Source organism: Hyperolius riggenbachi, chromosome 9, assembly GCF_040937935.1.
Source record: "Hyperolius riggenbachi isolate aHypRig1 chromosome 9, aHypRig1.pri, whole genome shotgun sequence".
In the NCBI taxonomy this organism is placed as follows: Eukaryota; Metazoa; Chordata; class Amphibia; order Anura; family Hyperoliidae; genus Hyperolius; species Hyperolius riggenbachi.
In genome coordinates, this window is record NC_090654.1 from 82,067,681 (window position 1) to 82,211,859 (window position 144,179).

The 144,179-nt window shown below is 46.7% G+C and overlaps 1 protein-coding gene and 1 pseudogene across 2 annotated transcripts; one reads left to right on the top strand and one right to left on the bottom strand.

The window, feature by feature from the left end:
- Positions 1–31,621: 31,621 nt before the first annotated feature.
- ARL8B (ADP ribosylation factor like GTPase 8B) lies at positions 31,622–84,732 on the bottom strand. Of its 2 annotated transcripts, XM_068253112.1 has the most exons (8): positions 84,566–84,732; positions 72,549–72,629; positions 72,253–72,326; positions 70,334–70,427; positions 66,564–66,631; positions 66,093–66,163; positions 35,721–35,769; positions 31,622–31,763 (listed from the first exon to the last, which is right to left on the bottom strand). In XM_068253112.1, exons 1-8 carry the CDS (start codon positions 84,686–84,688, stop codon positions 31,688–31,690), a joined length of 636 nt encoding a protein of 211 aa, XP_068109213.1. In that variant the 5' UTR covers positions 84,689–84,732; the 3' UTR covers positions 31,622–31,687. The 2 variants fall into 2 exon arrangements, with proteins under 2 accessions (XP_068109213.1, XP_068109214.1); XM_068253113.1 differs by lacking the exons at positions 31,622–31,763; positions 35,721–35,769 and adding an exon at positions 62,867–63,172.
- On the top strand, positions 39,001–40,360 carry LOC137532333 (zinc finger protein 300-like; annotated as a pseudogene).
- Positions 84,733–144,179: the final 59,447 nt, after the last annotated feature.

Sequence of the window (144,179 nt, forward strand, 5' to 3'; positions counted from 1 at the left end):
CTCATAATATGTTTAACATACATGGTACATATGTAACCTCCTAATAACAACTACCATGTGAAAATTTTCTTATTACCTGCTACTTATAGCTAACCCTCATGCCCTTCTTTTTAACTTTAATTTTATCCTACCCTTCCTTTTACCTCATGCGTCCATAGGGTTTATCTGATCGTATTTTAATTTTTAATTTCTTATATTATCATTACCTACATACAATATATATACCCAGGGACGCTCCCGGTGTTTTGACACCAAAGCCCTCCCCTCCCCTGTAATCCCCTAGTGTCCCTCATTCCTCCCCGTCACCAGCCAGGCCTGCCAGAGACCATCATGGCGGCCTATGACCCTCACGCATGCGCCTTGCTCCCAGCCCCTACGCAGAGCCAAAAACAACAGCTCTGCACGCCCACATTGCATACGAGTCTTGACACGCATAGTGCGCCGTCCCCTAGCCGCCACACCTATTGGCTGAAGGCGCTGACTCGGACCACGCCCCCGACCCTCCCATTGGTCATCACACCACCTACGCTCGGCCGCTGCACATCCGTAAACGTACGGTATTTAAATCCTTCACAGCAGAGCCCCCGCTTTGGCGCTCTGTCTCTCCGGACCACGCCTGAAGGTAAGAAACCCTCGGAGCACTTATACAGGGTCCCCGCTTGAGACCCCACAGCCGTAGGTACCAGCTTTGACTACACCATATCTCCTCAGAGATCCTCACTTTGAGGACGCACCTACAGAAGATATTTGTCCTACCATCTTTAGCTCTATTATATATCCCCCCCGTGTCCCCTATACCTTATCACACCTGAGGATCTCATACACCTACAGACAATTACATGACACCTCCATTCAGACCCTGTCTTTACCATGCAATTAATCCCATATTGATACAGAGGCTTCCCCTTATTATATCCTTCCTCACACTAGATATTGATACCTTGTAACTGGTATTATACCTACCCTCCCTCTGGCCTACAGCTATGGTCCATTGTACTACCTTTCCCCCGCTGACACCATCTACCTCTTAACACATAACGAGGTATATTATATTTTTTATCATAAACTTGTATCCCACTCAGAAGTGTATACCCCATTCCCTCCAGACCCACTACACCTGTATCCCCTCCAGACCCACCACATCTGTATAGCAATTTATATTTATCTTCTGAAGTATTTTTTTGCTTATATTATTATCATGTGCGTTACTTGAATTTATGATATAACTGTATAGTAATTTATATCAATTCGTTGAAATACCTTTTAGCTTATTTTTATTAATATCAAGTGCGTTACTGGATTTTATGATATAACTGCCTAGGCTAAGGGCTGGTTCCCATAGATCCCAATGACTTGTGCCTGCAACTTTTATATATCACATGTGATTACTGTATGTCTATATTTATGTTATATTTATGTTTTATGCACTTCAAGTGACTTCCTTTATTTGTTTCTTAAAAAGCACCGGTTATTGACCTGAGGAAGCGGCTTGGACCGCGAAACGCGTTGTCTTTTGTGCTAAAATAAACCTTCGTAACTTTTTATCGAGTGGAGTCTCTTTGTACAAAGAGAACACCCAATACACCACACGGGCGCCTCCTATTCCTGTTGGAAAACGATCTCGTATACCCCACTTGTGGGGTTCTTCGTGACTTACAAGAAGCGAAGCCTTTTTCTGAGGAGCAGCGGCCAGCGAATGTAAAGACCGAGTGGGGACGGGACTTCCCCACATGCCGATACAAGTGGTTGCCTTCAAGCAACCCACACTTGTGAGTATATTTATTCATAAATTTTAACTTCCTTATCTGAGGATAATACACCAAGAGGGCTCCTGGTACCCTGCGGGTTTTTCCTTTTTCTCTTCTATACTGACCATATCCCACAAATAACAGGCAGCCATGTCCCCTAATAACAGGCAGCTGTGTCCCCCAAATAACAGGCAGCCATGTCCCACAAAAAGCATGCAGTCATGTCCCACAAATAACAGGCAGCCATGTCCCACAAACAGCAGGCAGGCATGTCTCCCAAATAGCAGGCAGCCATGTCCCAGAATAACAGGCAACCATGTCCCACAAATAACAGGCAGCCATGTCCCCCAAACAACAGGCAGCCATGCCCCCCAAATAACAGGCAGTAATGTCCCCCAAATAACAGGCAGCCATGCCCCCCAAATAACAGGCAGCCATGCCCCACAAATAACAGGCAGCCATGCCCCACAAATAACAGGCAGCCATGCCCCACAAATAACAGGCAGCCATGCCCCACAAATAACAGACAGCCATGCCCCACAAATCACAGGCAGCTATATCCCTCAAAGAGAACCCAAGGCAGGGTTCTTACAACGCAATCCCTATACAGAGGCTGGGTTTTCCTGTAGAGCCCAGCCTCTGTTGCTATTTAGCATAGCGCAGCTGTGATTAATGGGGTCACAGCGCGCGGAGGGGGGCTTTGGTGGAAGCTAAATAGCAACAGAGGCTGGGCTCTATAGGCAGTGCGCCTGCGCAGTAAAGCCCGGAGGACGTCCGATGACGTCAGCGCGCCCGCGTGGGACGCAGAAGAGCCCGTCCTTGGAGCGCAGAAGAGCCCAACCTGGCAGCCGGCCTGGCCAGGTCGGGTCGGCTACCGAAGACGACCGGAAGCCTCTGGAGCGGCGGCGAGGGCACCTCCTGCCTGCCACGGGCTGGAGGAAGCCCCAGGTAAGTGGATATGGATTTTTATTTTTTTAAAGGTTTCCCTGAACCTTCCCTTTAAATCCATAGATAATCAATAGCACACAAGTAAAATAAAAACAATTAAGAACAAAGCAGAAAAAAACAGAACCTGTCATTATAGAAACTTTGCAACGGACACAATTGGCTTGTTTTGAAAGATGTAAGTTCCGGGGCTCTCATTCTTCCATCACTAGCAATATATTGGGAGCAGAAAGCCTGATTTATGGCCGGGAATCACAAGTGAAGCAAGGATTAGGGTGACAGACACAATGCTTGTTCTTATGAGCAGGTCGGCAATGGAATCTGCCATATTTCTATCATGCCCTTGTAAGGCATCTTTAGGCCTTGTTCACATTGTGTTCGGCTCGTGTGTCCGTCTGCGTTGGGCTGTTTTTGATGAGTCTTTTTTTTCCGTTTCCCGTCGCTTGGGTGGGCAATTCGTTTTTGTGCTTAGCGGTTTTCTAAGCATTTTTTCCGAGCGGTTTTGTAATTCACTCCCTGACGCAAGTCAGGAAGTGAACTCTTTGACCCGGAAAAGAATAAATACCATGTATTTATTCATAAAAACGCGAACGCAATCGCTACACAAAGCGATTTTGTGAGCGTGTTGCGTTTCTCCTATACTTTCAATTGAGGCAGAATCACCTCTAAAATGGCACCCGCACTGCTTTGCTAGCCGCACAGCGCACAACCCCAGCTGATATGAACCGTCTCATAAACATTCATTGTCCACGCGGTAAGAGGGGCGTTTTTAAAGACCGCACCAGGGAGGAAAAAAAAAGGCGAAAACACCTGCAGTGTGAACAAACCCTCAAAGTGTACCCGAGATTAAATTAACTAAAGCATTTATACTTACCTGAGGCTTCCTTCAGCCCCCTTTAGGCAGATGACTCCCTCGTCATCCTCCCGGGCTGCTCCGATCGTCCACTGGCCGCCCCATTTATCCCTAGAAGTAGTAGTAGTGCTGTGCAGGTGCACAACACTCCCAGCGACGGGTATGTGATGGGGGTGCACACGCGGCTGGGCCATGCATGCGCAGTACAGCATGACTGAGCCGACTGGAGGGAGAAACAGGGTAGCCAGCGAATGATTGGAGCAGCCCGGGAGGACAGCGAGGGAGCCAATAGCCTAAAGGGGCTGAAGGAAGCTCCAGGTAAGAATAAATAAATGCTTTACTTAATTTCATCTCAGGTTTCCTTTAGGAGACCTCAACAAATAGAAATATTGGATATGATGTATGCAGGGCCGAGGCAGAGGCTGGAGAGGCTCCAGCCTCAGGGCGCAGTGTAGGAGGGGGAGCACAATTCATTCAGCTGTCATTCCTAATTGTGTTTGAAACAGAAAGAAATAAGAAAAGGGGATACATAACAGTGACTGCAAGCCAGATAACTAGATATTAAGGTGTTGTGGAGGTTGTGGGCCCTGTGGCGCCTCTTAGTCTAATAGCAATCAGTGTGTGATGGCTGGGGTGGGAGGGGTGGGGGGGCGCACTTTGGTGTCTCAGCCTTGGGTGCTGGAGGACCCTGTCCCGCCTCTGGATGTACCGTATGTTACATTTAACTTACATATCCCATTTGTTAAGTACATTTTATCCTCCACATTTTAGCATGACATTACACATTCCAAAAATTAAGAAATGTAACACATGTAGCATAGGGGTGATCAGTGAGAAACAGGATGCATGCAAGTTTTGTATGCAACGTTATCCAGCTTGAAAATAAACCAATTGAACCCAGCCCAGGTGGAATCTGATTGGTCCATTTTCAAGATGCACAAATTTGCATACAACAGTTGCATAATCCTGCCTCAATTTAGATTCATTTCCATCTTACTGAGTATCCCAAATACAGCGAACAAGGTACATTACACTCCCAAAGGCTGAGCATTGTCTAGTCTACAATACCAAATACAAGTACAGTAACAATATAAATAGCAAATTTATTAAAATTAAAGTGTATATTCACACCAAAAAAACATACAGCTAAATGATATAATACAACAGGGGTAAATAAAGGAAAGGTAAAAATTAGAAAAGCATATTATTATGATTATGATTATTACTATTGTTTGGATTTATATAGTGGCAGCATCTTCCATGGCGCTGAGATTGAAATAATTTTTTCAATGACATGCGACGTGCGCCTTTAATATGCTTATGGTCGGGGTGAAGTGGCTAAAACAAAATTCAGAAGAAACTTCCACTTCATGATTTAAAAATGGCATTTATACAAAATTGCAAGAAGAGATTTCAAGCCCAGCTAATATTTAAAGAGACTCTGGCCCATATGCAATTGACTTTTTCACCTGAGTTTTCTCCTAGGTGATATTTTTAAACTTGACAATAAAATGTCCTTTAAGCCCCCAGAAGGCAAGAAAATGCTCAAAATAATTTTGATAGCACTTTTTCACCAACTTTTTGGTGCTTTTTTAGTTGAAAAGTACCGGAAAGTTATTTAAAATCAAAGATTAAAAATTATCTCCTAGGAGAAAACTCAGGTGAAAAAGAGAATTGCATATGGCCCTGTGTAAGAAGAAAAAGAAAACCCTCTGGGGGATACTTACCCGGGAGGGGGAAGCCTCTGGATCCTAATGGTTCCTCCATCTCAGCTATCCAGCGCTGGAAGCCCCTGAAACCACAGCCAACCTGGATGTTGGCTGTGAGGCAGACTCAGTACTAGCTTTCCGATCGGGCTCAGGCAGAAACAGACAATCCCAATCGGGTCCGCTCTACTGCGTAGGCGACTCACCTGTGCAGTAGAGGACCTGATTGGGCTCAGCTATTTCCGCCTGAGCCCGATCGGAAAGCCGCTACTGCTCCTGCTCTGGCTCATGGTAGATATATAGTTACCTCCCCGGTGTTTAGGTCCTTCTAGTGCTGGATCGCCGGGAAGGAGGAGGTCTGGGGAAGCCTCATTAGGATCCAGAGGCTTCCCCCTCCCGAGGTAAGTATGCCACAGAGGGGGGTTTTTTCTTTACGATTTTCTTTAAAGATTTTATAAAACTACACTGTGTGCCATAAACTGCGTTAAAGGACTTCCGAGGTGAAATATATAATCTATTTTTTATTCATTAAAGAGGACCAGGGCTGCGTCGAGGAACTAAGACAGCTGTGAGGGGCTGGAAGAAGCCACAGGTAAGTTAAAAAAAATAAATTATATATTTCGCTTTGGAAGTGCTTTAAAGAGACACTGAAGCGAGTAAAAAACTTGCTTCTTCTCCTATATTCAGCAGGGGCATGTGTGCCCCTGCTAAACCGCCGCTATCCCGCCGCACAACGGGGGTCCCTTACCCCCCAATTTCCCCCCTGCAAAATCTACGACCAACTTGGTCGTAGATTTTGCTGCTCCTAGAGGCAGGGCTAACGGCTGCAGCCCTGCCTCACACCGCGTCTATCAGCGGCGCATCGCCGCCTCTCCCCCGCCCCTCTCAGCGAAGGAAGACAGAGGGGCGGGGGAGAGGCGGAGATACATGCTGACAGACGCGTGTGAGGCAGGGCTGCAGCGGTTAGCCCTGCCTTAATGCGGAAGAGATCCCCGGCGAGGACGGAGGGGATTTGGGGGGTAAGGGACCCCCGTTGTGCGGAGCGATAGCAGTGGTTTAGCAGGGGCACACATGCCCCTGCTGAATATAAGAGAAAAAGCGAGTTTTATACTCGCTTCAGATTCTCTTTAAGCAAAATTACGTGCGCATAGTTTAAGATATGCAATGCATTAGTCTCTACTTCTCGTGCGTAAGACTTTACGTGCGTACCCCCAAAGTCACATGGTATGAGGGAATGGGGGGGATGCATGTAATGTATACCCGTTGCTAAAATAAAGTGCCCACACCATGGATCTGAGTAGTGACAGGTTAATTAATACAAAGACGTCTTTTCCATGATCTTCTGTCAGGCATTGAATTCTGTCTGGCCGCTTTCTAGCGCTGGGCATGGGGCGTGGCCTAGCTGCCCCCCATGTTGTTGTGTCTGAGCATGGCAGTTTTTCTTCATCTGGTAACACCACCGCCTGTGAACAGCTGATATGCGTGTTGTAATAAACAATGTCATTCAGCTGCATTTCAACTGCATCCAAATCACAGTCAAGCGTGGCACACGGGATGCTGAGCTGCCCAAAAAAACAAGCAGTGCAGTCATCCCTGGAAAAGAGGCCTGAAAGTGATCCTGAAGGGGGAAAAAGTGCCCCTGGGGGGTAGTTACTTTGGGAGGGAGAAGTCTTTGGATCCTAAAGAGTCTCCCCGTCCTCCTCAGCAGAGGCGTTCCTGCACTGGCACCCCCAAAACTCTGATTGTCAGCTGGTGCATGCAGGCGCAGTAACAGTTTCCCCTTTGGGCTCTGGCGGGAGCAGCTAAGCTCGATCATGTCCGCTATACTGTGCAGCGTGCAGGTGAGCTGACTGCCCAGTAGAGCGGACCCAATCAGGATCAGCTATTTCCGCTGGAGCCTGAGTGGGAAGCCGCTTATGCATCTGAGCGCAGTGTTGAATGCAGATATTATTGTCACTATTTCTGCAAGGGTGCCAGTGATGGATTGGGCTGACTGAGGAGGATGGAGGAAGCCTCAATAGGATCCAGAGGCTTCCCCCTTCCAAGGTACATTTTTGCTAAATTTAATGTCACAGGTGTACTTTAGTAGCTAGTTACAGAAGCAAGTCATTTGGGCTATTACCCACATCTAGTAACATGCGTGTCCGCAGAAAAATTTCAAGGGACGGGGGTAAAAAGGGGGGAGGGGAGAAGAAAATCGGGGTTATGTTGTGCAGTGCGCGTATCACGCCGCGCCGAAAGATTGGTGTGGTCATGGACCAAAATGTGGGTGTGGTTACGGGTGGAGACAAATTTACATGAACTTAGCAATGGTAGGACATTAGATTAGGACAGTGGTGGCGAAACTTTTGGAGGCCGAGTGCCCAAACTGCAACCCAAAAGTCACTTATCTATCGCAAAGTGCCAACAGCAATTTAAACTAAATGCAAACGTTTTAACTCATACATGAACATTATCGAAAATCCAAGTTGAAAATAAATTGTGAAGATAAACAATTTCATCCATCCTATTCCTGAAACATGTATTCATATTTTAGAACCTCCCAGTTTTATTTTCTGTTTTAAAAAGCTAAAAAAAGTAGGTTTAATGCTATTGGGCTTGATTCACAAAGCCGTGCAAACTGTTTAGCACAGGTGTGCTAAACAGTTAGCATGTGAAGTGCCGTTCGCAGACTTTTGCGCACGCAAAGTGCCGTGATTCGTGCGATCATGGGCTTTTGCGCGCGCAATTGCACGAATTGCGGAACTTTGCGCGCGCAAAAGTCCGTGAATGGCACTTCACGTGCTAACTCTTTAGCACACCCGTGTTAAACAGTTTGCACGGCTTTGTGAATCAAGCCCATTGTCTCATATGATGGTGATTTAGCTTTTCCCATAGTCTCGCAGTTAGCAATCATGTGACCCACAACAAGACAAATTCAGCAATCATGAGGCCCCCAACAAGACAAACTCAGCAATCACGAGGCCCCCAACATGACAAATTCAGCAATTATGAGGCCCCCAACAAGACAAATTCAGCAATCAGGAGGCCCCCAACATGACAAATTCAGCAATCTTGAAGCCCCCAACAAGACAAATTTAGCAATCATGAGGCCCGCAACATGACAAATTCAGCAATCATGAGGCCCCCAACAAGACAAATTTAGCAATCATGAGGCCCCCAACAAGACAAATTCAGCAATCATGAGGCCCCCAACAAGACAAATTCAGCAGCACATAAATAGACAGCATTTCACATAAATAGGCAGAATGCCCCCTTAATATGGTAGTCACCTCTCACCTGGCTTCTGAATTCTCCTCTACTGGCTGCTGTGCCTGGCTGGATTGGGGATGATGTGTGGGCTGAAAGGCCTGGCAGTGATGCTGTGGCCTGGCTGGCGGTGATGCTGTGGCCGGGCTGGCGGTGATTCTGTGGCCGGGCTGGCGGTGATGCTGTGGCTGGGTTGGCTGGCGGTGATGCTGTGGCTGGCTGGCGATGATGCTGTGACCTGGCTGGCGGTGATGCTGGGCTGTGCTTGGCTGGTTGAAGTAAATGCTGGCCTGACTGGTGGTGATGCTTTGGCCTTTTTGACAGTGATTCTGGGCTGGTTGGCTGGTGGTGATGCTGAGCTGGCTGGCCTGGATAGTTTAGGTAGTGACAGGTGCCCCCTAGTTTAGGTAGCACCAGGAGCCCCCCAGTTTAGGTAGTGACAGAAGCCCCCCAGTTCATGTAGTGACAGGAGCCCCCCAGTTCATGTAGTGACAGGTACCCCCCAGTTTAGGTAGTGACAGAGATCCCCCAGTATATGTAGTGACAGGAGCCCCCAGTTTAGGTAGTGACAGGTGCCCCCCAGTTCAGGTAGTGACAGGTGCCCCCCAGTTCAGTTAGTGACAGGTACCCCCAGTTTAGGTAGTGACAGAAGCCCCCTAGTGTATGTAGTGACAGGTGCCCCCCAGTTCAGGAAGTGACAGGGACCCCCAGTGTATGTAGTGACAGAAGCCCCAAGTTTAGGTAGTGACAGGTGCCCCCCAGTTTAGGTAGTGACAGAATCCCCCCAGTTCAGGTAATGACAGGTACCCCCCGGTTTAGGTAGTGACAGGAGCCCCCCAGTTCACTTAGTGACAGGTACCCCCTAGATTAAGTAGTGACAGGAACCCCCCAGTGTATGCAGTGACAGGGACCCCCCTGTGTATGTAGTGACAGGGACCCCCAGTTTAGGTAGTGACAGGAGCCCCCCAGTGTATGTAGGGACAGATGCCACCCAGTTCAGGTAGTGACAGGGACCCCCCCCCCCCCCCCCGTGTATGTAGTGACAGGGACCCACCTGTGTATGTAGTGACAGGAGCCCCCAGGTTAGGTAGTGACAGGGACCCCCCCCCCGTGTATGTAGTGACAGGGACCCACCTGTGTATGTAGTGACAGGAGCCCCCAGGTTAGGTAGTGACAGGGACCCCCAGTTTAGGTAGTGACAGGCGCCCCCCAGGTTAGGTAGTGACAGGGACCCCCCTGTGTATGTAGTGACAGGGACCCCCCTGTGTATGTAGTGACAGGAGCCCCCCAGGTTAGGTAGTGACAGGGACCCCCAGTTTAGGTAGTGACAGGAGCCCCCCAGTGTATGTAGGAACAGATGCCCCCCAGTTCAGGTAGCGACAGGGAAAACCCCTGTGTATGTAGTGACAGGGACCCACCTGTGTATGTAGTGACAGGAGCCCCCCAGGTTAGGTAGTGACAGGGACCCCCAGTTAAGGTAGTGACAGGCGCTCCCCAGGTTAGGTAGTGACAGGGACCCCCAGTTTAGGTAGCGACAGGTGCCCCCCAGGTTAGGTAGTGACAGCCCCCCCCCCCCCCCTCTCACCTTGACAGCCAGAGTCAGACCTCAGAATCAGCCGGCGACCAGTCAGACAGTGAAAGAGGGCGCACGGTACTCGTGAACACCACGCTGCATATGCGGAAGTGATGTTACTTCCGCATATCAGTGCGGTGTCCGCTATGTCCTAGCGCCCGCACTAGTGGTTGCCGGCTGATCGGAGGTCTGACGCTGGGCTGCCTGGCAGTGGGACGGCCGGGGGGAAGGGGGGGCAGCGGGGAAGGCCAGGCGGGGCAGCTGGGGGGGGGGGTCAGATGCCCCAATTTGCCCGACGTGCGGACGCCCGTGTCTAGTAATTGTTACTGTTATTATACATAAGGGAATGGGTGGCATGTTGGGAGTAGGTCCGGGGAGGTTTAGTGTTAGGTAAAGTGCTTTTTCTCCAGTGCTCAGGTTTGCTAGTGCCTTTTTTACATATATTTATTACTGGGATGAGGGCTGGGATGAGGGCTGGTTCACACTTGGGCGCTTTTCAGAGCTTAGCTGATTGCCAGTGATCAGTAAAGCACTGTTGCTAGTGTATCCACATGGGATCATTCTCATTGCAGCGCTTGTGATTTGCATAAATCGCAACTTGCTGCATGCAGCGCTTTGAGAGGGATTGGGATGTGTTACTCGTTCTGTCGAACAAGAATAACCATGCAAATTGCTGTTTCGCGATTTAGGGCGATTTGCAGCTATTAGCGCAAATCGCCCAAATAAGAACGGGCCCATAGGGTTTAATTACACTAGCGCTTTCGAAAGTGCTAGCGTTTGAGCGTTTTGCCAAAAGCGCCGGCAAAACGCTCAAGTGTGAATGGGCCCTAAACAAACAATCATTTCTATAGCAATCTGCTTCAGCTGCAGCGATCCATCCTCAGCACGGCAGTTCCTACTACCAGCCACATGGGGGAGCTCCGGTGCACTTACTGGTGTGATGGCCGCTCTCTCACGCTTCATGTTTCTGAAGTCGATGTTCGGGACAGAGATAGGCTAGCTGCCATCTCCTCTGCTGCCGCTGATAGGAAGTGGTCTCCAGGGAGATTTGGAAGCGGAGCACTTATTGTGACGCACATGACACGCGCATCACCGCTGAGGACGGCACATGCAGCAACACGTGACCACATGGGACCAATGCAGCCGCACGTGAGCTTAGCCTTTTTCCCCATTACCATGCTAGAGCTACTATATACAGTGACAGAGCTGCAGCCCTTCCTTATTACCCCAGTAGCTACTCTGCACATAGAGCACAGTGGAGGAGGGGCATTATATGTAATGGAAAGGGAGCCTGTGCTTCATGTAGGGGTGTCTTCCTGTGTAAAGGTCACCTGTATGGAGGTAGAGCCCTGGAAATTGGGAGATGACTGGGTCTAGGGAGAGGTGGAGTAAGGGCTCGTTTCCACTAGTGTGGCACGCGTCTCTGAGCGCATGGGCGGGATCGCAGGCGAAACCCATGAGCCGTGCCATGCACGGCTATGGGATTCCCAGCCTCCGCAGCGAATTCTGCGACCAGTACTGGCCGAATCGCTACTTCAAGCGATTCGCCGGCGGCGCCAGTCTCCTCTATGGCAGAGTTTCCCCGTGTGATTTATGTGCGGGGAAACTCTGCGGAATCGCGGTGGTTTCCGCGATAGTGGAAACGGGCCCTAAAGGCAGGGACATTAGCGGTGGTGGAAGGTAAGGGCTGTTTTGCTTGGGATTCGAAAATTGGTCTGAATTGGATTGGTCAAATACATAAACTCCTCTCACCCTCACTGCTCACTCTAGTGCCCGGCCTTTCTTTCTGCAGTAGGTGATGCCGAGCACTAGAGTGAGTAGTGAGTGCAGAGAATGGTTGCACAGAGCTGGACTCCGGCAGGGAGGTAAGTAGCTTCCAGCTGTAACATGCACAAGGGGGGGCAGAGGAACATAGTAGAGGCACAAAGGCAGCAGATGGACACAATAGAGGGACAAAGGGGGGACAGAGGAACACAGCGTAGGCATAAAAAGTGGGCAGAGGGATGCAGCGGAGGCACAATGGGGGGCAGAGGGACACAGTGTAGGAACCAAGGGGGACAGAGGGACACAGCAGAGGCACAAAGGGAGGGTGGAGGTACACAGTGGAGGCACAATGGGGGACAGAGGTACACAGCGGAGGCACAAAGGGGGACAGAGGGAAACGGGAGGCACAAAAGGGGGAAGTGGGACGCAGCGGAGGCACAAAGGGGGACAAAGGGACACAGCGGAGGTACAAAGTGGGTCAGAGGGACACAGCTGAGGTACAAAGGGGGACTGCTAACATTGCCTTGCGAAGGAGGGGCACAAAGGCCAGTAGTGAAGCCAAATTAATTGTCTTTACCTTTGAATGATAATGATAAATTGATAATTATTAATGTGGTGATAGGGCCTCTGGCTACAGACCCCAAAACATAAGGTACAGGGAGAACTGAGGAATAATGAGGCACAGGGTCGGATAAACTATTCTGAGGTATGAGGCACAAAGCCTAATATATAATTAGTAATTAATTTGCCCATATACATTATGGCGTTGTCAACATTTATTAAGTTCATCAGCTGCAATGGGAATAGACTGTGCAGTGAAATAAAATGTAATAAAAATGTAATGATAATAAACTACAAAGACTCTCAGCATAAACAGGCCCTTAGGCATCATGTCCTCCAAATAACAGGCAGCTGTGTCCTCCAAATAACAGGCAGCTGTGTCCTCCAAATAACAGGCAGCTGTGTCCCCCAAATAACAGGCAGCCATGTCCCACAAACAGCATGCAGCCATGTCCCACAAATAACAGGCAGCCATATCCCACAAATAACAGGCAGCCATGTCCCCTAATAACAGGCAGCTGTGTCCCCCAAATAACAGGCAGCCATGTCCCACAAAAAGCATGCAGTCATGTCCCACAAATAACAGGCAGCCATGTCCCACAAACAGCAGGCAGGCATGTCTCCCAAATAGCAGGCAGCCATGTCCCAGAATAACAGGCAACCATGTCCCACAAATAACAGGCAGCCATGTCCCCCAAACAACAGGCAGCCATGCCCCCCAAATAACAGGCAGTAATGTCCCCCAAATAACAGGCAGCCATGCCCCCCAAATAACAGGCAGCCATGCCCCACAAATAACAGGCAGCCATGCCCCACAAATAACAGGCAGCCATGCCCCACAAATAACAGGCAGCCATGCCCCACAAATAACAGACAGCCATGCCCCACAAATCACAGGCAGCTATATCCCTCAAAGAGAACCCAAGGCAGGGTTCTTACAACGCAATCCCTATACAGAGGCTGGGTTTTCCTATAGAGCCCAGCCTCTGTTGCTATTTAGCATAGCGCAGCTGTGATTAATGGGGTCACAGCGCGCGGAGGGGGGCTTTGGTGGAAGCTAAATAGCAACAGAGGCTGGGCTCTATAGGCAGTGCGCCTGCGCAGTAAAGCCCGGAGGACGTCCGATGACGTCAGCGCGCCCGCGTGGGACGCAGAAGAGCCCGTCCTTGGAGCGCAGAAGAGCCCAACCTGGCAGCCGGCCTGGCCAGGTCGGGTCGGCTACCGAAGACGACCGGAAGCCTCTGGAGCGGCGGCGAGGGCACCTCCTGCCTGCCACGGGCTGGAGGAAGCCCCAGGTAAGTGGATATGGATTTTTATTTTTTTAAAGGTTTCCCTGAACCTTCCCTTTAAATCCATAGATAATCAATAGCACACAAGTAAAATAAAAACAATTAAGAACAAAGCAGAAAAAAACAGAACCTGTCATTATAGAAACTTTGCAACGGACACAATTGGCTTGTTTTGAAAGATGTAAGTTCCGGGGCTCTCATTCTTCCATCACTAGCAATATATTGGGAGCAGAAAGCCTGATTTATGGCCGGGAATCACAAGTGAAGCAAGGATTAGGGTGACAGACACAATGCTTGTTCTTATGAGCAGGTCGGCAATGGAATCTGCCATATTTCTATCATGCCCTTGTAAGGCATCTTTAGGCCTTGTTCACATTGTGTTCGGCTCGTGTGTCCGTCTGCGTTGGGCTGTTTTTGATGAGTCTTTTTTTTCCGATTCCCGTCGCTTGGGTGGGCAATTCGTTTTTGTGCTTAGCGGTTTTCTAAGCATTTTTTCCGAGCGGTTTTGTAATTCACTCCCTGACGCAAGTCAGGAAGTGAACTCTTTGACCCGGAAAAGAATAAATACCATGTATTTATTCATAAAAACGCGAACGCAATCGCTACACAAAGCGATTTTGTGAGCGTGTTGCGTTTCTCCTATACTTTCAATTGAGGCAGAATCACCTCTAAAATGGCACCCGCACTGCTTTGCTAGCCGCACAGCGCACAACCCCAGCTGATATGAACCGTCTCATAAACATTCATTGTCCACGCGGTAAGAGGGGCGTTTTTAAAGACCGCACCAGGGAGGAAAAAAAAAGGCGAAAACACCTGCAGTGTGAACAAACCCTCAAAGTGTACCCGAGATTAAATTAACTAAAGCATTTATACTTACCTGAGGCTTCCTTCAGCCCCCTTTAGGCAGATGACTCCCTCGTCATCCTCCCGGGCTGCTCCGATCGTCCACTGGCCGCCCCATTTATCCCTAGAAGTAGTAGTAGTGCTGTGCAGGTGCACAACACTCCCAGCGACGGGTATGTGATGGGGGTGCACACGCGGCTGGGCCATGCATGCGCAGTACAGCATGACTGAGCCGACTGGAGGGAGAAACAGGGTAGCCAGCGAATGATTGGAGCAGCCCGGGAGGACAGCGAGGGAGCCAATAGCCTAAAGGGGCTGAAGGAAGCTCCAGGTAAGAATAAATAAATGCTTTACTTAATTTCATCTCAGGTTTCCTTTAGGAGACCTCAACAAATAGAAATATTGGATATGATGTATGCAGGGCCGAGGCAGAGGCTGGAGAGGCTCCAGCCTCAGGGCGCAGTGTAGGAGGGGGAGCACAATTCATTCAGCTGTCATTCCTAATTGTGTTTGAAACAGAAAGAAATAAGAAAAGGGGATACATAACAGTGACTGCAAGCCAGATAACTAGATATTAAGGTGTTGTGGAGGTTGTGGGCCCTGTGGCGCCTCTTAGTCTAATAGCAATCAGTGTGTGATGGCTGGGGTGGGAGGGGTGGGGGGGCGCACTTTGGTGTCTCAGCCTTGGGTGCTGGAGGACCCTGTCCCGCCTCTGGATGTACCGTATGTTACATTTAACTTACATATCCCATTTGTTAAGTACATTTTATCCTCCACATTTTAGCATGACATTACACATTCCAAAAATTAAGAAATGTAACACATGTAGCATAGGGGTGATCAGTGAGAAACAGGATGCATGCAAGTTTTGTATGCAACGTTATCCAGCTTGAAAATAAACCAATTGAAGCCAGCCCAGGTGGAATCTGATTGGTCCATTTTCAAGATGCACAAATTTGCATACAACAGTTGCATAATCCTGCCTCAATTTAGATTCATTTCCATCTTACTGAGTATCCCAAATACAGCGAACAAGGTACATTACACTCCCAAAGGCTGAGCATTGTCTAGTCTACAATACCAAATACAAGTACAGTAACAATATAAATAGCAAATTTATTAAAATTAAAGTGTATATTCACACCAAAAAAACATACAGCTAAATGATATAATACAACAGGGGTAAATAAAGGAAAGGTAAAAATTAGAAAAGCATATTATTATGATTATGATTATTACTATTGTTTGGATTTATATAGTGGCAGCATCTTCCATGGCGCTGAGATTGAAATAATTTTTTCAATGACATGCGACGTGCGCCTTTAATATGCTTATGGTCGGGGTGAAGTGGCTAAAACAAAATTCAGAAGAAACTTCCACTTCATGATTTAAAAATGGCATTTATACAAAATTGCAAGAAGAGATTTCAAGCCCAGCTAATATTTAAAGAGACTCTGGCCCATATGCAATTGACTTTTTCACCTGAGTTTTCTCCTAGGTGATATTTTTAAACTTGACAATAAAATGTCCTTTAAGCCCCCAGAAGGCAAGAAAATGCTCAAAATAATTTTGATAGCACTTTTTCACCAACTTTTTGGTGCTTTTTTAGTTGAAAAGTACCGGAAAGTTATTTAAAATCAAAGATTAAAAATTATCTCCTAGGAGAAAACTCAGGTGAAAAAGAGAATTGCATATGGCCCTGTGTAAGAAGAAAAAGAAAACCCTCTGGGGGATACTTACCCGGGAGGGGGAAGCCTCTGGATCCTAATGGTTCCTCCATCTCAGCTATCCAGCGCTGGAAGCCCCTGAAACCACAGCCAACCTGGATGTTGGCTGTGAGGCAGACTCAGTACTAGCTTTCCGATCGGGCTCAGGCAGAAACAGACAATCCCAATCGGGTCCGCTCTACTGCGTAGGCGACTCACCTGTGCAGTAGAGGACCTGATTGGGCTCAGCTATTTCCGCCTGAGCCCGATCGGAAAGCCGCTACTGCTCCTGCTCTGGCTCATGGTAGATATATAGTTACCTCCCCGGTGTTTAGGTCCTTCTAGTGCTGGATCGCCGGGAAGGAGGAGGTCTGGGGAAGCCTCATTAGGATCCAGAGGCTTCCCCCTCCCGAGGTAAGTATGCCACAGAGGGGGGTTTTTTCTTTACGATTTTCTTTAAAGATTTTATAAAACTACACTGTGTGCCATAAACTGCGTTAAAGGACTTCCGAGGTGAAATATATAATCTATTTTTTATTCATTAAAGAGGACCAGGGCTGCGTCGAGGAACTAAGACAGCTGTGAGGGGCTGGAAGAAGCCACAGGTAAGTTAAAAAAAATAAATTATATATTTCGCTTTGGAAGTGCTTTAAAGAGACACTGAAGCGAGTAAAAAACTTGCTTCTTCTCCTATATTCAGCAGGGGCATGTGTGCCCCTGCTAAACCGCCGCTATCCCGCCGCACAACGGGGGTCCCTTACCCCCCAATTTCCCCCCTGCAAAATCTACGACCAACTTGGTCGTAGATTTTGCTGCTCCTAGAGGCAGGGCTAACGGCTGCAGCCCTGCCTTACACCGCGTCTATCAGCGGCGCATCACCGCCTCTCCCCCGCCCCTCTCAGCGAAGGAAGACTGAGAGGGGCGGGGGAGAGGCGGAGATACGCGCTGACAGACGCGCGTGAGGCAGGGCTGCAGCGGTTAGCCCTGCCTTAATGCGGAAGAGATCCCCGGCGAGGACGGAGGGGATTTGGGGGGTAAGGGACCCCCGTTGTGCGGAGCGATAGCAGTGGTTTAGCAGGGGCACACATGCCCCTGCTGAATATAAGAGAAAAAGCGAGTTTTATACTCGCTTCAGATTCTCTTTAAGCAAAATTACGTGCGCATAGTTTAAGATATGCAATGCATTAGTCTCTACTTCTCGTGCGTAAGACTTTACGTGCGTACCCCCAAAGTCACATGGTATGAGGGAATGGGGGGGATGCATGTAATGTATACCCGTTGCTAAAATAAAGTGCCCACACCATGGATCTGAGTAGTGACAGGTTAATTAATACAAAGACGTCTTTTCCATGATCTTCTGTCAGGCATTGAATTCTGTCTGGCCGCTTTCTAGCGCTGGGCATGGGGCGTGGCCTAGCTGCCCCCCATGTTGTTGTGTCTGAGCATGGCAGTTTTTCTTCATCTGGTAACACCACCGCCTGTGAACAGCTGATATGCGTGTTGTAATAAACAATGTCATTCAGCTGCATTTCAACTGCATCCAAATCACAGTCAAGCGTGGCACACGGGATGCTGAGCTGCCCAAAAAAACAAGCAGTGCAGTCATCCCTGGAAAAGAGGCCTGAAAGTGATCCTGAAGGGGGAAAAAGTGCCCCTGGGGGGTAGTTACTTTGGGAGGGAGAAGTCTCTGGATCCTAAAGAGTCTCCCCGTCCTCCTCAGCAGAGGCGTTCCTGCACTGGCACCCCCAAAACTCTGATTGTCAGCTGGTGCATGCAGGCGCAGTAACAGTTTCCCCTTTGGGCTCTGGCGGGAGCAGCTAAGCTCGATCATGTCCGCTATACTGTGCAGTGTGCAGGTGAGCTGACTGCCCAGTAGAGCGGACCCAATCAGGATCAGCTATTTCCGCTGGAGCCTGAGTGGAAAGCCGCTATTGCATCTGAGCGCAGTGTTGAATGTAGATATTATTGTCACTATTTCTGCAAGGGTGCCAGTGATGGATTGGGCTGACTGAGGAGGATGGAGGAAGCCTCAATAGGATCCAGAGGCTTCCCCCTTCCAAGGTACATTTTTGCTAAATTTAATGTCACAGGTGTACTTTAGTAGCTAGTTACAGAAGCAAGTCATTTGGGCTATTACCCACATATAGTAACATGCGTGTCCGCAGAAAAATTTCAAGGGACGGGGGTAAAAAGGGGGGTGGGGAGAAGAAAATCGGGGTTATGTTGTGCAGTGCGCATATCACGCCGCGCCGAAAGATTGGTGTGGTCATGGACCAAAATGTGGGTGTGGTTACGGGTGGAGACAAATTTACATGAACTTAGCAATGGTGGGACATTAGATTAGGTCAGTGGTGGCGAAACTTTTGGAGGCCGAGTGCCCAAACTGCAACCCAAAAGTCACTTATCTATCGCAAAGTGCCAACAGCAATTTAAACTAAATGCAAACGTTTTAACTCATACATGAACATTATCGAAAATCCAAGTTGAAAATAAATTGTGAAGATAAACAATTTCATCCATCCTATTCCTGAAACATGTATTCATATTTTAGAACCTCACAGTTTTATTTTCTGCTTTAAAAAGCTAAAAAAAAGTAGGTTTAATGCTATTGGGCTTGATTCACAAAGCCGTGCAAACTGTTTAGCACAGGTGTGCTAAACAGTTAGCATGTGAAGTGCCGTTCACAGACTTTTGCGCACGCAAAGTGCCGTGATTCGTGCGATCGTGGGCTTTTGCGCGCGCAATTGCACGAATTGCGGAACTTTGCACGCGCAAAAGTCCGCGAATGGCACTTCACGTGCTAACTCTTTAGCACACCCGTGTTAAACAGTTTGCACGGCTTTGTGAATCAAGCCCATTGTCTCATATGATGGTGATTTAGCTTTTCCCATAGTCTCGCAGTTAGCAATCATGTGACCCACAACAAGACAAATTCAGCAATCATGAGGCCCCCAACAAGACAAACTCAGCAATCACGAGGCCTACAAACATGACAAATTCAGCAATCATGAGGCCCCCAACAAGACAAATTCAGCAATCAGGAGGCCCCCAACATGACAAATTCAGCAATTTTGAGGCCCTCAACAAGACAAATTTAGCAATCATGAGGCCCGCAACATGACAAATTCAGCAATCATGAGGCCCCCAACAAGACAAATTTAGCAATCATGAGGCCCCCAACAAGACAAATTCAGCAATCATGAGGCCCCCAACAAGACAAATTCAGCAGCACATAAATAGACAGCATTTCACATAAATAGGCAGAATGCCCCCTTAATATGGTAGTCACCTCTCACCTGGCTTCTGAATTCTCCTCTACTGGCTGCTGTGCCTGGCTGGCCTGGCTGGATTGGGGATGATGTGTGGGCTGAAAGGCCTGGCAGTGATGCTGTGGCCTGGCTGGCGGTGATGCTGTGGTCGGGCTGGCGGTGATGCTGTGGCCGGGCTGGCGGTGATGCTGTGGCTGGCGGTGATGCTGTGGCTGGCTGGCGATGATGCTGTGACCTGGCTGGCGGTGATGCTGGGCTGTGCTTGGCTGGTTGAAGTAAATGCTGGCCTGACTGGTGGTGATGCTTTGGCCTTTTTGACAGTGATTCTGGGCTGGTTGGCTGGTGGTGATGCTGAGCTGGCTGGCCTGGATAGTTTAGGTAGTGACAGGTGCCCCCTAGTTTAGGTAGCACCAGGAGCCCCCCAGTTTAGGTAGTGACAGAAGCCCCCCAGTTCATGTAGTGACAGGAGCCCCCCAGTTCATGTAGTGACAGGTACCCCCCAGTTTAGGTAGTGACAGAGACCCCCCAGTATATGTAGTGACAGGAGCCCCCAGTTTAGGTAGTGACAGGTGCCCCCCAGTTCAGGTAGTGACAGGTGCCCCCCAGTTCAGTTAGTGACAGGTACCCCCAGTTTAGGTAGTGACAGAAGCCCCCTAGTGTATGTAGTGACAGGTGCCCCCAGTTCAGGAAGTGACAGGGACCCCCAGTGTATGTAGTGACAGGAGCCCCAAGTTTAGGTAGTGACAGGTGCCCCCCAGTTTAGGTAGTGACAGAAGCCCCCAAAGTTCAGGTAATGACAGGTACCCCCCGGTTTAGGTAGTGACAGGAGCCCCCCAGTTCACTTAGTGACAGGTACCCCCTAGTTTAAGTAGTGACAGGAACCCCCCAGTGTATGTAGGGACAGATGCCCCCCAGTTCAGGTAGTGACAGAGACCACCCCTGTGTATGTAGTGACAGTGACCCCCCTGTTTATGTAGTGACAGGAGCCCCCCAGGTTAGGTAGTGACAGGGACCCCCAGTTTAGGTAGTGACAGGAGCCCCCAAGTGTATGTAGGAACAGATGCCCCCCAGTTCAGGTAGTGACAGGGAAAACCCCTGTGTATGTAGTGACAGGGACCCACCTGTGTATGTAGTGACAGGAGCCCCCCAGGTTAGGTAGTGACAGGGACCCCCAGTTAAGGTAGTGACAGGCGCTCCCCAGGTTAGGTAGTGACAGGGACCCCCAGTTTAGGTAGCGACAGGTGCCCCCCAGGTTAGGTAGTGACAGGCCCCCCCCCCCCCCTCACCTTGACAGCCAGAGTCAGACCTCAGAATCAGCCGGCGACCAGTCAGACAGTGAAAGAGGGCACACGGTACTCGTGAACACCACGCTGCATATGCGAAAGTGATGTTACTTCCGCATATCAGTGCGGTGTCCGCTATGTCCTAGCGCCCGCACTAGTGGTTGCCGGCTGATCGGAGGTCTGACGCTGGGCTGCCTGGCAGTAGGACGGCCGGGGGGAAGGGGGGGCAGCGGGGAAGGCCAGGCGGGGCAGCTGGGGGGTTCAGATGCCCCAATTTGCCCGACGTGCGGACGCCCGTGTCTAATTGTTACTGTTATTATACATAAGGGAATGGGTGGCATGTTGGGAGTAGGTCCGGGGAGGTTTAGTGTTAGGTAAAGTGCTTTTTCTCCAGTGCCCAGGTTTGCTAGTGCCTTTTTTACATATATTTATTACTGGGATGAGGGCTGGTTCACACTTGGGCGCTTTTCAGAGCTTTGCTGATTGCCAGTGATCAGCAAAGCACTGTTGCTAGTGTATCCATATGGGATCATTCTCATTGCAGCGTTTGTGATTTGCATAAATCGCAACTTGCTGCATGCAGCGCTTTGAGAGGGATTGGGATGTGTTACTCATTCTGTCGAACAAGAATAACCATGCAAATTGCTGTTTTCGGGATTTTGGGCGATTTGCAGCTATTAGCGCAAATCGCCCAAATAAGAACGGGCCCATAGGGTTTAATTACACTAGCGCTTTCAAAAGCGCTAGCGTTTGAGCGTTTTGCCAAAATCGCCGGCAAAACGCTCAAGTGTGAATGGGCCCTAAACAAACAATCATTTCTACTCACAGCAATCTGCTTCAGCTGCAGCGATCCATCCTCAGCACGGCAGTTCCTACTACCAGCCACATGGGGGAGCTCCGGTGCACTTACTGATGTGATGGCCGCTCTCTCACACTTCATGTTTCTGGACTCTGGAGTCGATGTTCGGGACAGAGATAGGCTAGCTGCCATCTCCGCTCTGCTGCCGCTGGCGCTGATAGGAAGTGGTCTCCAGGGGGATTTGGAAGCGGAGCTTCTATTATGACGCACATGTCACGCGCATCACCGCTGAGGACGGCACATGCAGCAACACGTGACCACATGGGACCAATGCAGCCGCACGTGAGCTTAGCCTTTTTCCCCATTACCATGCTAGAGTTACTACATACATACAGTGACCCAGCTGCAGCCCTTCCTTATTACCCCAGTAGCTACTCTGCACACAGAGCACAGTGGAGGAGGGGCATTATATGTAATGGAAAGGGAGCCTGTGCTTCATGTAGGGGTGTCTTCCTGTGTAAAGAAAAACAAAAGTTTGCTTTCCTAAAACAGAAAGAATTTGCGATAATTCAGGTTGGAGTGAGCTCGAGATGTCTCCCAGGCACCACTGCTGAATATATGCAAATTAACCATTGTACCCTTAGACGCTAAACACACCTCCAGAACCGCTGGAATGCAATGATGTGTCAGCTTGTTAATATGTACAGAGCCATAATAATCCAACATGCATACAGACTGTTTCGGATTGTTTGATCCTCATCAGTGCATGGCATGGATTAATTTGGCTCTATGGAGTAGAGCTTGTAAATCCGAGAGGCACAGACTAACCAGCAAGTTCATGGTGACCCAGAACTCATTGGGGTGTGTAAGGGACTACAATGGTCCTAAAAGCCCCCTTACTAAGATGTTAAGAAAAACAAAAGTTTGCTTTCCTAAAACAGAAAGAATTTGCGATAATTCAGGTTGGAGTGAGCTCGAGATGTCTCCCAGGCACCACTGCTGAATATATGCAAATTAACCATTGTACCCAAGGTCACCTGTATAGAGGTAGAGCCCTGGAAATTGGGAGATGACTGGGTCTAGGGAGAGGTGGAGTAAGGGCTCCTTTCCACTAGTGCGGCACACGCCTCTGGGCGGGATCGCAGGCGAATCCCATGAGCCGTGCCATGCACGGCTATGGGATTCCCAGCCTCCGCAGCGAATTCTCCGACCAGTACCGGCCGAATCGCTACTTCAAGCAATTCGCCGGCGGCGCCAGTCTCCCCTATGGCAGAGTTTCCCCGTGTGATTTATGTGCGGGGAAACTCTGCGGAATCGCTGTGGTTTCCGCGATAGTGGAAACGGGCCTTAAAGGCAGGGACATTAGCTGTTGTGGAAGGTAAGGGCTGTTTTGCTTGGGATTCGAAAATTGGTCTGAATTGGATTGGTCAAATACATAAACGCTGTTCATCTTTGCTACCTTATGGAGTGAAAGTAGTGTTTCTTTTAATGCTATTTTATTTTCTGAGTCAGAACAAAAGATTTCACACTCAAGAATCCTATGTGCACTACATCTAAAATATTTTAATATTGTAATTTCTATTATCAGCCACAAGGGTGTAATGTAAATTGTACCTGTAATTAAAAAGTGCCATCTTCCTACCCACGTAAACACGGAACTGGAGTGAACAAGAGTTTAAACGAACGCGGCATTTTGTGCAGGAGTCGTCGGCAATCTTAAAGATCTGCTGTGACGGTCTTAATCGCTGAGCAACTAAGCAAAATGCTTGCTTTTTGTGCACATGTGCCCACTTTGCAAAATTGTGGAAACGATTGCTCGTCGCACAAAAAAAATCAGTTGTGGCAAAAAATTGCTTGAAAAATCACAACGGGCTCGATTCAAAAAGCGGTGCTAACCCAGTTAGAGACTTTAGGCGTGATAACCATTGCACCACGCTGGTGAAAAGCCAGTTTAGGCGTGATAAGTTTAGGCGTGATAAGTTTAGATCGCACGCAAAGTCCCGCACGCAAAGCAGCGCCATTAAACTCTATGCGAAGTGCACCAGACTTTGCTAGCGCAAAACTTTTGATCAGCTGTGCACTGCGGTGCTAACCCAGTTGGTGCTTAAATTTATCACGCCTAAACGTATCACGCCTAAGCTTATCACGCCTAAACTTATCACGCCTAAACTTATCACACCTAAACTTATCATGCCTAAACTGAGTTTAGGCGTGATAAAGGGCTTTTCACCAGCGTGCTAACTGTTAGCACTGCTTTGTGAATCAGGCCCAACATGTGTACGTAGCTTTAGGAGGAGAATTGGGGTAAACAGAAGCTGGGAGATAAGCAGACACTAAGGTGCACATGGCAAATTATCAGGGATGGGAGTGCTAGTAGAGAGGAAAGATGCAGAGAGATGGTAGTGAGGTCAGGGACATTCAGACACTCTGTGGTGTTGGGAGTGATGGTGGTGAAAGGCAGAATGGGAGCACACCTATGAAATAGCAGCTGGGAGATTTGGGTGCAGGATAAAGCAAGCCGATATACGGCTTACCCTGCGCCTGCTCAAGTCCCGGCTGCGCAAATTACTATTCCCTTTCCAGGTTGCTGTGGATGGTGGGAAATGATGTAAATTGGCTTCCAGCTATTATTGCTGGCGGCTGAATTACAGTGTTTTAAAAGTAATTTGAGCTCCGTCTTTTGACGGTGCCCAAATTACTCACCAAGCGCAGCTATAGTCGTAATTCCTATTACGGCCTGTGGCAGCGCCCAAATCTCCTGGGCTGTTTTAACAGCGCTCAGATTGGGATTCACAAAAAACTGGGGAGTTAATGACTAGTCTGCACATAATGTTTACAGTACTTTGTTATGAGAAGAATTTTAAGCACTGTAGTGTTGGAATTATGTGAAAAAAAAATTAAAAAGCTTAAAACTTGAGACAAACATAAAAAGGAGAGACCTAAGAAGACTTCCCACAACCTCCTCAAGACCACTGCCGTCCGGACCCTTTGGAAGATTGCGGCCACACTCCTCTTCCTGCATGAGTGCGGCCGTACTGCACCGGCGCGAATATAACTGTGCCTGCGCAGTAGCACGGAGCACCTTGTGCATGGAGGAAGAAGTCGTGCTTCTCCACAGGCCATCTATTGCCTGTGCAGTGCAGCTGCCACAGGAATGTATCTGACAGGCTTTTGAGGTTTGTGTATTGTGTGATCAAATTAGGGGTCATAGGAGCAGAACTGTTTTGGGGATGATTGTGTGAGCAGGATGAGCTATACAAAAACCAGCAGAGAATAGAATGAGAAGCAGCCTAATATTGGGTAGGTGGAATGAGCAAAGCAGGTGGAAGTAGATTGTCTCTTTCTGCACTAGTTCTCTTTCTCTTCTCTTCTTCCTCGTCACTTTTAATCCTTTTTCTCTCTCGCTACTGACATACTATAGGGGGACCCTACAAAGGCTTGGACAAAGTTGGCGGGGGGGGGGGGGGACTGTAATGCTGAGATCAATTGTTAGAGCACTAGAAGACCGCAGCAACACTCTAGGGTGCACTAGTAAGGTGAGACACAGGGCACCTAGGATAGGGCTCAGGAAATTCTGACGGTGGTCTTGCACTCACCCATAGGTGCTATCTAGCAAGTTTAGGGTCCACATCCTCCAACATTCTATTTTCCTATGAGGAACAGACCATACAGCAGAGAGATACTGTACATTAGGTCCAGATTACTGATTTTCAAAACGCCAAACTCAATAGTCCGAGGCCTCTCAATGCGTCTGGCTGTCAGTAGCCCATTCTCTCTATGCAGGGGACTCTGGGGAGATTCCTGCTACATGATCACAGACCTATGGTCTGGGATCCACTAGCAGTGCTTTTCTGAGCATTTTGTGATTTGAAGCTCTTGCTAAAGTAATGCTATGGGGGTGATCCCACTTGAGGGATGATTTTTTTTTTTTTTAAATCACCCATAGCATAGCAATAGCTTTTTTTTAAAATCACAAGCCCTTAGAAAAGCACTGCTAGTGGGTCCCAGGCCTTATGCTTTGTGCGTCTCAGTGAGGTGAGGCAATCCTTGGTGGTAATTTCTTTAATATGATAAAAAAAAATGTGCATTGCAGGGGTGTAAACTGATTGTTATGTATTAGCTGACACCAGGCACATGACATTCATATTTATGGGATAAACTTTACAACCTCAAATAAAGTTTCTTGAGGAAATTAGGCCTGACTGCTATAATTGACAGTGGCACATAGCTCCCAACTGTCCCTCTTTTGGAGGGACAGTCCCTGTTTGGGATCTCTGTCCCTCTTTCCTTCTCATTTGTCCCTCTTTCCTCCTCATTTGTCCCTCTTTCAAGACTTTGTCCATATATAAAAATGTATTTGATTGACTAAACTTTATTCCCATCCTTTACATTGATATATTACTAATTTTAAAATGTTATTATGATGGAGAATGAACCAGGATAGAAAGGACCAGTGTGGTTTGAATTATGAAACAACATATTTTTCTTATGAAATCTTTATGGTATGCATGACTAGGGGTGTGATGGGGCGTGATCAGGGGTGTGGCAGGGGCGTGGCTTAAGTATCCCTCTTTCTCGTCTCAAAAAGTTGGGAGGTATGAGTGACATAGTGTGTTTTTAGACTCTGCTGCCAATTGCAGTATGTAAAATGTGGTTTGCAGAAATTAAAAAAACTGATATTAACCACTTGTGGACCGCAGTGTTAAACCCCCCTAAAGACCAAGCCATGTTTTGATAAATTGGCCACTGCAGCTTTAAGGCCAAGCTGCAGAGCCGCACAACACAGCACACAAGTGATTCCCCCCCCGCTCGGAGACTGAAGGCGGGGCGGACGAGCAGGAGATGCGTGCGATCTCCTGCAGTAGCCGGTTCCAAGACTTGACACCAATTGGCGTTAGGCGGTACTGGGGCTGCCGCCGCGGCCACGCCCGTTGGCGTGGGGCGGTCTTGAAGTAGTTAAACCCGGTAGAGGGAAGCCACTGGATCCGAATGCTTCCCTTGTCCTCCTCAGAGAGCCCGATCCAGCAATGGCTCCCCCAAACAGATAATAACAACAGTGGCGCGCCTGTGCAAGTGCACTAGCAGCTTTCCGCTCTGGCGAAAATAGCCAGGCCAGATCGGGTCCACTCACATGTGCAGGCGCACAATGGGACATTAATGAGACATTCATTTTTCTGAGGTTAGGTGTGGGTGCTGGGGGGAGGGGGGTGACTGTGGATTAGGGAGAGCAGGATTAAAGATAAGACAACTAATTCACTTGCCTGGTGATGGCAGGAGGCCTATATAATGTGGGTTGCATAGAGTCTATCATGGTGATTTGAGTTTGTTTTTTTTTCTTTCTGAACTGGTTCTACTATACTTTGTACTCGTCTGTTATAAGTTGCATTCTGTAAATACAACTGGAAAACATTGGTGTTTCTGCATTTCAGGCCACAGAGCAATAAAGTTTGAATATTTTGAGGGTTTTTTTTATTAGATCCCTCCAGGTAAGGCTGGGTGCACACATAGCAGAAACGATAGCGTTGTGGAAAACGCTGCATTTTTGCCTATAATGAAAGGCTATGGGCCGCAGGAAAAAAAAAATGCATATAAAAACGCATATGCGTTTTCAAAGCTGCTTTTTCAAAAACGCTGGCTTTGTTGCATCGTATGCAGGAATGCTGCCAAGACGCACATAAGGAAAGTCAATGGGAACGCAATGGTATGCGTTTTTTTTTTTTTTAAATCATTTTTTTTACTGTATTTTCACTTCCTGTTGTCTTCCAAGTGATTTACATAAATGAAAAAATAAAAACATGGAAAACGCATATGCGTTTTGTATATGCAAACCGCAAACGCATGCAAAACGCATGAAAAACTCATCGCAAACGCATCAAAATGCAGTAAAAAAAAACCACAAAAAATGCACACAACATTAACATAAAATGTGACATAAAATGCAGCCTTTCACGCTATGTCATATGTGAACCCAGCCTCTCTCTTGCTTGTAATAAGACAACCTTTGGGACTGGTTGCTATTTCAGATGACAGAGTTAACCAATTTTGCACATATCCAGTGGTTTGCAAAAGTATTTTTTTGCAGGCCCGCTGGGCATGACTCAGAGTTCTGCAAAAGTATTCGGCCCCCTTGACGGTTTCCACATTTTGTCATATTACTGCCACAAACATATATTACTGCCACAAACATGAATCAATTTTATTGGAATTCCACGTGATAGACCAATACAGAGTGAAGTCCAAAGAACACACCAGACAGGTCAGGGATAAAGTTATTGAGAAATTAAAGCAGGCTTAGGCTAAAAAAAAATCTCCAAAGCCTTGAACATCCCACGGAGCACTGTTCAAGCGATCATTCAGAAATGGAAGGAGTATGGCACAACTGTAAACCTACCTGTAATGATCGGTGTCAGCACACAGAGAGAATCTGATTATTGGTTTTCTGCAGTATCACCAAGAATACAGATATATACCTGATTATTGATGATCTGCAGAATCACCAATAATACAAGTATAACTAACCTCTGAACACCTATATAGTGTGAGTGTTTGGTGCAACAGTAATGACTTTGAGTAGGACCACCCAAGGAGCAGGTGGTCCTCGGCAGTATGGGAAATACCTCCCTCTGGGAAGTGCAAAGACCCTTCATCAGCCTGAGACATCCAAAGGGGTGGAGCCCCAGGCTGAATAGCAGGAAGGCCCTGTGGCTGAGTGACACCTGGAAGGTGGGCGTCACAAGCAGGTCTGGAGACTAATCTCTCAATGGAGAGGGATAGCTCTCAAGGTCGGGCAGGCCAGGTCGGCAACACACAGGCAGATAAGGTACAGAGACAGAAGACCGATTCGGTAGCCAGGGGAAGGCTGTGTTGGCAACAGGTGATCAGATATGCGTAGGTACCGAATCAGAAAGCAGAGGGAAAGTCAGGAAATGCAATAGGTCAAAACAGATATCAAACAATGCCTAGTCTTAGGTGTGAGGTCCGTGGTCTCAACACCCTGGAACTAGTCTGAAGTATAATGCGATGGTAACACAGTATCCCCTAGTCTTGGGTGTGAGGTCCGTGGTCTCAACACCCTGGAACTAGTCTGAAGTATAACACAATAGAAATACAGAAGTAATCTGGCTCAGTGTGAATTCCCAGGTCCTCCTGGTTCTAACACACTGTAGGATCTGACTAAGGTCTGAGTGCTTTCACGTAGTGATCGCAACGGCAGACAACTTGAGACTGACCAGCAATAACTATATATAGAGCGGCGCTCCCCAGCGCCACCCATCGCTGATCAACCAATAGCCACTTGCTCTGAGATCAGCTGACCAACCTGGTCAGCTGATCCCTCCTCGTTTGTCATAAAGGTTCTGCCTCTCAGCGCGCATGCGCGTATCCCTCAATCTGTGTGCACTAACAGGCCCAGCCACCTCAGATGCACGCTGCTGCGTGCAAACCGCCGCGCTGGACATGGAACCAGCCGCCTCGCTGCCAGTCCGCGTAGCGGCTTTTCTATTACACTACCAAGACAAGGTCGTCCACCTAAACTCACAGGCCGAACAAGGAGAGTGCAGTCAAGAGGCCCATGGTGACTCTGGACGAGCTGCAGAGATCTACAGCTCAGGTGTGGGAATCTGTCCATAGGACAACTATTAGCCGTGCACTGCACAAAGTAGGCCTTTATGGAAGAGTGGCAAGAAGAAAGCCATTGTTAACAGGAAAGCATAAGAAGTCCCGTTTGCAGTTTGCCACAAGCCATGTGGGGGGCACAGCAAACGTGATGCTCTGGTCAGATGAGACCAAAATGGAACTTTTTGGGCAAAATGCAAAACGCTATGTGTGGCGGAAAACTAACACTGCACATCACTCTGAACACATCATCCCCACTGTCAGATATGGTGGTGGCAGCATCATGCTCGGGGGGTGCGTCTCTTCAGCAGGGACAGGGAAGCTGGTCAGGGTTGATGGGAAGATGGATAGAGCCAAATACAGGGCAATCTTGGAAGAAAACCTCTTGGAGTCTGCAAAAGACTTGAGACTGGGGCGGAGGTTCACCTTCCAGCAGGACAACGACCCTAAACATAAAGCGAGGGCAACAATGGAATGGTTTAAAACAAAACATATCCGTGTGTTACAATGACCCAGTCAAAGTCCAGATCTAAATCCAATCGAGAATCTGTGGCAAGATCTGAAAACTGCTGTTCACAAGCGCTGTCCATCTAATCTGACTGAGCTGGAGCTGTTTTGCAAAGAAGAATGGGCAAGGATTTCAGTCTCTAGATGTGCAAAGCTGGTAGAGACATACCCTAAAAGACTGGCAGCTGTAATTGCAGCAAAAGGTGGTTCTACAAAGTATTGACTCAGGGGGCCGAATAATTACGCACACCCCACTTTGCAGTTATTTATTTGTAAAAAAATGTTTGGAATCATATATGATTTTCATTCCACTTCTCACGTGTACACCACTTTGTATTGGTCTTTCACGTGGAATTCCAATAAAATTGATTTGTGTTTGTAGCAGTCATGTGACAAAATGTGGAAAACTTCAAGGGGGCTGAATACTTTTGCAAACCACTGTATCATCAGCAAGCTGAAAGAACTCTGGGTCATGCCCAGCGGGCCTGCAAAAAAAAAATTCACCGTTTCCAGTTATCATAAAAAACAAGATTATTCTGTACATAAACAAATACACATTAAATCGGGATTCTAGCATAACTTTAAAACAATCTGTAAAACCGCCGCCCCCCCCCCCACACACACACACACACACACACACACACACACCCCCAGGGGATACTTACCTCGGGAGGGGGAAGCCTCTGGATCCCAATGAGGCTTTCCCCATCCACTTCACCCTCCAGTACCCAGCGCTGGCAGCCCCCAAACGCCGGCTTTCCGATCGGGCCTGGTTATGTCCGCCTGAGCACGTTCCAAAAGCCGCTACTGCGTCCACACTGGACCGGGGAAGGTAAATATTACAGGATTACAGGCAGTTAGGGCTCATTCACATTCACATTTGATGAGCTATCGCCATTAACGCTTCTGTAGCATGCTAATCACGATCGCTCTCAAATCACCGAAAAATGCCTCATGTAATGCGTTTGCGATTGCCGCTAATTGCGAAACGCCCGCAATCAGCGGCAGTCATGGCAGTGAGATCACTGTTATATACTTAATATTGTGCTAGCGCTTTAAAAAGTGGTAGCGCTTTAGTGATTAGCGGGAATCACCGGCTAATTGCCTAAGGCCCCATTCACAGTTGAAAGCGCAAAACACTGGTGCTTACCGCAGGCATTTTGCGCGAGTGATTTTTCAGCAGAAAAATCACTGAACACTGCGGCAATTTTTCCACAAATGCGATAAGCGCTTCTATAGCACTAAAATGCGATCGCCGGGAAATTGCCTGAAAATGGTGCAGGCGACGCGTTTGCGTTTCACGATTTTGGGCGATTATCTCCCCCTTCCTTCCTGCATACAGCGATCCCTGGTGTTTAGTGGTTCCCTTTCCCTTACAGTGATCCCTGGTGAATAGTGGCACACCCCCATACAGTGATCCTTGATCTCTAATGGCTCCCCTCTACCCCATACAGTGATCCCTGGTGTCTAGTGGATCCCCCTCATTCCCCCGTACAATGATCCCTGGTTTCTAGTGGCTCTCCCATACAGTGATCTCTGGTGTATAGTGGTTCCCCCCGTCCTTCCCCCATACAGTGATCCTTGGTGTCTAGCAACACCCCCTCCCACCCCCATACTGTGAGTCCTGATGTCTATTGGCACCTCTCCCGTACAGTGGTCCTTGGGGTCTAGTGGCTTCCCCCCCTCCTTCTTTCATACAGTGATTCCTGGTGTCCAGTGGTTTTCATTGTAAACCGCCTCTGGCTCTCCAGTTCAATGACTATCATATGAATAGCTTTCATTCACTGAATAGCTTATCAGTTAGAAAAGAACACAAGAGACAACATTTCACACTAATAACAGAAGATATGTTATATTTGTTGGCGTGACAGAGAAGTGTTTATGCTCCAGAGCACACTTTTTCCCATTCTTTTAATCTAGGAGTCCACTGGCACATCGAGGATCCCTGACACTGTGCTGTTCATCCCAGAGACTGCGTTCAATGATTCAGAGTGAGGCTAATACAAGGTCCTTGTGGTTTTATGCCATAAGATGTGAAGTCACAAACTGCAGAGCTGAGAAAAGAGTAAGGTACACCTTCAAATAAAAAATCTATTCATCATAGTTATCAAAAACATAAAAAAAAATATTTAAAACATCACAGTTAATAACATTAGAAATGTGCTTTTTCAGCCTCATTGGAAAAGTATGTTGAGATCAGAAGTGGATTAAGATGAAATATTTCCCGAGGCAAAATAGCAGTTTTTGCCCACTGCTGATAGGTACCTGGCTTGTTTTAGTAAGATTTGGTGGGGGCTAGCAACCACCGGGTCCTTAGACTCTCTCCAGGCCCTAAGCAGCTAAAATATAATAACTATTTTATTGACCTTTTTTAATCTATCACCTGCTCTCAGAAGCTTTATCTGCCGGGAAAGTGTTTAATAGCTGTAATACCTTATAAGCGAGGGTTTTACTTTATGCCAACTAATTCCCAACTGGAGAGAAACGTTCAGTTGCACAGCTGAATGTTAATGCTTTCAGGCAGGAAAATAATAAGGAACACAGCATAGGTATTGGTTTGCTTGCCATTGTACATACACATGTCTGTTTCATCTTGTCACTTAAGTTTCTCTTTAACCACTTGAGGACCACAGTCTTTCTACCCGACCAGACACTTTTTTTCCATTCAGACCACTGCAGCTTTAATGGTTTATTGCTTGGTCATACAACCTACCACCTAAATGAATTTTACCTCCTTTTCTTGTCACTAATACAGCTTTCTTTTGGTGCTATTTGATTGCTGCTGTGATTTTTAGTTTTTATTATATTCATCAAAAAAGACTGGGATTTTGTAAAAAAAAAATGATTTTTTTAACTTTCTGTGCTGACATTTTTCAAATAAAGTAAAATTTCTATATACGTTATTGTCCAAATTTATTGTGCTACATGTCTTTGATAAAAAAAAATCCAATAAGTGTATATTTATTGGTTTGGGTAAAAGTTATAGCGTTTACAAACTATGGTGCCAAAAGTGAATTTTCCCATTTTGAAGCATCTCTGACTTTTCTGAGCACCTGTCATATTTCATGAGGTGCTAAAATTCCAGGATAGTATAAATACCCCCCAAATGAAGATTTTATTTTTTTCACAAGTTATTGGAAAATTACACTTTGAAACAAAAATAAAACAAACAAAAAAAAGTTTCCATTTCTGCTAACTTGTGACAAAAAAAAAAAAATGAAATCTGCCACGGACTCACCATGTCCCTCTCTGAATACTTTGGGGTGTCTACTTTCCAAAATGGGGTCATTTGTGGGGTGTTTACTGTCCTGGCATTTTGGGGGGGTGCTAAATTGTAAGCACCCCTGTAAAGCCTAAAGGTGCTCATAGGACGTTGGGCCCCTTAGCGCACCTAGGCTGCAAAAAGGGGTCACACATGTGGTATCGCCGTACTCAGGAGAAGTAGTATAATGTGTTTTGGGGTGTATTTTTACACATACCCATGCTGGGTGGGAGAAATATCTCTGTAAATAGACAATTGTGTGTAAAAAAAAATAGAGATATTTCTCCCACCCAGCATAGGTATGTGTAAAAATACATTCCAAAACACATTATACTACTTCTCCTGAGTACGGCGATACCACGTGACACTTTTTTGCAGCCTAGGTGCGCTAAGGGGCCCAACGTCCTATTCACAGGTCATTTTGAGGCATTTGGTATCTAGACTACTCACGGTTTAGGGCCCCTAAAATGCCAGGGCAGTATAGGAACCCCACAAGTGACCCCATTTTAGAAAGAAGACACCCCAAGGTATTCCGTTATTAGTATGGTGAGTTCATAGAAGATTATATTTTTTTTGTCACAAGTTAGCGGAAATTGATTTTTATTTTTATTTTTCACAAAGTGTCATTTTCCACTAACTTGTGACAAAAAATAAAATCTTCTATGAACTCATCATACACCTAACAGAATACCTTGGGGTGTCTTCTTTCTAAAATAGGGTCACTTGGGTTCCTATACTGCCCTGGCATTTTAGGGGCCCAAAACCGTGAGGAGTGGTCTGGAAACTAAATGACTCAAAATGACTGTTCAGGGGTATAAGCATCTGCAAATTTTGATGACAGGTGGTCTATGAGGGGCCAAATTTTGTGGAACCGGTCATAAGCAGGGTGGCTTCTTAGATGACAGGTTGTATTGGCACTGAAGTGCAGGAAGCGCAGGATGTTCTCAAATCGTGACCTGGACATGGCAGCAGAGAACATGGGCATGTGATGTATTGGGTGCGTAAACCAATAAGACCGCAATACATTCTTTTTGACTAGACCCATGTTAAGGAGAAGGCCCCAAAAAATGTTACGTTCGCAAACTTGGAGTGGTTTCCACCGAAAAGGCTGGGCATGGTAGATTCTTGGATTGGTGGTTGCGTGTTGTGAGGCATAACGGTTGGTCTCAGCCACAATTAAGTCATAGAGACCAGCAGTGATCAGAAAAAAAAATTTTCTGTCACTGCGGTGGGGCGGGTGAGGGTTTGGCCGGGTGATCAGAAGACCGCAGGGGGCAGATTAGGGCCTGATCTGATGGATAGGAGTGCTAGGGGGTGACAGGAGGTTATTGATGGATGTCTCGGGGTGATTAGAGGGGAGAATAAATGCAATCAATGCACTGGGGAGGTGATCGGAAAGGGGTCTGAGGGTGTGGGCGGGTGTTTGGGTGTCCACTGGGGGCAGTTTAGGGTCTGATCTGATGGGTAGCAGTGACAGGGGGTGACGGGGTGATTGATAGGTGATCAGGGTGTGATTAGAGGGGAGAATAGATGCAAGCAATGCACTGGCGAGGTGATCAGGGCTGGGGTCTGAGAGCATTCTGAGGGTGTGGGCGGGTGATTGGGTGCCCAAGGGGCAGATAGGGGTTTGATCTGATAGGTAGCAGTGACAGGGGGTGATTGATGGGTGATCAGTGGGTGATTTAGAGGGGAGAACAGATCTAAACAATGCACTTTGGAGGTGATCTGAGGGTGGGTCTGCGGGTGATCTGATGGTGTGGGTGGGTGATCAGATGCCCGTAAGAGGCAGATTAGGCTCTGATCTGATGGGTAGCAGTGACAGGGGGTGATTGATGGGTGATCAGTGGGTGATTAGAGGGAAGAACAGATGTAAACAATGTACTTTAGAGGTGATCTGAGGGCGGCTCTGCGGGCAATCTGAGCATGTGGGTGGGTGATCAGATGCCCGCAAGGGACAGGTTAGGGTCGGATCTGATGGGTGGCTGTGACGGGGTGATTGACAGGTGATCAGTGGGTGATTTTACAGGGAAGAATAGATGTATACAGTACACAGGGGGGTGTCTGAGGTGGATCTGAGGGTGTGGGGGTGATCCGAAGCCCCCAGGGGGCAGTTTAGGACCTAATCTATAAAATAGCGCTGACCGATAGTGACAGGGAGTGATTGATGGGTGATTAGGGGGGTGATTGGGTGCAAACAGGGGTCTGGGGGTGGGCAGGGGGGGTCTGAGGGGTGCTGTGGGAGATCAAAGGGCAGGGGGGGGGCAGGATCAGTGTGTGTGGGCACATACTAGGGTGGCTGCAGCCTGCCCTGGTGGTCCCTTGATCACTGGGACCACCCGGGCAGGAGGCAGCCTGTATAATACGCTTTGTATACATTACAAAGCGTATTAAATGCTTACTATGCGGCGATCTGTAGGTTAACAACCTGCCGGCGGTACCGAACGGCCGGCGGGTTGAAGTCATGGGTGGGCGGATGCGCGCGCATAACAGTGCGCGATCCCCAGCCAGATATCACATGCGCGCGCATAACAGTGCGCGATCCCCGGCCAGATACCACATAAGGAGCCGCCGCCGATGGGCTGACAGTGGTAGGCTGAAGGCGGTCCTTATGTGGTTAAAGACATTCAAGGAAATGTTTTGCATGACTATGCCCACTGTCCCTGGGGAGGGGTTAAAACACTTTATTATTTTGTGAATCATGTAAATAATGTTTCTGAATCAATTGAGGAAAATTATTTTTAAAGTTTACCTGTTAACTTTCATTATACTTTTTTCAACGTTGTCTACTTCATGAAGAACTAGAAATAGAAAGTTAATTCAATCACTAACCTAGAAATGCATGAATTCATTAATATCAACATATTTATAAATGTAGTGAAGTGATCGGCCTGATTTGCCCAGAACGTGCCATTACTTCTGCATAAAAAGCTGCTCTTTTCAGATTGCTTGCGATATGATAGGGGTGATTGGGTGAAATGTTCACTACTTTAAAAATGGATGGCTCCCGACATCCGTCCTGGTCCTTTTCTGGCGGGATCAACCATGTCCCGCTTTGAGTTGAATGGATGCATTCCTCTCAATGCTTTCAACAGATCAAGGTGCGTGCTTCTCTCTCTCTATATATATATATATATATACACAAAGGTAGGAGGGCTTTTTGGTCCCTTTTATCCCCCTATACATTCCTAGTAGTTTGGGTCACCCTGAGCTGCTTGGTTACTCTATATATACACACAGGGTGGGCCATTTATATGGATACACCTTAATAAAATGGGAATGGTTGGTGATATTAACTTCCTGTTTGTGGCACATTAGTATATGTGAGGGGGGAAACTTTTCAAGATGGGTGGTGACTCTGGCGGCCATTTTGAAGTTGGCCATTTTGAATCCAACTTTTGTTTTTTCAATAGGAAGAGGGTCATGTGACATCAAACTTATTGGGAATTTCACAACAAAAACAATGGTTTGCTTAGTTTTAACATAACTGTATTCTTTCATGAGTTATTTACAAGTTTCTGACCACTTATAAAATGTGTTCAATGTGCTGCCCATTGTGTTGGATTGTCAATGCAACCCTCTTCTCCCACTCTTCAAACACTGATAGCAACACCGCAGGAGAAATGCTAGCACAGGCTTCCAGTATCCGTAGTTTCAGGTGCTGTACATCTCGTATCTTCACAGCATAGACAATTGCCTTCAGATAAAATCATATTGGGAGACCTAGGGGGCCGTTCAACTGGCCCACGACAATCAATCCACTTTCCAGGAAACTGTTTATCTAGGAATGCTCAGACCTGACACCCATAATGTGGTGGTGCACCACCTTGCTGGAAAAAAACTCAGGAAACGTGACAGCTGCAGTGCATAAAAAGGGGAACACATGTAGCAATTTTCGCATATCCAGTGGCCTTGAGGTTTCCATTGATGAAGAATGGCCCCACTATCTTTGTACCCCATATACCACACCATCAACTGAAGGCAATTAGATACAAGATGTGCAGCACCTGAAACTACGGATACTGGAAGCCTGTGCTAGCATTTCTCCTGCGGTGTTGCTATCAGTGTTTGAAGAGTGGAAGAAGAGGGTCGCATTGACAATCCAACACAATGGGCAGCACATTGAACACATTTTATAAGTGGTCAGAAACTTGTAAATAACTCATGAAAGAATACAGTTATGTTAAAACCAAGCACCCCATTCTTTTTCTTGTGAAATTCCCAATAAGTTTGATGTGTTACATGACCCTCTTCCTATTGAAAAAACAAAAGTTGGATTCAACTTTTACATATACTAATTATACTTTTATACATATACTAATGTGCCACAAACAGGAAGGTGTGTGTGTGTGGGGTGTGGTGTGTGTGTGTATAAATTATCACGGTTGCAAGTCCTGCATGTGAAAAAGAAACAAAAATAATCATGGGCCAAAAAAGATTATCCCCTGCCGTCCTTGTTGCAAACCATCCCCCCCCCCCCCCCCCCCCCCAAAAAAAAAACACGGAAACTTGTCTTTCCACATGGTTCTCAGTCCTGAAAATATTCAGCATACTAAGATCAGCAAATTAAATATTGGAGCTTGCACCCACACGTGTGCTCTGGATCCACTCCAAACCCTCCTTCAATATGTACCTCAAACAAGCCAAAAAACTAATGAAACATAGCGTAACACTGTCCCAACAGCTTATATCCCACCAGCATGCACCAATATGTCCCAAGATAAGCCAATGGTGTACGTTGACAATCACCATCACCAGCAGACACCCAGGTATCACAGCCTCTAATTTTTTTGGTAGTGCTACCAATTGGAGGAGGATTGAAAAGCCGTGTAAGGATTGAAAAGGTAGATGTGGAGAGAAATTAAGCATCATCTGTCTCATAATCAGGACAGCAGAGCAGAGGGTAAGAGGCCATCGTTATATGTGGAGGAGGAGCATAGTTTCTATGTGAGGACATGATAGGAGGGTTCTTGCTCTGGACAATGTGTATCCCATTCCCCCCAGCCATGTGAGAAGCCCCCCTGCAGCCAGGTGTGTGAATGCTGAGTGGGAAGAGGAGGAGAGGAATGAGCTGTGTGTTTGGGGGGCCCTCACATGGTGTAGAGATCCCCCTTTGTCAATCAGCTGTTCCTCCAGACTTTGCAGCAGATCTGCCTGTGTCCCCTCTCTGCTGGAGGTGCTGCCTGTGTCTGCTGCAAGCTGCCATTATCACCCCAGTCACATGACCATATCAATGAGGATGAATGTCGACCAGAGTCACATGACGGAGAGGATAGTATTGCTCAGCCTGGAGGTCATCTGCCTGCTGACTGGAGAGGAGTATGAAGTAGTGAAGAAGACATCTGGTGGGACTCCCAGTAGCCATCTTCATGGCCTATCCACCATCTCAGTGCCTCCACCTCACTCCCTGACACCTCAGAGAAACGATGTGAAGAAGATTCTAGAAGTCATTAGCAAAATGATTGAGCTACTGACGGGACTGGTCCCTATGAGGTGTCAGGATGTCACAGTCTATTTCTCCATGGAGGATCCCCTGATGACGCTAGTTTGCGAAACCGGTCGGGAAGGAGACAGGCGGCACCATCATACTGTCCTTTACTGCTGACCCATACACGCGTGCAACTTTCTCGGGGTTCCCATTGCATGGGCCCCGTATGTAAGTTTTGTTTTTATGCTATTTTTAAGCTGTTTTTACTATGAAAACTCTATATTAAACGGTTTACACTTAGAGTTGCCGTTTGTTTGTTTTTTATGATGTTTACTGATATCCATTCGTGAGAGGAATCATTGCTGAATTGGTGGATCCTGGACAGACTGTTGCTTCCTGATGTCCTACCAAAGCGTTGATACAACCTTATAATGTGGGTTGTCACCAGCTGGTAAGCCTCTTTCCTTTTTGGGTATCCATGATTGCAGAGCTGTGCCGTGAACCCAATATTTATTGTGGTGGAGATTTGCCTGCTTTTATCCTTTGTTGAAGACTCGTCTTTTGTTTTTGGACTCTGCGCTGAGCATATATAATTTATTTCTCCATGGAGGACTGGCAGTATTTAGAAGGACACAAGGACCTCTACAAGGACTTCATGATGGAGAACCAGCCGCCCCTCACATCACCAGGTAGACAGGAAGTTGGGATGACTTCAGGCGGATGTATAATCTCACCTTCAGATTATGGTGCAGAAAATAATGGTGCCGCACTACATTTACCAGCAGAAAACTCCATTGCTGAAAATACACCCAGCAGACATCACCACGAGTACAAATCACCAGATGTCTCCAATCCTGAGGAACCTTCTGATAGATCCCATCCTGTTACCTCAAATACCCATCTAAAGTGTCACAGTGCTGATAGATCAGGAGATCAGTCTTATTCTGGGGAATGTTCCAGTAACTCTTTTACTGATAGAGAGGGAGGTGGGAAGAGTTATCAGTGTTCAGAATATGGGAAATATTGTAGAAACGCAGCACATCTTGCTCTATATGTCAGGTTGCATACTGGAGAAAAGCCATTTCGATGTTCTGAGTGTGGGAAATGTTTTAATCAGAAAACTGATTTTCTTAGACACCAGAGAACTCACACAGGAGAGCGTCCTTATTCATGTCCTGAGTGTGGGAAATGGTTTAGTCGAAAAGCTCATCTTCTTGCACATCAGAGAACTCACACAGGAGAGCGTCCTTATTCATGTACAGAGTGTGGAAAATGTTTCAGTGATAAATCTAATCTTTATAAACTTCAGAGACGTCACACAGGAAAGCCTTATTTCTGTCCAGAGTGTGGGAAATGTTTCAGTCAGAAAGCTGATCTTCATAGACATCAGAGAACTCACACAGGTGAGCATATTTTTTCATGTCCAGAATGTGGGAAATGTTTTAATCAGAAATGTCATCCTCTTGCACATCAGAGGACTCACACAGGAGAGCATCCTTATTCATGAACAGAGTGTGGGAAATGTTTGTGAGAAATCTAATCTTCTTAAACATCACAGAAGTCACACAGGAGAGCCTGCATATTTCTGTCCAGAGTGTGGGAAATGTTTCAATCAAAAAGCCGATTTTCATAGACATCAGAGAACTCACACAGGTGAGCGCCCTTATTCTTGCCCAGAGTGTGGGAAATGTTTCAGTCGGAAATCTCATCTTCTTGCACATCAGAGAACTCACACAGGAGAGCGTCCTTATTCATGTACAAAGTGTGGGAAATGTTTCAGTGACAAATCTAATCTTATTAGACATCAGAGAAAATACACAGGAGAGCATCCTTATTTGTGTTCAGAGTGTGGGAAATGTTTCAGTCAGAAAGTTACTCTTATTAAACATCAGAGTATTCACACAGTAGAGCGTCCTTATTCACATCAGGAATGTGGGGGAAAGTTACAGGCAGACAGTTTATGAAGCTACGGGGATACAAGCACAAGTAATTCCCAAACACATACAGATAAGTTAATTGGCTCCCCCTAAATTGGCCCTAGACTACACTACATGATACATTCATAGACATATGACAATGGTAGGGATTAGATTGTGAGCTCCTTAGAGGGACAGTTAGTCACAAGACAATATATATACTGTACAGTGCTGCGTAAGATGTCGGCGCTATATAAATACTAAATAATAATATGTGGTGGTGAACACAACTGTAACATGCTTGTGGGTTGTGTGTGACTTGGGCAGCAATAACAAAGGGTCAGAGGCTGAGATACCTGGGTGTCGGCTGGTGATGGTGTTTGTCGGCAGACTCCATTGGCTTATTATCTGAGGACATATTGGTGCACAGTGGTGGGATATAAGCTGTTGCAACAGTGTTCCGCTATGTTTCTTTTGATTTCTGGCTTGTTTTGAGGTACGCATTGAAGGCGGGATTGGCTGGATCCAGAGCACACGTGTGGGCGCAAGCTTCAATATTGGACATTAATTCATCTCAATGTATTTACCTTGAATTGTGCAAGCGCTATGGTCGATTTTCCGAAACGCTGCATGTAGCTTCTAGCGTTGGTGACGTTCACAGTTCTGTATTCCCCTAGGGCATTGTAATGCCATGTAATGACGAACCAACAGGAAATGATGTCAAACGTTCTTCTGCTTGCTTTTTTGTGTGCAATGAAACGCAATCGCAGAGCACAAAAAACACCAGTAAAAACAGAGGGACAAGTGTTCTCTGTGCTTTAGCTTTTCTGGTTAAGTAAGAGATAAAAAAAACAACAATATTGCGGGATATCAACCTGAAAAAAATTCCAATTCTGTCTCACCTATCAACTACATATGAATCACAATAAATGGAAATATATAGGGAGCCTGAATTATGCAAAAAATATCAAACATTTTATTCGCCTATTTTTAAATATCACAACAACACCACAGAGTATTAAAACCAATTAAAAATCGCATTCATACAGCAAACACCCTACACCAGGCCGGCCAGGTTATTTCGTAAGACTTAACCAGTTCGCATTCAGTCGTTTTTCGCTTCATGCATCCGAACAATGTTCACCTCCCATTCATTAGCCTATAACTTTATTACTACTTATCACAATGAACTGATCTATATCTTGTTTTTTCCGCCACCAATTAGGCTTTCTTTGGGGGGTACATTTTACTAAGAGCCACTTTACTGTAAATGCATTTTAAAAGGAAGAATAAGAAAAAAACGGAAACAAATCATTATTTCTCACTTTTCGGCAATTATAGTTTTAAAATAATACATGCCTCCATAATTAAAACCCACGTATTGTATATGCCCATTTGTCCCGGGTATTACACCATTTAAATTATGTCCCTATCACAATGTATGGCGACAATATTTTATTTGGAAATAAAAGTGCATTTTTTCCGTTTTGCATTCATCACTATTTACAAGCTTATAATAATAAAAAAAAGAAATATTTCATCTTTACATATATATTTAAAAAGTTTAGACCCTTAGGTAAATATTTGTGTTTTTTTTTTTTTTTTTATTGTAATGTTTTTTTGTTTTTTTTAATTAAACATTTTATGTGGGTATTTTTGGGAGGGTGGGATTGAAATTGTATTTTTTTTTGTAAATATATGTGTATTTTTATTTATATTTAACATTTAGATGTAGTTTACTTTTTGGCCACAAGATGGCAGCCATGAGTTGTTTACAGTGACGTCACTCTAAGCGTACCACGTACGCTTAGAGCGACATAGGAAGCAGAAAAAGCGTAGCTTCCGAGAGAAGCTGTCGCTTTTTCTGCGGGGGAGAGGAATCAGTGATCGGGCACCGTTGCCCGATTCACTGATTCACTGGCTAACAAACCGCCGGCCGGGAGCGCGCGTGCACGCGCGCGATCGGCCGCGTGGACGCGCAGGAGCGCACATGGCTTCCTGGACGTGAGTTTCACGTCCAGGAATGTCAAATAGTTAAGGTGCACCTATTCATCTAATATTACCGGTATATTTCAAAAAAAGTCTTCAGGCCCCTTTAAATCCTGTTAAGTATGCTGTATATGGTCATCCCAGAGGGCAATATCTTCAATCCACCCTTTTTTATATGTAATATTTCTAAGAGCCTCTATGTACAGTCTCTCCAAAAGGAACACCCCCATTACGTGTAGCAACTGGCTACACAACCCTGTCATGCCAGGCTTCCACCGAGGCAGGTTAAACAAGTGACATCCAGCAATAAGTGACTTGGTGAACTGGCTTACATTGCAATAGCGTTTTTCATCAGCTCCACAACTTGTCAAAACAAAGTCTGCACATAGGCTGGTACTCACGCGCCCTGACTAGTTAGCAGGGACTCGCTGTCTCTTTTTCGTTGGCTCCATCCAGGTCACTGGACTCCTGGGGGACCAAGTTGTCCTCTAAAGTTGCCTGCGCCGATGGCATCCATCCGGAGCGAAGCCGGCAAGAGAAAAGGGGCGGAGGCTAAGGGTGGATCGATGCCGCCGGGAACTCCGGCGGGATGACGTCACTGGACACGTGACGCGTTTCGCCAATAAGCTTCTTCAGACGTGTGCGCGTGCGTCTGGGCATAGGACCTTCTTATATGCGGCCATTGCTACGCCCACTGCATGTGTAATTCTGTATGTGTTGCTATGGAGACTCCATCTAGTGTCTATTCTTGAGAAAGCAACCAGAGCCATTTTTACAGAAAGACTTTTAGGTTCATGTCGCTATTAAGCCCATATGGTTGCATAGAATTGCATTTATAAATCCAAAAGGACTCTTTCCTCAGCAACTGTCGGTCAAAGTCCCACCTTCTAGGGCTTATGTTTAATTTATAAATCCCTTTTGCCTTCAAACATTTAGGATTAGAATTATGAACCATTTTAAAATGCATAGCAACAGGGCTTTTTTCATAGCTAGCTTTAATATTGTTAACATGCTCCTGTATTCGATCTCTCAGAGGCCTATATGTTTTTCCAACATAAACCTTATTGCAACTACACCTCAGCTGATAAACAACCTTATCCGTATTGCAATCTATATAATCATTAATCCTATAATTAACAGAGCCATCATAATTAGGAAAAGAATCCCCTTTCTCCATATATGGGCACATAAGGCAATCACAGCAACGAAACATTCCCTTTCTATTTCTTTTGACCATACCAGGTCTATTTTGTTGTTTGAATTCGCTGTTCACAAGCACGTCAGACAAGTTTCTGCCCCTCCTTGCTGCCATATGGGGGTAATCACCCACCAAATTTTTAATAATCGGGTCCCTACCCGGCAAATGCCAATGTTTGCCAAGTATGTCCCTTATTTCATTATAGTGAGATCCATAGGTGGTCACCACCCTAGAATCTTTTTCTTTTAAATTGTCACCTGATCTGTTAACCATCAGATCGGTTCTTCTCTTTGATAATGCCTTATAATAGGCTTTGTTAATTATATGCCTAGGATAACCTCTGGCTGAAAGCCTCGCCTTAAGGTCTTCCGCCTCTATTTTGAAATCCTCAATTTGGCTGCAGTTGCGTCGCAATCGCATGAACTGACCTATGGGTACAGCCCATTTCTGCAACGGCAAGTGAGCACTTTTGGCTGACAGCAAGGTATTGCCGGTCGTCTCCTTGCGTGCCTGTGATCAGTCCATCACCCAATTTTTTAATTTTCAAATCCAAAAAGGAGATCTCAGTTTTACTGTAGGTATACGTTAGAAATATGTCTCTATTATTGTTATTCAATTCACAGACAAACTCGTGTAACTGGGACTCAGTCCCCCTCCAGACAACAAATATGTCGTCCACGTATATTAGCCATAGGGCCACAAGTTCCCGGTACCCACGCATGCCCCTAACCACGGTCTCCTCCCAGAAGCCCAGGTGTAGGCACGCGTAGGACGGGGAACACGCCGCCCCCATGGCCACACCCTTCTTCTGTCGATACAGTTATCCTTTAAATTCGAAGTAATTAAAGTTCAAAATGAGCTTCATCATATCTAACACAAACTCAGAATGAGCCTGCTGTTCTCTATATTTCTTCTCCAAATAATAACTTAGAGCTTCCAAACCCTTTTGGTGTGGGATGAACGTGAAGAGGGCCTCCACATCCAGCCCCACCAAAAAGCAATCATCCTCCACCTGTACCCCATCAATCTCCGCCAAGACAGCTTTTGTGTCCATCACAAAGGATGGCAATTTCTTCACAATATCTTTAATCTTCTGTTCTACGAACTGAGCAACCTTCTCAAGAGGAACATTGTTGCCCGAAACAATAGGGCGGCCTGGGGGATTTTTTATGTCCTTATGGGTTTTGGGTAGTATGTAAAAAGTGGGTATAGTGTAAATCTCAATTTTCAAAAACTTAATTTCCCTTTCTAAGAGGATTCCATCCAGGTAGCCCCATATAGTTTTATCATTAATCTTTTCCACTAATTCCTTAAAGAGACTCTGAAGCGAGAATAAATCTCGCTTCAGAGCTCATAGTTAGCAGGGGCATGTGTGCCCCTGCTAAAACGCCGCTATCGCGTGGCTAAACGGGGGTCCCTTAAACCCCAAAATCCCCTCCGTGCAGCCGGGGATTTCTTCCGGATTGAGGCAGGGCTAACCGCCGCAGCCCTGCCCCATGCGCGTCTGTCAGCGCGTATCTCCGCCTCTCCCCCGCCCCTCTCAGTCTTCCTTCACTGAGAGGGGCAGGGGAGAGGCGGCGAGGCACCACTGATAGACGCGACTAGAGGCAGGGCTGCAGCCGTTAGCCCTGCCTCTAGGAGCAGCAAAATCTACAACCAATTTGGTCGTTGATTTTGCGGGGGGGCGGGGGTTTGGGGGTGAAGGGACCCCCGTTTAGCCGCGGGATAGCAGCGTTTTAGCAGGGGCACATGTGCCCCTGCTAACTATGAGCTCTGAAGCGAGAATTATTCTCGCTTCAGTGTCTCTTTAAAGGGGTTATTGCGTATTCTTTCATATGTATGTTTGTCACTTAACAAACGTTTTACATCCTTTTCATACATTTCCTTCCCCATGACCACTACGTTGCCCCCCTTATCACTCTTTTTAATCTCGATCTCTTTGTTATTCTGCAATTCCTCTAAGGCCTTCCTTTCCACAATACTTAAAATATCTGGTCCACTTTTTTTCTTCCAATTTATCGTCTTTAAAGAGACACTGAAGCGAAATAAAAAATATGATATAGTGAATTGGTTGTGTACTATGAATAATTACTAGAAGATTAGCAGCTAAGAAAATATTCTCATACTTTTATTTTCAGGTATATAGTGTTTTGTCTAACATTGCATCATTCTATAATATGTGCAGATTACACAACACTCAGCATTTAAAATGAGTCTTTCAGAGCAGTGTGGGAAGTAATGACCTCTCCTCTACCGTATTTTTCGGACTATAAGACGCTCCGGACTATAAGACGCACCCAGATTTAGAGGACAAAAACCAAGGGAAAAAAAATTGGTGCATCCATGGTGCAGGAGCATCTTATGGACCTCCCCTCCATTATGTTCCCCTTGTGTCTTCCTTATACCTCTTGTGTTCCCCGTGTCCAGTGACTCCGTGTCCACTGTCCTCTTTTGACCAGTGACTCCCTGTGTCCAGTGTCTCCCTGTGTCCAGTGTCCCCCTGTGTCCAGTGTCCCCCTGTGTCCCTGTGTCCAGTGTCTCCTGTGTTTAGAGACCCCTGTGTCCTCCTGTGTCCAGTGACCCCTGTGTCCAGCGACCCATGTCCTCCTGTGTCCAGTGACCCCCTGTGTCCAGTGACCCCTATGTCTCCCGTGTTCAGTGCCCCCTGGGTCCAGTGTCCCCCTATGTCCAGTGATCCCCCCTCTTTCCCGCTGCGCTCCAATGGCCTGTTCCTATGGCCGGTCTCTGTCCCCATGCCCATATTTACACTACAGCCAGAGACGCTTCAGGTACCTTTCAGTGCCTTGAGCCAGCAGATCTATGTGAGGCAGAAAAACTGACACCCCGCCTGGACCCACTGCAATGGCGATTTCCACATGCCCGACGCTCCAGCTGAAAGTTCCCCGCTCTCCCCACTGTCTTGCCTGCACGCGTAATGAAGAGGTGCCAGCAACGAATCACATACCGGTAGTTACACTTCCGATGTATACTCAGTACAACTTCCAATCAGGCGGGGGGCGCTGCCCCGGACCGCCTATCACAGCGCTCGCTGTGATATACAGTTGGAAAAAGATCCACAGACCAGCCCAGAAAAGGAACTGGCCAATCAGCAAAGGTTCCAGTAGAAAAGTGTCAGCTGACCAGTGTGTCAGCTGACACCCACTAGAGCCACCTCCTCAACCTATAAGAACTGCTCTGGGACGGGTGCTTCCCCCTGGGGGGGCTGGAGGAACGTACATGCTGAGTTACAGCCGCAGGGATGCTGGGGATGCCACTACAGAAATCGGAAGAGGAAGCTTCCTGCAGTAGCCCCCCCCTCTACAAGCATTACAGACCCCAGACACAAACGCCAGAATGCATGGAAACATAACTAATCCACGGTTCAGCTGCACCAGTGCACAGGGCTGGTTCTCTCATGAAGAATTTTAGTACTTTGTTGACACTAACAGCATGCAGTCAGGAGGAGAAGCGAGATGAGAGCGAGCGAGGTGAAGAGGTCATCATTGGTGAAAAGAAGCTTGTTGTGCTGTGTGAGGAGTCCGACAGTGAGTGAGGAGCGGGGAGGCAGGAGAACAGCAGTGTTTCATTTGACTTGCACAGCAGAAGGGAGGAGGTGGTACTGCTGTCCTGACTTAGGAGGATTGGAGTGGCCAAGGATGAGCAGTTTCGTTTGTCACAGGCTCACAGTCAACCAGTGTGCTATTATGTGGAGCTGCAGCATGTCATGTGAGAACATTGAATGAAGCAGAGTAAATTGTCTAGTGCTGTGCGATTATTCCAACTTGGGGGTGGGGCACATACAAGTTTGCCTCAGGCCGCAAAATTTTCACGCTGTATTTTTGACTGATCCGCTAGGCGGATCAGTCAGAAACAATCTTATCAGTCTGCCGACAGCTTGTACTCACGTGCAACTATCGTCAGTGGGAGGGTCTGACGGACCCGCCCGTAGTTTGAAAAAGTATGGCGTGTGTATGCGCCTTAGAACCTGCCCTGCCAGTGCAGAGCTCCCGTCTTTGTTGTCCCTATGTGGAGTTCACAGATTACCGTACTACAGGTCTGTCCCAAGCTGATGATACAGTCCCATCATCAGTTCAAGACAGACCTGTACTGGCAACGTGCATTACGTGGGGAAGAGTCAGGAGGCTCTGCACCAGCAGTGTAGCAGAGCAGTGCGGGACCATGGATCAGATATGTTTCCATGCGTCGTCATCCCGAGTCTGTAGGAAGCAGCAGAGGCAAGCATACAGTCTGAGCCCGGGTAGAGGTTTGTGCACAATGGCTGTGGGGTTTATGCTGCGCCTGCACGGCTCATTGCCCAGATTCTCACATCTCTCTAGCCTCTGCCTCTGCCCTGCTGCCAATACCATGCTTGGATATATGGAGACAAAGTGGGAGAAAGCGCACTCAGTGTGTGAATTATGAAAAGTGGCCAGCCGAACGTAGAATGATCTCACCTCAGTGTAGTGCTGGTTAGCCCGTCTGGGTGTACCAGCTTGCAGGCTTTGTCCCTTTGAGCCAGGGACCAGGCTCCTGGCAACCAGGATTCCTTCGTTCCTCTCCTCTCGCAGCTGTGGATAGCACCACTCGCCTTGCAGTCACCAGCGTTCTGCACTATGCAGGTGCTTAGTGGCCATGGTGGGCGCCAATTGTATGAGTATATTCCCTTTTGTAGAGGGATCAGTGTGCAAGCTGTCTTCCACCTTCCAGCACAAGCGTTACCTGCACTCTGCGGGCGCTTGTTAGCTCGTAGTGTATAATGGAGTTGGCAGGGTTAAGGTGCAAGTCTGTGCAAACAACAATACACGGGGAAGCCGTGTAATGTAAACATCTGTTTATTGTAACGCGTTTCAAAAGGGATAAAGCAGCCCCTTGTTCAGACAAAAGAGCTCTCTGTTTGTCAGGTCTGATCGCTCCCCAGTGTTTGTTTTTTAAATACATTTCCTTATTTTATTTTTTTTTCTAAACCCGCACTCCTTCCCCCAGCCAGCAGATCACCTCTGATCCCCTGGAGAAGACAGCCGTGTCACGCGCTGTACGGGTAATTAGACGGTTTTGCCGTCTTTAACAGTCTCCTAGCAGCAATCGCCACTGGGAGGCTGCCCCGCCTACCAAGTGGAGATGCGCGATCTCCTGCAAAACAGGCCCCAAGGACCGTACACCGATCGGTGTTCGGCAGTCCTGGGGCTGCCCCCTCGGCCACGCCCATCGCCGTGACATGGTCAACGAGCAGTTAAAGGAAACCTGAGCTTAAGAATAGATAAAGAATTATACTTGCCCTGGGCTTCCTCCAGCCCCCTGTAGACTGTCTGCTTGATCGCACCCTCTCAATCCTGTCTGTTCTCCCACAGTGGAGTCAGTGATCCAGCCAGATTGTGGACCACTGAGCATGCATGGTGCTGGCTGCGCACACCCTCCCATCACGCTCCTGTAGCTGGGTGCATTCTGTAAAAGGGCAGTTAGAGTTGGGACCCACTAGAGCATTTTTGGAAGCATTTTGGGATTACTTTCAATCGCTAGTGACTTCCCAAAATGCTTTGCCAATGTAATGGGATGTAGTAGATCCTACTGGAGCGATTGCAATTAGGAAAATTGCAAATCGCAGGCCATGCAGCATTTTGGGAGCATTTCCACTCGAATGTATTGTATAGGAGCAGGGAAATAGCTTCTAAAATTGCTTACAAAGCCCTACCACAAATCGCTAGTGATTGCGATAGTGCTTTGTAGTGGGTCCCAGCCCTTAGTCTTTGTTAACTGTCAGGGGCGTAGCTAGAAATCATTGGGCCGCCCTGCAACAATTTGAATGCCTCCCTACTTGTTTTGGGGGGAAGGAAAGGTCGCAGCAGGAGGAAAAAAGCGTGGCCACACAGGAAGTAGCGTCAGGCATTTAGAGATCGGAACCTCTGGAGTGTGGATGGAGGTATGTGTTCCTGCCTGCTGCCACTGAGGATTGATGCAGAAGGGGAGTGTGCTGAGGGGAGAGCCCAAGGTGAGGGAGGGTGGGGGGCCGGAACTGTCCCCCCACCGATGTGTGGCCATGCTTTCCCCTCATGCTGCGACCCCTCCTGCCCCCTAAAACAGCCCTGAGCAGGCCGGGGCCCCCCACAGGTGCAGGGTGCTGCATCTCCTATTGTTACACCAGTGTGAACTGTGCATGCGCACAAGGCTCCTGGCTATGGAAGCACAAACGGGGTGCACACAACCAGGACTGCACATGTGCAGTGTTGCCCACAACTGGGCCAGTCATGGAATTTACCAGGCCACACTGCAGGAGAACGGAGGGGATCGGGAGGACAGCAATCGAGCAGGCAGTCTACAGAGCGCTATGGGAAGCCTCAGGTAAGTAAAATCCTTATCTATTTTTTATCTCAGCTACGCTTTAAATATAGACAAGGGCTCTGGTGGCCTTTTGGGAGGAAACATCAATTACACCTCTACCGCTTCCTGTCTGAAAATCTGACTTTAGCTAAAAGTCACATTTTTCAAGGAGTATAAACCTGTGCTTACCTTAGGTCAGGCATGGGCAAACATTGCCCTCCAGCTGGTAAGGAACTACAAGTTACACAATGCATTGCAGGAGTCTGACAGCCACAGTCATGACTCATAAAGGCAAATGCATTGTGGGACTTGTAGTTTCGTAGCAGGTGGAGGGCCGAGTTTGCCCATGTCTGCCTTAGGTAGATTTGAACTCAGAACGGGAAGAACAAGGTAAACACTGTTTTGGTGAAGCTCCAATTAACCAGGGCTGTGGCGTCAGTACAAAAATCCACCGACTCCTACTCCTCAGTTTAGGATTTCACAGTCTGACTCCTACACTACGATTCTTCTAATTTGCATATTACAATCTTGTTGATTGAAAGTATGTAACATGAAATTCATCTCTTAACTGCCAATGCTTAGGAATTTTAAAAGACAACTGAAGTGAGAAGTATATGTAGACTGCCATATTTATTCCCTTTAGTCATTGGCCTTGATTCACAAAGCCGTGCTGTTTAGCATGGGCGTGCTAAACAGTTAGCACATGAAGTGCCACACGCAAAGTGGCGCGATCGGACATTTGCACGAGATAACGCAGACTTTGCACGCGATCACGCGGACTTTTGCACATGCAAAAGTCCACGATTACGCCACTTTGCGCGCGCAAGAGTCCGCGCGCGGCACTTCATGTGCTAACTGTTTAGCACGCTAACTGTTTAGCACGCTCCACAGCCCTATAATCAACCGCATTCTCTAAATAAATCACACACACACACACACACAATGGTTTGCTTTCTACCAGTTTATTGTTCATTAACAATCCACCTCTCAGCTGAGAAAAAAGGTTTTACCCAATCATTGCCATAAATAAGACACATAAAGCTTAATTTTCTCATTTAGAAACAAAACGTCTGTACAGTTAAAATAGCCTATAAAAACCCCCATTGTCGTCAGCAAGTTCAAGGGGGAAGCGTGTGGGGGAGGGGAGCGAGGGATTCACTAGAAATTAATTTAATTCTATTTACAAGGCTGACGGGAGTGACAAACATGCACTGGCTGAAGTCCACAGAACTAGAGAGGGGAGAATGATCTTGTTGGAGAGGGGAGTTGCCTCATAAAGGGGTGGGGGGTTAATATGCAAAAATCATGGACAAAGTATTGTACCGCAAAGAACCAGAATTCACACAACAAGCTTAGTTACTAAACCAGAACTAAAGTGAAAAACAGAAGTATATTTATTGCACTATACACTCATCTAAAGGATTATTAGGAACATCATACTAACACGGTGTTTGGCCCCCATTCACCTTCAGAAATGCCTTAATTCTATGTGGCATTGATTCAACAAGGTGCTGAAAGCATTCTTTAGAAATGTTGCCCCATATTGATAGGATAGCATCTTGCAGCTGATGGAGATTTGTGGGATGCACATCCAGGCCACGAAGCTCACGTTCCATCACATCCCAAAGATGCTCTATTGGGTTGAGATCTGGTGACTGTGGGGGCCATTTTAGTACAGTGAACTCATTGTCATGTTCAAGAAACCAATTTGAAATGATTCGAGCTTTGTGACATGGTGCATTATCCTGCTGGAAGTAGCCATCAGAGGATGGTTGTCATGAAGGGATGGACATGGTCAGAAACAATGCTCAGGTAGACCGTGGCATTTAAACGATGCCCAATTGGCACTAAGGTGTGCCAAGAAAACATCCCCCACACCATTACACCACCACCAGCCTGCACAGTGGTAACAAGGCATGACGGATCTATGTTATTCTGTTTACGCCAAATTCTGACTCTATCCAGACTCATCAGACCAGGCAACATTTTTCTAGTCTTGCATCAAAAGTGAAAGATAAGCGTGCACCTTCCATCCATACCAATCTAGTTTCTTGCAAGCAAACATGTAACATTGTGGCAGTAGAGTAATACAATCAACAAACGTGTACCTGGATGGTTGTGATGCAGGTTGCTTCCAATGGAGGTAGGAGTGAGGCACTAAGTGGAATGCATCATGACCAAGCGTCCATTTGGACACGAAACGGCCGTCGCTAGGCCCACCTTTGTCCCTCACTCCCACCTCCATTAGAAGCAACCTGCATCACAACCATCAAGGTACACGTTTGTTGATTGTATTACCCTACTGCCACAATGTTACATGTTTGCTTGCAGTAAACCAGATTGGAATGGATAGAAGGTGCACGCTTATCTTTCACTTTTGATGCAAGATTCAACCTTTACTTCCTTCTGGTATTCCTTTGCGGAGCACACGTCCAGCAAGCAGTGGAATGCATTTGCCACCATCTCTAGTCACCTGCTTACTAAGGTTATGTGATATTTAAAAGGGGCAGTGCCACACCATCCTTTTTCTCCCAATACGGAACATTTTTCCAGTCTTCACCTGTATCCAATTTTGGTGAGCTCATGCAAATTGTAACCTTTTTTCCCTATTTGTAGTAGACATGAATGGTACCTGGTGGGGTCTTCTGCTGTTGAGCCCATTCGCCTTAAGGTTGTGCATGTTGTGGCTTCACAAATGCTTTGATGTATATCTCGGTTGTAACCAGTGATTATTTCAGTCAACGGTGCTCTTCTATCAGCTTGAATCGGTAGGCCCATTCTCCTCTGACCTCTAGCATCAACAAGGCATTTTCACCCACAGGACTGCCGCATACTGGATGCTTTTCTGTTTTCACAGCATTCTTTGTAAACCCTAGAAATGGTTATGCGTGAAAATCCCAGTAACTGAGCAGATTGTGAAATACTCAGACCAGTCCCTCTGGCACCAACAAGCATGCCACGCTCAAAATTGCTTAAATCACCTCTTTCCCATTCTTATGCTGGGGATACACGGTACGTTTCTGTACAGTGTATCGACCAGCTGATAATATTCAGCTGGCCCGATCATGCCGCTCGACCCGCGCCTGCTCGATTCCCGCCAGCGGACAATGGCAGGTAATCGAGCGGTGATAAGGAAGCGCCGGCGGGGACGAGCGGCATTCGATCCGCGCGGACGAGCGGGGATGCGCCGGCATCCAGCCTCTGGCTCGATCCGGCGCATAAAACGTGCAGTGTATGCCCGGCATAACATTCAGTTTGAAGTTCAGGAGATTATCTTGACCAGGACCACAACCCTAAATGCATTGAAGCAACTGCCATGTGATTGGTTGTTTAGATAATTGCATTAATGAGAAACTGAACAGGTGTTTCTAATAATCCTTTAGGTGAGTGTATATTCTCCGTTATGTAATGGAGTTAATTATAGGCTAGAAAATTCTATCTTTTAACAAAAAAAAAAAGAAATTAGCACCTAGTAATTAAGTACTAGATTCAAAATGAATTCACTAAAACTGTAGAAAATTTACTGTTGCCTAAAGGAGTTACTTACACCGTAAATAGTCATAAAAATGAATGCTGCATTACTGCACATGACCAATAGAGGGCACCTTCCCTCATATGTTTTCTTCAGATAAGACAACCAATATGTTAGTAGGGATGGCATGAAGTTTTGAATCAGGATGATTTATTGGCTAATTTAAAAAAGAAAAGCAGTAAGCCTTCGACTATGAAGCCTTGTATCATCCTGATACATAACGTCTTGCTTTTACTGATAGCTAACATGGGACAACACTCTACTGCTTCTTTGTTAGGGATGGTGAATGAGATAAAAAATGCAGAGTAGACACAGAATTATGCAAACTTTTTTATGCAAATTTACACAGCTTGAAAATGAACCCAACAAATCCCACCAAGGTGTAATTAAACTGGTCCATTTTCAACTTGCACGAGGGCTGGAACCCACTAGAGTGCTTTTTTGTGCGTTTAGGGAGCATTTTAAAGGGAACCAGAGAGGAACGTAATAAAAAAAAAATAAAAAAGCTTTTATACATACCTGGGGCTTCTTCCAGCCCCATAAGCCTGCATCGCTCCCACGCCGCCATCCTCCGCTTCCTGGATCGGCGGTACTAAGTCCCGTCACTTCCGGTGGACGCGGCCAATTGTCCGCATCACAGGGGCTCCCAGCATACCCTTACGCGTGCGGCTGCGCAGTAGGCAGCCTCACACGTACGTACATGGAGGGAGCTCCGTGTGATGCGGACAATTGGCCGCGTCAGCCGGCCGACTGGCGGCCATGACGGGACCAGGTACCGGCTGATCCAGGCAGCAGAGGGCGGCGCCGTGGGAGCGATCCGTGCGTATTGGGCTGGAGGAAGCCCCAGGTATGTATAAAATCTTTTCTCTGGGGCCTCTGGTTCCCTTTAAATAGTTAGCAATTTCCCTAAACGCTCTGCCAATATAAATAAATGTAACTAATTCCATAGGAGCGATTGCGATTAGCAAAATCGCAATCGCAGGACATGCAGCAAGTTGGGAGAGTTTGTGCATCAAAGTATTGAAGCGCTGGCAAATCACTCATGAATTGCTACACATAGCGATTTGTGTGTGATTTTAACATTACTGCAAACTGTAAAAAAAAAAAAAAAAAAATGAATAATTTGAAAAGGACCAATCAGAATTAAATTCGCTAATCACTATCACAATCGCTGGCAAAAAGCTTACATTTTTTAAAATCAATACCAAAATTGCTTACAAAACGCTAATTAAAAACGGGATTGATTGCAATAGCGCTTTGTGATTTGTAGTTGGTTCCAGGCCTCAATCTGCAAATGTGTATAATCCTGCATTAACTCAGATTTATTTGCACCGACGATCCCTACCATTTGCACTTTATCATACAGCAATATAACAAAAATCTATTAAAATCAATGGACAGTAATTTCTAATTCACATTAGTTCAACATCTAATCAGACTTACGTGCTCTAATTAGCCAAATCAGACCAGAATTTACACTCTTATAGGAAGGAAATATCTAAACTCATTACGTTAACTGTGCGTCATGTACTCTTGGCCAAAATTCTGGCTTTGAGGGCTCTTTTGCACCAAAAACTTCAAAGCGCAATTTTAGCATGCCATTTTCTTTTGAGTTTTTTTGTTGCAATTTTCTCTATATTGGCCTCAATCAAAATGCAGAAAATAAAATGCAGCAAGGTCAGCATTCAGGTGTGTTTCAAACTGAAAGCAATATTCCCATAATTTTGGAACCGCAAGCACAACGCAACCGTGTCAGAAACAGTGCTCAGCGTGAATGCATTCTCCAGACTCCCATTATAAAAGGTCCTGACCTTATGATCATCAAAGTGCAAGCATTCCGAAAATCGGAACAAATCGCTGTTGGTGTGCAATAGTCCTTACAAGGCCTCTTACTTTCTGTGCCAAGGGATGGGAGGACAGATGTGACAAAGTGTCAGCCAGTTACTGACTTTTCCCTTCACAGTACAGCACATCACCAATACCCCCGGAAAGGTCACATGATCATCTCTGTATGGGGGCTAAACCGTACACTACTGATCCACATTTAACTGCATGATTATTTTGCAGCTTCAGAAAGTCTGGATTGGTTTCTTATTAGACACATTCATTCCAACATATCTGACCGTCTGTCTGGGGAACTTTGTACAGAATAACCTCACATTCTACTTCTGCTGACAGTTTCAGGGAACGGAGCGCAATGGTGGAAAGTCCTCACTATCCACATGAGGTTGGGAGTATTCCAGACAAGATCTGAACTCACTTGATCTTTTACACATAAAAGCTTTACTCAACTCATACTACTTTACACAGTGTGTATAACAATGTGGTTATTTTTAAAATGGGTCAGTCCATTCAGAAATTGATATTTTTATATTTGTAATGTTTGGTGGAAGATAAAAAGGTTGAACCACAACTCTCAGACTCTAGCGATGTGATCTCTGCTATCCCAAGTTCCCAGGTCTGCATACCTCACAGACATTTATTTTGAAGAATGGATGGAGTGGGGGTGGGGGGGTTGCTAAACAAAGCGAGGAACTATGGAGGAGGAGGAGATCTTATTGCTGAAAGTTCAAAAGATGGAAGAGGTCAAAATCTGACTCAATCTACTAGTGTGACAATAATATCGCTTATGGGTGGAGCCGCCTTTAAAGAACTCCTAAAAGAATGTCCTGTATTTTCTAGCAGCCAGTCAGGTAAGTGCCATAAAGAATAATCAGTGCAGAATGCTGACAGATAATAGGTGACTGGTTGTTGTAAATACAAGCGCATTGGTTATACTGTAACATTGGCAAACTTTTACCACTTCACCCCACAGTCTATATTACCCTTATCACCAAAAGCTATTTCCACCTATCAGTGCTCCTCCCATTTATTTGGCCATAACTTTATCACTGCTTCTCACACCTGAATGACCTATATCTTGTTGTTTTCGACAAAAAATTGTGGGCGATACTTGGTTTCAGTAATCATTTTATTTTCTATGCTTTTTATAACAAAAAAAAAAAAATGAAAAAAGATACACCATTTCTCCAATTCCATTCCCTATAATTTTCAAATAAGCAATGCTACTATAAATAAAACCAACACATTTTATTTGCCCGTTAGTCTCGGCTATCACAACAGTTAAATTATATTCCTAGCACAATGTATAATAACATGTTATTTGGAAATAAAGGCATTTGTTTGGGGGGAGGGCTTTTTGTATCCGGTCAATAAAAAAATCTTTATTTACTAAAATAACAGTAATAGACCCTCATGACATATTAAAAAAAGCTGAATCCCGAAAACAAACTACTTCTATATTTTTCTGTTCGTTTTTTTCTTTTTTGATTTTTTATAACTGGAGGTTGGGGGGAAAAGATTTTGGAAGGGATTAATTTTATTATTTTTTAATTTAATTTGTTCTAACTAACTTTTCTTTTTCTCCACAAGATGGCGCTACAAACACTATTCTGGGATACCTGGAAGCGTTTGATATTTTTTTTTTTACATCGTTTTACTTTGCCTATTATGAATGAGCATGGCCCCTGATCGGGGTCATGTCCATTCATTCCAGGCACTGCAACTGGCTTGGGGGAACACATTCACCTTCAATCACCGCTTTGTAAATCGTGCTGTGAACAAGCAGCGGGCACAAGCACCACTGCAGTACTGGATGTGTATTCGTGTCCAGATGGAGTAGCATGGCTCCCATCTGGAAGACTATAGTCATCCAAATAGGATAAACTGGTTAAGGGTTAGGCTTGGTTCTCGCTAAAAATACAAAAACGGACATTTTGTTTTTGTCCCTTCGGAACACTGACAAACAGATCGTATTTATTAATAAGGCCAAATAGCCTATGGTGAAAACGCATCTTCTCCAGGCTCTAACCAAACCACAAAAGACCATCGAAGTAGACACTACACTGTCCACTATCGCTGGTTTTCCAGCTCAAGTAGGAAAGTAGCCTTAGTATACACAGATTTGAGTTCTACCTTTCACATGCATTTCTGAAGCAGTGTGGAAGGATACAATAGAATGCAGCACTTGGATTTCACTTGAGATCTTATGGAGTATTGTGAAAGCTAAGCTAATGCATACAGAAATCTGAGTTTGGTGTCTTAGCTGTGCCATAAGATCCCATTCAGTATCAACATGTTGCACACAGCATCGCTGTTTGCACAGGGCCAAGCAGCATCTGAGGACATCTTCAAAATAAGACCTACCAAGTACCTTAAAATCATGACTCATTGACTTATTTAAAGAGAACCCGAGGTGGGTTTGAAGAATAGTATCTGCATACAGAGGCTGGATCTGCCTATACAGCCCAGCCTCTGTTGCTATCCCAAACTCCCCTAAGGTCCCCCTGCACTCTGCAATCCCTCATAAATCACAGCCACGCTGCTGACAAACAGCTTGTCAGAGCTGGCTGTGTTTATCTCTATAGTGTCAGTCTGCTGCTCTCCCCGCCTCCTGCAGAACTCCAGTCCCCGCCTGCATCCCTTCCCTCCCTGCTGATTGGAGGGAAGGGATGAAGGCAGGGACCGGAGCTATGCAGGAGGTGGGGGAGCAGCTGAGACTGACACTACAGATGTAAACACATCCTCACAGCACGGCTGTGATTTATGAGGGATTGCAGAGTGCAGGGGGACCTTAGGGGGGTTTGGGATAGCAACAGAGGCTGGGCTGTATAGGCAGATCCAGCCTCTGTATGCAGATAACATTCTTTAAACACACCTCGGGTTCTCTTTAAGATGCCCCAATTCTGTGCTCTCTCTTCCAGTGGCGTAGCTATGGCCCCCCGGTGTGAGTTTTACATTGGGCCCCCATGGCACTCTATATGTAACAAATGATACGGCGCAACAAAACCTGCCAAGGTCATCTACTGTATTAGAGGTGCTAGAAGGGGATGGGAAACAGTTTGTTAATGATTACTACTATTCAAAGCATCTATAGAAGTGATTATTACCACCACAGGACCAATAGACAGCTTATACTTTGGTTTAGGATGGGGCCCCTCTGGCCCAAGGGCCCCAATGCAGTCGTTACCTCTGCAACCCCTATTGCTACGCCACTGCTCTCTTCCCTATTCAATTTCTGTACTTCGAAAATAATTGAAAACAGAGATGGTGTTAAAGAGGATCTGTTGCTTACGGAAAAACTCAGCCATTGACTAATAGACGCTATGGAGCTGCATAGGGCAGAATATCAGAAATGTCACACATGCAGCTGCTCTAAAACTAAATAAAGGGGAGCTTGCTGCTTTGCATGAGGATGGATACCACGATAAAAGAGAACGCCAAGGGTGAAGACATGCATGCGTACCATTCAGTGTACCATGGCAGTGTTCTCACTGCAGAAATAGAGTTGCTGTGGTTTTATTACAGTACCCATCCCCATGAGTAATAAGGTCACAGTGTCGAATATTTTTTATTAATTTAGGGATGAGAGCTTCTCATAACAAGCCAGTTTTCAGTGTTCCAGGAACTGGAAGCAGTACTAGCAAATGAAAGTCACCAGTTGCCAATCAATTAGCCAGGAGCTGTGTGAAGTAATCAGCAGCCACGTAACTTGACTGGCAGCTAGTGACTCATTTGATAGGACAGACTCTGCTTCCTGGAACAGTGGAGATTTGCCTATTAGAAGAATCTTTCTATAATCTTTGCAGAAAAGATTTTTCTGCTGAACCAACGACTGCATCACCAAGAATAAGAGGTGAACTCATCTTCCCTCCAACCTTTTTTCATCACTCATAGCGAAGCATCCAGCCCCTCTCCTTTCCTGCCCAGGAGGCCAATTTAGGAGGTGTAGAAGGCCTGTGCAGGAACATAAGGTTTGCAGAAAGAAGAAGTTGGCTGCGGCAGAAGGGAACTGGGAGGGTCATGGGAACACAAAGTACAACAGAGGTACACAAAGGGGAAGTACGTCTGGATAACGCAAGGCTAACTCTCAACAAAGAGTCAGGGCAACTGTGGATATGCCAAGAACAACACAACCATTCTGGTGACTGTTATAGAAAAGTGATGGAATTAAACCTACATATACATCATACAGTTTTGTTCCAGAAACAATGGACCATGATCATTTCAGGTGAAAAGCAAGAGTGCGGACAGATGTCACCCATCATAGAGGACCTCCTCTCTAGCCACAAAGCGGTTAAATGTTGTTTTTTTTCTAGTATTCACAGTGGGGATCTCAACCAAACAGAACAGGCTGCTTGTGGAATCTGCACACCAACAGTCACCCGGCACAATCAGGAACTTTCCCACAACGGTTGTCCTAGGTGCTGATGTAGTTTTACATCAAAACGCAAAAGCTACAGATTCTTGATAAAGTACAGAATAAAGGCAGAAACTTGAATACAATGGCTTCAATTAATCAAGCATTACCGCATTCGGTAATGCTGAAAACAGCTGACTTTACGGAGCACTTAGTAAAATGTTAATTCATCAAAGCAGTTACCGCATGAGAAGCTGACATTCCTGAGCAGTGAGATAAATTACCGACTTGTTTGTTGATTACCTCAACACATGTCAGTAAAATGTCAGCAAATGTTAATTCATCAAGCTTACAGCATTCGATAACATGTGCAGTGATTATCTCCAGCTCTCCCCTGTCCCCTGTGGATAACAAGCTTGGAATGCCTTCAGTGTGGATGTCTCAGTGTTTAGCAGGAGCAGGCAGCTCCAGATGCCTTTCGGTGGTGTAACCCTTTGAGTCCCTGTTTGAAAATGCAAAGATGCTGGTGGTGAAATCACCAAGCATGGCATTTGTAATGTCTCCAGGAAGTTAGTTAATCTACGTTGTGGCAATTAAGTAAAATGTTAGGAAAGACTGATGGACAGATGCAGAGCAGCAGAGGCAGAATAAACTGTAAATATAACATGTTTACATCTAAAGGGATGTCGGGATGCCTTCTATTGTAAATTGCTAGTAGCAGCTTGTAACAACAGAGACATTCCAAGCTGCTCTGCGAACAGCCTTTGATGAATTGAAGCCGTAGTAGTTCGGTAACTTAACAAACCTCTACCGCACATGGGAAAATATTAATGAATTAGCACAGTGAAGTGTAAAATACCGAATGCGGTATTTTAACGACTGGGGTTTTGTTATCGAACAGCCTTTGATGAATTGAAGCCAATGTGCCTACAATTTAGAATCCAGTAAAGACAAACCATCCTTTTTTTTGAAAAAAAAAAATGACATTTTGACACTTGACTGATATACATTCAAGGAAAACCTGACCTTTAACAGCACCACAAAATTACCCTATACTCATCTGTAAAGGCTGAGGGCTTTTTCTAGTTCTGTGGACTTCAGATACAACACTCAAGACAACTTGAGAGTTTTAGGCACAAGCAAAAAAGGCAAAATAAAAAACTGTAAATAGCAGCAGTGTATGGTGAGCTAAAGCAAAGGCTCAGAGTAATGCCGTGGCAGCTACAGTGTCGCAAACACATCCTAGTGTCGGGGGGGGGGGGGGGGAGGGGGGTAGAGGGACGTACCGGACTCTTGTACAAGGGCACAAAGAACAGGAATGGAAGACGGAGCAGGACAAAGCTCCTGGCAAGGAGGTTTAAACCCTCTTGTACATAAAGTAGAAGGATAGGAGGAATTCTGCAGTCCAAAGACTCCTCTTCTGATGTTAGATCTGCATGTGGAGGGTTACGTATAGTCCAGCCGAAGCACAGGCCGTGCTCGGAGTAGCCTCTAGTTGGCGCTGTTCTGTGAAGATGGCTACAATACAGTAGGCAATTCTAGAAGTGATTCTACTTTCACACTGGTCACCGTCTACAGCCCATTCAGGTTATGAAATCTTGAGCGTTATTCCAGTAGGCTGAAAATGGCGAGCTTTTTAAAAGGCCTTCGTTTTACTTGCTGTAAAAGACCACACCACGACCTGCTCTGCTTTGGCATCTTCATGTCAATGTCAAACTCATTCTAAAAATGAATCTGTCTCTGGTAATGCACAACCACAGTGTTGTATATTAGAATTAAATAATAATAAAAAAAAGGTACATTCAAGCCAAGTGATCTGCAGGGGGAAAATCAGCCATCTGGCTCCTATTTACATCACAGGTTCTCTCACAGAAGCAGACACAGAGTCTAGAGATCTGCCCACTGCACACAATTATTCAGTATCAAACGTCACAGTATAACAGTAGTCCAGAAACTGACAGATGCGGCAGTGACATATTACTTTGGTTAATTAGTGAATTGCTACCAATTGTTCAGACAGATTCGCCTTAAGCCATTAATATGGTAGTAGATTGTCCAGCAAAAATATAAAAGTTAAATATCAGAAAATTCGATTTTTGATGAAGATTTTTTTTTTTCGAAAACCTTTTGCAGAAAGCTGAATTCCAGAATCACACATTAAATAGGGACTGCCTACATTAACCCAGATCTACATATAACTGGCATTTAATATTTTAAAAAAATGAATAATACCTTAGTGCATTGATTCAGCATACTTTTTTCCCCCCCAGGAATTCAGGGGATGGTGCACTGTGATGACATCACCCCATCGTGATCAGCTGTTCAAGGTTATGACGGGGCGTGTCTGAGACTAGTCTTGAAGTGCTTAATTACCGATAAAAGTGTGGTCGCATGGCAGACACCATATGCTCCAGCACTACAGGCTAGACTTTGTTATGTAAAACGAAAACCAATAGTGTTTTTATAAATAGACAGACCCAAACATTGAAAAAGTTACACAGTATGTGTACTTGGAATTCAGCTTTTAGTGTGATTAAAAGGACAAGTACATCTGTAAATTACTTTATATAAAAGAGCTCTTAGTGGCTTTCCGATTTAATGTTGCGACTCACGCACTGCACATTGACACAATCAGATTTCATACCCAAAGTAATGGTTGTGCTTGGCACAGCAGTCAACAACCTTGCTAAATGGATGGAGGTGGGGGGGGGGGGGGGAACAGCTTATTACTCTCTCTGAATTCTTTAGTTTTCACTGGTTCAGAGTTGACCTAGACAATGCAAAGAAGAGCAGTAAAGCACAGTCACTAGCAATGGTGAACTGTACATAGAGCAGTCAATATGACCAAGATAGATTATAAAATATTACAAGATCTATAGAAAAAGAATCACATCTCCATTAGGGATGGTTCCGATGGGTGACTGAACCCACAGCCCGGCGTCTCGGTCTAATCCTTTTCTGCTAGCGTGCAGCTAAGCACTTGGCAACCTTAGGAAACGTTCAGCAAATGCGCTGTATTTTGAAAACAACACACGTGCACACTGTACCGCCACAGTTAGCCGATCATGCCGGCAGTAGTCCATTCACTTGAATAGACAGTACTTAGACAAGTGCTGCGACCATCGTGTTATGCCATCCAGATGTCCGTATGGACCGCCCCTTTAAAGCTCTTTTATACAAATAAACTTACCGTACTAGACTTTCAACTGTCTCCAGCTTAATACGCTAGACGAAAAAAAACCTTGATTGAGATACAAAAAAAAAAAAAAAAAAAAAGGATAAAAAGACCAGAGGTGGATAGGAAAGTAGATCACCACTATACAAATTTCCTGGTGTGATGTTACATTTGGGGGTATATGCCACAGCAGAGCAGGCATGGGGTACCCCGACAGCAGACCAGCTACAGGTTGCAGTACATCCTCCGGTGTATCCGGATCCAGGACTTGTCCTCTCCTTGTGTGAGAAACGGCATGAAAAGAACTTTCCCCGGAACAGGGAGATGCAGGGCACATCTTTGGGGCAGGGCAGGAAGGGCACGTTCCATTATACAGAGCAGCAGTTAATATCACAAAGCCCATTAGCTGCGGCGGGACTTGGAATGCTGGATGAGCCACTGTAGAGTGATATCTGAGAAGAGAGGATTATTGGAGTAAGATGTCAAACTGTCAATAGAAAACACAGCAACTGCATAAACACTGGGGATAAAGCAAGTAGAGGCCGTGACAGCCAATCAAATTCCCGTGGCGTAATGGTTAGCGCTCTCGCCTTGCAGCGCTGGGTCCCTGGTTCAAATCCCAGCCAGGTCAACACCTGCAAGGAGTTTGTATGTTCTCCTCGTGTCTGCGTGGGTTTCCTCCCACATCCCAAAAACATACAGATAAGTTAATTGGCTTCCCCATAAAATTGGCCCTAGACTATGATACATGCACTACACAAGGCATATATAGAGATATTTGGTTGAACAGCGAGGAGAACGCCAGCGCATACCACTAATGCTACGTACACACTTGCGATAACGATCGTTCGCTAGGAACGATAATTGAAAGACGAACGATACGGCAACGATAGGAATGCAACGATGGGATGCAGCGATCATCATACACATTTTAACGATCGTTCTCGCAGAAAAGAACGATCAGAAGGAAATGTTGCGTACACATTTATATAAAATTAAAAAAAATAAAAAAACCACCAACATGGAGTTACAATAGATACAAATACATGATTGTTAACTTGAAAACAAAGTTTAATTGAAATAAGCAATGTAACAATCTTTACGGCCGCGCTACAAAGGAAGTACGGAAGCTGGGCAGAATTCAACGCAGGCGCATTGGCCCTTGTAACGATCGTTCTCGGCCGATGTCTGTACACACTATAGTTTTGTAACGATTGTCGGTAGATACGATCCGTCAGGTTGAATATTTCCATCCTTCCGATGTCGTTCGTGTTAATGATCGTTGGGTAAAGTTCTTTCCCCGATTGTCGGCGGAACGATCGTTAATTAGCTGTTTCAAACGACCATAGTCGCCAGTGTGTACACAGCATAAGGCTGCATCTGAAATGACCACCAGCTCAGTGTGAAGCACCTAAATAGATTTTCTGCACACTTTGCATTCAATTCAGATGCAAATCTGCTACTACTTATGCAAACAGGAAACTCAGGAGGAGGGTCTGGGAGCAGCTAACCTGACAGTTACATAGTTACAAAGTTAAGGAAAGGTGGGGGGAAAGGCTGCGCATCCCTAAACACATGTTGCAATTGAATGGTTAATCGCACAGGCATATACCGCCTCTGCCAGACTGAAAAATGCATGCCCTGCATCCAAGACAAGTGCTAACATTTATTAAACTAGGAGGCGTGGCGCAAGTGTCTAGTACAATATACTTTGCATGCAAACCATATAGGAAGCTAAAGTTCCTCCTAGTTTAATAAATGTTAGCACTTGTCTTGGATGCAGGGCATGCATTTTTCAGTCTGGCAGAGGCGGTGTATGCCTGTGCGATTAACCATTCAATTGCAGCATGTGTTTAGGGATGCGCAGCCTTTCCCCCCACCTTTCCTTAAATATATAGAGATATGATTAAGGTAGGGATTAGACTGTGAGCCCCTTTGAGGGACAGTTAGTGATAAGCTAGTATTTTTTTTTTTTATTAAAGGCAGCATAAAGCAAGAGGTGTATGGAGGCAGCCATATTTATTTCCTTTTACACAATATCAGTTGCCTGGCAGTCCTGATGATGGCATCAGTAGTGTCTGACTCACACATCTGGAACAACCATGGAGCTCATATTGTCAGGTTTTAGTCAGAAACATCTGATCTGCATGATTTTTAAAGCATAAGAGGCAGAGGATCAACAGAACTGCCAGGCAAATGGTATTGGTTAAAAGGAAATAAATATGTTTGCCTCCATATCTCTCTCAGGTTCCCTTTAAAGAAAATTTAAAAACCAAATAAAAAAAAAAAAATCAGTTTAACTTACCTGGGTCTTCTTGCAGCTCCCTGTAGTCATCCTGTGCCTGCAATGTCTTTTCGGAGACCCTCTAGCCAGCAGAAGCGACCCCCACAAAGCTGGCCTGCCACGCGTCTCATTAAAACGTTCCTGTTGCCATCAGCATTCTGCACAATCACAGTATGCGAAAATCACTACTGTTTACGCGCAGCAGCTCAGGGCTGCCCATGAGCAGTAGTCTCCGACTGGCCAGCTTTGCGAGGGTCGACACTGCTCCTGGAGGGTCTTCGAAGGACGCAAATGACTAAATGTGGCTTAGAGACAACTGTATTTAAGTTTTGTTTTTTGTTTTTTTATATACATGACATTACTTTAGGCCAACGGCAAGTAGGAAGTTAGGAAAATTCCTTGGGTCGACAGTTCAGAGCCGGGTGCTGTGAAAACTCATTGCTAGCCTAGAGGCTAGCAACACATTCTGCTGCTATGGAAGCGGGGGAAAAGGGCGATAGCATGGCACCCAAGAGTGGCATTGAGCAGGAGGGGCAGGGAGGAGAAATATATCTGTGTTGATGTGTCCAAAAAGATCTCACAGGACTGCCAAAAAACATCTACCCTAACCAGCTGCCTTGGCCATCAAACATCTAGCATGCGTAATAGGCTTCAGGCAGTCTGAAATATCACTCCTTTGGTCTTTTGCTGACAGTGCCATAGTACCTCATCTTCCCTTTTATTTCCTTCTAGGTAAACAGATCTTAAAGCATACCAGAACTCTGAACTTCCTCTCTACTCTAAGATAACCGCATAACCCTTAAAGAGAAACATCTCTGTTACAGCTGATACGAATCCAGCAATACATCTTTTATGGAGGCAAACATAGGGTTAACATCCTGTGTTTACAAAATTAGCTGTTCTGTTGTGGCAGAGGACATTCTTGAGCCGACACAACTGAGACATCAACTTACGGTGGTGAATAGTCACAGATGAGGGGGAATTAGACAGGCTAAACTCTCTACACAGGGTGCATTACTCTGTTTTCCTTTTGTCCTATGCAAGAGTTTAGGTAAACTTTAATAAATTGCTTCATCAACAGCACCTACCTATGTTATCCTTTTCTTTGCAGGAAATGGAATAGCAGCAGATCTCTCTGTCCTGAATCAGCGACAGGTGCCTGCGGAGAAAAATAAAATATGAATAAAGTATTATCTCCACCAACGTCAAGACTAAATGAGACCGAACTGAATGATTCACTGTGTATCTTCTACATGCGCTTTCTTCACGTGCTGCAATTGTGACAGTTTCACGCTGTGCAAACCTGAAAATGGGCTCAACTCAAAAGGCAGGATCAATAAAATCAGCTGTGCTTTGTAAACACCTACAGCTGTGAAATAAATAAACTATTAGCTGCTATTAAAAACACATACAAAGGCCCATTCACATGTATGGCAATACAGAACACCTGACTGATGTAAAGCAAAGTTTTACACCACTTTCAGGAAAGAATGTGCAAATGAAGGCCCTTGTGTTGAGTCAGTAACAATTGATTACACATCTTATCTGTGAATAAGTACATTTTTTCAATCAGCTGCTTTTCGTCCAGTGCATTGGCGAGATCTCTCTTATTCCCGAGAACCAGGACCTAAAAATAGACAAAATCCAAGGCAAAGCATTAGAAATAGACTGCACTGCTAATTTCAACAATACAGAAGAATACATCCCTAGTTCACCTTCCGGCAACGGAAACACAATCAAGCATCTGCATGGCCAGGACAGCACATGTGCAGTAGTGCACAACTCAGCCAGTGGCAGACTTAAGGACTGGGCTGTTTCGCTCAGATCTGTGCTGCACGGGCTCTCCAGCCCGCAGCACAGATCGTGGTAAAGGCAGGGCAATCAGACAGGGAGGGGGGGGGGGGGGTAGGCGGGTCTCCTCAAAGCCCCCCCCCTGCAGCGCGATTCCTCCCTCCCTCCCTCTCCCTCCATGGGTGGCGCAGGACGGAGATGCATCCTGCGCCGCCTCTGATAGGCTTTAGCCTATCACACTGCGGCGATCGACGATCTCCTTTACGGCGCTGATTTCTTCCCCGCGTGTGTACAGTTAGCCTGCGAGCCGCAATCGGAGGCTATTCACGGAGACACCCTCCGTGAACTGACATGGAACGGCTGCTCGAACAAGCGGCCGTTTCGATGTAAAACCACAAACGACCAGCCGCCGCCTATCGGCGTTAGCTGGTCGTTAAGTGGTTAATTGGGCTGACGGCAGCAACAGAGGGAAACCGAAGGACCTGAAAGACTATGGACGGCTGAAGAACCCCCAGGAAAGTAAAAGTCAACTTTTTTTTTCCCCTCTGTCTCAGAAACACTTTAACCTCCTTGGCGATAACCCCGTGTGTGACACGGGGTAAGCCGCCGGAGGGTGCCGCTCAGGCCCTGCTGGGCCGATTTACATAAATTTTTTTTTTGCATGCTTTATTGTACCGCCAGGGAGATTAAAGTAAACCTGAGATAGCGGGGAGGGGAAAAAGGAAAAAAAAGTGTGTAAGTGTGTGTGTGCGCGTGCGTGCGTGTGCACACAGTGGGATGCAAAGGAATTCCCTTGAAGCTTTCCACATTTTGTCACATTACTGCCACAAACATGCATCAATTTTATTGGAATTCCACATGAAAGACCAATACAAAGTGGTGTACACATGAGAAGTGGATCGAAAAATCATACATCATTCCAAACATTTTTTACAAATAAATAACTGCAAAGTGGGGTGTGCGTAATTATTCGGCCCCCTGAGTCAATACTTTGTAGAACCACCTTTTGCTGCAATTACAGCTGACAGTCTTTTAGGGTAGGTCTCTTCCAGCTTTGCACATCTAGAGACTGAAATCCATGCCCATTCTTCTTTGCAAAACAGCTCCAGCTCAGTCAGATTAGATGGACAGCGTTTATGAACAGCAGTTTTCAGATCTTGCCACAGATTCTCGATTGGATTTAGATCTGGACTTTGACTGGGCCATTCCAACACATAGATATGTTTTGTTTTAAACCATTCCATTGTTGCCCTGGCTTTATGTTTAGGGTCATTGTCCTGCTGGAAGGTGAACCTCCGCCCCAGTCTCAAGTCTTTTGCAGTCTCCAAGAGGTTTTCTTCCAAGTTTTCCCTGTATTTGGCTCCATCCATCTTCCCATCAACTCTGACCAGATTCCCAGTCCCTGCTGAAGAGATGCACCCCTGAGCATGATGCTGCCACCACCATATTTGACAGTGGGGATGGTGTGTTCAGAGTGATGTGCAGTGTTAGTTTTCTGCCACACATAGCGATTTGCATTTTGGCCAAAAAGTTCCATTTTGGTCTCATCTGACCAGAGCACCTTCTTCCACATGGTTGCTGTGTCCCCCACATGGCTTGTGGCAAACTGCAAACGGGACTTCTTATGCTTTCTGTTAACAATGCCTTTCTTCTTGCCACTCTTCCATAAAGGCCAACTTTGTACAATGCATGACTAATAGTTGTCCTATGGACAGAGTCTCCAACCTGAGCTGTAGATCTCTGCAGCTCGTCCAGAGTCACCATGGGCCTCTTGACTGCATTTCTGATCAGCGCTCTCCTTGTTCGGCCTGTGAGTTTAGGTGGATGGCCTTGTCTTGGTAGGTTTACAGTTGTGCCATACTCCTTCCATTTCTGAATGATCACCTGAACAGTGCTCCGTGGGATGTTCAAGGCTTTGGAAATCTTTTTGTAGCCTAAGCCTGCTTTAAATTTCTCAATAACTTGATCCTTGACCTGTCTTGTGTGTTCTTTGGACTTAACAGTGTTGTTGCTCCCAATATTCTCTTAGACAACCTCTGAGCCCCTCACAGAGCAGCTGTGTTTGTACTGACATTAGATTACACACAGGTGCACTCTATTTAGTCATTAGCACTCATCAGGCAATGTCTATAGGCAACTGACTGCACTCAGATCAAAGGGGGCCGAATAATTATGCACACACCACTTTGCAGTTATTTATTTGTAAAAAATGTTTGGAATCATGTATGACTTTCGTTCCACTTCTCATGTGTACACCACTTTGTGTTGGTCTTTCATGTGGAATTCCAATAAAATGGATTCATGTTTGTGGCAGTAATATGACAAAATGTGGAAAACTTCAAGGGGGCCGAATACTTTTGCAACCGTGTGTGTGCGTGCGTACACACACACACACCCTTTTGTGCTGTCTGGATAGTCTGCAATTGGCACCGGAGAGAGTCCTCCGGTACAAGGTGTCCTGCGCATGTGCGGCCCGTTCAGGCACGCGCCTGTGGCTGGTAGCGTTCTGCACCTGCGCAGTACTACTGCCCAGGCACAGAGCGCTTACGGCCACGAGAGCACGACGGGGGGAATGCACAAGGTCTGACTGCGCCTCCGCCTACTGGCCCCAACTGTAGAGTTTTCCGGGGCCAATTGCGTACTATCCAGAAAGATCAGAAGGACGGAGAGGGAGCGATCAGCCTGGAAGGGGGCTGGAGGAAGCCGCAATTATGTATATTTTTTCCCCCCCCCAGGCCATCTCACGTACCCTTTAACCTCCCTTGCGGTATAATTATTTCCGGATTTTAATGTCTTTTCAGCACGTTTCAGACCCTAAAACCAGCAATTAAATCATGCCACCAGAACGCCTGCAGCAGCCGCTGCAATCACTCACCTCCCTGGGGTCCAGCGCAACAATTTTCCCTCCGTCCTCCGGGTGGTGCTGTAACTCTATAGTGAGATCACTGACAGCAATCTCACAAGTGATTCAGAGCCTTAAAAGACAGTAAAGAGAACGGCTACCGATGTCTGGATCCCCCGGGAGGTGAGTAAAAATGCAAACTGTGCGCTATACTCTGCATTGTGCTCCCGGCGGCTAGCCCGAGCATAGCTTGGGCTTAGCACCAGGGAGGTTAACGGCTGGGTAGGCTCTATGAAGAGATGCAGGCCTCCCTACTCGTTTGCACACTATTATGGCAGTTGGATTGAGGAATAATTGATAATCCCCCATGCGGAGAATGACAGATGTGTCAGATTTCCACTACCTGCTGTGACAGGGACATAAGAAAAAAGTAAGTGTACATGTTACAGCTAAAAGTAAAAAAACAAACAAAAAAAAAAAAAACACAACAGGTGGCACATCACTGGCTGCAAAGATGCTTGTATTTCAGAACGGACGCACTACATGTTACGGACACAAAGGTCCTTCATCAGGTGCATAACAGTGGTTATTCTCACACGTTACTTTGAGAGATATGCACATTTATATGTATGCATTTTAATTTTTCACAATAGCTGTCCTTTAACTGAGCAGGCCTGTAAGTTGCGGGCCACATACCGGAATACCCTGTAGCTGCGGCTTGTCCAGTAGATTGTGCAGTTCATTCCGGGATGCTTCAACCTTCTCCCGATCTGCAGCATCCACCATGTACCTGCCGAAAATATAATAAAAAAACATATATTTTTACCTAGTCATAGTGTGTGGACAGTTCCTCATGTTTTTCTGTCACTGCTGCCATCCTCCTGTATCCTAGAAATATAATTTGAAGTAAAAATCCACTTTTGTTACAAAACAGACAAATATTGATTGGTGCTGACTCCGTTTGAAGTTCACTGTGATTTTAAAAAATTCTACTTCTTTCACCATCACACAAAGCATTTTCAAGTTTTGCAGCAAGATCCATTTGTTCTTCCAACCATGGCAACAGTCTCTGTTTGGAATACTGTTGCCATGAGAAGACTTTTCCAGAAACTCTCCTCATATTCCAGGAATAACTAGCTGCACGGGGAAGCAGTGTTGTTACTGCTTCTCAACACCTGAACTAATTCAATGATTGATAGCATACCTCTATCTGCCACTTTCAGTTAAAGGGGACCTGAAGTGAGGTGATATGGAGACTGACATATTTAATATTTATTTAATTAATGCACATTGCCTTGCTGATCTTCTGTCTCTAATGCTTTTAGCCATAGACCCCAGTGTTCTCCTCAGAATTGTTTTCCAGCTGGGTGGCATCAAAAAGTAGCCGGGTGGGGCGAGATGAGAGAATGCAGGGCCTGTGCTTCTGTGAGTAACTATGCTTACAGCATAAGAGGAGAGCCGATGACAGCCGGGTGCTCACCAAAACTAGCCGGGTGGTGCAATCGGCTAAAAGAGCCTGGATAGAACACTAGACCCTGAACAAGCAGTCGGATCAGATGTTTCAGGCAAAAATCTGACAAGATTAGCTGCATGCTTGTTTTAGGTTATGATTCAGACAGTACTAATGCCAAGCAACTGTTATGGTTTAAAAGAAAACAAATATGGCAGCCTCCATATACCTCACTTCAGGTTCCCTTTAAAAGCTCAGTGGAAGAGATGTATTAAGCTTATAAAAACAAAGAAAGCAGGCTGAATTAATAGTTTGGCATTACTCCTTACAACATATAAAGCCAGACTGAAAGCAACAAGCTTTTCTAAACAAAAACAGAATCTCTCTGTAAAGAGTACTCAAGCTAAAATTGACAGAGCCAGTCATTACAGGTTCTGCCTTAATGATGGAGGATGATGGGGGGGGGGGGGGGGGGGGGGTCACGGCATTATATACCTGTTCTGGCATCCACCTTCCAGGCACTCGATCTATCTGCCTCGCTCACAGAATGGGCTTTTGCCATTTTTTTTTCCAAAATCACCACCGAGGCTCTGGCATACCTCCAGTTCAGCGGCCACTGCCTAATTGGTGGCTACGAACTTGGGGTGGGCTGCGGCAACACAGGAGGACGTTTCAGAAGAGCTTTGGCAGACTTTGGAAGCCACCAGTGACCCAAAGACGTCAGACCAGGCGAGTATTTAACCCTGCGACTTCCCCCATCCTTCCTCATTACCTCCCTAGCGGTATTGACAGATATAGCAGTCCATAAAAACATGCTGTGAACAGTATAAACATGCATACACATCAATACTCTCCTGCACTGTATACTAGACCCTTGCTTGACACATTTTGGCAAGTTACAGGGGAAAAAAAAAAAGTTTTAAAAATAAATTTTATCACTATTTGCACAGAAATCCTGGGGAGATTGAACGCCAGGGAGGTTAAGACAGAGAGTCATTGACAGGATACAGGAAGTGGCATTTTGCCAAAGGAGGATTTAAAACCCTTTCCACGCAATGAAAATAAATATATTTCAAAGCTAGGCAAATAGTTTCGGGAACAATACGTCAACATAATTTGGCAAGAAAGCAGCGATCATCAAGTAGATTGTGTGGAAACGACTTACACTATTGAATTGACTCCCCGGCAATATCGCTCCCACATACTGCGGAACCGCGGCTGCCCACCAATATCCCAGATCTGCAAGAGAATAATTAGACTAGATAAAGATCTCAGTGTGTATGGGGAGATGTGCGGAGGGTGTGGCAGAATCTGGCTCTACAGTAACTGGGCACTTCAGCTCCCATCATGCCCTGCTATGTGTTGTCTGAAATCTGCAATCCACCAATAACCAAAAGGAGTTGGAGTCACCTGACTAGTTAAAGAGAACAGGAAATAGGTGTTAGGCTGCTGGTTTCTCACCTTGATTGTGACATTGCCTTTCGTGACTTTGCGCATGTTGAAGCCGACGGTTGGGATCATGTCCTCACTGAATTGTCCTGACTGAAGAAAAACACATGATGTAAAATACACATCATAACCTGAAGAATGTAAAAAACAAAACAAAAAACTTTCACTTAGTATCAGAAATATGACTGGGGGGGATTCAAATAAACAGCTGAAAATGTCTGGACTACCTATACTCTAATCAAACGTTCAGCTCCAGTGCTGAGACCATAGATAGATAGATAGATAGATAGATAGATAGATAGGCAAGCATCTCACTGAATACCAAACTGCTATGGTGTCCATCCATCTGACGATGTATAGGCAGATCGACCAAGAGAAAGATCTCTCTCTGATCGGATTGGAGAGATCTGTCGCCTGCCCATACACCACAGGTTGATTCCAGCACAAAGTAAATGTAAATTACAAATTGCATTTTTTTGGTTTTATTTTTTGAACAAAGGTGAAAATTCATCCATGCAGAGCAGAAGAGGGATCAGCGCCAGATGACAAAAATTGCCCAACACCTAGAAGTGAGTCGAGTGAGAAGTGCAAAGCAAACAGTGTAGAGCGTGCCAAGAATGCTTCCAGGCAATCACATGTTAAGAAGCTAGCTTAGGATTACATTATCATCAGGACACACATAAAGTCACATCCTGTGAAGTAAAGCAAACTGTGGAGACATTATAGAAGGCCTCGATGTGACTGCCATTTTATCTGAAGAAGCTTTTTCTTATGTGTATGGAGTGTGATCAGTGCCGAATTTCCGGGAAGGCCACAAAGGCCAGAGCCTTGGGTGGCTGTAGCTCAAGGGGGCGGCTTGACATAGAAGAGGGGTTGCAAATTGAAAAGAGTGGCTGAAAATGAGCAAAAACACAACATGGAAGAGGGGTGCTCCTGTCCAAGAAAGCTGTACATGACAAAAAGGGCCCCTGTGCATAGATGTTATATGGATGAGGGGGCTTTACATGGAAGGGGAGCAACAAGAAAATTAGGGGCAGGGGTAGGGAACCTACGGCTCGGAAGCCAGATGTGGCTCTTTTGATGGCTACATCTCGCTCACATACAAATCAGTAGGGGTTGATCAGTAGGCACACTACTGCTGTAGTATGCGCTACTAACTTAAATGCGCTACCCCAAAACAAGTGGCTGCTCCATTTATCGCACTCTGGACCTTGTCAGGTCCAGTGACTGTGTAGGACGAGATCCCCGTATTTTGACCCAATAGGCTGCCTGTCAAGTGACAGGCAGCCTATTGGGCCAAAGTGCAGGGATCTCGTCCTACAAAGTGAATCAACACCCAAGTCAGCTATCTACTTGTACAAGCTGTTAGTCAGTAATTCTCCTGTCTGGCTCTCGGGGAAGTTGCTGAAACCCAAGAGAAGCTGAAGACGTGTCTGGCACTTCCACTGCCCGGCGGATCAACTGTATACACATCACTATGACAACAGGGACGTGAGCCCTACTGTCCTAGTTTGAAACATATTGCATGGCTCTCATGGAATTACATTTTAAAATATGTGGCGTTCATGGCTCTCTCAGCCAAAAAGGTTCCTGACCCCTGCCCTAGGGGCCCCAAGAGTATAAAACCAGCCTTGGGTATGACTCTGGCCTGCCCGCCCCTTCCTGCCACACTGAGTTGCAGCCATTGGCCATTTGTTTTTTTTCCAGTCATGTGATACTGGTGACAGGATTAGTGGGCACCAGTCTTCAAATTAATTTAGTATTGCCCTTTTGGAAAGGGAGACAAAACTATAGTTTAAGGCACTGACGGAAAAATTTCACAGAGGGACAGCAGGAGACCGAGGACACAGAGAGGATCCAGAGCCTTCCCTTTCCATAGACAAGTATCAAAACTGTCTGCTTTAGAATTACTTTAATATTGGCCAAGTCAGCCGGTAACAGTCACCTTTCTGTAGCATGTGTATAGCAGCCCCCAATCTTCTTTCACACCGCAAAAGTGGAACAACTCGGCCAAGCGCTGAAAGCATTGCTCTCCCCAAATCCCCTGCACACTCGGATGCTACTTATGCGCCACTCCATCAGACACACACATTCCAGAGGCTTCTCAGATAGTCCTGTGGCCACCGTTCCACTGCAGGGTCCGGCTAAGCGTATTCAATAAGAGCCTGACAGATGTGCTTTTGTGACCACGTACCCCTTTGTGTTCAAGTGTGACAATGATATGCATGTGTGAGTGCGGTCCGCACCTGGGCAATAGCATGAAGTCGCTTATGCGCACCTTCTTCTTCCATGCATGTGCGGCTGCATGCTACGGGACAGGCATGAACCATACTAGTGCATGTGCAGTACAGTCACGCTCATACACAGATGGGAGCACGTCCGCGAACAAGAAGAGGGTCCTTGCCAGCAGTGGACAGTCTGGGAATCCTCCGGAGCATCCAGAGGCTTCCCAATACTTAAGTATCTCATTTTATTTTAATTTCCAAAGTCAAAAGTTTGCTTTAAGCTGATTTCTATATAATAGTACCTTTAGACTTTCCATATACATAAATATGTATTTTTTGCCTACTACTGTCTACATTGTCTATAATGCACTGTACAGCACTATGGCATATCATGGTGCTTTACAGTATAATCTCGTTATAATAAACATTTGGGTATAGTAAACTATAGGCCTGAAACATAAATCGAATTTAAAACCGAAATCGTGATCACCAAGATCACAATTTTGGAATCGTCAAAGTGGCAATTATCGCGATTACGTTGTTTCCACATGGAGAAGTTTGAAGACGTGGCTTCAAACTTCCCCAAAGTCCCGCCGTGAGGCCCGCAGCGTTGGACATACCTTTCGCACAAGTCCAATGCTGTCCGTCCCCTATCGACGTCTGCTGGCTATTGTGCTTGGCAAAACTCCAGGTTCCTGTATGTCACATGACATACAGGAAGTATTCCGTGCATTAGAGCCTGCAGGAGGCGAAGTGGATAGACTGGCAACGCAGCACTCGTGCTTGCAGCTATGTCCAGAACTGATGCAGCTTGGGGGACAGAGAAGGCACGGAGAGACAGAGTGGGCACAGAGAGAGACAGACACAGAGAGGGCACAAAGAGACACAGGGGGTACAGAGAGAGACTGAGCGGGAACAGAGACTCAAAGGGGGCAAGAGAGAGAGCCAGAGGAGGCATAAAGAGGCAACGTGGACACAAAGAGAGACACGGGGAAGAGGGGGAACCAAGCTTGATTTTAAGGAAATTGTGAATTGAAATCGCAATTTCAGACAGAAATCGCTCAATTCAATTTTTTCCTAAAATCGTTCAGGCCTAGTAAACTACCTCTCCAGATCACGGCAAAACTCCATTACAAGTTTATGGGAGCAACACTTAGTATCTTAAACTCTGACATAATAAAACTTCTGTTGTACTAAATATGTTTTTTGGACCCTTAGTGACGCTGACTCTGGATATGGTAAACAGTGGGCGGTGCATGCGTCATATGTCAGTGTGAATCCTGTAGTTGGCTGCTCTCTTCAGGCTGGTTGCAGGTGAGTTGATGCCTCATAACATTTGTAAGACAATATGAATGGCACCAGTGTTGGATATACAGTACTGTACAAATAAGCAGTCTGGGGAAAATGAGGAATAATGTGAATGTAAAACAAAAGAGGATGCAGCGTTACAACTTCCACTTTGCAGTCACCATTAAAAGTATCGTCACAGTCCTCCCACAGGATTATACGCACTCCTGGGTATCTCTTCCCTTGTTAGTGATGACGCTTCTAGTAGTATGTGGAGCGCAGTACAGGCTACTTTCACTTGTAGTACAGATCAGAGCAGGCCTACTTACTGCAAAACTAAAGAGAGTGGAGAGGAGTGTTCTAAGTCCCGCACGTGGAAATATCGGGGCCTCTCGCGTTACAGATACAAGTGGCTTATCATGATTGGCCGCATTTTTAGGAAAGGCTTCATGATTGGCTCAAGTGTGAGCAGAAAGTTTTGCAGGACACGTGTTGCAAGTCCTGCCCGCATAAGTATCAGAGTCTACCTCTATTCAGCGATGGCTGCAATTTTTAAAGGAGCCCTGGATTGTACCAGCAATGTGTCCAACCTGGCTAGGCAGCCCTAAGGTATACTTTAGTCCACCAAATGTGCAAGTGCTTGTATGCTACTTCCAATGAGAGGACAGAGTTGCTCCTTTGCAGCAGAGAATGTACCAGGGCATGCTGGGCCATTTCTAGGACAATTTCTGATATACCATATATTCCGGCGTATAAGACGACTTTTTGAACCCTGAAAATCTTCTGCAAAGTGGGAGGGGGGGGGGGGGGTGTCGTCTTATACGCCGGTTTTCAGTATTTGTGCCAGGCAGAGCTTACCGGGTGCAGCATCCATGGTGGAAAGGTCCGCTCGTGTCCTCGGTCATTCTATGTCCTCCACTGTCCCCCTGCATCATTCATGTCAGTGTCCGTGTTTGAACATTCAAAGCTACAATACAGTAGCATCTTGCGAGCAGCCGCTCGCGTGAGTAACAGGGCAGCTTCCTGATTCCGGGTCACCTGACTGGTGACATGTGCGTAGGAAGAGGAAGACACTGAATTGTGGAGCGCACGTCACCAGTCAGGTGACCCGGAACCAGGAAGTTGCCCTGTTACCCACGCGAGCGGCTGATTGCAAGATGCTACTGTATTGTAGCTTTGAATGTTCTAACACGGACGCGGACATGAATGATGCAGGGGGACAGTGGAGGACATAGAAGGACCGAGGACACGAGCGGACCTTTCCGCCAAGGCTGCTGCACCCGGTAAGCTCTGCCTGGCACAAATACTGACACCCCACACCTGACACCCAGTTCTAAATGGCACAGCCTGAACTCTTTTCCCTCCCCTGGATGACTGCAGCGCCCATTAATATGCAATGGGTGTATACAGGGTGGGCCAGGAGGAGACATGTTGTGAAGAGGGGTAGTCTAATACGGCAAGTATATGCCAAACTCTCTCTTTTAACTGGAAAAGTTGGGGGGTCGTCTTATACGCAGGGTCGTCTTATACGCCGGAATATACGGTAGTAAACTTCTGATATAGAAAACCGCTTTTCCTGCTCCCTTGGAGTTTACTATAATGAGATTATACTTTTATGCAAAAAAAAAAAAAAAAAAATAGCTGGAGATTTTTACTTTTCTCCACTCTATGAAATATGTACGGTATATATTAATATTTTTTTTTTTACTGCTATCTGTTTCACTTCTAAAGCATTTTGTTCATTTTGTGTCTAGAAAGGAAGTAATGGAAATTCTCTCACTTGGACAGAACAATAACATTCTAAGACAGTTCTAACCCTTTTTCAAAACTGCAATTGTCCTATAGGCCTGGTGCACACCAGAGGAGTTTTTCTGAGTGTTTTGAGTTTTTAAATCTGCTGCTAATGTTATGCTATGTGTCTATGCACACTGGAGCAATGAGGTTTTGTAAAAAACAACAACATAGCATTACATTGGGAAGAGCTTTTGAAACCTCTAGCGTTTGGTGAGCTTTTCTGGTGTGTCTCAGCCCTTAAAGAGAAACCGTGACCAAGAATTGAACTTCATCCCAATCAGTAGCTGATCTCCCCTTTTACATGGGAAATCTTTTCCTTTTTCACAAACGGATCATCAGGGGCTCTGTATGACTGATATTGTGGTGAAACCCCTCCTACAAGAAACTCTGAGGAACATGGTACTCCTGGCAGTTTCCTGTCTGTGAACCTTATTGCATTGTGGGAAATAGCTGTTTACAGCTGTTTCCAACTGCCAAATAAGCAAGCAGCAGCTACATCACCTTGTCAGCAGTAAAAATGTCACCATGTGATAAATGTCAGAATGAAAATCAGGGATTTAAAAGATGTTACAATGGGCAAACACTGACTAAATCATGTATACATAATTATTGTAAAAATGAAGCACTTTTTTATTACATTATTTTCACTGGAGTTCCTCTTTAATTACGGATATGTGATAATTGAGATATGTAATTCTGCAGCTGCTGTCGTGTTGCAGACTCCTGTAGGACTGCTGTTACATGTGACAGAGTCAGGGATCCTCATTTTGGAGCATGTGAGAGGGCAGATTAGGTGGACCGATTTCCACCCTTACTCCGCTGTCACTATAATTAGGAATGAATAGTATTCTGCTATGATGAAACCTGTTCTTCCTGCTATGTGCTTTGGAAATATAGAGCTTCTGTCCAATGGAAATAGTCAATAGTCAACAGCCTCAGTGGTGACCTTTATTGAATGTTTCCTACTTGTAAACAGAATTCCCATAACCAAGTCAGTGTTTAATACCAGGAATCCACTATGGAAATGTGTCTCCTGGGCACAGACAGATAAACATTGGGTGACAGCGGCTGCCCCAAAATGTGACAGTCATGCACACAGCCAACACAGGCCAGGCAGAGCATGCTGGGGAATGCAGTCCTGACAGTGAAATGATGACTCCATGTTTGGTTACTGACAGTCTGACTCATCCCTGGGGATGCCTGTGTTTTGGCCATTATTAAAAAGACAAGATAAGAAGGGTACAGGGAGCTCAAGATTAGTTGCAAAAAATAGTACAGAATTTATTGAAAAAGATCTAGCATGTAGCGACACTCATACAAACCCCCTTAAAAACAAGCAAAAGATCCTGGCCAAAGACCTGCAGCAATGTACAGGGACCCTAACAGTTCCGACAGGAGTGCACTCCTAGGTAAAAATAGAACTGACATGTCAAAAAACATTTCTTCAGGCCCAATTCATAGTCCAGCCAGGTAGTAGGCATATATCAGAAGCTGCCTATAGACCAAACGCCATAGGAATCCTGTACAGTTTCCACCCGTGTGCGTAACTAAAAGCACGCCTCTGTGCACCAAGGCACATACGCCCTCATTACAGACACATAGTACAGTGTCTAACCTCAACTCCTGTAGCTCCTGTAACACATGGCTCCCCAGATGACGGGGTCAGCCAAACTCACGTGTCCCGAATGGTCGGCAAGCGCCCACACCGAAGAGGCTCCTCTAATTCAGTGGCGCACACAATGCGGAAAGCCGGGTCATCTCAATTGGAGGTGGTTGATACACTGACGTACGGGACAGGAGGAGGAAGAGAGGCGGAGGCACGGGGGACGTTGGCGCTGGCGTGCGCTTCCGGATAGAGCCTGCTCACGTGACGCGTTTCGTCACTTGACACGTGACTTCTTCAGACGTGATGCATGCGGAACTGTTGCCACCTTATATGTCCATTGTAACCATAGCAACCAGTCCGCCTGCTTTGCTAGACTCCAAGGAATTAGCAAATTAAAAACCGTTCACCCATGCGTCCTTTTCAACAAGGAGCTAAGTTCAGCCATCAATAGAGAGGTATATTCAGGTAATAGTGTACGATCACAGAAAAACTTTCAGATTCAAATCCTTGTTTAATCCTTGCGGGAACAAACTGCCACAATCATATATAAGGCTTGATTCCTTTTTCAAGAGTTGTTTATCAAAGTCACCCCGTCGGGGGCTAATGTTCAATTTATATATACCCATGAATCGGAGACCAGATATGTCCCCATTGTGCACAGATTTAAAATGCTGTGCAAGTGGATTAATTCTTTTTTTATCAATGGAGGAACTCTTGATGTTAGCAATATGTTCGCCAATGCGTGTATTTAGGGGTCTATATGTTTTACCAATATAGATTAGGTCACACGGGCATCTAATCTGGTAAACAACCTTAGTTGACGTACAGGATATATAATCATTAACAATAAAAGATCTAGACCGATCATAGTTAAAGAATCGGTTACCAGGTTGTACATACCTGCACACATCACAATCTAGACACTTGTGCATTCCATTATTAGATCTCTTTCTGGGGGTCTTATTCCATCCAAACTCACTCGAGACCAATAGGTCCCCAAGGTTAGTGCATCTCTTAGCCGCCATGTGTGGGTAATCCCCCACAATCTTTGCTTTGATCTCCCGGACCTCACCAAAGTGGGCTCCATAGGTTGTAACAATACGAGAGACTGCCTGTGAGTCGGGTATTACATTGTTACCAGTGGATGCCCCATGTCTGTTATTTATTCTCTTATAAAGCAACTCCTTCCGACTCACAGGCAGTCTCTCGTATTGTTACAACCTATGGAGCCCACTTTGGTGAGGTCCGGGAGATCTTACAAAAATATTGGCATCTCTTACAAAGAGACCCAATTATGGCAAAGATTGTGGGGGATTACCCACACATGGCGGCTAAGAGATGCACTAACCTTGGGGACCTATTGGTCTCGAGTGAGTTTGGATGGAATAAGACCCCCAGAAAGAGATCTAATAATGGAATGCACAAGTGTCTAGATTGTGATGTGTGCAGGTATGTACAACCTGGTAACCGATTCTTTAACTATGATCGGTCTAGATCTTTTATTGTTAATGATTATATATCCTGTACGTCAACTAAGGTTGTTTACCAGATTAGATGCCCGTGTGACCTAATCTATATTGGTAAAACATATAGACCCCTAAATACACGCATTGGCGAACATATTGCTAACATCAAGAGTTCCTCCATTGATAAAAAAAGAATTAATCCACTTGCACAGCATTTTAAATCTGTGCACAATGGGGACATATCTGGTCTCCGATTCATGGGTATATATAAATTGAACATTAGCCCCCGACGGGGTGACTTTGATAAACAACTCTTGAAAAAGGAATCAAGCCTTATATATGATTGTGGCAGTTTGTTCCCGCAAGGATTAAACAAGGATTTGAATCTGAAAGTTTTTCTGTGATCGTACACTATTACCTGAATATACCTCTCTATTGATGGCTGAACTTAGCTCCTTGTTGAAAAGGACGCATGGGTGAACGGTTTTTAATTTGCTAATTCCTTGGAGTCTAGCAAAGCAGGCGGACTGGTTGCTATGGTTACAATGGACATATAAGGTGGCAACAGTTCCGCATGCATCACGTCTGAAGAAGTCACGTGTCAAGTGACGAAACGCGTCACGTGAGCAGGCTCTATCCGGAAGTGCACGCCAGCGCCAACGTCCCCCGTGCCTCCGCCTCTCTTCCTCCTCCTGTCCCGTACGTCAGTGTATCAACCACCTCCAATTGAGATGACCCGGCTTTCCGCATTGTGTGCGCCACTGAATTAGAGGAGCCTCTTCGGTGTGGGCGCTTGCCGACCATTCGGGACACGTGAGTTTGGCTGACCCCGTCATCTGGGGAGCCATGTGTTACAGGAGCTACAGGAGTTGAGGTTAGACACTGTACTATGTGTCTGTAATGAGGGCGTATGTGCCTTGGTGCACAGAGGCGTGCTTTTAGTTACGCACACGGGTGGAAACTGTACAGGATTCCTATGGCGTTTGGTCTATAGGCAGCTTCTGATATATGCCTACTACCTGGCTGGACTATGAATTGGGCCTGAAGAAATGTTTTTTGACATGTCAGTTCTATTTTTTACCTAGGAGTGCACTCCTGTCGGAACTGTTAGGGTCCCTGTACATTGCTGCAGGTCTTTGGCCAGGATCTTTTGCTTGTTTTTAAGGGGGTTTGTATGAGTGTCGCTACATGCTTGATCTTTTTCAATAAATTTTGTACTATTTTTTGCAACTAATCTTGAGCTCCCTGTACCCTTCTTATCTTGTCATAGCTATTTTTATGGGTGAGACAGATTTATGGTAGGTAGATATCCCGTACCCTCTTTTCTTCATTATTAAAAAGAGCCATGGTGTCACCCTCCACTAATAGAATGTCTATAATGCAAGAGAAAAAAAACCCTAAAATACAATTCATGGTGTTGCACCCTTGGATGTCAGATGAATTATGTAAAAGGCCACGACTACTGTTCTATGCTCCATCTCTGCTCTGGTAGGAGTGCCCAGTTCCAAGCAGGACTGGCGCCACTATGAAAGCCTAGCATGTTTGGAATTATTGCTTCAGCACTGACATTTGTGCCATAGTCCTTTAACAATACTAAAGAAGAAATGCCCCCGCCCGCGCCCCCCCAGCCAGTAATCAGGGTATACCAAGATTTGTCATTTCTTAAATGCAATTATATCAGTAGCTAATACCCAATGATTATCCTGGGACCTGTAGTCCCACCATTGCCCAGAAGCATTACCCCAAGAAAGGATAGGGGTGAAATTTCTGGTGCTTGTATACACACCCCACCCATTCCAGTAGAGATGCTTGCAGCTGAATATTGCCATAGCATTCCAAGATATGTAGCCCACCCACACCAGGAGCAATATCCCCAGCCAAGGCAAATATGTTATGCTGCAACATGTAATCCACCTATGCCAGGAGAATTCCCATACTAAGGCAGCTTTGGCATACTAGGACATACAGTCCACCCAAGTCCCCAGCTGAGGCAGGTATGGAATGCTGGGACATCGTAGTCCACCCATGCCAGGTGCAGTCCCTAGATGAGGCAGGTATGGCATAATGAAACATGTAATCCATCTGTGCCAGAAGCAGTCCCCAGCTGAGGCAGGTATGACATGCTGGGACATGTAGTCCACCTATGCCAGGCGCAGTCCCCACCTGAGGCAAGTATGGCATGCTGGGACATGTAGTCCACCTATGCCAGGAGCAACATCCCCAGCTGAGGCAAGAATGGCATGCTGAGATATGTAGTCCACCCATCCCAGGAGTGGTCCCCAGCTGAGGCAGGTATGACATGCTGGGACATGTAGTCCACCCATGCCAGGTGCAGTCCCTAGATGAGGCAGGTATGGCATAATGAAACATGTAATCCATCTATGCCAGAAGCAGTCCCCAGCTGAGGCAGGTATGGCATGCTGGGACATGTAGTCCACCTATGCCAGGCACAGTCCCCAACTGAGGCAAGTATGGCATGCTGGGACATGTAGTCCAACTATGCCAGGAGCAACATCCCCAGCTGAGGCAAGCATGGCATGCTGAGATATGTAGTCCACCCATCCCAGGAGTGGTCCCCAGCTGAGGCAGGTATGACATGCTGGGACATGTAGTCCACCCATGCCAGGTGCAGTCCCTAGATGAGGCAGGTATGGCATAATGAAACATGTAATCCATCTATGCCAGAAGCAGTGCCCAGCTGAGGCAGGTATGGCATGCTGGGACATGTAGTCCACCTATGCCAGGCGCAGTCCCCAACTGAGGCAAGTATGGCATGCTGGGACATGTAGTCCACCTATGCCAGGAGCAACATCCCCACCTGAGGCAAGTATGGCATGCTGAGATATGTAGTCCACCCATTCCAGGAGTGGTCCCCAGCTGAGGCAGGTATGGAATGCGGGGACATCGTAGTCCACCCATGCCAGGTGCAGTCCCTAGATGAGGCAGGTATGGCATAATGAAACATGTAATCCATCTATGCCAGAAGCAGTCCCCAGCTGAGGCAGGTATGACATGCTGGGACATGTAGTCCACCTATGCCAGGCGCAGTCCCCACCTGAGGCAAGTATGGCATGCTGGGACATGTAGTCCACCTATGCCAGGAGCAACATCCCCAGCTGAGGCAAGAATGGCATGCTGAGATATGTAGTCCACCCATCCCAGGAGTGGTCCCCAGCTGAGGCAGGTATGACATGCTGGGACATGTAGTCCACCTATGCCAGAAGCAGTCCCCAGCTGAGGCAGGTATGACATGCTGGGATATGTAGTCCACCTATGCCAGGCGCAGTCCCCACGTGAGGCAAGTATGGCATGCTGGGACATGTAGTCCACCTATGCCAGGAGCAACATCCCCAGCTGAGATATGTAATCCACCCATCCCAGGAGTGGTCCCCAGCTGAGGCAGGTATGGCATGCTGGGATATGTAGTCCACCCATTCCAGGAGTGGTCCCCAGCTTAGGCAGGTATGGCATGCTGGGATATTTAGTGCACCCATGTCAGGAGCAGTACCCTGCTGAATATTGCCATGGGAAGCTGGGGCATGCATTTCACCCATGCCAGCAGATTGGTGTTGTCACACGGCATGCTGGAACATGTAGTCCATCCATGCCGGTAGCGCTGAAGCCTCTCATGCATAGAAGGGAAGCTCTCACCGCGATGACATTGACGAATGTAGTCTTGCCGGAGTGCTGCAGCCCCACCAGGGTGAGCTCCATCTCCTCCTTCCAGAATAGGGACCGGATCCAGTCCAGCAGCCGGGACAGGAGAGACATCATCCTACCAGTACCGGGACCCTGCCTGCCTGCACACCGGAACCGGAAACTGGAGACACAGCACCCCTGCCGGTGTTGTGTCTGATTGCGCTGCCCTAAGGATTACGCTGCCGCACATGCGCAGTATCAAAATCGTGTTACATAGACTCACGTGATTTTTTTTCCATGGTGGTTTAGCACAGGCGCAGATGCAGTAGTTTTAAGCTGCCCGAGCTGCACAGGGCGGGTGCAGTGCTTCCTGTTCCACTGTTATTGGCTGGCTGCAGAGTGCTTCCTGTATCTTGGGGGAGGTCACTGGTGACTGGAATGATGGATGCTTGTGTGGAATGATGGATGCAGTGTTCCTCGCTGCTGGATAAATCCCACTGACTGGCCTGCAGCTTTTTAGAAAATTTGCTGGCAGCTTAGGGGTTAAAGAGATCGGATGCAACAATTCCCTCCTGGAAGGAGCCGTCCAACCTGGCTGAGCTGGTGCTGCCAGAGAGCAGCCTGCGGCAGACTATGCTGTGCATTATTTCTGTACTAATATATGCTGCATAATGTGTGTACTGTGCATGTCTGTCCCTGTGGTGGTCTCACTGTCAGTCACCATCATACCCCCGCCCCCCAGTCTGTCATTAAACACAATTACTGACACATGGATACTATATCCTGCCTAATGTGAGCACTGTGTGTACTGTGCATGTCTGTCCCTGTGGTGGTATTCCTGACATTCACCATCATACCCCCCCCCCCTGCCTCCATCCCTCCCAGCCTCCCAGTAACACAATTACTCACATATGGAGAGCCCTCTATACTCCTGGCTGTTGCACATCATTGCTGACAGTCCTCGTGTACCTCCAGGGCAGTTTCTAGGCTAAAATGCACCCAGGCTAAATTGCGCCCCCCTCCCCCGCAGAGCCAGGTATACATGCCCGCAGTATAGGTTAGCCAGGTCGTTGCACTCAGTATAGGTAGCCAGCTATAGGTCTCCCCAGTATAGGTAGCCAGGCATAGGTGCCCCAGTATAGGTTAGCCAGGTAGGTGCCTCCAGTGTAGATAGCCGGTATAGTTGCCCCCAGTATAGGTTAGATAGGCAGGTGCCCCCGGTATAGGTTAGATAGGTAGGTGCCCCCAGTACAGGTTAGCTAGGTGGGTGCCTCTAATATAGGGAGTCAGAATAGTTGCCCCCAGCATAGGTTAGATAGGTAGGTGCCCCCAGTATAGGTTAGTTAGATAGGTGCCTCCAATAAAGGTAGCCAGTATAGGTAGGTAGGTGCCCCCAATACAGGTTAGCTAGGTGGGTGCCTCTAATATAGGGAGTCAGAATAGTTGCCCCCAGCATAGGTTAGTTAGGTAGGTACCTCCAATATAGGTAGCCAGTATAGGCTAGGTAGGTGCCCCCAATACAGGTTAGATAGGTAGGGGCCCTCCAGTATAGGTTAGCTTAGGTAGGTGCCCCCAATGTGGTTTGCTTAGGTAGGTGCCCCCCAGTATAGGTTAGATTAGGTAGGTGCCCCCCAGTATAGGTTAGATTAGGTAGGTGCCCCCCAGTATGGAGGGGGGGGGGGCAGCCTGACCTATCCCTCCGTTCCTCTCCGCGGGCTGCCCTCCGTGCTCCCCCCTCCGAGTCTAACTGCAGGGAAGCGCTGTGTAGGGAGGGCAACTCACCTCCCTGGTTCCAATCACCGCCGGTCTCATCTTCTCTTTATATCCGCTGATCACACGCTGCTTCCTGTTTAGCCGGAAGCAGCGTGTGTATCAGCGGCTATGAGGAGAAGACCGGCAGCGATTGGAACCAGGGAGGTGAGTTGCCCTCCCTACACAGCGCTTCCCTGCAGTCACACTCGGAGAGGGGAGCACAGAGGGCGGCCCGCGGAGAGGAAGGGAGGGAGAGGTCGGGCTGCCCTCCCTGCGGCTGCGGCTCCCTCCTCCATGACAGCCCCCACACTCCTTCGGCGCCCGCACGGACCACACGGCCCTAGAAACGGGCCTGTGTACCTCTGTCATCTCATACCCTTACTGGCACATGTAGACCCCTCTATCTTTTTTGTCATCATACATCCTTACTAACACATCAGTCACATCACCCGTTTGTCACCATATATGCCTATTGACTCATGGAGACCCCCTCCACTTCTGTCTGCCATTGTGCATTTAAACTGTCACGGAGGAGACCCCTCTGTACCTAGGTCTGTTATTACTGACTCGTGCAGATCACCTGTACCGTTCTTTTGTCATAATATATGCTTACTGACTTATACAAACCCTCTTTATTTCTATCTGTCATCATATGTCATTAATGCCACGTGAAGACCCCTTTATTTCTGTCTTTCTATGTACTTTTAAAATTACATGCGAAAACCCCTTCTACCCCTGTCACCATACATCTTTACTGACACATGAAGACCCCTGTGTACCCCTATTTGTAATTTTTCATTCTCACTGACACATGGACACCCCTCTGTACTTCTGTCACCATAGATCATCACTGACAAATTCTGATCTCACTATAGCAGTTTGTGTTATTGTATTTCTTTAGTGACGTGACAATCCCATGTCCCTGTTAGGACTGAAGTAACAATTGTACTCCTTGTTCTGCAGACTGTGGCTTTCACCTCACATTTTAGACAGCAATGCAGCTTACAGTCACCTGTCCTCTGGCGCTCTCTTCCTGTTTCCTGTCTTCATCCCCACCGGTGCACCTGTTCCCCCAAAGCTAACAGCATGGATGTGGCTATTTAAAGCGGACCCAAACCAAACATTTTTTTAATTCAAAATATTTAGTTGCACCACTCTGACACATACACATATAAATAAACACTCCTTCAAGCCTATGAGCATTTAAGTGCATGCTTTTCACCCTCCTCTTTGCATAACTAGGGTTATACAGGTGGCAGCCATTACCAATTCCTCCATTGCTGGACACCATCTACTCTACCAGTTTGCCGGATTATTTGCCGGCAATATGAAAGGAAGGGGAGGGGTTTCTCCAATAAATGTAAAATATTTTATATTTGTCATCATGCAGCTGAAAAAAGGCTGCTATTTATCATTATAATTTGGAAAATAGATTTTATTTCTGAAATCTTGTATTTTTAGTTTGGGTCCACTTTAACTGCCACTGGGGAACATGTAGCCAGCTGGGATGGATAGAGGACACACAAGGTATCACACCGGCGGACAGGTGAGTGTAAGCTCCGCTGCCAACCAGAGATGCTCAACTACGAATTCGGGTGAAATCCGGATAGTTGCTATCCGGATTTTACCGAGTTACCTATGCGGGCTGGGCGGGGGGTCAAGCTTACCTATCTGACGTCTTCTTTGATCCTTCCCTCGGCGGTCCACACGCATCACGTGACTACAAACACTTCCTCCTTCAACCCGGAAGGAGGAAGTGTTTGTAGTCACGTGACTACCGCAAGGACCGCATTGTGGGAGGCGCTGAGGGACGGACCGAAGAAAACGTCAGATAGGTAAGCTTGAATCCCCCCCGCCCAGCCCGCACAGGTAACTGGGTGAAATCCGGATAGCAACTATCCGGATTTCACCCGAATTCGTAGTTGAGCATCTCTGCTGCCAACACTCTGCTGGGACCCCGGATGGAAAACTAAATAGGAGAGACCTGAGGGGCCCACCAGCCAACCCTGCAGTATGGCGGCGGTGGTTCCATAGATTGAAATCTATTTAAAATCTGTTTGCAGTGTGTGGCAGTACTTGATTCCTCTTTGTTTAAATCAAAGAGGGTAAATCGTCCAAAAAGGGCACTGGAAATTTTAGCTCACCAGGCACTGGCATAGGCCACAATGTGAATTCGTGCTATTGCAGTGCACAGTCCGTAATTTGGGCGGCAGCAATAGCTAGAAGTCGAATTCTGTGTTACCCCAAGCATCCTAGAGGGGGAGAAGTAATTAATGCCACTGGGACTTTAGCAGGAGCAGGGTGAGGCGATTTTCAGCTGTACCCTGTGTCCAAATTTCCCGGGGCCCTAATTACGTGTGCCACAAAGGGATCTATCACTTGTTCGATTCTGGGGGTCATCTGTCAGTGTATGGCCACCTTTAGTTTATTGGAGGGAAGTCAATTAACCAACCACTATATATTTGAGATATGGGACGCAACTAAAGCTTCTGGAGAAAACTCACAGTAACACAGGGTGGAACCAACAAAGTCCATATAATACTTTATCTCCATAGCATATCTGCTGCAGTGTTCATCTCGATGGTAAAGCAACGTGTGTACAGTGATGCTAAGATACAGTACAGTAGGAGATGGAGCCTTGTCGTTACCAGCTTCTACACAGAGTAACCCGGAACCATCTGTGCTATCAAATCTATCACATGGACACCGTATTTTCCGCTGTATAAGACACACTTTTTCTCCCCCAAAAATGGGGAGTAAAAGTTCCATCAGGCAATCCCCAACTTCCCTGCCTGTGTGTGCCTGCCACCGCATGCCTCACTCTCTCCTTCGTGTCACTGCAACCCCCCCCCCCCCCCTAAAGCGGAGTAAACTACAGTGGGTTGCAAAAGTATTCAGCCCCCTTGAAGTTTTCCACATTTTGTCACATTACTGCCACAAACATGCATCAATTTTATTGGAATTCCACGTGAAAGACCAATACAAAGTGGTGTACATGTGAGAAGTGGATCGAAAATCATACATCATTTCAAACATGTTTTACAAATAAATAACTGCAAAGTGGGGTATGCGTAATTATTCAGCCCCCTGAGTCAATACTTTGTAGAACCACCTTTTGCTGCAATTACAGCTGCCAGTCTTTTAGGGTATGTCTCTACCAGCTTTGCACATTTAGAGACTGAAATCCTTGCCCATTCTTCTTTGCAAAACAGCTCCAGCTCAGTCAGATTAGATGGACAGCGTTTGTGAACAGCAGTTTTCAGATCTTGCCACAGATTCTCGATTGGATTTAGAACTGGACTTTGACTGGGCTATTCTAACACATAGATATGTTTTGTTTTAAACCATTCCATTGTTGCCCTGGCTTTATGTTTAGGGTCATTATCCTGCAGGAAGGTGAACCTCCGCCCCAGTCTCAAGTCTTTTGCAGTCTCCAAGAGGTTTTCTTCCAAGTTTGCCCTGTATTTGGCTCCATCCATCTTCCCATCAACTCTGATCAGCTTCCCTGTCCCTGCTGAAGAGATGCACCCCCCAAGCATGATGCTGCCACCACCATATTTGACAGTGGGGATGGTGTGTTCAGAGTGATGTGCAGTGTTAGTTTTCTGCCACACATAGCGTTTTGCATTTTGGAAAAAAAGGTCGATTTTGGTCTCATCTGACCAGAACACCTTCTTCCACATGGTTGCTGTGTCCCCCACATGGCTTGTGGCGAACTGCAAACGGGACTTCTTATGCTTTCTGTTAACAATACCTTTCTTCTTGCCACTCTTCCATAAAGGCCAACTTTGTACAGTGCATGACTAATAGTTGTCCTATGGACAGAGTCTCCCACCTGAGCTGTAGATCTCTGCAGCTCGTCCAGAGTCATCATGGGCCTCTTGACTGCATTTCTGATCAGCACTCTCCTTGTTCGGCCTGTGAGTTTAGGTGGATGGCCTTGTCTTGGTAGGTGTACAGTTGTGCCATACTCCTTCCATTTCTGAATGATCACTTGAACAGTGCTCCGTGGGATGTTCAAGGCTTTGGAAATCTTTTTGTAGCCTAAGCCTGCTTTAAATTTCTCAATAACTTGATCCCTGACCTGTCTTGTGTGTTATTTGGACTTCATGGTGTTATTGCTCCCAATATTCTCTTAGACAACCTCTGAGGCCCTCACAGAGCAGCTGTATTTGTACAGACATTAGATTACACACAGGTGCACTCTATTTAGTCATTAGCACTCATCAGGCAATGTCTATAGGCAACTGACTGCACTCAGATCAAAGGGGGCCGAATAATTATGCGACACACCACTTTGCAGTTATTTATTTGTTAAAAATGTTTGGAATCATGTATGATTTTCGTTCCACTTCTCATGTGTACACAACTTTGTGTTAGTCTTTCATGTGGAATTCTAATAAAATTGATCAAGGTTTGTGGCAGTAATATGACAAAATGTGGAAAACTTCAAAGGGGCCGAATACTTTTGCAACCCACTGTATACTGGGGAACCTATACTTGGCTATCTATACTGGGGGCACTTATACTCACAATCAGTGTGCTGATCGATCATTGTGTATCAAAAATTGTGAGTCAACTCATAATTGCAATTTTGGACAGAAATCGAGCAAACCAATCTTTTCCTAAAATTGATCAGGCCTACTATCCACTGCACTTTTTGTCATACCCTTTGTCCATTATTAGACCTCATCTCGTTAAAGGACTTACAAGGCGAAAAACAAAAAAAGTTAAAATGCCTATTGTGTTTTATCATCCCTGGGGGACGCCATCCACAAATTCCCCCAGGCTCCAGGGGTAGAGTTGGGCTGAACCTCCGATTTTAGGTTCGCGAACCGGGTTCGCGAACTTCCGCGGAAGGTTCGGTTCGCGTTAAAGTTCGCGAACCGCAATAGACTTCAATGGGGATGCGAACTTTGAAAAAAAAAAAATTATGCTGGCCACAAAAGTGATGGAAAAGATGTTTCAAGGGGTCTAACACCTGGAGGGGGGCATGGCGGAGTGGGATACACGCCAAAAGTCCCCGGGAAAAATCTGGATTTGACGCAAAGCAGCGTTTTAAGGGCAGAAATCACATTGAATGCTAAATGACAGGCCTAAAGTGCTTTAAAACATCTTGCATGTGTATACATCAATCAGGTAGTGTAATTAAGGTACTGCTTCACACTGACACACCAAACTCACTGTGTAACGCACCGCAAACAGCTGTTTGTGTAGTGACGGCAGTGGCGGGTTCACTGAACAGGAATACAGTGGTGGGTTCACAGAACAGGTATGCAGTGGCAGGTTCACTGAACAGGTATACAGTGGCGGGTTCACTGAACACAACAGGTATGCAGTGGCGGGTTCACAGAACAGGTATGCAGTGGCAGGTTCACTTAACAGGTATACAGTGGCGGGTTCACTGAACAGAACAGGTATACAGTGGCTGGTTCACTGAACAGAACAGGTATACAGTGGCGGGTTCACAGAACAGGTATGCAGTGGTGGGTTCACAGAACAGGTATGCAGTGGCAGGTTCACTGAACAGGTATGCAGTGGTGGGTTCACAGAACAGGTATGCAGTGGTGGGTTCACAGAACAGGTATGCAGTGGTGGGTTCACAGTACAGGTATGCAGTGGTGAGTTCACAGAACAGGTATGCAGTGGCAGGTTCACTGAACAGGTATGCAGTGGTGGGTTCACAGAACAGGTATGCAGTGGTGGGTTCACAGAACAGGTATGCAGTGGTGGGTTCACAGAACAGGTATGCAGTGGTGGGTTCACAGTACAGGTATGCAGTGGTGGGTTCAAAGAACAGGTATGCAGTGGTGGGTTCACAGAACAGGTATGCAGTGGCAGGTTCACTGAACAGAACAGGTATGCAGCCAGGAACAAGCTAAGCCTAACTAATCTTTCCCTATGAGAGACAGTCTGCAGCAGCTCGCCCTACTCTCACTAACGCAGGCACACGAGTGAGCGTAATGGCCGCCGCTGCATGCCTTTTATAAGGGGGGGAGTGGCTCCAGGGGCTAGTGTAGCCTAATTGGCTACACTGGGCCTGCTGACTGTGATGTAGAGGGTCAAAGTTGACCCTCATGGTGCATTATGGGGCGAACCGAACCTCCGCAAAAGTTCGCCTGCGGGACGCGAACGCGAACCACTGAAGTTCGCATGGAACCGTTCGCAGGCGAACCGTTCGGCCCAACTCTATCCAGGGGTTTCCCCAATTAAGATGGCCGCCAGGTCCCGCTGCAGCTGCGCAGTTCTCATAGCCACAAATGCGGCGCACAGCTCTGAGTCCTCCTCCAGTCCTGTCCTCATTCCCAGCGGTCTCGTGTACGTAAAGCACGCGAGACAGCTGAGATCGAGGACAGGAAATGCAATAAGATTGGCGGCAAATATCCTCCCACAAAATTCAATAAGATTGGCAGCAGATATCCCCCACAAAATGTAATAAGATTGGTGGCAGATATCCCCCACAAAATGCAATCAGATTGGCGGCAGATTTCCCCACAAAATCCAATCAGATTGGCGGCAGATTTCCCCACAAAATGCAATCAGATTGGCGGCAGATTTCCCAGTTTAGGTAGGTAGGTAGGTATGTAGGTTTCCCACTCCCCAGTATAGATATACCCAGTAATGTGCAAGTTAGCTGCGCTCATAAAAGTCCCAACAAATATTTCTTGTATACAGCTGGTATTCAGGGTTACTCTCCACTTTCACCCAGGGAGGGTACCGCGCTGTGTTGCCTCCCACCGCTTGCCACGTCTGTCCCCACGCCTGCTAGTTTGTAGGCCGCGTGTGCTTGACCGGTTTCGTCGCTAAATGCGACTCCTCAGAAGCATGCGCGGCCCTATAGTAAAAGATATTTTATACCCTATGCGGAAGAACATCCCTTCTCCCTAACCCAGAAGTGACTTCACCCATTATCCAATGCCTGCGCCGTCCCAGGGCGGAAATAACCTCTCCGTTCCCCCTGCAACCGCCGACACTCTTCAGAGCAGAGTCCACCCCTACCCGACGTCAGAGCGGCTCGCTCGCAACCGTCTCAGCTCCGCCCCCTGAAACCAGCGCGCATACAGAGCCCTCGGTTTCCATGGAAGCCTAGAGCATCGCGTCCCGAGCAATCCCCGCACTCTCCTCCGACGTCCATACTATTCACCCCAGACCAACTCTGCTCCGCGCCCTGTTACCAATACGCTCAGCGCATTTGGTTTCCCTAGAAGCTGGAGCGAGTTGCGTGTGACACCTTTTTGGCATACAGATCTTTTTGTCATATTTTCTATGGGCTATTTTAAAATTAACTCAATTTATAGGAATCATTGCACATATCTCGAGCTGCCTCCCCGGATGCCAACCTGGGTGCCGCTCTCACATTACCAACCATGATAGCCACCATGTTGTTACTGCACATTCACAGATCATATCTTTACAATGTCATTCTTTTTACCACAGATACCAATTTTGTTCCCTTTTTAAAGTGACAACCAGGTCCAAACTTTAACTCGTGAATTTACGAAGCCAGTAATGGCTATATATAACACCCCTTATAAACCCCCCTCACCCTCCCCACTCCCCTCCCTTTAACCACTTGCCGACCGCACGCTTATACCGTGTGTATAGGGAAACCAAATGCGCTGAGCGTATTGGTAACGGGCGGAGAAGAGTTGGTCTGGGGTGAGTAGTATGGACGTCGGAGGAGAGGGCGGGGATTGCTCGGGACGCGATGCTCTAGGCTTCCATGGAAACCGAGCGCTGTGTACGCGCTGGTTTCAGGGGGCGGAGCTGAGACGGTTGCGAGCGAGCCGCTCTGACGTCGGGTAGGGGTGGACTCTGCTCTGAAGAGTGTCGGCGGTTGCAGGGGGAACGGAGAGGTTATTTCCGCCCTGGGACGGCGCAGGCATTGGATAATGGGTGAAGTCACTTCTGGGTTAGGGAGAAGGGATGTTCTTCCGCATAGGGTATAAAATATCTTTTACTATAGGGCCGCGCATGCTTCTGAGGAGTCGCATTTAGCGACGAAACCGTCAAGCGCACGCGGCCTACAAACTAGCAGGCGTGGGGACAGACGTGGCAAGCGGTGGGAGGCAACACAATGCAACAAGTCGAACCGGCGGCCAACGTTTGGGGTGGAGCCCAAAAAAACTCTATGTGAACAACCTCAGCCTAGCTTGTAAGTGTGCAATCTTTTTATAATTAAAAGTATTTTACGCTATGGGAGCTCTGGTATGTCTTTTTTGAGGTGACTAAAAGACCAACAGACAGCAGTTTGGATTTCGGGAGAAGGTTTCCAGTGAAAGGCAGGGGGCGGCCAGATGACCCCATAGGCGCTGAAGACCCACTTGACTGAGGGTCATAATATAGCGGTGAGTGGCCACTGCGTGGGGTGTGGTGGTGGTTTCTTACCGAAGTGGGCGCGGTACTCTCCCTGGGTGGAAGTGGAGAGTAACCCTGAATACCAGCTGTATACAAGAAATATTTGTTGGGACTTTTATGAGCGCAGCTAACTTGCACATTATTGGACTTTAGGAATTATATAGCAGCGCACCACCGAGTGTCTCACCACCCTGTAATTTTATATCAGCGCAGTGTTTTGAGATTTTATAGATATACCTAGGTCTAGATGTCCCCAGTTTAGGTAGGCAGGTCACCAGTTAGTGGAGGCCCGCATGCTGGAAGGGGGGCAGTGGGCACGGAGCGGCGCGGGGGGGGGAGCCTCCCCCCTCACCTGGAGGCTGGAGCCCCCCCCCAGCTTAGGTAGGCAGGTCACAGGTGTCCCCAGTTAGGTAGGCAGAGAGCCAGGTCTAAGTTCCCCCCAGCTTGGAAGGGGGGCAGCGGGCATAGAGCGGGGGGAATCCTCCCCCCTCCCTCACCTAGGGCCCCAGTTCCACGCTCCCCCCCTGTTAGGTAGGCAGGTCTCACCGTCTGTGCCCCCATGCTGGAAGGGGGGGGCAGCGGGCACAGAGCGGTGGGGAGGGGGGGAGCCTCCCCCCTCCTTCAGGGCCCCCCCCCTTCCGCGCTCCCCCCTCCAAAATTGCAGCGGCAGTGAGTGGGAATCACCGAGATCAGATAGCTCTGTGTGCCGCTGCTGGTCTGGTCTCCTGCACTGCACTGTCCAATCACGCTCTAACAGGAAGTACTGCGAGAGCGTGATTGGACAGTGTCAGTGCAGAAGACCAGACCAGCGGCACGCAGAGCTATCAATCTGACTCTCGGTAAGCTATTCCCCGCTGCTGCCACTGGCTGGCTGCAATTCTGGAGGGGGGGGGAGCCCCTAGGTGAGGGAGGCTTCCCCCCTCCCCGCCGCTCTGTGCCCACTTTCCCCCCTTCCTGCGCCCCCCTCCTTTTCAGCACTGGGGCCCCCAGGAGGCGGGGTGGACGGGGCCCACCGATGGAAACATTGGCTCAGTACGAGCCTGGGGTCACACACACGTGTATCAGATGTCAGTCGTATTGCAAAGATCAGACAGAGTCAGGGACAGGCCGAGTCAGTAACGTAAATCAGATGGCAGCGGTACAGAAGGACTAGACTAGAGCGAGGTCAGGAAACAAGCAAGAAGTCAGTACACAGATATACAGTAAGATGTTACTTCAATAATATCAGGAGGATATTATGAAAGAATTACAAATATATATAGCTATTATAGCTAAAGAATTACAAATATATGTAGCTAACTAGACCAAGAACCAGCGAACTGATTAGTATCAAGGTCAGCGAGCACTGAATTGCCTTGGCTTTAAATACAAAACTCCTCAATCAGTAGCCACTCCCAATTTGGTGATGTTACTTATGACATCACCTGCTGTCATCCTAAAGGTGCGTACACACATGCGACTATAGTCGTTTGAAACGATTGTTCCCCGATCGTTTCAAACGACGATCGTATAAAAAAAAAGCAGCCAACGACCATTAAGTCTAACGACGGATGAGCTAGATCGTTAAAAACGAACGATCTAGCTTGGCGGATTTTTTCCAACGACGATCGTTTGCTAAAGTAGTACATCGTTGGAAACGGTCGTTCGTACTAGGCTTGACATGCGCTATTCACTATTTCTCCATGGAACGTTTCATTTTTTTGCGCAGGCGCAATAGTTGCTTTTACGTGATGTAACGTTCGTTCTAACGATCAGATCGTTACACACCTTTTAAAACTAACTTTACTTAGGTCATTCTTTCATCAATTAAAAGTTCGTTCGTCGTTGACAACGAACGATCGTTGTCGCATGTGTGTACGTAGCATAAGTCCTCCTCCTGAGCCTACAAGGCTCACTAGAACTCGCACGATGCAACCTTTGGGTTGCCCGCGAGCCGGAAGACACCGCCGGAGGGAAGCCAGGGATGCCGCCAGAGGATTCCAACGCGGCAGTCCCGCTGCTCGCCCAGACCACGCTGGAGTCATCGCGGGACCTGTCGCTGGAAGGTAAGGTTGTCACGGTTAGATCCCTGCCACTATGTAACAATGAACAAGATTGCCAGATCACTGGTATAAGCCCACCTAGGCAAAAAAAAACATGTACACACACAAGAAAAAAGACTGCCTCTAAGTGGTGGAGGACATGAACACCCCAGAATAATGAATAAATACAATAATGAATTCAAAATAATTTCCAAAATAATAACAATTTATTAGGGACGTATCCCTTTAAAAATGAGTTAAAAACAAATCTAATTAAAATCCCCCAACATTGTCAGTAAACAATCCCCTCTGGGCCACAAATAACAGGATATCAATATATCAGGTAACAGAGCTACCTCAAGTGGAAAGTGCTAGTGCTATAGTTCAGTTCTGGACATAAGTGTTAAAAATACAAATTTACAAAATTGTATACAGAGACTGATGTGGATCAACCACTAAAGTGCAAAACGTCACAATGTGCAAACAGCAAAATACATATAGAGTAAAAATAGAAAAATACCTGAACTTCAAAGTATATCTATGTGCAGAAAGAAAACCAGTACAAAAAGTAGATGTAAAGTGCAATAGGGAGTGTAAATGTAAGAGAGGTACGTTACCAGTGGTGGTCGAGAGGAGGACAGCCCTACGCGCTCGCAGTCCTACTGCTTCTCTGGAATTCATTATTGTATTTATTCATTATTCTGGGGTGTTCATGCCCTCCACCACTTAGAGGCAGTCTTTTTTCTTGTGTGTGTAGTTAGATCCCTGTGCGCCAGAACCTGTTCCGACTGCGCATAGGTCAACATGTTGTCCAAATAAGGGATAATGGAGACCCCCTGAAGCCTTAGCACAGGGAAGAGCCTGGAACTGAAAATGATGGATGCTGGAACCCAACCTAACTGCAAATCTCAAACTTTTAAAGTGTCCCAAAGATAGGGATGTGCATATATGTGTCGAAGATCTATAGTAATAAAAATTCCCCTCCCTAAGGAAGTACAGTAGAAGGTAAAAAGGCGCCCAATGGATATAAAAGTAATTTTCATGAAGGAGTCCGCACACAAACCGTAGAAGCAATAAACGTGAAGTATTTATTCTCCCATCTCCCATGTCTTATCTGCTATCTGTCTTGACAAAGGGGACCCTGCGTGGCCCCGAAACGTGCGTCGACCTAAGCAGGTCAGACCGTGTCTGCACATGTATGTGATGGGAGAATAAATACTTCACGTTTATTGCTTCTACGGTTTGTGTGTGGACTCCTTCATGAAAATTACTTGCACATTGCCTGGGGGTCCAGCACCAGGCTACCAACCGACGTGTGTGCGATCCTTGTATTGGAAACAATGGATATAAAACACTTTAAAATCAATAAAATGAAAAGGATTGAGGTGGCTTACCTCATAGATGACAAACTCACTTTAGGTAAGGAAGTTTAATAGAATAATAAGCACAGGCAACGCGTTTCGTGGGTGTATGCCCACTTCCTCAGACCAAACAAAGTGCCTTAACATTCTATATGCCGCACTTAAGGCACCTCAAGTGCGGCATATAGACTGTTAAGGCACTATGGCCTGAGGAAGTGGGCATAGACCCACGAAACGCGTTGCCTGTGCTTATTATTCTATTAAACTTCCTTACCTAAAGTGAGTTTGTCATCTATGAGGTAAGCCACCTCAATCCTTTTCATTTTATTGATTTTAAAGTTTTTTATATCCATTGGGCGCCTTTTTACCTTCCAATGTACCTATTCCCCCCGTCCTCCCTGGAGGGGGGCATTGCGCACGCACCTAAGGAGCGCAGGTTTTTTGCTAAGAGAGCGACTGAGTCCAGGATCTCTGGGAAACCTGAGTGGAGTCAGGTTTTAAGACACTCCACGTGCCTAAAGTGGTCGGTTGCCCCCTGGTGCAACCCACCTTTGGGAGTACATTTCTATAGAAGTATTTTCCAGTACTTAATACTCATGATATACTGTGCCATTTGGGCTCCCATTTGTCTTTGTTTTTTCCTTCCAGTACTGTACCTGAAGAAGGGCTCTTGTACATCGCCTTATCTTTTGGGAGACACCTATGTCATTTCCTGTCAAAAAAATTACTTGCTGGTTGTATACAAGTAACTTTAGGCCAAAATTTACCAGGGGTATGAATAATTATGGGCAGCACTATCTACACATACAAAATATGTATTTATATCTACATATACACAAAACACATAGTGTATACATACTTCCTACACACATATACAAACATGAGTTATGTAAATATTATATGTGTGTGTGTGTGTGTGTGTAATGTGTGTGTTTAGTGTGTGTGTGTGTGTGTGTGTGTGTGTTTGTGTGTGTGTGTGTGTGTGTGTGTTTGTGTGTGTGTGTGTGTGTGTGTGTTCCTCTTATCCCCCCTCCCGCACGTCCCCGCGGCCGCCGCTACTATTACCTTAGCAGCGGCCGCTCTCCCCTCTCCAGCGCATGTTTTTATTCTAGCAGCGCATCTCCCGGCTGCTCTGTGTGTGATGCGCAGGAGGCAGGGCTCGGTTTCCATAGTAACGGCGATACATATCGCCGTTACAGGAAGCCGCTGCCCTGCCTCCTTCCGCATCACACAGAGCAGCCGGAGGTACGCTGCTTGAAATATACACACGCCGGAGAGGGGAGGGGCGGCAGCTGTTAAGGTAATAACAGCGGCGGGGACGGGCGGGAGGAACTATCCTGGGGCACTATACTGATTATCCTGGGGCACTATACTGGCTATACTGGGGCACTATACTGGGGCACTATTCTGGGGCACTATACTAGCTATACTGGGGCACTATTCTGGCTATACTGGGGCACTATACTAGCTATACTGGGGGGCTATACTGGGGCACTATACTGGCTATACTGACTATATTGGGGCACTATACTGGGGCACTATTCTGGCTATACTGGGGCACTATACTAGCTATACTGGGGCACTATACTGGCTATACTGACTATACTGGGGCACTATTCTGGCTATACTGGGGCACTATTCTGGCTATACTGGGGCACTATACTAGCTATACTGGGGGGCTATACTGGGGCACTATACTGACTATACTGGGGCACTATACTGGCTATACTGGGGCACTATTCTGGGGCACTATACTGGCTATACTGGGGCACTATACTGGGGCACTATTCTGGCTATACTGGGGCACTATACTGGGGCACTATACTGGCTATACTGGGGCACTATTCTGGGGCACTATACTAGCTATACTGGGGCACTATTCTGGCTATACTAGGGCACTATACTGGCTATACTGGGGCACTATACTAGCTATACTGGGGGGCTATACTGGTGCACTATACTGGCTATACTGGGGCGCTATACTGGGGCACTATACTGGCTATACTGGGGCACTATACTAGCTATACTGGGGGGCTATACTGGGGCACTATACTGGGGCACTATACTGGCTATACTGGGGCACTATTCTGGGGCACTATACTAGCTATACTGGGGCACTATACTGGGGCACTATACTGGCTATACTGGGGCACTATACTAGCTATACTGGGGGGCTATACTGGGGCACTATACTAGCTATATTGGGGGGCTATACTGGGGCACTATACTGTCTATACTGGGGCACTATACTAGCTATACTGGGGCACTATACTAGCTATACTGGGGCACTATACTGGCTATACTGGGGCACTATACTAGCTACACTGAGGCAACTAAACTCCCTACACTGGGGCAACTATGCTAGCTATGCAGCCGCACCCCAGGGCCCCCCCCCCCCATAGCCTGCTGCGCACGGCACTGTCCACTAGGTCGCGCAAACAACCGGGGGCCGCATCCCCCCCTCCCCCCCGGGCCGTTCCCCCTGGAGAAAAATTTGGTCAGACAGTGTTCCCCGGGCCGGAAAAGGTTGGGAACCACTGATCTAGAGACTGAAATCCTTGCCCATTCTTCTTTGCAAAACAGTTCCAGCTCAGTCAGATTAAATGGACAGCATGTGACGGATTGCGGAGAAACCGCTGTGCGTTCTGGCAGTGAGGCGGCGGAATCCGCGCACAGAGCGGCGGTTTCCCTGCAGCAACATGCTTCTGGTTTGTCTGGACCTAGTAGTGCACACAGATGGAGAGCTACGCGCGCGCCGCAAGACAGGCTCTTTATGCCAATAGGAGAAGGGTCAGCTGATCGAGGCGGTCAGCTGATCCCAGCTCAGCAGGTGATTGGTTGATGGGAGCTGGGCGGCGCTGTGGAGCGCTTTACTATATATATCTCTTGCTGTTCAGTTGCTGGTTGTCTAGCGTTGCGACTACCTATGTGTTAGCACTCAGACCTTAGTCAGATCCTTCAGTGTGGTGGAACCAGGAGGACCTGGGAATCCACACTTAGCCAGTTCACTGTATTATTATCTGTGTTATTCTCTAGCATAGTTCCAGGGTGTAGAGACCACGGACCTCACACCCCAGACTAGGAATATTGTATATCATCTGTGTTATTCCTTAGACCAGTTCCAGGGTGTAGAGACCACGGACCTCACACCCCAGACTAGGAATATTGAATATCATCTGTGTTATTCCTTAGACCAGTCCCTGGGTGTGAGACCACGGACCTCACACTCAAGACTAGGCATTATTGGATATATGTTTATGAATTGTATCTCTCCTGACTTCTCTTCTGTTTTCTGATTCGGTACCTTCGCACATCTGATCTACTGTTGCCGACTCTGCCTGTCCCTGGTTACCGAATCTGTCTCCTGCCTCTGTACTTTATCTGCCTGTGTGTTGCCGACCCGGCCTGCCCGACCCTTCTGGCTGTCACCCAACCTTTGGGTACTCAGTCCTCCTGCAGGGGTCCCCTGCACCTCAGAGGGGGGCCCTGCTGCAAAACCAGTCGGGACTCTCCCTCCTGGAGCCCTTGACTGCAGTAGAGTCTTTCTCTACTTATTGGACCACCTGCTACCCCGGTGGTTCAATTCCTACTGTTACACCAAACACTTACACGCTTCAGGTTTCTAGAGGTTAGTACTATATCTGTATTATTGGTGATTCTGCAGATCATCCATAATCAGGTATAGATCTGTATTCTTGGTGATACTGCAGATCACCAATAATCAGATTCTCTCTGGTTGCTGACACCTATCGTTACACAACATTTGTGAACAGCAGTTTTCAGATCTTGCCACAGATTCTTGATTGGATTTAGATCTGGACTTTGACTGGGCCATTCTAACACATGGATATGTTTTATTTTAAACCATTCCATTGTTGCCCTGGCTTTATGTTTAGGGTCGTTGTCCTGCTGGAAGGTGAACCTCCGCCCCAGTCTCAACTCTTTTGCAGTCTCCAAGAGGTTTTCTTCCCAGATTGCCCTGTATTTGGTTTCACCCATCTTCCCATCAACTCTGACCAGCTTCCCTGTCTCTGCTGAAGAGAAGCATCACCAGAGCATGATGCTGCCACCACCATATTTGACAGTGGGGATGGTGTGTTCAGAGTGATGTGCAGTGTTAGTTTTCTGACACACATTGCATTTTGGTCTCATCTGACCAGAGTACCTTCTTCCACATGTTTGCTGTGTCCCCCACATAGCTTGTGGCAAACTGCAAACGGGACGTATTATGCTTTTCTGTTAAAGAGAACCCGAGGTGGGAATTAATAATACTATTGGGGCACAGAGGCTGGTTGCGCACACTAAGACCAGCCCCATCGTGTGCCTCTATGTCCCCCCTGCTCGCCGCTATAGACCCCGCAGTGCTGGCGACACGCAGCGTCGCTTAGGTAAACATTGTGCTGGCGACGCGCTGCGTGTCGCCAGCACTGCGGGGTCTATAGGGGCGAGTAGGGGGGACATGGAGGCACACGATGGGGCAACAGAGGCTGGTCTTAGTGTGCGCAACCAGCCTCTGTGCCCCAATAGTATTAGTAATTCCCACCTTGGGTTCTCTTTAACAACGGCTTTCTTCTTGCCACTCTTCCATAAAGGCCAACTTTGTGCAGTGCACGATTAATAGTTGTCCTATGGACAGATTCCCCCACCTGAGCTGTAGACTTCTGTAGTTAGTCCAGAATCACCACGGGCCTCTTGACTGCATTTCTGATCATCGCTTTCCTTGTTCGGCCTGTGAGTTTAGGTGGATGGCCTTGTCTTGGTAGGTTTACAGTTGTACCATACTCCTTCCATTTCTGAATGATCGCTTGAACAGTGCTTCGTGGGATGGTCAAGGCTTTGGAAATCTTTTTGTAGCTCAAGCCTGCTTTAAATTTCTCAATAACTTGATCCCTGACCTTTCTGGTGTGTTCTTTAGACTTCATGGTGTTGCATCCTTCTGTCTCTTCATGTAATCTTAGACACGCTCCATGTGGAGATCAGGGCTTGATTCACTAACCGGCGCTAAGCTGGTTTGTGTGCCTTATCACTTCGTGGGCACAAACTACAGCGCTAGCCTTATCTGAGGTTAGTGCGCCTTAAGTAGCTTTATGCACACTAAAAGATGCACAAAGCTACATCGCGCACTGCACCGCGCACCCGCTATACTGTACATGATGGAACCTTAAGGTCGCATCAGTGCACCGTTAGCGCCGGTTAGTGAATCAAGGCCAAGGTCTCTGCAGGGGCCATACCTTCACTTCCAGGACTTCTTGATGCTGAAGATAGTTTTCAATCGCTTTGGCTGTATGTTTAGCGTCATTGTCCTGCTGCAGAATGCATTTAGGTCTAATCATACTTCTCTCTAATGGATAATGAGAAAAGCATACACCCACATATAGGATTTTCACCTTTCACAGTTACAGAACTATCACATGAAAAAGCCTCACTTGGCATCTTGCCAAACTAGTGGTCAAAGCAACAGCCAGTAAGGCCTCTTCTCCAGGGGCAGTTGAACTGTGTGCTCAGGAAGCGTTTGAGAAGAATCTCACTGCCTATCAACTGTGGAAATGAGGCCTCACAGTGCCAAAGTTTGGCAGGAAGAGTGGAGTGGGCATCAGCTTCAGCAAACCCAACAGCAAGCACAGCAAGGCCCAACAGCCAATGAAAAGAGATCCCACCACAGGCAGCACATATATACAAGGGTGGAGGGAGGGGTTAGTCACTCCATCTTGTGTTCTATGAGCTCAGGTAGACAGAGCCAGGAAGATAACTATTGTGTCAGGGAGAGATTGCAACATAGTAATGTAATGATCGCTGCTGCAGCAGCTATTACTGGAAGTAGTAGTGCTGCAGCTCAGGCAGTTCTGATTTTTTTCCATGCAAGTTGCATAGCTTTGTCTGTCTTTCCCTGCTGTCAGCTTGTGACTGATTATCATTCACCTGTGTGGGAATCTGCATGTCTGCTCCCATTGGATGACCTCAGTATAAAGATCTGCTTCCTGCAGGGTTTCCTTGGGTTTTCATAGCTTCAGCTTAAGCCTGTCTTGCTGTCGCTTTAGCCCCCGATCGTGTTTCTTGTTAAAGATACTTTGCTGGTCTTTGCATCATATATTGGTTCATTGCTAATATATATGCATACCAGCACGTTTATTATTTTCCTTGTATTTGTGTTACGTTGATATATCAGTGTTGCTGATATATACGTACACGAACTGTTTATTTCCTGTGTTCAGTTAGTCAGTTTTCCAGCACGTTTTGGTAGTTTGCGCGTACCGTGAACACCCGTGCTGAGCTAGTTATCCTGTTCCTGGTCCTGTTTGTGGATTGCGTTCATCTCTGCGAAGAGATAACGAATCCTTCTGAATCCTGTTCTGTTCCTGTTTGTGGATTGCGTTCATCTCTGCGAAGAGATAACGAATCCTTCTGAATCCTGTTCTGTTACTGTTTGTGGATTGCGTTCATCTCTGCGAAGAGATAGCGAATCCTTCTGAGTCCTGTTCCCTGTATTACTCCAGTCCTAGTCAGCGTTCCTGCTTATGTCATATATCGGTTCATTGCCGATATATACATATGTTAGTCAGAAGTTACAAATAGTTTCATTGATAGCTGTAATTGTAATACGCTAGGAAAACATACTTATTGTATATTTATCTGTGTTACGTTCATCTATCTTAATCCTGCTATTTTCTGACTGTCCTGTCCTGTCTTTGTGAGGCACGCCATCGCCGCAGCGCATTGGCTGCCTCATTCCAGTCTGTCTGGTTTTGGACGCTTGCTGTCGCTAAGTAGCCGCTAGCTAGCAAGCGTTCATTCTGTCTACCTGTCCTGATCTCCTCAGTTCTGGTTTATGCGCTCAGCGCTACTTTGCGCTGAGACATTATAACGAAAGCATTGTTTGTGGCTGTCAGATCTGCACCGGCTCTGTGCGCCACAATCTCCTATTGGAGTCAGTCCTCCCCTCCACTATACTAGGGATAGCCTGTTTCCTGGTGCTAGTGTGTGTACCTCCTCCACGCCAGCTCATGCGTTGCATGCTGACTGTGGAGAATACACCACCAAGCCTTACATTATGAAAACCCCATTACCAATCCCCATTGTGGGGGGGATTCCCAGAAAGTATGACACTGTTAATTATGGTTCCTGTTCCTTTAAGAAATTTGAAGAACTTAGCTCTGAAACAGAAAATGAGTTTTTCTCTGAATGTGCCAGGTTCCTGACCAATCCTGATCTCCAAGCGACTCCTGTTTCAACCTGGGCACTCCAACTAAGTTATATTTTGTTTAAAGGGGAATTATTCCAGTGGGCATTTGATGTTCTCAATCATTCCGATTTGAAAGATAGACCGCTGGAATTTCTAGCGTTTGTGATCCATAACTGGTTGCGCATAGATCCATTGCCTTTTCCTCTTAATGAACTCCTGGCAGCAGGCCAATCAGCTGCTCCTTCAATTGCTTGCAAGAATGAGCAGCAAGCAGAAAGTGTTACTGATAATTTTCCTGCAGCTTTGAATAAATCACCAAAAACCGCAAGGTCAAAGGCAAAACGCAAACGTTCTAAGAAACGTGTCCAATCTGCAGAATCGTTATCCTTAGCGACTGAGACCTATAATGAGATTCTGCCATTAACAGATAATGAAATGCAATTGTCTTTCAGGGGAGTTAAATGGACTTATGAAACTACTAATGAACTTTCCTCCCTGGCTAGGGAAAATAAAGATTTTTGTTTAAAAGAATTATCTGAGTATGATTATGATGAGATATTACAGAGTATTGAACAAATCAACTTATTTGTGAACCAAGGGAAGTTTGCATACACTACAGTTCAACACTTGCTACAGGTATTGGAGATTCTTAAGAATAAGGAATCTGCCAATCACCTGCTAATTAACCCTATACATGTGCCTGCCACAATCATATCTGCAGACTGTGATCAGCCTAAATGTTTCGCTGTTAAGTATGCATGGGATCCTCCATTCGAGAGGGGAGAGATGGAAGCCCTGGTCTGTGAATGGAAGAATGATTCAAGTTCATTTTGTCAATTTTACAGTGCAAAAAGTGAAATGGTATTGAACGCATGCATTAAGTCAGCCTATAACCTAATAGAGGCTGGTGTGTGTAGGTATGACTGTGTGGCTCCCTTGATTGATGTGTGGGAACTGATTTTGGATGATTTTTATGTGACTCCGAATTCGCAAATTTGGCGTTCTGACCCGCCTGCTTCAGCACCTTTGGCTGATTCAGCAGGTGATTCGGAGCTCTTTTTGTGTGAAATTGAAGTTCCTGCAATTCCACCCTGTACCATGGATAACTCAGTGTTACTTCCCAGTAAAACAGAAGCCACTGATACATTCTTAACCTTGCCCTGCGCAAATTTCTCAGCAGAGAATCCAGAGGTCCTGCTGACTTCCGAGTCCAGCCTAGCCAGTACTCATGACTCTTTGTTTAGTGAAACAGACACCAGAAAAATCTTGCCTGTCTCTGCAAACACTTCTGCAGAAATTACCTGTGTTAATAAAGTTCAACTCCTGTCTGATCCAGCAGATGCCAATAGATGCACTACATCAGTTTCCGAGTCCCAGCAATCCTGTCTAGTAAACTCAGAACCCCAGCATCTGAATTTTCCAATTTTACAAATGAATGGTGATTCAGATGCGCAAACATTGTGTCTTGATCTTCCTGTTTCTACACCTCGCTCTAGTTTCGTGAATAGCTCAGAGCATCTGCTATGTGAACCTGAAATCGCAGAATTATTACCTTGTTCAGAAAATTTTCCAATAAATTTGCCCTGTACCATGAATTGTGCAGTAGATCTCTCCAATGAAACTCAGGTCACAGAATCATTATGCTGTCCAGCAGGTGCTTCCATGGTTTTGCCCTGCAATATGGACTGTTCAGTGATCCTGTCCAGTGAAGCTGTGGTCGTAGAGTCTTATGCTTCACCCAGTACTTTGGATACTTTAAACCCAGGAGGCTGAAGAACTGCTTACCTCAGTTGGTGTTGCAGTAATATTCACTTGTCTAGCAGCTGTTTTGGAATTACAGTCTGCTCTAATAAAACTTGATGAATTTCTGCCCAGCAAAGCAGAAGCCATTGAAATATTGTCCTCGTCAGCAAGTGTGTCAGATACCTTGTCCTGTACACAGTCTGATTTAACCAATGTTGTTGAGTCCCTCTCCAGTGTTGTAACAGCCGAGGAACTCCAGCCCTGTCCTCTGAATGTTTCAGAAGTCTTGCCCTGTAACATGGATAATTCTGATTCTCTGGTCAAAATAATAGAAATCTCAGAATTTCAGTCCGGTCTGATGAGTGTTCCTGAAACCCAGCCCTGTATCCTGAAAGATTCTGGTTCTCTGGCCGCTGTGGCAGAGGTTCCAGAGTTCCCTTCCTGTCCAGGGAATTCCTCAGTTTTGCCTAGTCCAGTGGGGGCTGCTGCAATACTGACTTGTTCTGCAGCGCCTCATGAGCTCCAATCCAGTGTATTAAATGAGTCTCTGTCCAGTCCAGAGGTAGTTGTGGAGTCCCTGTCTGGTTCAGTGCATACATCAGAAGATTTGTCCTGTCTTGTTAGTGCCCCTGAATCTGATTTGTTACTGACTTTGCTGGAATCAGCGACATCTAAGTCTGATCCAGCATTCTCGTGTAAAAGTCCAGTAGTTGCGAAGTTTAGTCATGATGATTTTTTTTTGGCCAGTCCTGGTTTTGGTCCTGTCTTGGCTGACCCTGAGGCTCACAGTTCCTTGACATGCCCAGAGGTTTCTCTTGTGCCGGTGTGCCCAGATGTTCTTTGTGTGCCAGAATGCCCAAGTGTGTCTAAGGTGTTAGCGTGCTCTGATGCTTCCTTAGTGGGAACACGTTCTGATATTGCCAGTCTGCCTGCATGCCCAGAGATGGTTCTGGTCCCTGAAAGCCCTGATATTGATGTTTGTCCTTGTGGCCCTGACTCGGGAATTGCCCTAGGTTCCATAGGGGTTCTTGATGGTTCTCCATGTGAGCCTAAGGGGCATTCTGACCTATGGGGATCTCTTTGGAGCTTCAAGGTGTTCTGGGAGGTCTCTGAGAAAACTTGTCCTGGTACCTTGGACTGGTTCAACAGTGGGTTTTGTGTTGGTAAAGACAGTACCGGTGGGCATTGCAAAGGCTTTGGCGTTTCTGAACGGTTCCTGGAAGGCGGTGGGTATCGCTCAGGGAGTTTCGGAGGGCTTTCTTCTGGAAATCATGGTTCTGATGGGTGTCACACTGGGGCTTGTAGTACTGATGGGCATGGTTCTGTAGGTTCTGGTTCTGATGGGTCCAGTCTTGTGGGGACTGATTCTGGAATTCGGTCTTGCCGGGCTGTCCCGGTCATCATGAATTATCAGTCAGACTGTTTTGTTGGGAATTTCAGTTTTGAAAAGCGTCTGGAATCTGCTTTTAAAGGCGGGGGTACTGTAATGATCGCTGCTGCAGCAGCTATTACTGGAAGTAGTAGTGCTGCAGCTCAGGCAGTTCTGATCTATTTCCATGCAAGTTGCATAGCTTTGTCTGTCTTTCCCTGCTGTCAGCTTGTGACTGATTATCATTCACCTGTGTGGGAATCTGCATGTCTGCTCCCATTGGATGACCTCAGTATAAAGATCTGCTTCCTGCAGGGTTTCCTTGGGTTTTCATAGCTTCAGCTTAAGCCTGTCTTGCTGTCGCTTTAGCCCCCGATCGTGTTTCTTGTTAAAGATACTTTGCTGGTCTTTGCATCATATATTGGTTCATTGCTAATATATATGCATACCAGCACGTTTATTATTTTCCTTGTATTTGTGTTACGTTGATATATCAGTGTTGCTGATATATACGTACACGAACTGTTTATTTCCTGTGTTCAGTTAGTCAGTTTTCCAGCACGTTTTGGTAGTTTGCGCGTACCGTGAGCACCCGTGCTGAGCTAGTTATCCTGTTCCTGGTCCTGTTTGTGGATTGCGTTCATCTCTGCGAAGAGATAACGAATCCTTCTGAATCCTGTTCTGTTACCGTTTGTGGATTGCGTTCATCTCTGCGAAGAGATAGCGAATCCTTCTGAGCCCTGTTCCCTGTATTACTCCAGTCCTAGTCAGCGTTCCTGCTTATGTCATATATCGGTTCATTGCCGATATATACATATGTTAGTCAGAAGTTACAAATAGTTTCATTGATAGCTGTAATTGTAATACGCTAGGAAAACATACTTATTGTATATTTATCTGTGTTACGTTCATCTATCTTAATCCTGCTATTTTCTGACTGTCCTGTCCTGTCTTTGTGAGGCACGCCATCGCCGCAGCGCATTGGCTGCCTCATTCCAGTCTGTCTGGTTTTGGACGCTTGCTGTCGCTAAGTAGCCGCTAGCTAGCAAGCGTTCATTCTGTCTACCTGTCCTGATCTCCTCAGTTCTGGTTTATGCGCTCAGCGCTACTTTGCGCTGAGACGATATAACGAAAGCATTGTTTGTGGCTGTCAGATCTGCACCGGCTCTGTGCGCCACAATCTCCTATTGGAGTCAGTCCTCCCCTCCACTATACTAGGGATAGCCTGTTTCCTTGTGCTAGTGTGTGTACCTCCTCCACGCCAGCTCATGCGTTGCATGCTGACTGTGGAGAATACACCACCAAGCCTTACAAGTAAAAGGTACCCATACATCACACGACTCGACCATCCCAATTCCATAATCAAGGATGCTCATCACAGATTAATCACAAGTAACCACAGTGGTTACTCGTGATTCAAATGAGCTTTAATTTCTGCAGCTGAGCAGCTAGATGCGGCAGGGTTAATTACCCATAATGCCGCTCTCCGCCCAGCGTTTCAACTAGCTCACAAGTGTCCTAATGGATGCTTAGCCGGAAGGAGGAAGTGCTCCATAGCGAGGCTTGCAACACGTCCATTAGGACACTTGTGAGCTCATTGAAATGTTGGGCGGAGAGCAGCATTATGGGTAATTAACCCTGCAGCATCTAGCCGCAGCAATTAAAGCTCATTTGAACCATGAGTAACCACAGTGGTTACTCGTAATTAATCCGTGATGAGCAGCCCTGTCCATAATTATGAAATTGGAGGGGGAAAAAAGTGCCGCCAACAGCATGCCCAGTTGAACATGCTGCAAGATGTCAGTCAGCAATGGTCAATCAGGTGCACGGCGGTCTTGGCGAGTGATATTGGGAACAGACACAACAGAAATCCCGGGTGCTGTTCCCCAGTGTGTAAATGTACCCCCTGTGTGTGCGCATTTATACATGACCTTTCCTATGTCGCCCACCACGCGGTGTCCATTAGTCTTCAAAATGCGCCGCTTTTCCATACATGCCGCAAGCGCATAGCACACGATGCTTGTGAGACGTCACACACTGCATGCCGTGTGTCGGTGGTGTGTATGGAAGAGCAGCATTATCTGAAGATGGATGGAAATCGGCGTGGTGGACGACACAGGACAGGTCATGTATAAATGCGCACACACAGGGGGTACATTTACACACTGGGGAACAGCTGCGGACGAATTCCTGAGAAACTTCATGCTGAAATCGGCCTATCATAGCTAAATGCATGGCAACAGTGTTATCACCACAGATCTGCGTTTCATGAGATCTCACTTGCTCATCCCTTCCTCCAGCGGAGTGGTTTTAGCATGGCTGTGATTTATTCTATGGTTTATTCTATGGTGTGTGTGAATTCTGGGAATGATTACCGTCATGAGATACAAATAATTTATTCTAACATTCAAATTTCATGAAAATTATACAGCTTGAACCTGTACAAAATAAAAAGTGACAATGTTATTCTGATTGGTCCAACTTCAAGCTGCATATAACATTTACAAGTCCTTTAAATGTTCAGGGAAATTTGCATCTCATTGATCATCCGTAGTTAACTTCACCCCTCCCCAAATGTTAACTCCTCCCCCTCCATGCCATGGATAAGCCCAAGACTTGTCAGGAACCAGCCTGCGGCACGCCTGCGTATACGGTTCACGACTGCGGGTTTGACCAGATCGAGAGGGGAAGCAGCCTTAGTCACGCTAAAACAAGGCTGTGACCCCTCAGAACACTTCTCACTGCCACCACTAGCTGTTGCTAGACACTTCCACTCTGCTGTCGAGTGCTCAGCGCGCAATCCGTGTTTTAGTATTCGGGTCAGCTTTGCGCTTTAGACTGAATACGGGAACGCCACGCACACACACTTAGTTGCAATCTTACACTGTAGTGAAGCAAAACCACTAACAGTCGTTCCGAACGATACTGTTAGCCAATCCGCTGTCGAGCTACTTGCACTGGCGTTTTCATACGTTGGGTCAGCTGCGCGCTTTAGGCCAACGTATGACAAACGCCCCACACACAATGCAATTACAATCTTATACGGTAGTGTCGCTCAATCATACAATCAGACATGAACTTAGCTACACTTCAGTCTCTTCTAGGCTATGAGTGTTAGTTTAGTACAGCAGAAGTCAAACTTATTAAAGAAGAATTTAATATTCCAGGGAAAAATGAACAATGCAGAAAATAATATATACAAAAGATTTACAAAAACAGTAAAAATTACAAGAATAAAAGTTACACACAAGGCTATTTGCTTACCAAAATAACAGGGATCAAGATAGAAGAACCTTGGACTTTTGTGGTTCTGGTTGGACCAGTTCTGGTTGGACCAGGAGCCCACTTAGCGTGGGCCGGGAGTCCAGCTGCAGCTACTGTCAGGAGTGGACTGATTTTGGGTATCTGCCCCCTGCTTTTTATGCTGGAATATTTGCCTTGAGGCTGCAAGCCTGTTTGGATGGGGGGGGGCTCGTTTTAATTACATCCTCAGACATAATTTGATTTCCAGAGATCTACTTCCACATGTAAAGAGTGTGTTATAGCACACACAGAACAAAAGACTTCCTTACTCCCGGTTAAAGGTGACAATTGATTAAGGCTTTCACATTGCAGCAGGATGTCATATGTAAAGTCCTGGCTCAGGCTGGTGTTAGCTGCTTCAAAGCATACTGCAGCCAGTCCAGGTAACAATGGTTCCCAAGCACAATACACTTCTGAGACAGTATTCAGACAACAGGGTCTGACCACCTGTATAGGCTTCACAGCAACTGTCTGATTAAGGGTTTCCTAATTAGTATTTCCAACTTTTTATTGAAGCAAGTAATAAACAATTTAATTACAATCAATAACGTTTTTACATATATAAATGCAATAGTAATATTATGAAAGCATAGAAATATAGAATAACGTATGTAATATCAGCCATATATAATATCAAAGTACTCATTTTTATTAAAAATTATGGGCACTTAACATAGTGCCTGAACTGAAATATTAAAATATCTGGACAAAATAATAGTAAGTAGAAATATCACCATATCAACAAACGATAAATAAAATAAAGAAATAAATAAACAATGTCAGGAACTAAAAAATTATAATCTTGTTATTTATTGATTACTAGTAGAATTAGATATAGATAATAACCAAGGCATCCATATCTTTTCAAACAACGAGATAGAATCATTCAAAATTGCATTTATTTTTTCTAAAACCATAGTGGAGGAGATTAGACTATGAAACTCAGACAAGGGTAAATATGGTGTGTTCCATTTCCTAGCTACAATTAATTTAGCAGCCATAGTAATATTTTGTAGTAACTTAAATTCTTGTATAGAAATATTTTCAGGTTGTTTCCCCAAAAGAAGAACTAATGGATCTATTAGCCTATTCACCCTTGTCCAAAATTTTGAAATTTTAGGGCAGTACCACCACGTATGTATTACATCACCTCTACCCCCACACCCTCTAAAACAATTAGAAGATTTTTCTGGAAACATAGCATGGAGTCTAACTGGAGTGAGGTGAGACCTATGTAGTACTTTAAGGGATGTTTCAACAAAAGAATAATAAATAGAGTTTTTATGAATAGATTCATTTATCTCACACCATGTCTCTCTTTCTAAAGAAATTTGTAAGTCATTTTCCCAGTCTATCATATACTTATGTTTATTTATGTTAGAACTATTATTCAAAACAGAATATAATATGGATATCATACCCTTTCTAAACGGATTATTTAAAGAGTAACTGTCAGGCTGCAGAAGCTAATTTAAACCTCTATTCTCCTGTGTTAAACAGTTTAGAAGGAAGCCATAAAGCAATTAGTGAAGATAAAAATCTCAGTTACCTTTGATGTGTGCTTATCAGAAAGGCTGTTATAGAACCATAAGGACGCAAGCCGCATACTAAACTGCAAAGCATTCTGGGGCCCTCCCCTCGGCTGCTAATGAGAAGGTACAGGAGCTTCTAATCAGTCCAGCGCGTAGCACTGATAAATATCCGGGCAGAGTACACTGCAGGAGTCAGCTATTGTTCCTAGCCACATGGCTCATTAATATTCACTGCACACTGTGTTGTTCAAGTAGGAGCTTATCTGTGATCAGGAAGCAGGCAGGACATGACGACACATTTGACAGAAAAACATGGAGCCTGCCATGAGCTGTCAGGAGCATCTATCTCTGCATATACTATATACAAATTCTGTGAAATCCAAACGTGGACAGTGAAATGCATATGTAATGTAAGTACAGCCAATCTTTAGCTACTGATATATGTGTTTATTTTCTCTGAGACCTTATACCTAACAGCTCCTCTTTAAACAAATAAATTCAAATTGAGTATGGAAATCTATAGATTTATCTTTAAATTTGGATGCAAAAAACTTGTAAAATGGATCTAGATAATTTAAAGATAAAGTAGGTAATTTTTTAGATCTAATAATTTGGTATAAAGACGGAAGTTTTTGTTTATGGCATAAATGAATAAGTTTACTAATGTTACAATTATTGTTACTATTCAGGGACGGATCAAGACCAAGTTGCGCCTGGGGCAAGGTCAGGTTTTGGCGCCTAAAGGTCAGGTTTTGGCGCCTAAACTGCCATTCATTTTGCCGCCTTTTTAAGAATTTAACAAACTGCGCCTGGGGCAAGATACCCGCTTGCCCCCCCCCCCCCCCCTAGATCCGTCCCTGTTACTATTCCATGTTGAGAATTTTGAATGTAACCGCTTAGGAAGATCTGGGGAACCTGATATCTCAACCATGCCAGAATTTTTTGTTTGTAAATTATATTTAAATCTATTTTTTCTCCATATTCTCAAAGAATGTAATGTTGATGGTAAACAATATTTTGGTAAATTTCGTGTGTAACTCCATAATATTCCAGGCCATGAAAATGGGGCAATAACAGATTCTTCTAATTGTACCCATAAAGAAGATAAGTTACCCTTTTCCACAGATATTAATTGTGCAATCTGGGCTGCTGTATAATATTTTTTGATATCTGGGACTGATAAACCTCCATCTTTTTTTGATAACAACATAAGTTTAGATGAAATTTTGGGTTTTTTACCACACCAAATAAATTTACTTAATTCTCGTTGCAGTCTTAATATATCATTGGATTGGATAGATATAGGGATCGAGCGAAAAAGGTATAGAATTTGTGGAAGCTGCATCATTTTAAATGAATTTACTCTCCCCATCCAAGAAATTTGCATAGTATTCCATTTCTGAAAATCTTCTCTAATTTTTTTTAGAATAGGTAAATAATTATATTTATACAATGAATCTCTATGATTGGAAATATTGATGCCTAGGTATTTAATAAAAGGTAAGGATGAAGTAAAACCAAATTTTTTAGACAATGCAAATTTTATAGTTTTTGGAATATTACAAAAAATTGTCTATGATTTTTCCAAATTTACTGTTAGCCCAGAATATTGTTGGACATTTTTCAAAATATTTAACAAATTTGGCAGCGAAGTGTGCGAAGTGGGTTTCCTAATTAGAAGCAGACAATGATAGAGTTAATTTCCATTATATAAGGAATTCCAGGAAGCTAGCTGCCAGCCTTCAAAGCCAGACTGGCTAACAGACAATCCCATGTGATACAGTCAGAAAAATGAAAGAAATAGGTTCCTGCATTATCCTTACATCATAAGCGCCCCAATATATCACCACAATTGTGTATCCTAGAGATGTGGCGAACCTCCGATTTTCGGTTCGCGGAAGGTTCGGTTCGCGGAAAAGTTCACGAACCGCAATAGACTTCAATGGGGATGCGAACTTTGAAAAATAGAAAAAATTAAGCTGGCCACAAAAGTCATGGAAAAGATGGGTCTAGGGGTCTAACACCTGGAGGGGGGCATGGTGGAGTGGGATACATGCCCAAAGTCCCGGGGACAAATCTGGATGTGACGCAAAGCAGCGGTTTAAGGGCAGAAATCACATTGAATGTTAAATTGCAGGCCTAAAGTGCTTTAAAACATCTTGCATGTGTATACATCAATCAGGGAGTGTAATTAGAGTTCTGCTTCACACTGACACACCAAACTCATTGTGTAACGCACCGCAAACAGCTGTTTGCGTAGTGACGGCCGTGCTGGACTGGTGCTCCCTGTAGCAAGAGTGTAGGCCATGGCGGTTTTCAAGCCCCTATAGTCACCGGGCTGTGGTAGCTCAATGATAGAACAACAGTGACTGTCCAGCTGATCAAATTTGGTCTGACCACAATGAAGCAACGACCTTATTATCTTCTTGTATGTAGGTAGGCATAGGTAGGAGTCCCAGTATAGGTAGGTAGGCATAGGTAGGAGTCCCAGTATAGGTAGGTAGGTGCCTCAGTAGTTAGCTAGGCATAGGTAGGAGACCCATTATAGGTAGGTAGGCATAGGTAGGAGTCCCAGTATAGGTAGGTAGGCATAGGTAGGTCCCCTAGTATAGGTAGGTAGGTACGTGTCCCCGTATAGGTAAGTAGGTGCCCCAGTAGTTAGGTAGGCATAGGTAGGAGTCCCAGTATAGGTAGGTAGGCATAGGTAGGAGTCCCAGTATAGGTAGGTAGGCGCCTCAGTAGTTAGCTAGGCATAGGTAGGAGACCCAGTATAGGTAGGTAGGCATAGGTAGGTCCCCTAGTATAGGTAGGTAGGTAGGTGTCCACGTATAGGTAAGTAGGTGCCCCAGTAGTTAGGTAGGCATAGGTAGGAGTCCCAGTATAGGTAGGTAGGCATAGGTTGGTCCCCTAGCATAGGTAGGTAGGTAGGTAGGTGTTCCCGTATAGGTAAGTAGGTGCCCCAGTAGTTAGGTAGGTGTCCCAGTATAGATAGTTAGGCAGGGCCTGGCTGGCACAGTAATAAGAATGACCAACGTCCAGCTGCAACAGATAGGGCTGTATAATGTCAGTGAGCAACACACACAAAAAAACCACATCAGGAGAACATTAGCTCTCAAAAGAGCTGTTGAGGGGTGCTATAAATTGGGGTTCATGGGGCTGTCGGTGTCAAGCTGCTGAATGACCCCTGATTAGCCTGGGTGCGGCTAATCAAGTAAGCTCAGCGCACCTCTGATTCGAGGCCATTCAGAGGTGGCCTGGTGATGCGCTGATCCACCTTTTGCGCAATTTTCAATTTTTGAATTTACTTGATTAGCCGCACCCAGGCTATGCATATACATAGGTTAGGATTTAGTTAGTGTTAGGTCCCCTCCCATGGAGGATTGACTTCTTCGCAGTGGAAGGGACGAGTACTTAATAGGTTGCATGCAAGCTGTTACGGAAACCAACATCCTCCAGTGGTAGACAGGTCATGTGTATGCTGGGTGTGTATTTTATCCCACAAGTGGGGCTTGCACTCTTTTGCAGGTAGGCACTTGTCTGTTTTTAAGTAGCGCTGTTAATTTCCTTGCCATGTACTAATTTAATTCATTTTGGTCAGCTGCTCCCACTTAACAGCTTTGCTTTTGGTGTATATGCAGAGCTTCCGTTTGGGTTCAAGGTGCGTTTGAAATTTTCTGGGGGGCTCAGCGCACCTCTGATTCGAGGCCATTCGGAGGCGGCCTGGTGATGCACTGATCCACCTTTTGCACATCCCCTGTTTGGCCCACGTTCTCAATTTGGTGGTGCAGCGCTTCCTGTGCACCTATCCAAGGATGGACCAGCTGCTGGGAGTTGCGCGGAAGCTGGTGCACCATTTCTGCCACTCCGCCACTACCTACCGCAACCCTGGCTGACCTGCAGTGGCGCAAGGGCCTGCCATCACACCGGCTGATCATAGATGTCCCAACTCACTGGAACTCAACCCTGGTGATGTTGAAGCAGCTGTGCCATCACAGGATGGCTATCAGCAGGTACATCTGTGAGGCAAATGTCTACGGCTCCACCAACCTGCAGCTGATCTCCTCAGCTCAGTGGACACACATGCAGCAAGTGTGCCTGGTCTTGGCTCCCTTCCTGCAAGGAACCAACATGGTGAGTTGGGAGTGGGCATCCATCTGTGAAAGGGTGCCCCTGGTTTTCCTGCTGGACAGGGTGCTGTGTGATCTGCTGGAAGAGGGAGAGGCAGCCCTGACCTAGCTGGATCAGGAGCAGTTGGCAGCACAGTTCACCTCACAGGAGGAGGATGACGACAACGACTTTCAGACAGTGGAGGAGGAGTTGAAGGTCCCTAACCTGGATACTGAGGGGGAGCAGCAGAGCGCCGCTGCAGTTGTGCGGGGGTGGCAGTTTCAGGAGGACACAGCGCAAAAAGACGAGGACAGGCATGACCTCTCGGGGGACGACAATGAAGATGTGTCACAGTCTGCCAATGCCCGCCTCTTCCCCATGGCTGCGCATATGTCGGGCTGCCTTTGCAGGAACCCCCGGGTTATCCAGATGTGTGAAAGGGAGGACATCTGGATCACCTTGATCCTGGACCCGCGTCTGAAGGGGAAGCTGGGGCAGTTCATGTCGCCATCCACCACCAAGTGCCGTACAAGGGAGTTGCTGGGGATCCTTGTGCGCAGACTGCAGGAAGCATTCCCCCAGCTTCCACCCCCACTGTAGCTGTTCTGCCAACCCAGCGACAGGTGCCTGCGACCACCAGCAGCAGCAGCAGCATCTGGCACCCCAAAGACCTGCTGAGCCTAACGAAGAGCATGTATGCAGTGGAGCTGCCCAGAGCAGAGGTCCCAGCCACAGCATCCTCCTACAACCAGCACCAGCGACTGACTGGCATGGTGTCTGACTACATGGAGTCATTCAGCGGCTTGACACCGACAGCCCCATGAACCCCATAGACTACTGGGTCAACAGACTGGAGATCTGGAGGGAACTTGCCCAGTATGCCCTGGAAGTCCTGTCTTGCCCCCCTTCCAGTGTCCTCTCCGAGAGATGCTTCAGTGCGGCTGGTGGCGTGGTCACCGAGAAGCGCTCTCAGCTGTCCGACCACTTTGTGGACAAACTCACCTTCCTCAAAATTAACCAGGCTTGGGTGGAAGGTGAGTTCCTGGCCCCTGCTGTCGGCAACAGCAGGACATGAAGTCGCTGGGAATTTTAATAATGCCTGCCTTTCCAACGCAAGTTACAACCTACTCCTAATTGGCCTGGTTCATTTAATTTTTTTGCTGTGGTGCCACCCATCATGTCCCATGGCCTCATATGCTGCTACTGCGGACACACTCTCCTCCTGCTGCAGCATTTCCCTCCTGCAGTCTGTGTTCCCACCGCCAGGGTCCACAGATGCTGTAATGTTTGGGCCGCATTTTCATGCTGTGGTACCACCAGTGAGGTGCCATAGTCTTCTGTGCTGCTGCTGAGTGCTCTCAGTGCTCCTCCTCCTGCTTCCACTGATGTTGTTATTCACTACTGCAGTCTGTGTTCTCACCACCAGGGTCCACGGATGCTGTAATGTTTGGGCGGCATTTTCATGCTGTGGTACCACCAGTGAGGTGCCATAGTTTTCTGTGCTGCTGCTGAATGCTCTTAGTCCTCCTCCTCCTACTTCGGCTGATATTGTTATTCACTACTGCAGTTTGTGTTCCTACCACCAGGGTCCACAGATGCTGTAATGTTTGGGCGGCATTTTCATGCTGTGGTACCACCAGTGAGGTGCTATAGTTTTCTGTGCTGATGCTGATGACACACGTTAGTCCTCCTGCTGCTGCTTCTGTTGTATTTCCCACCTGCAGTCTGTGTTCCCACCACCAGGGTCCATGGATGCTGTAATGTTTGGGCGGCATATTCATGCTGTGGTACCACCAGTGAGGTGTCATAGTCTTTTGTGTTGCAGCTGAGTGCTCTTAGTCCTCCTCCTCCTGCTTCCGCTGATGTTGTTATTCACTACTGCAGTCTGTGTTCCCACCACCAGGGCCACGGATGCTGTAGTGTTTGGGAGGTATTTTCATGCTGTGGTACCACCCTTCGAGTGCCATACTGCCATGGCTTTCTGTGCTGCTGCTGATGACACCCCTTAGTCCTCATACTGCTGCTTCCGCCACTGTTGCATTTCCCTCCTGCAGTCTGTGTTCCCAAGGATAACTCTGCTGTCATGTCATTGCTGTTGCTGCAAAAAAATAAAATAAAAAAATCTCTGGTTGTTTTTGTGGTGTCGTCCACTCATCCTCCTCCAGTGGTACCACCACCAGGTGCCATTGGGACTCATCACCTGCCCGCCTGCATACAGTACTTTATTTTCTATGCATCTTATAGTACTGGATACAATGTATGGCGATAATAAATTATTTGGAAATAAAGGTGTGTTTTTTCTGTATTATTTTTTTTGTACCCTAACAATAATTTCAAGCCCTTATTTGCTAAAATAACAGTAATATACCCTCATGACATACATATTTAAAAAAGTTCAGACCCTAAGGTAACAATTTTTTAACGTGTTTATATTTGGTAAATAGGGGGGTTTCAATAAATATTACATTTATTTACCTTTATTTTTTTTTACTTTAATTTTACCTTTTTGCCACTAGATAGTAATATCCTGAAAGTTACCAGGAATTGATTTGAGGCGTGTTCATTCATTGGCCAGCACTTTGATTGGCCCAGAGAACACATGTACCCCTTTACAAACCAACGCCATGTAAATCCTGCTATGGACAAGCGGCAGGAGCGCACGCAATCCCGTGCACCCACCGCAACAACAATGAAAGCATATATGCATCCAGATTAATTTACAGCAGCTCAAACTGGACGGAAATATCCATCCAGTTAGAGGTAAGTGGTTAAACAACATTTTCGGTGTGTGATGTAATGCAGGCAAAGAAGCTACTGACCAATCTAAATATGTTTGGGTAATGTGCTGCTTAATTATGTTTCTTTTTATAGGGAAACTCTGCCCTTTTGTTGTTTTTGGTCGAAGAGCTGATTAAAGCGGAATATAACCCTGCATTTCAACTTTGCTCTAAAACATTATTTACAGCATATTATATGCAAAAAGCATTTTTTTTTTACTAGACCAGCATTGGAAGGGTTAAACACAGAGGTTTTAAGTTCCGTGCAGACATTCAGATGGTTACATTCTATTTAGTTAGTGTGTAACTGTTTATCAATAGATACATCTCTTTGGCTGTCCTCCAAGCTCCTTCTCAGTGAGAGAGATGAGTCATAATAAACACATGTTTGTAAACAAAAAGTATCTAACTCAAGTTCGGATTCGGTTGCAGAAATCTCTAGGGACTTTAAAGCCCTGTGTAACCCTTCCAATGCTGGTCTAGTAAAAAAAAAAATGCTGGTTGCATATAATATACTGTAAATAATGTTTTAGAGCAAAGTTGAAATGCAGGGTTATATTCCGCTTTAAGATGTGGGGTGTGGGGCAGAGGGGAGTTTGAGGCCCAGTAGGTTTGCCCAGTAGGTTTGCCCAGTGAAGGGCCCAGAAACTTCTGTGTATACTTGCTTGAGAGACAAGTACTTCTGCTGGCTAAGTTTCTCTGTCAAAAATTGATGCAGTGAGAGACCCAACTGTTCTTAGCACAGAATAGTTATTCCTCAAGTTCTGCTGCAACATGAAGTTCTGCTTAGTAGCCAGCAGAGAGCACTGTGGCACCAGGTCTCTGCTGCCTCCTCTGCAGGTCTAGTGACGCAAATAGCTATATCTTGTTATCCACCCCCATAGTGTGAGTCACGGGCTTACATGAATCCTGACCCCCCTTCCACAGGATAAACAACCCGCAGCCGGTGTCCCTGAGCGGCCAGGCAGTGATGGAAGCACGCCAGAACTGCTCACCAATCACGCTGTCACCTGCGGGGAGTCGCTCAAAACTTTTCCACTCTCCTGGTTTTTCTGCATTTCATATTCTGCCTTTCTCTGGTGCCTGTGCTAGTAATTTATAGCCTGGAAATTCACTAACAGCTTTCGAGTCGCTTTGTACCTTGAGCCTCGCAAGTGTCCTCAGTGTCTTCTGTCCAAATTCCTAACAAAGCTGATTAGAATCCCATAGACATAGGGGATCATATACAGGGCAATTTCTACGGTTCAAGAATTTTATTTGCAATGTGGTATTTAGCGCCCCCCCCCCCCCCCCCCTAGTATAGGTAACCAGGCATAGGTGTCCCTCCCTAGTAAAGGTAGCCAGGTATAGGTGCCCCCAGTATAGGTTGGCTAGGTATAGGTGCCCCAGTATAGCTTAGCCAGGTATAGGTTATCTAGGTATAGGCGTCCCCAGTATAGCTTAGCTAGGTATAGTTGCCCCAGTATAGCTTAGCCAGGTGTAGGTGCCACCAGTAAAGCTTAAGTAGGAATAGGTGCCCCAGGATAGCTTAGCCAGGTCTAGGTGTCATGCTCCCCCCAACTGGAGGGGAGGAGCCACACTACACTAGGACTCCAACGCCAGGAGGGGGGGGCTAAACTCCTTCCTCCCTCACCTCAGGGCCCCCCTCCGTTCTCCCCCTCCACTTTAGCAATGCATGGGGAGCCTTTAGTATCTGTTACAAGGCTCAATTCACAAGGAATGCGAGTTCTTCGCATATTTTTGATAATTGAATCTATCCACACCACTAAAGAATCCAACTTGCTATTGTATCTCCACCAGTTATGATCCTAATTATTTCTTTAAGGAATTGCTCGATAATGGGATCGCTCAAGATTGACTGAGCACATCAGCTTCTCTGTTTTCATGCAATACGATCTGAATAATCTCATCAAAAATACATTTGTTCTCTAAAAATTGTACCTTTAATGGGTACCTTAAAGGATAAGTGAGGCAACAGAGCTGCAGCTCTCTCATCCTTTATCCTTTAAGGGTTGTTGAATGCCTCTCTTATCCTTTAAGGGTTGTTGAAAGGTTATTGAACCTTGTAAATAAGGTTGTCATTCATCTGCAAATGAAAAAATAAAAGAGAAAATTAGCCCTTTGAGCCCATTCATGATGATGGGACTGTCTAGTTTTTTCTGGACGGCGGCCCCCAAAAAGGAGAGTATCCTAGCGGACTGTGCTGTAAGCCCTCACTTTGGACAGCACATCAAAACATGTTGCCATAACAAAATAGTGCCGATTAAACCAGCTTGATCAGATCTAGTTTCTGATTGGTCCAACAGCCTCTCCAGCAGCAAATCGATTATTCGGTGTTATCCATACATGTTGATTTCCCAGAGGTGCCTGGGGCAGCAGCTGTCTTGTGACTGCCCTCATATCCACTAAAACGTAAACCCTGTGAGCATAGGGACTTCCTTCACTTCACTGACAAACAAGAGCGGTACAGAGGACAAACTGACTGCAAAGCCAACCATAAAAACACGCAGACAGAATCCTGTGTATAAATAGACCATAATGTGTGAAAATATGGAACACACATCGCCTGTTGACAGTAAAGGAACACAAATCTGCAATGCAATCCTTCCTCTTTTTGTAAAAATATCTCCTGCAAGATAATAGGATGGTGTGACAATCACGCTGGCGTTTTATGTTCATGATCCCATCGCAGAGTAATCAGCAGTGAAAAAACACTGCAGTTTTGTTCGATTTGTGACTTCGCAGCAGAAAGCTGCCTGTACAGTAAGTGGCAGTTCTCAACACTATTTATCATTTTTCAACATGTATGCCTCTGCCTCCAGAGTCAAATTTATCTAAAGCCAAACTCCAGGCACAGACCTTCAAATCCCATATCTCATCAGAATACACAAGCACCTTGGGGTGACCCAAAAAACCTCTAGGAAAGTATAGGGGACTAAAATAGACCAAAAAACTCTCCTACTAAAAAGCCAATGCTCAGTGTAGTTTGCCTTAAAACAGAAGGTATTTGCGATAATTCAAATGATCTCTTTATGCCCCTGAAGCCAGGCTTACATCCAGATCCATATAGCAAGCCTATAATAGAGAGTAATGCTGCCACCACTCTCCCGACTGATGAAACAGAGAGTCCTCGGAGCGAGCTCTTCCTAAAAGGAAGAAAACTGTTATTTGCAACCTAGCTATGAAATTGACTAATTATAAAAAAAAGTGTGTCTCTTGTGTGAGAACATGGAGTTCTGGCATATTCATTATTTATTTTATTTTTTTTAATATAATTTTTATTGAAAAAATTTTGCAATACATATAGTCAAATACAGAAAAGCAGAATGTATAATGCTAACAGAGTATCACAATTGAGAGATAAACAAATTGCTTCAAAAATTGGCGTCTGCAGGGTAAGAAAGAACAGAAAAGAACTAAAAAAAAAAAGAGCCATAAGGATATAACATGGTATTTTGCATAACTGTATACAAGTAGAGGAACGAGAAGGGGGCTTGTGGTGTGATCTAGAGAGAAAGAATGCATTTCAGTTCGGAGGTGTTATTCATTATTTATTTTAAGTATTTATATAGCGCTGACATTTTACGCAGCGCTGTAGAGTCTTGTCACTAACTGTCCCTCAGAGAATCAGAATCAGAATTTATTTCGCCAAGTACAACGTGAGTTGTACCCGGAATTGATTTTGGCACATACAGGGTCGGTGATGGTACAGTAACATTTAGCATACAGTAGGTACAATAGATATACAGTGGATACATACAGTTTCTGCCGATACATACAGTAGATCCCACAGTAGGTACAAAACTTATATAGGCATAGATAAAGAGTGTAAGCATAGAGGAGCTTGTAGAAAGGTGGACCCAGGAGAAAGGACCAGAGGGGAATCCGCTGCCATCCAGGCACTCAAAACGCTTCTGCAGCGATACTTTGAATCAGATGTCCCCCCAGTCTATCCCGGGAAGAGAGAGAGAGAGGAGAAGAAAGGGAGAGAAGTAAAGCTAGAGATGGAGAAGGTGAGGGAGCAGAGAGAGTGAGATCCCTTGGGTTGCAGTCTAAAAAATGGCTGGCCAGTTAGTGTCCCAGATGACTGGCCCGTGACTGTGATGGGTCCACAGCTGTGAGGTCCGGCGTCGACCCCAGTGTGAAAGGACCTTGCGATGCCAGCGCAAGATGTTGGGGGTCGAAGGGACCTTGCGATGCCAGAGAGCGTGGGGACCAGGGTGGCTGGCCCACAATTAAGCAGTGGCAGAGGGCCGGGCTTTACCAGGGGACAAGATGGTGGTCTGGCTCTCCCAGCTCACTGGAGCAGCAGCGGGACTAGCGGCAGATAGGGGCATGAGTCCCATAGGCACAAATGTTCATATAGGCGTGCAATGCCAGATCCATCAGGACAACAGGAGGGATCCTGAAAATAGCCTCACCCCCAGCTGCAGCCTGCATGGATGGCCGACACAGACCGGAGTGTGCCCGGAGTGGCATTGACTCCCTGGCAGCGACAGCGGCGGTGACCCGATCACAAGGGTAGCGGCAACCGCTGACATCAAGGCAGCCAAATGATGTTGTTGCATCTCTGGTGGCGGCTGTGCCCTTCCCCAGCAGTGGCGGCCTGGCTGATGGTGAGCAGGCACTGTGGGCAGCTCCACCTGGAATGCATGGCCTCTCCTCCACTGCGACCACTGCAGACTAGTTCACTGTGGGACGGCAGCACCAGTTTCTCGGATGGCTGCTGAGCGGCGACGATCCGGCCTCATCCGCACGTGGAATGTCTCACCTGCTCCGTCCTGGCGTCCCGGACGCCTTGACAACAGCGTGCAGCAGCCCACGTGGTGGAGGGGATCTGGATGCCCAAGTCGAGCAGCCACAGCGATCCCGGGCTGCGCAGCAGACGAGCGACCAAACCGCACACAGCGGCCGGTGGCATCAAGCCCCCAGTGGATGCAGCAATGGAGCCGGGTGTCGGGCCTCCCACAGCCGATCAGGGTCCGCCTTGCGGCATCCCGCCTCCTCCATGACTGCAGAGAGCAGCATCCATTTCCCCAACATCAGCGCAAGCAGCGAGGGCTGGCCACAAGCAGCCCGGCAGTCGTGGTCTGCAACCGAGGAGGAAAACCGAGTAAAGAAGGTAAAAAGATGAAAAAGGCCGGAGCCCTGCGTGCCGTGGCTACCTAGTCCGGCTCACAGTCTAATCAGTACCATAGTTATAGGTCTGTATCCTGTAGTGCATGTATCATAGTGTAGAGCCAATTTAAAGGGAAGCCAATTAACATATCTGTATGTTTTTGGGATGTGGAAGGATACCAGAGTGCCCAGAGGAAACCCATGCAGACATAGGGAGAACATACGAACTCCTTGCAGAAGTTGACCTGGCTGGGATTTGAACCAGGGACCCCGTGCTGCAAGGCAAAAGTGCTAACCACTACGCCACCATATCTAGCAGCTGAACAAATTGGTTAGATAGAAAAAGGTAAGGGATAAGAAATGAGTGGAACGTCTGAAAGTTCAAAATACCGCGTTTGGCTGAGTCCAGTAAGCGATACAGCATTTGTGCTGAAATAATCCAAAATGATGATCTGTGGTCGGTGTCCTGCTGGCCTGCCAGGATGGTGTTTCAGTAAAAGATGATAGACCAGGACCCCGACCTGAGTGGGTTGTTGTGGTTTAAAGCGGACCTGAACTCAGAACTTCCTCTCTGCTCTAAAAGATACGCAACAGCATGATAACCTTTGTTACAGCTGATATAAATCCTGAAATACATCTGCACAGACTGCACTGTTTCTACTTCTTGCTTTCATGGCAGCAGACATATTGGTAACATCCTGTGTTTTCAAATGAGCTTATCTGCCATCTCTGCTGTGGCTGTCAGGTGACACGGGATTAGACACAAATCCTGGGGAATTAGACAGGCTAAACTCTCTAAATACATACAGAATGCATTTCTCTCTGTTTCCTTCTGTCCTGTGCAAGAGTTCAGCTCCACGTTAAGGGGCCTATCATAATCACGTTTACTTTATATTGAGGCAGGGTCTGCTCCATTACCTTATACTGCTGCTGCCCTACCAATATCACCTGGGGCAGGAACTCATATTCATACAGTTGCTGTGTTTTAACCCCCTCTGTAGCTGGGAGGGGCTATGACAAGCAAAAGTCCAGCCTTGTGTAATTGGAACAGGTGGACAAGGCTTGACCCAGAGAGAGGAAATCTGGCAGATTTCCTGCTTTGCCAGTCTCTTCGTGTCCAAAGGTCATATAAAAGAAATACCGTATGTTTCGAACCATAAGATGCTCCTGACCATAAGGCGCACCTAAGTTTAGCGGACAAAAAACAGAGGGGAAAAATATATAGTAAACCTGATGCATCCATGGTGAAGGGGCATCTTGTGGATTATGCCGCCTTTGTACCTCATGCTCCCTTGTACCTCTTGTGTCTCCCTCTGTCTTCCTCAGTCCCCCTTGTGCCCTCCTGTGTCCCCCATATGCCCACCTCTGTCCACCTTCTGTATTACTCTATGCCTCTGTGTCCCCCTGTGGCCTATTTCTGTCCCCCTGTGTCCTTCTCTGTATGGGCACACTACAGGGAGGCCCCGTCATTTCGGGGGGTTGGAGGATTGTATTGGCAGGTGTTGACAAGTCAGGAACTCCCTGCATTTGCACTAAAAGACGCAGTGACTTTTTTTTCCCACACACTTTTGGGGGAGAAAAAGTGATTCTTATACAGTAGTCCAAAATACAGTAGATTACATATTCACATATGAAATAGAGGACCCTGTTCTGTGCAGTTAATAATTTGTACATAGATGGAGATTCTGGGCATTCTGTACATCACACACAGCACTGTTTCCATGGAAACAGTTGGATAGTGGGCAGTTTTGAAAATTCAAAGCCACCCACAAATTAAAGTAAAAAGTTAAGTTTTGCATAAAATTAAAGAGATACTGAAGCGAAAAAAAAATGATGATATAATGGGTATCATTCATAAAGCATTTCTGCATGCGGAAATGCTAAAAACAGCTGACTTTACCGACCACTCGGCAAAGTCAGCATTCATAAAGGCTCTTTCCGCATGAAAAAAAGACATACCGAGCAGAGTGATAAATCACCGCCTTGTGCGGTGATTAACGGAACAAATGTAGCAAAATGTTAATTCATAAAGAATACCGCCAGCGGTGTCAGGTCGGAAAGTCCCGCTCCCTCTGATGTGGCGATACCAATGCAAGTGAATGGAGACACACAGACCTCCCAGGCAGCTGCAGCAGAGCGGAACACGGAGAAATGTATCAACTCGGCAGCTTCCGTGTCTCCGCCTGCCTAACGCCTGCCTACCGCCAGCCTAGTTCGGGGAATCTCCGCACTGCCACCGCACCTACACACTTCTTTATGAATGCCCCCCCAGAAGTCTAAAGTACCGGTTGCGGAGAAGAACGGTGTTTTCCCGCACTACCGACAGCCTCTTTATGAATGATACCCTATGAATTAGGAGAGGGTAGGAGGCGCCCAAGGTATGAGTAATCTAGTAAATAGGTAAGAAGATCTTACCTTAATGATGTCATATTCAAGAATGCAAGATTTTCGTTAAAAGTATCATGTTTTATTATGCACATCAGAGAACGCGTTTCGCGGCTACAAACCGCTTCATCAGGTCAAGTTCAAGTGCCTTAGGGTGACACGAAGTGTAATCTGCCCTGAGCGCCTGGTAAGATCTTCTTACCTATTTACTAGATTACTCCTACCTTGGGCGCCTCCTACCCTCTCCTCGCTTATATAGTAACCTCCTCAAGAGGAGTGTACTCAGCCTTTGACCTAATTTGGAGGAAAAACTACCCCTTTTTTGTTTTGGAGCAGCAACCACCACATCATCTTCCGACAAAGGCCGAGTGGGGACGGTACTTCCTCACATGCCCTTAACAGTGGTTGCCTGGCTTGCAACCTACACTTGTGAGTATTTCTATACTTTGTTATACACCACCTCCTCTGACTTGACGATATTACACGATATTGGGCTCTCGGTGTCCCTGTGTATTTTTTTTCTAGCCTCTAAAAGATATAATGAATTGGTTGTGTAGTACGGATAATTACTAGAACATTACTAGCAAAGAAAATATTCTCATTTTTATTTTCAGTTATATAGTATTTTTTATAACATTGCATCATTCTCTAATATTTGCAGTTTACACACTACTCAGCATTAGAGTTGGGCCGAACGGTTCGCCTGCGAACGGTTCCATGCGAACTTCCGTGGTTCGCGTTCGCGTCCCGCAGGCGAACCTTTGCGGAAGTTCGGTTCGCCCCATAATGCACATGGAGGGTCAACTTTGACCCTCTACATCACAGTCAGCAGGCCCAGTGTAGCCAATTAGGCTACACTAGCCCCTGGAGCCCCACCCCCCTTATATAAGGCAGGCAGCGGCGGCCATTACGGTCACTCGTGTGCCTGCATTAGTCAGAGTAGGGCGAGCTGCTGCAGACTGTCTCTCATAGGGAAAGATTAGTTAGGCTTAGCTTGTTCCTGGCTGCATACCTGTTCTGTGAACCCACCACTGCATACCTGTACTGTGAACCCACCACTGCATACCTGTTCAGTGAACCCAACACTGCATACCTGTTCTGTGAACCCACCACTGCATACCTGTACTGTGAACCCACCACTGCATACCTGTTCAGTGAACCCACCACTGCATACCTGTTCAGTGAACCCACCACTGCATACCTGTTCAGTGAACCCACCACTGCATACCTGTTCAGTGAACCTGCCACTGCATACCTGTTCAGTGAACCTGCCACTGCATACCTGTTCTGTGAACCCACCACTGCATACCTGTTCTGTGAACCCACCACTGCATACCTGTTGTGTTCAGTGAACCTGCCACTGCATACCTGTTCTGTTCAGTGGACCCGCCACTGTATACCTGTTCAGTGAACCCGCCACTGCATACCTGTTGTGTTCAGTGAACCTGCCACTGCATACCTGTTCTGTGAACCCGCCACTGCATACCTGTTCTGTTCAGTGGACCCGCCACTGTATACCTGTTCTGTTCAGTGAACACGCCACTGTATACCTGTTCAGTGAACCCGCCACTGCATACCTGTTCTGTTCAGTGAACCTGCCACTGCATACCTGTTCTGTGAACCTGCCACTGTATACCTGTACTGTTCAGTGAACCCGCCACTGGATACCTGTTCTGTTCAGTGGACCCGCCACTGTATACCTGTTCTGTTCAGTGAACCCGCCACTGTATACCTGTACTGTTCAGTGAACCCGCCACTGCATACCTGTTCTGTTCAGTGGAGCCGCTACTGTATACCGGTTCTGTTCAGTGAACCCGCCACTGCATACCTGTTGTGTTCAGTGAACCCGCCACTGTATACCTGTACTGTTCAGTGAACCCGCCACTGCATACCTGTACTGTTCAGTGAACCCGCCACTGCATACCTGTTGTGTTCAGTGAACCCGCCACTGCATAACTGTTCTGTTCAGTGAACCTGCCACTGCATACCTGTTCTGTGAACCCGCCACTGTATACCTGTACTGTTCAGTGAACCCGCCACTGCATACCTGTTCTGTTCAGTGAACCTGCCACTGCATACCTGTTCTGTGAACCCGCCACTGTATACCTGTACTGTTCAGTGAACCCACCACTGCATACCTGTTGTGTTCAGTGAACCTGCCACTGTATACCTGTTCTGTTCAGTGAACCCGCCACTGTATACCTGTTCAGTGAACCCGCCACTGCATACCTGTTGTGTTCAGTGAACCCGCCACTGTATACCTGTTCTGTTCAGTGAACCCGCCACTGTATACCGGTTCTGTTCAGTGGAGCCGCTACTGTATACCGGTTCTGTTCAGTGAACCCGCCACTACATACCTGTACTGTTCAGTGAACCCGCCACTGCATACCTGTACTGTTCAGTGAACCCGCCACTGCATACCTGTTGTGTTCAGTGAACCCGCCACTGCATACCTGTACTGTTCAGTGAACCCGCCACTGCATACCTGTACTGTTCAGTGAACCCGCCACTGCATACCTGTTGTGTTCAGTGAACCCGCCACTGCATACCTGTTCTGTTCAGTGGACCCGCTACTGTATACCTGTTCTGTGAACCCGCCACTGTATACCTGTTCTGTTCAGTGAACCCGCCACTGCATACCTGTTGTGTTCAGTGAACCCGCCACTGTATACCTGTTCTGTTCAGTGAACCCGCCACTGTATACCGGTTCTGTTCAGTGGAGCCGCTACTGTATACCGGTTCTGTTCCGTGAACCCGCCACTGCATACCTGTTGTGTTCAGTGAACCCGCCACTGTATACCTGTACTGTTCAGTGAACCCGCCACTGCATACCTGTACTGTTCAGTGAACCCGCCACTGCATACCTGTTGTGTTCAGTGAACCCGCCACTGCATACCTGTTCTGTTCAGTGAACCCGCCACTGTATACCTGTACTGTTCAGTGAACCCGCCACTGCATACCTGTTCTGTTCAGTGAACCTGCCACTGCATACCTGTTCTGTGAACCCGCCACTGTATACCTGTACTGTTCAGTGAACCCGCCACTGCATACCTGTTGTGTTCAGTGAACCTGCCACTGTATACCTGTTCTGTTCAGTGAACCCGCCACTGTATACCTGTTCAGTGAACCCGCCACTGTATACCTGTTCAGTGAACCCGCCACTGCATACCTGTTCTGTTCAGTGAACCCGCCACTGTATACCTGTTCTGTTCAGTGAACCCACCGCATCAGTGCGCATACCTGTGCAGTTAAGTGAACCCACCTACCTACGTGAGTGCACGCAGTGTGATATACCACTCCGTGCATACCCGATATGGACAAAACAGGTAGAGGAAGAGGTAGTGCCAGAGCCAGAGGAAGGCCACCCGGCAGGTCTGCGCGAGGTCGTGTAAATGTAATTTCGTGTGGACCTGGCCCACAGTACAGTGCTCGGAAGAAGGCACGTCCCATCACCTCCCAAGATTGTCAGGACGTGGTTGAGTATTTAGCGACACAGAACACCTCATCTTGCTCAGCCACCAGCGCTACTACTAGCACCACTTCCGCTGCATTTGACACTTCGCAAGAATTATTTAGTGTTGAAATCACTGATGCACAGCCATTGTTGTTACAGCCAGATGAATTTTCACCAGCTCATATGTCTGAGTTACGCGGCAACACTATGGATGTAACGTGTAAAGAGGATGAAGGACCTACTGATGGTGCATGTTTGGATTTGTCTGAGGCAAGCGAAGCTGGGCAGGATGATTACGATGATGACGATGATAGGGATCCTCTGTATGTTCCCAATAGAGGAGATGAAGAGGGGGACAGTTCAGAGGGGGAGTCAGAGAGTAGTAGGAGGAGAGAAGTTGCTGAAAGAAGCTGGGGCAGCTCTTTGTCAGAAACCGCTGGTGGCAGTGTCCGGCACCATGTATCGCCACCTATGTACAGCCAGCCAACTTGCCCTTCAGCATCAGCTGCTGAGGTCCCCATAGTGCCCACATCCCAGGGTGGCTCAGCGGTGTGGAAATGTTTTAATGTGTGTGCCTCAGATCGGACCAAAGCCATCTGTTTCTGCTCTGCCAACAAAAATTGAGCCGTGGAAAGGCCAACACTCACGTAGGGACAAGTGCCTTACGAAGGCACCTGGAGAAAAGGCACAAACAGCAATGGGATGGCCACCTGAGCAAAAGCAGCAGCAGCACACAAAAGAAAAGTCACCCTCCTTCTCCTCTTCCTCCTTCAGGTGCATCATCTGCTTCTGCCGCTTTCTCCCTTCCACCTTCACAGGCACCCTCCTCCACTCCACCTCTGCCCTTGAGCGGTTCCTGCTCCTCTGCCCACAGCAGCAGTCAGGTGTCCGTGAAGGAAATGTTTGAGCGGAAGAAGCCAATTTCGGCCAGTCACCCCCTTGCCCGGCGTCTGACAGCTGGCGTGGCGGAACTGTTAGCTCGCCAGCTGTTACCATACTGGCTGGTGGACTCTAAGGCCTTCCGTAAATTTGTGGCCATCGGAACACCGCAGTGGAAGATGCCAGGCCGCACTTATTTTTCGAGAAAGGCCATACCCCAACTGCACCGTGAAGTTGAGAGGCAAGTGGTGTCATCTCTTGCGAAGAGCGTTGGGTCAAGGGTACACCTGACCACGGATGCCTGGTCTGCCAAGCACGGGCAGGGCCGCTACATTACGTACACAGCCCATTGGGTCAACCTGGTGGTGAACGATGGCAAGCAGGGCGCAGCGGACCAAATTGTGACACCTCCACGGCTTGCAGGCAGGCCTCCTGCCACCTCCTCTCCTCCTGCTACATGCTCTTCTCTGTCCTCCTCCTCCTTGGCTGAGTGGCAGTTCTCCTCTCCAGCTACACAGCCCCAGCTCCGAAGGGCCTATGCTGCATGCCAGGTACGACGGTGTCACGCCATCTTAGACATGTCTTGTCTCAAAGCGGAGAGTCACACTGGAGCAGCTCTCCTGGCTGCTCTTAAGAAACAGGTGGATGAGTGGCTGACCCCGCACCACCTGGAGATAGGCAACGTGGTGTGCGACAACGGCAGCAATCTGCTTGCCGCTTTGCATATGGGGAAGCTGACACACATACCCTGCATGGCACATGTCATGAATCTAGTTGTTCAAAGATTTGTGGCAAAGTACCCTGGCTTAGCGGATGTCCTGAAGCAGGCCAGGAAGGTCTGTGGGCATTTGAGGCGGTCTTACACAGCCATGGCACGCTTTGCGGAAATTCAGTGGAAAAACAACATGCCGGTGAGACGCCTCATTTGCGATAGCCCGACTCGCTGGAATTCGACCCTGCTCATGTTCTCCCGCCTGCTAGAACAGAAGAAAGCCGTCACCCACTACCTCTACAACTACAGTAGAATGAAACAGTCTGGGAAGATGGGGATGTTCTGGCCCGACAACTGGACACTGATGAAAAATGCATGCAGGCTCATGCGGCCGTTTGAGGAGGTGACCAACCTGGTGAGCCGCAGTGAGGGCACCATCAGCGACTTAATTCCCTACGCTTACTTCTTGGAGCGTGCTGTGCGTAGAGTGGCGGATGAAGCTGCGAATGAGCGTGACCAGGAACCGTTACGGCAGGAACAGGCATGGGACCAATTTTCATCAGACCCAGCTGTTTCCTCAACACCTGCGGCAGCACAGAGGGGGGAGGAGGAGGAAGAAGAGAAGTCGTGTGCAGAAGATGAGTCAGACTCAGAGGATGATGAGCAAGGTGTTTCTTTGGGGGAGGAGGAGGAGGAGGGGACGGCGGCAGGAGAACACCCGCAGCAGGCGTCGCTGGGGGCTTGTGCTGCTCAACCTTCCCGTGGTATTGTTCGCGGCTGGGGGGAGGAGGTTGACTTACGTGACGTCACTGAGGAAGAGCAAGAGGAGATGGAGGGTACTGGATCCGACTTTGTGCAGATGTCGTCTTTTATGCTGTCCTGCCTGTTGAGGGACCCCCGTATAAAAAACCTCAAGGGGAATGAGCTGTACTGGGTGGCCACACTACTAGACCCTCGGTACAGGCACAAAGTGGCGGACCTGTTACCAACTCACCTGAAGGTGGAAAGGATGCAGCACATGCAGAACCAGCTGTCAACTATGCTTTACAATGCCTTTAAGGGTGATGTGACAGCACAACGCCAGCAAGGTACCACTGCCACTAATCCTCCTCCCGTGTCCACGCAGTCAAAGACAGGACGCTCCAGCGATCTCATGGTGATGTCGGACATGCGGACGTTCTTTAGTCCAACGCCTCGCCGTAGCCCTTCCGGATCCACCCTCCACCAACGCCTGGAACGGCAGGTAGCCGACTACCTGGCCTTAAGTGTGGATGTAGACACTGCTGTGAACAGCGATGAGGAACCCTTGAACTACTGGGTGCGCAGGCTTGACTTGTGGCCAGAGCTGTCCCAATTTGCCATCCAACTTCTCTCCTGCCCTGCCGCAAGCGTCCTGTCAGAAAGGACCTTCAGCACAGCTGGAGGCATTGTCACTGAGAAGAGAAGTCGCCTAAGTCACAAAAGTGTTAAGTACCTCACCTTTATCAAAATGAATGAGGCATGGATCCCGCCCCAAGACTAAGTCACTCCCCGCACACACAGCATCTCTGCCTGCACGCCGTGTGACTGGCTGCCTGGCCTGCCCCAAGAAGACTAAGTCGCTCCCAGTCCCTCCACACAGCATGTCTGCCTGCAGGCCGCTTGACTACCTTCTCCGCCACCACCAACAGGGTCCGGGACTCCAGGCGGATTGCTGAATTTTTTAGGCCGCTGCTAGCAGCGGCCGCTGTAATAATTTTTCTGGTGCGTGTACATGACTGCCTAATTTTTCTGGCTGCACTGCGGGCAGCTGCAACAACAAAAGAAAAGGCATGTACATGCGCTCATTCCCCTTCGTGATCATTACCTTGCCGTGGTGAAGGGGCTTGCGTATCACAATGAAGCAATGACCGGCGCCTAGATGAGTGTCTCGGGGGGCACACAAAAGATAATAAGGTCGTTGCTTCATTGTGGTCAGACCAAATTTAATCAGCTGGACAGTCACTGTTCTGTCATTCAGCTACATCAGCCAGGCGACCATATGGGCTGTAAAGCCACCAAAACCTGCACTCTCGCCATGGTGCGCACCAGTCCAGCACGGCCGTCACTACACAAACAGCTGTTTGCGGTGCGTTACACGGTGAGTTTGGTGTGTCAGTGTGAAGCAGTACCTTAATTACACTCCCTGATTGATGTATACACATGCAAGATGTTTTAAAGCACTTTAGGCCTGTCATTTAGCATTCAATGTGATTTCTGCCCTTAAAACGCTGCTTTGCGTCAAATCCAGATTTTTCCCAGGGACTTTTGGCGTGTATCCCACTCCGCCATGCCCCCCTCCAGGTGTTAGACCCCTTGAAACATCTTTTCCATCACTTTTGTGGCCAGCATATTTTTTTTTTTTCAAAGTTCGCATCCCCATTGAAGTCTATTGCGGTTCGCGAACTTTAACGCGAACCGAACCTTCCGCGGAAGTTCGCGAACCTAAAATCGGAGGTTCGGCCCAACTCTACTCAGCATTCTAAATTATTTTACAGAGCAGGCCATTGAACTTTTGAACAGAAGAGAATAGAAGAAAGAAGAAGAAAATACAGTGACAGGCAGTTGAGGTAACAAGCTTCAGAAGACAGAGCTCTCTGCGAATTTGAAAGTCGTGAAGCTCAATGGCTCTTTTGCATAGATAACTGGAGTTTCTTAACTCTTCTTGTACTGGAAACAATATTAGACTTATGTCTCTGCTCCTAATGTTTTATTTCTTAGCTGTACTACACATTCAAATCATTATATCACAATTTTTTTAAGGGTCTCTTTACATTGCATGCAGACTTGTGAAGATGCTGATCTTTGATAATGGCAGCTTTATAACAAAAGCGGAATTTTGTTTAAAAGCTTGTGTGTTTTAAAACAAAAGCACACACTGTATAACAAAAGCGCAAAAGTGGCTTGTGCACCACTTGTGATCTTAGGTATATACAGCATTTATAAAAGAAAAAAATAGGGTTAAAGCGGATCCGAGATGAAAAACTAACTATAACAAGTAACTTGTCTGTATATATTATGTAAAGTTTAGATAGTTGACACAGCAAATCTAGCTGCAGACAGCTTCAATAGAATATGATTATTTCTTCCTGTGATACAATAACAGCAGCCATGTTGTTTGTAAACATTACACAGAGGCAGGCTTATCTGCACCTTCGGTGAAAAGAACCTAACCCCCCCCCCTCCTCCTCCCCCCTCCCCTCTGAAATCTCTGGCTAGTAACACCTCCCCCTCCTCCTTCCCAGACTGAGCTCCCATGAGCACTTGCTACTGCCAAGTCTCTCTGAAAAACTGGGTGGGGCTTGTTTAGTTTATAGGGAATTAGTGTATTAAAACAAAAACAAAAAAGTATTTGGCTTGAGGAATGCCCTATAAATAACAGGAAAGGAACACAATTATGCAATGAGTAAAAGTTCATCTCGGATCCACTTTAAAGGGGAACTTCAGCCTAAACAAACATACTGTCATTAAGTTCCATTAGTTATGTTAATTAAAATAGATAGGTAATATAATCTCTTACCCACCCTATTTTGAAAGAACAGGCAAATGTTAGAGATTTCATGGGGGCAGCTATCTTTTTCATGAGTGCAGCCATCTTTTTGGTTCAAAGGAGGTGACAGAGCATGAGACACAGTTCCAACTGTCCTGTATCCTGATCACCCCTCAGGCTTCAAATCCCAAATTCAAAAAAACAAAAAACAATTTTGCACCAAAACAGAAGAAGGAGAACAACAACATCAGAAATCTCATCATGCTTTGTACAGCATCAGGGGAAAAATGCCTGGGCAGTTTTCTTCTGCGCAGCTAAAAATGAGGCTTGGGTAAGAAAAACAAAGTTTTGATGCTGTCAAACTGTTCAAGAAACACCAAGCCTTTTCAGTGCGGCTGAGTAGATTTTTAGTCTGGAGGTTCACTTTAAGCCATTGTCCACACATTTGAGGACAGCCCAGCGTTTAGGACTCGATCACATAGGTGACAGTTTGGTGCTGAGGTTATACAGTTTACAGGCTAGCAATGTGTTCTGTTGCTAGGGGAGGAGGGTTGACAGTGCCACGTACAACGGAGCGGGCGGGGCAAGTGAGAGAACAGTGTCCAGGCCAGTTATTTTAGCCGAGAACCATCTAGCATGTACAAGGCTTTGCACCAAAATCTGACTGGACTTGTGGTTGGAGGTGGAGCAGCTTCTTCACTCGCCTACCCTTTATACCAAAATACCAGGGTTAGGTCTTTTCAACAATACTCTTATTGAGTCCCCACGTGTCACAACAGTCCACAGAGTGAGACATCAGACAGTACAGGACGCACCCTGCACGGGTTGATAGGCGTGTGGAAGTAACACGTCTGTAAAATGTATGTGTCACTGACTGGGGTCACCAGAGTGCAGAGATAAGAGTGCAGAGAATACAGATATCTAGTGCAACTGTAAATGGACTAAGGGTTAGGTGTGGTAAAAACACACAGCTATGAGTGTGATTCAGCCATCTAGCTGCAGAAGAACTACTGTATCCTGTGACAGGCAGAGCTCACTGGAATTGCTGCAAAAAATCAAATTCCAGTGTAACTGGAATGCTGAGGTGGTGAGGTGGAGGGGAATGGGTCCAGGTAAGTATCCAAGGGAAGTATCTAGATTGCGCAGGTTTCCTTTAAAGAGAACCTGTAACAAAAAATAGTTCCCCTGGGGGGTACTAACCTCGAGAGGGGGAAGCCTCAGGGTCCCAATGAGGCTTCCCTCTCCCCTGTAGCTGCAGGCAGTCCAGCACTGGCTCCCCCAAAGTGTACCGGAATACTCCCTCGACAAGCGCCGATTTATTTACCTTTCCTGGCTCCTGCGGGGGCGCTGTTGTGGCTCTCCGCACGGAGATAGGCGAAAATAGCCGATCTCTGTCGGGTCCGCTCTACTGCACAGGCGACTTGCGTCTGCGCAGTAGAGCGGCCCGACAGCGATCAGCTATTTCCTCCTATCTACGAGCGGAGAGCTGATATTGCCCCTGCCCTGGAGCCGGGAAGGTAAATATTTACATCCCCGCTGGTTCGGGGAGCTTTATCACCGCCGCCGTGGGACCGAGGAGGACAGGGGAAGCTTCTACGCAGGGGTCCCCAACCTGTGGTCTGCGGCCCACTGCTGGTCTGTGGGACGTTTGCAGTTCGGCTGCGGGACAGTCCTCTTGCCCCCCTCCCCCCCTGTAGCCACCACTGCTGTTACTTTAGCCGGCGGCCGCTTAATCTATATACCCCTCTCATGTGCGTGTGATTCCCAGCAGCGCGCCCCGCGGCTGCTGTGAGGAGGAGGCAGGAAGCAGAAGAGCAGTTCCCATAGTAACGGCGATACACATTGCCGCTACAGGAAGCCGCTCTCTCCTGCTTCCTGCCTCCTCCTCACAGCAGCCGCGGGGCGCGCTGCTGGGAATCACTACATGCCGGACATGAGAGGGGAATAAGCGGCCGCTAGCTAAGGTAACGGCGACCGCGGGGCACTATACTACCCATACTAGGGCGCTATACTAGGCACTATACTAGCTATACTAGGGCACTATACTAGCTATACTGGGCACTATACTAGCTATACTGGGGCACTATACTAGCTATACTCAGGCACTATACTAGCTATACTCAGGCACTATACTAGCTATACTGGGCACTATACTAGCTATACTAGGGCACTATACTAGCTATACTGAGCACTATACTAGCTATACTGGGCACTATACTAGCTATACTGGGCACTATACTAGCTATACTAGGGCTATACTAGCTATACTGGGCACTTTACTAGCTATACTGGGACACTATACTAGCGATACTGGGGCACTATACTAGCCATACTAGGGCAACTATGCTAGCTATGCCGCCGCACCCCCCCCCCCCCTCCCTCGTAACCCGCTGCGCACGACACTGTCCACCAGGACGTGCGCACTACGCTCCAACGTACTTCTCCCCCCGGAGAAAAATGTAGTCAGAAAGTGGTCCCCGGGCCGGAAAATGTTGGGGACCCCTGCTCTACAGGATCCGGAGGCTTCTCCCACCCGAGGTGAGTACCCCCCAGGGGAGGTTTTTTTTCGTTACAGGTTTTCTTTAAAGGTAGCCGTGATGAATGGGCAGATTCAACCAACAGACAAATCTCTCTCTTATGGAATCTGATGAGATCTGTCAGCTGCCCATACACCACAGGCCGACTCCCGATGAATATCAGCATGATATCGATCCGGAATCGGCCTCGTGTGCTGCATTCACGGCCTCGCTGCCCAGATCCTGTGCTCCTCTAATGTAAATGTCCCTCTGGTGCCCCGTGTAAAGGATACATTTCCTGTCCACGGCCTGCGCTTGTCACCCGCTGCATACACGTACGTATATCTCCTCTGCATACACGCACATCCCACATGGTTTCCTAGTCGTTTCCTGATGTCACACGCGTGCCCTTACTAGGAAACCACGTGGGGCGTGCGTGTATGGAGAGGGGAATACGCCCAGAGCAGTGGGGGACAAGCGGAGGCTGTGGACAGGAAATGTATCCTTTACACGAGGGACATTTACATTAGGGTGGACAGCGTTGAGGGTTTTGTCGCATTTGTCGATCGTTGAGAAATTGCACGCTGTTCCCGCCGAGCAACATCTTCCAGCATGCGTAATCAAGAATGCGACCAATTTTCGTCCTGAAATTGGTCACATTTTTAGTTGGTTTCCATGAGAAAATGTATGCGTGCTCAAACACCAAGTTTAACCCTAGCAAGTCTGGCTTTGCAAATCTGGCCTAATTGGCTATTCATGAGACAATGCTTATGCAAATGTGCATTTGCTTTCGCATGCCAAACTATGCAGGGTCAATAAACCAATGCCGCAAAGCAGTCGCCCTGCGGGAATTAGTTCATGCTACATTAGCACTATCCAGGAGCGCTACAGGGAGGCTTCCCAATGCCCTCATACAACTGGGGGGGACCGCGGGGTCCCAGGCTCTCTCACTGCCTGGGAATCACAGCGGCACCCCGGAGGGGGAGGCTGGGTGGCGCAGGCGACATGGGGGCATTGGGAAGCCTCCCCATGGCGCTCCTGGATAGTGCTAATGTAGCATGAACTAATTCCCGCAGGGCAACCGCTTTGCCGTATTGGTTTTAACAGTGCAAACTTTGGCATGCAAAAGCAAATACATATTTGCATGAGCTATGTCGCGTGAGTAGCCAATTAGGCCAAATATGCAAAGCCAGATTTGTCAGGTGTTACTTGGTTTGATGCACACATAAATTCTCTATAAAGTGTAGCATTTGTGGTTGGGCATGCACTTGGTAGCACCGATTTTCATCCAATTCGATTATAATAATCGAACTGGATGGTCGTCGGCCCCCAAGTCACCTGACGTATGGCCACCTTAAAGAAAACCTGTAACCAGAAAAACCTCCCCTGGGGGGTACTCACCTCGGGTGGGGGAAGCCTCCGGATCCTATTGAGGCTTCCCCCGTCCTCCTCGGTCCCACGGCGGCGACGATAAAGCTCCACGAACAGCGGGGATGTAAATATTTACCTTCCCAGCTCCAGGGCAGGGGCAGTATCGGCTCTCCACTCAGAGATAGGCGGAAATAGCTGATTGCTGACGGGCCGCTCTACTGCACAGGCGCAAGTCTCCTGCGCCTGCGCAGTAGAGTGGACCCGACAGAGATCGGCTATTTTTGCCTGTCTCTGTGTGGAGAGCCGCAACCGCGCCCCCGCTGGAGCCAGGAAAGGTAAATAGATCAGCGGTTGTCAGCCTTGTCGAGGGAGGATTCCGGGATCCTTCGGGGAGCAAGCGCTGCAGCTACAGGAGAGGGGGAAACCTCGTTGGGATCCTGTGGCTTTCCCCTCCCGAGGTGAGTACCTAGGCGCTCTATTTGAACTTCCGCTGTCACTGGAGTTGGAAGCTGATGCGGAGAAGATGCCCGCCGGGAGTCGATGCGGAGAAGATGCCCGGGACCAGGCTTCAGGTAATGTATGCGGGGGCCCGGGGGGCGACAGCAGCAGCTCAGCAGATTGTGATCGGTTTCAGGCTGAAATCGATTCACAATCTGTTTGCAGTAAAGGCAGCCATACGATCCCTCTCTAATCAGATTCGATCAGAGAGGGATCTGTTGGTCGAATCTGATGGCATATCGACCAGTGTATGGCTACCTTTACTCTTTTCTCTGCACAGACACTCACAATACACACTGCTCCTCGGACATCACCTCTCCCCCAGCAGTCCCCCCCCCGCCCCCCTCCCTCCTTTCATGCTGCTGCCTTAACCCTTGGAGCTCTTTTTTTCTTACCATGCTACACTTAATTTGCAACATCAGGGTTTTTCTCTTGTGTTTTTAAAAGGTGGTCACTCACTTAGGTGTGCACTTTTCTTACTATCTCCTGCAGTTTATTTGGCATATTAATATTTAGTATTTATAAAGCACCAACATCTTTCAACCACAGCGCGGTACACAGTATATTGTCTTGTCATTTAGCTGTCCCTCGGTGGAGCTCACAGTCTAATCCCTACCATAGTCATATGTCTATGTATGTATCGTGTAATGTATATATCGTAGTCTAGGGCAATTTTGGGGGAAGCCAATTAACTTATCTGTATGTTTTTGGGATGTGGAGGAAACCGGAGTGCCTAAAGGAAACCCACACAGACATGGGGAGAACATACAACCTCCATGCAAATAGTGCCCTGGCTGTGATTGGAACCGCATCCACTACACCACCATGTAGAAAAAGGGGTGTGGTCTGTGTTAATGGGCAGAGTTTAGGGTGCCAGAGCTTATGTGCCTATAGGCTCCTGAGCTGTAAATCCGACCCTGAGGACGGCTCAAGACGGCTGATTCATTGAACGGCTCGCAATCCAGCTTGCGATCCAGCTCATGATCAGTAGCTCATGACTCAGAACCGAGGGCCCACAGCATCCCCAGCATGCAGATCACACATCAGACGTGACACAGATGGCACACACAGGCAGGAGTAAAGTAAAGCAGGGCAACAAGTAACAGCAAGCAGCAACAGAACGACAGGTAGACATGACAAGGCAGAGCACCGAGCAAGCAACAAGCGGGCGGCAAGCAGAGCGGAACACCAAGGCAGAGCACCAAGCGGGCGGCAAGCAGCAGCCAGGGCGACCTTCCGAAACGTCTCACAGGTACGGCTCAGAGCGTCATGCCTGCACACTCCAGCACTCCCACACTCCTGTGAACCTGCGACCTCCAAGCACACTGCTAAGGTCTTGTATATTTGGCCCCACCCATGACCACACCCACATGCTGTTGTGATTGTCCTCTTTTTTGGAAATCAAAATATGGTCACCCTAGAGTACCCCCCAGGGGAACTTTTTTTTGTTACAGGTTCTCTTTAAGACTTTTATATCTATAAAAGGAGCAATCTGTTTCTGTTTTTTATAGTGCCGATCAGTGACCCCCTATCACAGTGCTGTCCAACTAGTTTTTAGTAGACACGGTTTTTAAGACTACACACTGGAGGGCCAGCTACAATAACTAGAGTTCTTGCCGTACCAGTAGTGGGATAAAAAGAACTAGGCAGGAGCTCAAGTGAGCTAAGTACATCCCGCAGGCTGGTCAGCCATACTCTACCATAATTACATTGAAGTGGCATTCACGTGAATAAAGTGTCTGGACAGTTTGCTGTAACACAAGTGGTGGGTGGCCACAGTATAGGGAACTGGAGTTTGTTCTCTACCAATGCCAATTCCCACCTTTAGTGTATTTGCCGATCTGTGAGTCAATGATTGCTGCTAAATGACAATCCCATATATAAGTGGGGATCATGTAAGATGTTGTCTTGGTAACCAATGTGGCAGTTTGAAAAGTGGCATTATTTTTTCAAAAAACAATGTTACACTGGCAATTAGGCTGATCATCACCTTTATACATAGGCCCTTTATCTGCCTGCATATACTAGCAGAAGCTGATGAAGAGCCTTTCCAATATGAAGTGATATACAGTGGGTTGCAAAATTATTCGGCCCCCTTGAAGTTTTCCACATTTTGTCTTATTACTGCCACAAACATGCATCAATTTTATTGGAATTCCACGTGAAAGACCAATACAAAGTGGTGTACACGTGAGAAGTGGATCGAAAATCATACATCATTCCAAACATTTTTTACAAATAAATAACTGCAAAGTGGGGTGTGCGATTTAGATCTGGACTTTGACTGGGCAATTCTAACACATAGATATGTTTTGTTTTAAACCATTCCATTGTTGCCCTGGCTTTATGTTTAGGGTCATTGTCCTGCTGGAAGGTGAACCTCCGCCCCAGTCTCAAGTCTTTTGCAGTCTCCAAGATGTTTTCTGCCAAGTTTGCCCTGTATTTGGCTCCATCCATCTTCCCATCAACTCTGACCAGCTTCCCAGTCCCTGCTGAAGAGACGCACCCCCCGAGCATGATGCTGCCACCACATTTGACAGTGGGGATGGTGTGTTCAGAGTGATATGGAGTGTTAGTTTTCCGCCACACATAGCGTTTTGCATTTTGGCCAAAAAGTTCCATTTTGGTCTCATCTGACCAGAGCACCTTCTTCCACGTGGTTGCTGTGTCCCCCATATGGCTTGTGGCAAACTGCAAATGGGACTTCTTATGCTTTCTGTTAACAATGCCTTTCTTCTTGCCACTCTTCCATAAAGGCCAACTTTGTACAGTGCATGACTAATAGTTGTCCTATGGACAGAGTCTCCCACCTGAGCTGTAGATCTCTGCAGCTCATCCAGAGTCACCATGGGCCTCTTGACTGCATTTCTGATCAGCGCTCTCCTTGTTCGGCCTGTGAGTTTAGGTGGATGGCCTTGTCTTGGTAGGTTTACAGTTGTGCCATACTCCTTCCATTTCTGAATGATCGCTTGAACAGTGCTCCGTGGGATGTTCAAGGCTTTGGAAATCTTTTTGTAGCCTAAGCCTGCTTTAAATTTCTCAATAACTTGATCCCTGACCTGTCTTGTGTGTTTTTTGATTGGACTTCACGGTGTTGTTGCTCCCAATATTCTTTTAGACAACCTCTGAGCCCCTCACAGAGCAGCTGTATTTGTACTGAAATTAGATTACACACAGATGAACTCTATTTAGTAAATAGCACTCATCAGGCAATGTCTATAGGCAACTGACTGCACTCAGATCAAAGGGGGCCGAATAATTATGCACACACCACTTTGCAGTTATTTATTTGTAAAAAATGTTTGGAATCATGTATGATTTTCGTTCCACTTCTCATGTGTACACCACTTTGTGTTGGTCTTTCATGTGGAATTCCAATAAAATTGATTCATGTTTGTGGCAGTAATATGACAAAATGTGGAAAACTTCAAGGGGGCCGAATACTTTTGCAACCTACTGTATGGATGTGTCAGCACTGGGATGACTTAAAGAGAATCTGTATTGTTAAAAATCGCACAAAAGTAAACATACCAGTGCGTTAGGGGACACCTCCTATTACCCTCTGTCACAATTTCGCCGCTCCCCGCCGCATTAAAAGTGGTTAAAAACAGTTTTAAAAAGTTTGTTTATAAACAAACAAAATGGCCACCAAAACAGGAAGTAGGTTGATGTACAGTATGTC

Bases quoted from the DNA above. Each gene is read 5' to 3' on its own strand.
- ARL8B (XM_068253112.1), bottom strand. From the start codon at position 84,688: ATGATGTCTCTCCTGTCCCGGCTGCTGGACTGGATCCGGTCCCTATTC. The intron at 70,428-72,252 runs GTAAGTCGTTTC...TATTTTCGGCAG, and splicing joins CGGGGAGTCAATTCAATAGT to GTACATGGTGGATGCTGCAG. The intron at 35,770-66,092 runs GTAGGTGCTGTT...TTCTATTTCTAG, and splicing joins CAAAGAAAAGGATAACATAG to TTCTTCATGAAGTAGACAAC.